Here is a 144,179-nt window from a genome sequence, read left to right as displayed (position 1 = left end):
AAAAAATGGGATTGGACAGGCATTTGCCTCCTTCTTTTATCTGGAGCTCAAAGGAACTCTTTGAGCAAGTGATAATTAATTTATGGCTCCCCATCTCATTCCCGAATATGGTGAAGTTTGCTTAAAGGTGGATTAAATCATTGCATGCAAAGTACATACGGTATATTACTGGTGTCATATTTAGCAGCAGATCACTTGGCAATGGGATGCAGATTGGTAGTGCTCTTAAAAAGTCATGCTGATCTGGGGCTTCCCAAAAGTTTTTTTTATTAGCACTTGGAAAGGGGAGGACTTCGATGCAAATTTTGGACATAACTTTAGTCCATTCAAATTTATACTTTTCAAAATCCTATATCTCATCTCACCTAGTGGGAAGAACTACAGTCAGGCAAAACTTGGGAGGTTGTTTTCTAAGGAGAATGCTTTTTTATCAGGGAGAAGGATAAGCTGATGATGCTGAGACTAGGTGCTCATAATTAAGAGGTTTTATAGAATATGGCTAGCCCTCAAGTTGCATCTATTTGTTTAGTGATGGTTTGAAGTTACAAATGTACTGAAAAAATGACTTGTAACTGGTCCTCACACATATAACTGTCACAGCATCGCCATGTCATGTGATCAAAATTCAGGTGCTCAGCAGCTGGCATGTATTCATGAGGCCTCTGGTCACATGATCTCCACTTGCAACCTTTCCAGCTGACATCTCACAAACCAAATCAATAAGGGTAGCTGGATGTGCATAATGAATATAGCATAAAATGCTGTATAATCAGGCACAATTCACTTAATGACTGCATTGCTTAGTGATAAAAATTCCAGTGCCAATTGCAGGCAGAAGTTGAGGACTACCCACATTTCTATGCAAGACATAAGTTATGCATTTAAAAAAGAGGTCATAATTCAAGCCGTGAATGCAGATGCAGAATATGTAGCATTTCACTTCTTATTTATTTTCTACCACATCCTTCTCCTAGTAAAGATTGTTCTCTACATACTTCAGGCTATCAAGCAATCATCCTTGTCTTGTCCTCCCAGCAAGTTCTCCTCAGTGAACTTCACTCTTGGAATGTGAAAGCCTTGATTCTCCTAAGCACAGCAGTTGCAGCAGCAGGATCTCCTTCAAACAAAAAAAGAGGTCCTGAAGAACTAGCTTTCTGCAAAAGACTCTAATGCTAGGAAAAAGAAGATAATGGGCAGGAGCAAAATCATAGGTTCAGTTATTGTAACAATGGGTGCAACTATTGGAAGAGTAAGTTAAGACTAAGTTAAGGATAGGTCATCATGGAGAAAACCTATATATGTGGTCATTAGCAGTCAAAACCAACTTGATGACACATAAACAATAAATTAGTCAATCAATAAAAGTCCTGAAAACTCAGCTGGATGTTTAAAAGAATTTCAAGTGATTATAAGGATTATTCAATCTTCTGTTACCTTTGCCTCCACCAGATCTACTTTGGATTATGCCCTTCTAACTTTAATAAATCTGAACATGATCAAAACAGCCCAGATCAATATTAGGTAGTTTTCAAAATGGATTCAGAAGTGTTGAGATATTTTTAAAAATCTATATATCTGCTCAATCTGCTATTCATGTGCTTGCTTGTAACACTGAGATATTTATTCTCCATTTTGATAGTTGTTTTTTTTAATCTGATATGGACTGAATAGTTCTTCAAAGAGAAGATGCCTTCAGACTGGCAGCTATTCCCTAGCAGTTTTTCAAATAGCAGATTGTCCAATGTCAGTCTTCAGTTATTTCCTGAGACAAATTGCCAGACAAAGAATTCTCTTGCATTTTTTTTCTTACCACTTCTTATTTGGAGACATAAGAATTTGCTTTGTAATTTTTTTTCAAAGAAGAAAATTTCAGAGAAATTGTCACAGGCCAAATGAAGAGTTTGTGCCCAATCTTAGCTACAAGATGGCTAGGCAATATCTGTGGGTATTGTGTCATCCACTTACAGTCCTCTTTCCAAAGACCTGCTGCCTTTCTGCATTCAATTGACCAGCAGGAAAATCTCAAAGAAAGATAATATTTTATAAATTATTGGGGGTTTTTTTCAGTTGCACTGCTCACTATTAAAAGAACTCCTGTCCTTGAATGTTGGAGAATTTCTCCATATCCTAAATAAGGTATCTAATTAGTTCTTCATCCTAAGAATTTTTACTTGCATCCCGATGTTGAGAAAAATCACAAGGTTTACATTATGTTTAATTTCATTATATACATTTCATCGTGGACACATCTTTCATCACTGAGGCATCTGTTTGTGTGGAATAATTCAAAAGATTTTTAATATCCAGGTCTGCCCAATGTGTGTGTGTGTGTGTGTGTGTGTGTGTGTGTGTGTGTCTGTGTGTGTGTGTGTCTGTGTGTCTCTGTGTGTGTCTGTGTGTGCGTGTGTGATCCAGATTCAGCCATAGTTTCTGTTAAATAGCGTGTTCTTCGGCGCAGGAATGAAGACACAGCTGAGTACAAGGTAACTCATAGTTTATTTCGTGCAGAAACTATACTGGGGAAATGGCTGCAACTAGCCACAATATATAGTCTAGCTCCTAGGCAGCAGCCAATAGGTTTGAATCAACCATTGCCACCTCGAGATAGCCAATTGCAGCACAGGAGACTTGTAGTCTGGGTTGCTGGAGAGCCGTTAGCTGCTCCAGCAACACACATGGTATTCTTCAAGAGCCCAGTACATAACACCCCTCCCCTCTTAGAACAGACCATAATAACACCAATTAGTCTCAACAATTGTCAAGACTCATTATCCAAACATACAATGTAGGTAACAATGTTATTAAACAACATCTCAATGAATAGGCTTCAAAAATGGCACTTTTAGACAGTTACATCATAGCAGTAGTTTCTATAGTGTAGTGGCAACAGGAATTACAACAATATATAGCTCTTTATTTTACAACATAATCTGCAAGATATGAAGGAGGCTTGTGTGCCCTAGAGGAACATCTCGGAGTTCCCATCACTTTGTGGTCTACCAGCTTACCCAGTGGACTGGGTGGACTTGTGTCCCTTTGTGCTCCTGAGTCAAAGGAATTTGATGCACTCTGGCTGGCCTCTCCAGGTTGGCCCACCCCAGAGTCAGACTGTTCGGCAGAGTAGGCACAGCGGTTGCTGAAGTTCGGATGGCTTGCTCCTTCAGGGGATTCATGTTGCATTCCAGGACTCTCCAGTTCTCCTTCTGGTTCCACCTCAGTTAAGAAGGAAAAGTCCTGATAGTCGACGTGAGGACTGGCTTGGCCACAAGTTTGAGGACCTTGGGAGGGACTTATGATGCAGTCCCTGAACTGATCAATGTGTCGCCTGACAACTCGCCCTCCCTCCAACCCCACTTCATAAGATAGGGGACCGGATGCCTTGGTAATTTGACCAGGAACCCACAGATTCCCATGACCATAGTTCCTGTCCCAAACCCAATTGCCCATGTGCAGCCCCCTCAGGGGTTTTGGTCGAGAGGCTTCTGCTGCCACTTTATCTGGATGCAACCTGTCCAGTTTAGAGATCAAACGCCTCCCCCAATGTAGTTCTGCAGGACTTTTGCCTGTAGCAGTGCAGGGTGTAGAATGCTGGCAGAGTAAAAAATCTGCCAATCTGTGATGCCAGTCACCTGCGACAATGCACTTGAGTGCTTCCTTGGTTGTCCTCACCATGCGTTCAGTTTGACCATTAGAAGATGGATGAAAAGGCGCAGACGTTGCATGTCTGATGAGATTAGCTCTCAGGAGGGCCTGAAATTCAGCAGCAGTGAATTGGGCCCCACTGTCTGAAACTAAGACATCTGGCAACCCATGTGTGGCAAAGAGCTTTCTCAGCACCTGCATGGTCCTAGCAGAAGTCATGTTAGGAACTGGAATTACTTCCAGCCATTTGGAGTGGCTATCCACTACTACAAGGAAGAGCTGCCCCTGAAAGGGCCCAGCGTAGTCTATGTGAACCCGGGACCAGGGAGTGTGCGTTTCCTCCCACCTGTGAACTGGAGCCTGTGGCATTTCAGGCCTAGATTGATGGCATGTATAACAACCATGGACTTGAGCCTCAATGTCCTTATCAAGGCCAGGCCACCAGAGGTAGCTTCTAGCTAAAGCTTTCATTCTGCCAATGCCTGGATGGCCTTCATGTAATGATTGTAAAATCCTGTCTCTTAGGGAAGTGGGAATTATGACTCTGTTTCCCCATTAAATACACCCTTTATGGGCAGATAACTCATGCCTCCTGACAAAATAGCTCTGAAATTCTGAGCCTGGACTTTTATTCAACCAGCCTGTGTATACCCATGACAACAGTCTACTAAGTATTTTATCTGTGGCAGTTTCAGCAGCAATGTCCCCTGCGTGGAGGGGAAATTCAGGTATGTCCTGTATGGGCAATATTCTAGCAGCTGGATCCATTAGTGGCAGTGGTAGTCTGCTGAGGCCATCAGCATGGCCCATTTCCTTGCCCGGTTTATGAATTAATTTAAAATTGTATGCAGATAGGAAAATAGACCATCTCAGCATTCTTGGAGATAGTATTTAGTATTTAATATTTAATATTTATTTGTTATGTATATGTAGGGGTGTGGGTCTATACATATGTTGTATATAGTATGGTTAGACGTGTGTCACTTTGAGAGCATACAGGATAACCTAGGTTCATCTTTCCACTGTGCAGAGGGTGATGTTGAGAGTATGTCTGGATCGCCATAGTCAGTAACAGTAACAGAGTTGGAAAGAACCTCGGAGGTCATCTTATCCAGCCCACTGCTGTTGCAGGAAATCTATACTATTTCTGATAATTGCATATCCCATCTTTCTTAAAAGCCTTCAGTGATGGGCCACCCACAACTTCTGAAGTCAATTTGTTCTCACTGCTAGAAATTTTCTCCTTAGTTTTTAGATTGTTTCTGTCCTTGGTTAGTTTCCATCTATTATTTCTTGTCTTGCCTACAGTGCTTTGGCAAAGTAGCCCTTCATATTGGAAGGCTGCTACCATGTTACCCCTAGTCCTTTTTTTCACTAGACAAGATATATCCAGTTCCTGCAATCGTACTTCATATGTTTTAGCTTTTGGGCCACAAATCATTTTTGTTGCTCTGCTCTGAAGTCTTTCCAAAGCCTCAATATCTCTTTTGTATTGTATTTGTCATCCATTTGTATTTGGGTGACCAAAACTGGATCCAGTATTCTAAGTGATTCTATCCCTCTTATAATGCAACCTAGGATTGCATTGGCTTTTTTTGGCTGCTGCCATACACTGTTTAGATGATTGTCTACTAGGACTCCAAGATCCCTGTCACAATTACTAGTGTAGAGCCACCTAGTCTGTATCTGTATCTAGTCTGCACCTGTACCTGTACTTGGGCCAGCCAGGAAAAAAATTCCCAAATGCTTTCTCAGTCATATTTGAGGCAGGCAAACTGTGGGATCACTGAGTTTAGACTCTTGACCCTTTGGGAAGGAAACTTTAAGGAACATGAAGAAAAGCACACATAAAAAATGTGTTCATAGTTAATATTGGTTAAAGAAGTGGGGAAAAATTCTGGCTATCATGTCACTGGAGCATACCATGTAGTTTCTGTCTGAAAATATGTCTGCCATTAGCAGTCACCTCTTATTTGTCCCATTCAATTTTCTTCTTGGAATTGTTTGTTGTGCTTGGCAGTTGCTAGATCCAAAAACATTTATTCATTGCCTGAGAAACAGGACATTTAGAATGAGGCAGCAAGCATGGCCTAGTTATTGGACCACATTTCATTTTATTTTTCATGGATGATTACACTTCATGTTTGGTGTCTATAGGGAAAAAATAAACAATCATCAAGATTGAAATAAAGACACTTCTTCGTCCATCTGCCCTACGTAAGTGCAAGTTTTGGAGCAACAGATCTTCAAAGCAAATTACTTTACCAAATATTGTGTCTTTTTTAATCATTAAAAAATCATTAATGTAAACCTAGTATAATTAGAGTTGATGTAATCAAGTAATATATAATTTATGTAAATAAGCCAGTGATAAGGGCATCCATTGGAGGTAGGCCTGCTTTGGTTTTTGCACTTTTTTCTATTTTTAGTTTGTATTGGTTTTAATCTTTGCAATTATAATTTTTAATAAAATTACTCTTTTTAAAAAAAGAACTGGGGCCTTCAGCAACATGGGTCTACTGGTCCCATAGTTTCCCGGGAGCTCTCCGCTCTAGTCAGCACTGAATGTCAACCAAATTGATCCACAGTAGACTATAATGGGCTAAAAAGACAAACTGTTTAACTCATTATAAGATTCTTGTTAGAGCTTGAAGGTAATGCACTCTGAAATTACCCCAGAAAGTCACAAATGGGTGCACAGCTGGAAATATCACAATTTCCTCCTTGAAGTTATCCTTATCTTGGGAACAAGAAGTCTATGATAAGAATTGTGGCTTCATCCAATCTCATTGCCCCGCTTAGCCTCTCTTCTCCAAATTCCACAAGCAGCTTGAGAAAAGGCTGAGCAATTTTGCCAGCATTATTTCCATTATAATAGCAGGATCAGGTAAATGGAAAGTTCCTTTGCTTTTTCATACGGTGTTTCCAGGTATCCCTAGCTTGCAAGCTGCCTTGTAAATAGCAACTACATGTGTTTTGAAACAGTCTTCAATTTAAAGCAGCAGGAGGCAGTAATTAAATTTAATAGAAACCATGTCAGTGAGGTTTAGGGTCAAAAAATATTTCAACCCATCTACTCTCTGCTTCCTCCCCACCTCCCCCTTTAGCCAATAGAGCAGCAGAGAGGGTTAGTCAAATAAGCACTTGCACTGGATCTGTGGACAGGTTTGAGATTTGTGAGATTATCCTATTTGTCTTTTTATTGCACACTTTTTTGATTACTCCTTCTCTGACATCGGTTCTCTGAATTTCAGGTATATGCATACTAATTTTCCTGGGCAGGTTCCTAGATTAATTGGCAAAAATATTCCTGTGTTAACTTTTGCCAGTTAAAGGTAATTTCATATCACGTTTTCAGCTGGGAAATGTCTCAGAACAGATAAAATGAATATGCTTGGGGATTAAATGGGACAAGGAAATAAGCCTGAACATTTTGACCTTAGACAGTGTCATGAATTTTTACTAGTATGTCAAAATGATGCTGACGTTAATAGTATTTGCCAAGGCCACATGAGTAGAGAAAGCAGGAAGGTGGCCATATTGCTTTCTTCCTGTCCATCTCTTTTTCTGACACCTTTAATAAACTGGGTTATGTAGGCAGGACTCAAGAGGAGTCCTTATTGTTGGGGGCAATAAGCTGACTTTGTAATAATGCTGCTTGGGGGGGGGCGAAAGCCCTAATAAGCAGGCATATACATAGAATGAAGGCTATTGCTAAGCACATTGATTTGTGCTTTAGATTGTAAGCCGCCCTGAGTCTTCGGAGAAGGGCGGGATATAAATGGGATTAAAAAAAAAATCAGACAAACAGTGTAGAATAGGGTTGTCCAACTTTGACAACTTTAAGACCTGTAGACTTCAATTCCCAGAATGCCCTCTTCTGGGACCTGAAGTCCACAAGTCTTAAATTTGCCAAAATTGGACACCCCTGGTATAGAAGAAAGGAAGAGGCGAATGAGGGAGGTAATATTATTTTGGTTGCACCTATCAGTACAGTGAGCAGGGGCCAAATTATGTGGTAGTAGTTGTTGGTTTTTCTGGTGCTTGCTACAGCTATGAATTTCCTCATTTCCAGAGCCCCTTATGGGAGTCAGGCCTATACTTGTATGGAAGTAGCCATGCTACCCTTCTCCTCTTTTCTCTCAACAGCTACAACCTGGAGCAGGAGAATAGTTGGCCCCTGAACATTCCACTGGGGTTGTCTATTACCTATGAACAGACACCAATAATGATATCTATCTGCCCACTGCTCTCACTTCCTACAGGATGAATTTTCCCATTCTTATATTGGCGCAAGCAATTAGAAATGCCATTATATCATAGTTCAGTGCCCCTGAAGAAATTTAGGACACCATCTTCTCTTTCACTGTCCTCATGGCATTCCCTGGTGTTCTTTCTTTCTTTTGGAAATAACCAGTGAAGTCCATTTTTCTTTTCACCTTTCTAGGCCTCTATGAAAATAAAGTTTTCAGAATTACATGTTTCACCTCTATGTTTTGCAATGCTTACCGTATGAAAGTGACTGCTTGGAAGTATGTATTGGATAGTGAGTAATTTACATATAGAGCTTGCCAGAAGAAAAGTAGGCAAATAGCCCTATCAGGAATAGCCCTATCAGGAGCTATAGTTCAACATTTATATTTGGTACAGAAGACAGTATCCCATACTGTATTTAATGTACTTCTAAAGCTGTCAGTTGAATCCTAGATAAATCAATTGTTATTCACCACATAATGACATTTCTATACCTCCGTGATAGTATTTATCAAACCAGATATCTTTAGGATATGTGGACTTCAACTCCCAGAATTCCCCAGCTAATCTCTCTTCCTGCACTCCCACCTATCTCCCTCAAGCAAATCCCATCCTTCAGAAGTGATGTCTCAAAGGTTTGCATGCCTTCAGCTTGGGATATTGACTTGCTTGTTCTGTTACTTTCTTGCAATATATTGTAATCAGAATCATAGGGAGATATTTTTTTGACCAAATACAGAAATGAAGCTGGACCAAACTGTGTTCTCCAGCAGGCAGTGCATCTGTGAATGTGTGGCTCTGCTTACATGAGGCACACTGGTACTGATGGCGCTACATAGGAATACTTGTCAGAATGAAAAATAAGCAGATGCTAAGTGAATTGTGAACAAATGAAGGACAATTCTGAAGAACAGAGCTCTTTGTTTAGATTCAACTGCAAGTCCAGTCACCTTCTCTGTGAGAACTATGGACAATCATTTCACTTTCAGTCTGAAGCAAGGAAAATACAAGTGGTTTCGATGCCTGTGGAAAAATGCCTGTTGCCTATTTTTAATGGTATATCAAATCTGTCATGTAAATTTAAATGCATCATCCTGCAAAGTCATTGGATTGGATCTTGTCTGACACAATGGAAAGTCATGATCTCTTTCTAAGTCCTGAATTCAGTTTATTTTTACTTTTAAATTCTACAAGTTTTATTCATTTTTTTAATATTTACATATTCATGTATTTGTGAAGCAATATGGTGGTTGGGTAGTCAAAATAACAAATAACAAGTTGTAAATAGTTCAGGTTGCATCAACAGGGATTCTCTCTCTGATTCCCTTAATTATCACATAGTCAAAATAGTCAGGTTAATACACTTCTAGTTGTAACCTAATCAATTAACAAAATTTTCAATATATTTTCACTAATACATATCAATATCCTGTTTTTAAATTTTATCTAATAGCAATAAAATATTCTAGAATAGCCTATAATGTACAAAAGAAAGCTTAATTTTTGGGTAACCCACAATTCTCTATTTCAATAAGAATAATTCTCTTGCCTACAAAACTTACATTGTTCATTACAAAACATTCTTATGTTTTTTACCATTAAAATCTAGTTTTCATATTAACAAATCACCAATTATTAGAAAGATATTTTTTGTCTTAACCATTCAACAATTATTAAAATACTATCTTTTGTATATAAAATTCTAGATTCTATAATATAGTTCAAAAGTAACAACTAATATATTCTATAAGTCATCTTAGGTAAAGGTAAAGGTTCCCCTGCACATGCGTGCTAGTCGTTTCCAACTCTAGGGGCCAGTGCTCATCTCCGTTTCAAAGCCGAAGAAGCCGCTTGTCTGAGGATGTCTCCGTGGTCATGTGGCTGGCATGACTAGATGCCAAAGACGCACAGAATATTGTTACCTTTCCACCATGGTGGTCCCTATTTTTCTACTTGCATTTTTATGTGCTTTTGAACTGCTAGGTTGGCAGAAGCTGGGATGAGTAACAGGCGCTCACTCTGTTATGCGGCACTCAGGATTCGACCCGCCAAACTGCCAACCTTTTGTTCGACAAGCTCAGCATCCTAACCCACTGAGCCACCGTGTCCCTTAAGTCGTCTTAACCATACATCAATTGTTAAAGTACTATCTTTTGATATATTATTCCAAATTCTATAATATAGTTCATAATTATATTCTAAAAGCTTACTTTTGTTTTCTCTTACAGATCTAAAACCTAAATGTAAAATCAGTTATATTTTTTAGAGATTCCCCTTAATCAATTGAAAGGTATTTTTATAGTCTATCTTTAGGAATCCCAAAAAAGAAACAAGTTCAGTTTTTTAAATCTAACTCTTGCCTTCCTTTTGTGCCAATCAGGCTTCCTTTTTGCCATCTTTAAATTCTCAAATGTATCTCACTTTCTTCCTATACCCCTTATTTGAATCTAGGGAGAGTATCCAAATGTCAGTTTGGCAAAGAAAGTGTCCCCTTTGTAACCATTGAAGTTTTGCTTTAATAGCTCAGTTTTTGATGATTGACGTAATATAGTTGTCATTAAATCAGGCACATATTTTTCTTCTTCCAATTCCATCTGGATTAGGTAGAAAGTAGTAGCTGGTATGATGGTTGTCATTTGATTAGTTGAATACTTAATAAAGTATATTTGAAGGCCTTTAATGTCTTCACTCTTAATATTGCTTTCTTCAGGTGCTATTGCTTTTTGAGTTGTAAGTTTTGTAGTTGACATTGAAGTTTGGACTTTAAGATTCTCTGTAGGTTGCATTTATTGTTCTTTGAAATCTCCTATTTTAATGTTAGTTTCCACTTCTTTTATTTGCTCTTGGATTATTATTTCCTCATTTAAGGTCAGAATTTGATTTGGTGGCTTTAAGTTGTCAGATTTTTCTTGCAGTTTGGCTTTAATTTGCTCTGTCATTGCCAAAATCGTGTCCAGTATCAGTTCATAATCTAGTCGTGGGATATATTCATCCATTTTGTTGTTGTTTGCAGCTAAATCTTCTGTGGAGGCTATTTTAATAATAGTCAAAGATTATCCACTTCCAAGAGTTGTTTTCAGTGCCAGATGTTCCCACACTTATCTTTAAAAGTAATGTCAAGGACAGCTCTGTTATTCAGTCTGCTGTCACAACAGAAAAGTTTACTTGCTGTACCAAGTTTCACCACAAGATGTCATCAATAGCATATAAAATGCAATGTAAAATTTTTCTTTTTTTCCCAAATTAATACAAAACTTTTGTAGCATTAGTCCAATTTTTTCTTTAATTCACAGCTTAGAGAGGAAATAGGGTGGTAGATTCCCACCAAAAAATAGGAGCTTTTTAGTAAATACAAATAAAATTACTTAATTTCTTTGCTGAATTACTTGAATTTCTTTAAGGCTTTAACATTTGTTCCCAAAGTAGATATTCGCCATTTTTTCAAAAACTGGGGAAAGAAATTTTCAGGAAAGTCCCACAGGAAAATAGTTAAGGGAGTAAGAAAGGTAAAGTCTCACCCAGGTCCTCCAGATTGCTTCTTAGTGCTAGGTAGTGCTTTTGGCTTTTGGGAAGGAGTGGCTTAATCATTGGCCATCTTTATGGTTGGTCTCTTCTTCTTCGGGCCAAAGGAGTTGTCCTGGATTCAAGCAGAGGGATGCTGCCTTCCCGCAATCACAGGGAAGGCCTCCTCTCAGTAGTCGCCCCTCCAGGGTGATTTTCAACCATTTTCAGGGTCCTCCAAAAAAGAAAGAACAAACGGCAGGAAGAGAACTGTTCCTGCGCACCCGAAAGCGCTGCGCACGCAAACCAGAAGCCACATTTAAATTCTAAATGTGAAGTGCAAAATTCACCACAACTCTAGTCTGTAACCATGAGCATCAGAGATATATTTTCCTCTTTGCTGTTGCTGTTGCTGAGACTTCCAATTAGTAAATTCCAATTTGTTTTTCTTTCTTTTTAATTTAATATATAAAGCTGCCCTATCACTATTTCTAGTTCAGACTAGTACTCAAAAACCCACTAAAATAGAGATTATAGAAACTTCTTCTACATCTACCTGCATAGTTCCTGATATCTTCCTAGTGGAGATCATTATTCTTCATCCAAGGTATTGCATGACTTCAATAATACTTTGTCAATTACATTTGTTCTCCACAGGGCCAACTATGTTCACATAATTGTTCAATGTGATTGGCCAATCCCTCTAGAATCCCCCCCTTTTTTAAAAAAAAAGGCAACTAGCCAACAGCAACCCAGGTTCCTCCTTATTCCTGTTTTTCCCCCCAGCTTATTTTAATAGTCTGATCCATGAATTTCTGGCATCTCAGTATGAAACCATACAAAGTGTGATGATGACATTTCCCAAAAAAAAAAACAACCCACAAAAAACAAAGGAAAAAAACTGAAAAACCAAGCAACAAAGAACTGAATCTGATGATGTGAAAATAATGAGGTCAATTTAAATTCTTTTTAAGGAGAGCCATGCTTGCTGATATAGCACACTCTCTCAATTATTCTCTCCTCAGATAAGCCAGTGGTTGGGGAGCATTGTGGTGAAGGATACATTAAAACTGACTCAATAACTCAAAAAATTGTTTATACTAAGCTACAATCTACCTGCATGAAAAGATCACTGTATATCAGAATACATTAGAGATGCATGCATTGTCCTTGTACTGAGCATGCTTTTTAAAAAAATGTTCCCAAAGCATTTATTAGTAAAGAAGATATTTCACTCTCTTTGGGTTAAGTGACACAAATAATAATAATAAATAGAATCACAGCTCAACTCTGTCCATACAGCCAGGGTATTGCAATGAATTTTGGACTGGTCAAATGTACCACTCTTACCATTATCAGAGGAAAAATAGTGAAAACTGAAGGAATCATGATACCCGATGAAATAACATCAAGAATCTGAATGAATTCACTACAAATACCTAGGCATACTTCAAGATGACAGCATCAAGACACTGAAGTCAAGAAGAAGGTTAGAAGTGAATACATTATGCAGGTGAGAAGATCTTAAAGTCCAAACTCAGTGAAGAAAATGCCATCCAGGCAATTAACACACAGGCAGTTTCAGTCATTAGGCACACAACTGGAATAGTGGACTAGACTCAAGCAAAACTAAAAGCCTTGGATAGGAAGACCAGAAAAATAATGACAATGAATCATGTCCTTCATCATTGCAGCAACATTAACAGACTCTACTTACCAAGGAACATTGCAAATACACCAAACAGCTGAAGAAGAAAAATAAGCATTGGAAGAATATCTGAAAGACAGTGAAGATGCATTGAAGCTATTATATCATGAAGGCTTACTAAGTACTGGAAAGACCAAATTGGCCTACAAGAAAGACCAAACAGGAAAATTGAAGAATGAGGCAAAGGAGATAACAACAAATGCATACAAAGGAAGAACTGAGAAGACAACAAAAGACAGTAAATGCCACTTCTGTAAAGAAATTAAAGTAACAATGGACCACCTAGTTAGCTGCTACAAGACTGAATGCACAATGGAATGACGAAGTAGCAAGAATATTGCATTGGAAGATCTGCAGGAAATACCAGTTGCTGGCAAGCAAAAACTGGTGGGACCACAAAAATGGACATAATAATAAAAAAAATGACAAAGCTAAAATTCTTTGGGATTCTAGAATTCAAACAGACAAGACCTGCTCCATAACACCCCAAAATTATCAATTGTCAATAGAAAAGACAAAAAAGTCTGGATAGTGGACTTGTAGAATATGGAGAGAAAAAAGCCTGAAGAAAATAACAAAATACAAAGATCTGCAAATGAAAGTAGAATAACTGAGGCAAAAGAAAGCAAAAATAATACCAATAGTATTAGTCTCTTGGGTGCAATCCCACATCTGGAGCACCACTTGAATTCCATCAGCATTGACAAAATCACCATTAGCCCAGATCCTTGGGAAGGACTCAATACATAAATAAAAATGCCAAATCCACTCTAAACATCTGGCTGACTGAGAGATAAATCATAGTTATAATGATATGAGGTTTTTCTACTTTGCTGTTGTCCAATTGCTAAGTCCATACGGATCTTTAGTAAGGAATATAACTTGAAAAGAACCCAATTTCCCATTATTTGGTCTCCATGGTAATTATCATTCCCATCATAAAGGTTAAGATTCTGCCTGTCGGGCCAAGCACAATCAAGACCATTTCATAACAAGTGCTGCAGAGTGGAATTTCAATGAAAAATGAATGTACAGAGTAATCCTCCTAACAGGGGTTCTACTTAAAATTATCAAGAGAAAAAAAAGAGAATATCCATTCCTTGGAGAATTAGGGAATATGAAGTTTTAAAATTCCGGCATCCCGGGACATTCAAAATGTTCCATCTCTTTCTATGGGGGGTGAGCTCTTACCCCCCGTGGATAGGGCTCGCAACTTGGGAGTCCTCCTAGATTCACGGCTTACCCTAGAAGATCATGTAGTGGCCGTGACTAGGGGGGCTTTTGCCCAGGTTCGCCTGGTGCGCCAGTTGCGGCCCTATCTGGACCGGGATGCCCTGTGCACGGTCACTCATGCGCTCGTGACCTCTCGCCTTGACTACTGTAATGCTCTCTACATGGGGCTTCCCTTGAAGACCACTCGGAGGCTCCAACTGGTACAGAATGCGGCCGCGAGAGTTGTCTTGGGAGTTTCCCGGTACTCCCATGTTACACCTTTGCTCCGCGAGCTGCATTGGTTACCAGTTGTCTTCCGGGTGAGGTTCAAGGTCTTGGTTATGATCTTTAAGTCCCTACATGGCATGGGTCCGGGGTACCTCGGGGACCACCTGCTGCCGGCTTCAACTCCCCTCCACCCTGTGCGTTCCCACAGAGAGGGCCTCCTCAGGGTGCCTCCGGTCAGGGAAGGCCGACTGGCGGCCCCCAGGGGGAGAGCCTTCTCTGTGGGTGCCCCGGCTTTGTGGAACCAACTGCCGGTGGAGCTCCGGACGGCATCGGACCTCCGAACTTTCCGTCGTGGTCTGAAGACCCATTTGTTTGAATTGGCTGGTCTGGCCTGATGGGGGAGCTGGGTTTTAAATTGTTATTTTAGATTGTATTATTGTTTTTTAATTGGGCATTGATTTAATCTCTGTTTTAACTTTTGTATAGTATTGTATTTTTATTTATATGCCCTGTGAACCGCCCTGAGTCCCCAGGGAGAAGGGCGGTATATAAATTAAATAAAACGTAAACGTAAACGTAAAATATAATGAGAACAAAGGGACATTGACTGTTTAATCTGTCAACTGAACACTTTCTCAGTGAAGGATGTTTGTACTTGGATGAAGAAAAAGTAGTTTTGAGAAACTTATAGCCTACATCCTATCAGTCAATATGTCTGTGTAAATTTTTAGAATTCTTGAGCACAGGAGAGTTATAGAAAGTGTTTATGAGGAATTAATTGATCTGGTGACCTGAGTTTTCTTTGAAAGGTTTTCATCTTGCATACTATTTTCCCAAAGCAGGGAACTTGATAAGGAAACCAGCTGTGTAAGAAATAATTTTGTTTGAATTGGCCAGAATAAGTCAGGTGATGCCTAGGGAGCTAGCCTTATCATTAAACACAGTTCAGTGGCAATATAGCACTCACTTCCAAATCACATGAGTGATCAGAAATGAAAACTGCAATTTAATTATACTAATTTCTAGAATATACTGTATGGCTTAATCTAGTTACCAAATTAATTTTCTGGGTGTGCACAATACAACGAGCCAAAGCTAATTAAAAAATTTGATTTACACAACATGTTGAGACTCTTCCATACTTTCCCCCATCCCTTATTGGCTAACACTAACCAAGATTAGCATGTCTTGCAATGAGATCTGCTAGGTCACTAACCAATCTGGTTAAATATATTATGTGAACATTGTCTCATTTCCACTGCACCTTGGGAAACTGTTATTACATATTAAATAGGGGTATAATAAGATATATCATTGCATGATTTTCCCCCCTGTGTTTGAAGCACCAAAGTGCTGCGTTGGTGAGAAGATCTGCATGATATGAATGGGGGATGAGCGTGTTTACCAAGTCAAAAGTACAAGTACTAATTTCAATGTTCTTCTTAATCATACTTAGAATCAGAATAACAGAGTTATTCTCCAGGGACCTTGGAGGTCTTCAAGTCCAACCCTCTGCTTCTGGACAGAGAACCAGGATGTTTCTGTAAACCAAAGGCAATTTTTTTAACCTTTCAGGATAGCCAAATGGGTATTTCTGATTTTCATTTGGTTTTGGGACGTCAAGTTGTCATAACTGCACTTGGAAGCTGGAAGAGGTTCTGCACTTAATAGGGTGCTTTAAGGTGTTGGATAGGACCACAGACATTTAAATTCAAGCCATCACTTGGCCACAGTTCTCACAGAATGGATTTGCAGCAGCGCTTCTCTTTCCACCAGTCTAAACTAGTTCTCAGGAGCATTGCAGAGATCAGAGGAAGAGATTCCTGTTTGTGCCATCAAGAGTTTGTGGAGGAAAAGCAGGAGAAGAAAATAATAAACAAACAAATAGAAAGCGAAGGACAGGCATGTATCTGGGTAAGAGGATGGTGGAAGAACAGAATGCAGGTTTTTCAATGATGCTGCCTGAGACTTCTTAAGAAAGGCAAAAGCATTCTGATTTCAAAGGAGTTGCTTTGGGTTGGAGGAGTTATGCTGAAAAAAAGAATAGATTCATTTTTTTCCTCGTGAAGTCAAATTACTATTGTCTGATCATTGAAGAAGAGAGAGATGGACTTTTTTTCCCCAGTGTTTGCAATTTTCTACTGGGTTGAATGGTTGTTAGGTGTTCTCATTAATGCGAATGAATTAATGAATGAATAAATGATTTAAAAATTCTCTAAATTACATTTAGAAAAGACAGAGGACAGAAAGCAGACTGTTTCATAGGAGAAGAAAAATTGGGGGATTCTGAAAAAAAGAGAAAATGCTGTTCACAAAATACTATTCATTAGCCATTTGAAAAACAGAATACCCAGAGAAGGAAAGACTGCATTCAGCTTCTGATTGAATTAGGTGGCACAGCCTTGAAAGAAATGGGTTATGGCCCCTTTACATCTGTGGACTTCAAGTCCCAGCATGCTGGCTCAGGAATTCTTTAAGTTGAAATCTCAGAAGTCTCAGGAATTCTGGCGGTTGAAGTTATAAAGGGACCGTAATTGCCCACATCTGAGAAAGTGGATACTTATCAGGAAACCTTTGACTCCCTGACCGAATAAAGAGTTCATGACTTGATATTCTAATGCAGGGGTGTCAAACTCACAATGTCATGTGAATGTCATGATGTATCGTGACTTTTTCTCCATTGCCAGCAATGGGGTGGGTGCAGTTTTGGCACGATGCATCCAGCCCGCAGGCCGGCAGTTTGACACCCCTGCTCTAATCTATACTGCTGGCTTACCTAATGCATTATATCCTGAGAAGAATAAACTTAGTGACTATTACTTTTTAGATGTGAGTCATGCCTTTCAATTGACAGCTTAAGACAGTTTCCATGAGATTCTGTATAAGAATTATTTGCGAGGTTCTCAAGGCTAAAAGATATTGATCCAAAGCCACTCAACACAAACTTCAGCAACGCATAAAATTCAAACACATGGCCGTATACATGACCACGTATAGATATTCTTCAAGGCTTTCCTACTCAACCCTGACTCTTTTGTTCTCAAGCTTGTGTGTTAATAATCAGAGGAGAGAAAGGCTGAGGAAGTGGTGGGCAGATAGCCAAGGAGACAAGAGTGATGGATGAGTGCAGGCAGATGTACTGAAGGGGTGGAGAGAGAAACCAAAGAAGACTGAAGATGTGGGGGGTGGGAGAGCAGAAAACCTTGAAAGAAACTGGGGTGAAGACCCAGGAGGAGGAAGAAGGCTGAAATGTATGAAGTGGAGACACAGCTGCTCCAAGGTTACTCCAGCCTTCTTAATAACCCACAAACTAGCCTAGATATTGAAGTTCTTTTTTAGATTCTTGGCAGGACTGAATGTCCACTGTCTAAAAAAGAACTTGTCTGGGAAGGAACAGGCATATGCTCGCCCTTGAAAGCCCAAAGAGGTTTGCCAGTCAGAAGAGAATATTTTGAGGCTGACACATGTTGAAACAGCAGCAGCTGAGGCTCCAACTGAGCCAGCAAGTTAAGGGTTAACTTGTTCAGTGCAAAGTCTCCCTTAGCAACCAAGGTGGGAAGTCAAATATGTGTATGTCTACTTTTAGTTAACTGTCCAAGCTTCTCTTGCTAGGAAGCTGCATATGCATGTAAGCCTGCTTCCCTTTTAAAAACATAAAACAGATCTCTTTGGTTAATGCCAGTTTCTTTCTGGAAAGACTATTAGACTTAATTTGTTGGAGTCGCAGTTTATTATTCTGCTCAGTCATTTCTGTTAACAAGATGTGAACAGATTTGGCTCAAAATCCATTGCAGCTTGGTTAAAAAAAACTCACTGAAGGTGAGCTCAGATCCTGAGGATTTCACTCAAACATCCATATATTGTAGTTTGCTTGGCAGCATAGTTAGTTTACTTTTCTGAAATATTTTCTTTGACAAAAGCTGAACTTCCCCATCATTGCAATGATACTTAAAACAGCTCACCAGCTTGGTAACAATTACATCATCACTGGAATAATATAATCCTGGAGGCTTCCTTGGGGACAAAGGAGAAGTAGAGACATCTGTGGGAGGATTATAAAGATAGCAGTCGGGTCATGCAAAATGATGAGGAAGCACAGTAGTCCTCATTTAGCAACTGCCTGAATAGTGACAGTTCAGAGTTATGGTGGTGATGAAAATATAACTTTACAACCAATCCTCAGATTTATGACCTTTGCAGGTCTGCAAAGAAAGAAAAAGAACCAATAAAACAATAAGAACATAAAATCATATGCACTTAGAGAAGACGCTCTGCTCTTTGTTAGAATCTACAGCAGCTCCACAACCATCCTAACCAAAGGCCTTTTGTTCCAGGATCCTGGTGGGATTCCCAGGTCATTTGATTTTAGCCTGATGGCTCATTGTATTATGCACAGTCTTTGTGGTTTAGAAAACATGTTTACACCCAAGGATTATGTATACAACATATTATGGCTTCTTCCATAGTCATGAGTAAAATAAGCCCTAGCTTACAGTAATATGACTGTGAATCCATTCGTGCCATGTCATTGCCCAATTGGTAAGCCGTATTTATCTCTTGGTTATATTTTTTGAGTTTTTGTCATGCCAAAATATAAGCAAGTTGCCCCTTTGGAAGACTTCTTACTGGTGGTACCTTTTTTGCTGTTCATTAAAGCAACATGACATTTTAGACTTGCATGCCAACCCCTATCTTTCATCCCCAAAAGTTTTTGCTGAATTAAGGGCCTGAAGGAAAGTCAGTCTGAATGGCAGAAAGCTACAACACACTTCTAAATTATTTCTGCAGCATGCGAAACCATGCTCTGTGTATTTTAGGTCACATGTCACTTTTTTGGCTGTATATTTTAGGTCACATGTCACTTCTGTTGCAATTTTATAGCCTAGATCTTGTCTGCCCTTGATTTAGACCCAACTGAATATTGGAATATGCACATATTTTGTTTCTGGTTCTTAAAGATTTTGCTTGAACCTGTCTTCTCTGCTTTATTCATAGAATATCAAGAAGATTCACAGAATTATCTTCCCCTTATATCCCATCTTTTCCCACCTTTTCTTCTATTTTTTTCAATTTCTACAAAACCCAAAGCAGCAAACATATAACAGAAATAGTAAAATAGCAATTCAACTTTTTTTAAAAAAATAATTCTTAGGATCATCTGTCTTGGGGTGGGGGAGAGGAAGAAAATCCATGGGAGCAACAGAGACCTGATTCCTGAATACAATGTCTTGGTTGCAAATTGCTTCAACTCTGAAGTGAGGAACTGATGAATTTTCAAGCTTTGTGTAGTCAGCATGCCAAATAGTTCTGCTTCTAATATATACAGACATCTCTGCAGCCTGGAATTAGGAAAAGTCATCCTTTGGCTCAAAAGAAAGCACATATGCCTGGGGAAAAAAATATTTTTTTGCCTCTTTGAGTCTTCTCTGAGAGTTAATTTATTAATTGGCATTTGTGCTGGGTATTGGGCCCAAACCTTCTCTCATCAAAGGCGATGGGAATCTTGCCACTGATTTCAACGGAAGCAGGTGTGAGCCCTTAATGAGGCGTGTGGCAGAGAAAGTGTGTATACACAGTGAGCCTGGAAATTGTCAGTGTTAGAAACCTTAGGCAAACCCATTTGTACCAATCCTGAAATGCACTGAATGATGCATGCTGGTTGGCATTTAAAACTTGACAAGAAAGGAGGGGGGGGGCTATTGAGCAGAACAAAATTCAAACAAGGAAATACTGTCATGCTGGAACAGCTCATCCCTCACTTGGCAAAGTGGGAAAAACCTCGAAGAGAGTGGCAGGATGGTGATAATAAATGAGCAATGACTACGCTAGATCACAGATCAGAGGAGAGCTTGTGCCACTGACCTGTTTGTGTATGAGCCTGCCTTTAAAAGCACATCCTTGCAACATTTGGAAATCAACCACAAGTGACACCTCTTCCTTCTCTTGAACAAAAGTCAAGGTCAATAGTTCCAAATCAAAGCACATATTTTACCTGTAAAGTGTCCCAGAATTAGATCTTGATTAGTCAGGTTATGAATGTTGAGTTGCTGTTAGCACCCAGAGACATGCTTAGGAAAGTTAAAAGTCAAAATGCTAGCTATGCCTTATTTTGCACGCATCACACATATGCAATGCACATTAAAAAGGGACAGGACTTTGAATGCCTGGCAGTGGCTACCATTTTGACTTTTTAACACACCACCACCACCATTTCTGTTCCTGGTAGCTGCATTGGCAAGGCACAGTCAGACAGCCATCTCAAGCATCTCAGTCTTCAAAAATGCTACTGAATTGAAGATAGTCCCTATCAACAAACAAAAGGAAGATCTGATAGAAAACAAGATTTAAAAAACAATGTTGTGCATGCCATATGCTTTGAGCATGAGTCAGAAAAAATGTTTTGGAGTTTGTGCAACTCCAGCACTGCTATGTTGCTCATTAAAGTAGTCACATCTTTTCTGTCTTCTGTGCATTTGACAAAAGATGCGGCTACTTTAATGAGTGGGAAAGAGATGCTACTGAAGCATTTCTTCGAAATCATTTTCAAAATACACTTAGACCTATTATACCTATTCTTTCCAGGCTCAGTATCATGTCTGCCAGAACTGCTTGTTCTGAAGCCAATTGTGAATATATTTTCTCATCAATATAAGCATTGAAATGAAATCCTTCTGACATGTGGACATATACATACATGTTTATGGACACTGGTTAGTAGCCAGTCAAACACTTCAATTAATATTAATAATAATAAACTTAAATCAAATGCTCTCCTATTGATTCCCCCATCTTCATGGTAATAAGAAAACCATTCTCTGAGATGAACTATTTTTGCTTTTACACATTATATACTTACTCCAATAGACATATGCACATTCACCTTGGAAAAGAGCAAATGTGGAAACATGAGCTCAGCAATGTGTGACTTGAATATCTATCATTCTACTGTTCTGTTTGGGTAAAGTTTATTTACCCATTTTCTATGTAAGCTGGACTAATAAGGGGGCAAGAAGGGATCTTTGGGGTATTAAGATCTTTCTTTCATATGCTTGCAAGCAAAATCAAATCTAACCATGCTGAAAAGAGACTCTCCTTTCAACCAAGTCAGTTTTTGGAGATTACATGAACACAACTACCTATTTTTCTTGGCAACTCTACGGGCATAGTTTATCACTGGGTTCTTATGGGATTATTTGTTTAACTTCTCCATCAAGTCTATAAACCTGTGGTTTTTCCTGTGGTTTCCCACTCAAGTGCAACATAGGAAAGTGATTACTTTCCTGAGATCACCCAAGATCAGCGGACATCTTCCATCTAAACTGGCCTCTGTGCAGCATTACAGATGTATCTTTTTAGAGATTTTTTTAAAATTCTTTGGACTTAAACTCTTAGATGTTTGCCTGGTTAGGAGCACTGTTCACTTTGACTTAGGTAAGTAACAGCTGTAGCTCTGTATAGGTGGTCCTCGAGTTATGTCTGGTCATTAATGATCATTCAAAGTTACAATGAACTCCCCAAAGGCCCCTTCCACCCACTTTTGATTTTTTTTTTATTGAAAAGTTTTAACATACAATTTTTCTTTAAAACCCCCCTCCCCCTCCCTTCTCCCCCCCCACCTCTCCCCCCTCCCCCCTCCCCCCCCCCGACTTCCCAGAGCTAAATACAAGGTATATATATAAAAAGCAATCATAAACAATCATATACTAACAACTATAAACTCTAAAAACCACTTTTAAAATTTTGACATCACCCCCAGTCCCATGACCACATTTTGAGTGTTCAACAAGTAGCCCATTTGCAATGCCCCCTGGTCACATGACTGCAATTTGCCATGGTTCTGGAAAAAACTAGAATTTACTTCTGTATGCCTGTCAAAAAATGGTCTGTAGCAAACAAAAAGTTTGCTTAATGACCATTACAAAAAAAGGCATAAAAATGGTCCTGGTTGTGCTTTATGATCATTGCCAGGTTCAATTATCTTTGGGTATTTTTTGTTGACCCACAGAAAAATAGATACCAAAGTAGCACTATATTTGTGTGTTTGTCAGGTATAAAGTGATAACCTGTAACTTTATTCCCCCAATCCCAGCCCTCAGTTTCATTTACTGAGTTGAACGTGGAAGATTTTACGGGTAGGTTTGGTGTAATGTTAACGAATGTTGCTTTATTTCTTTTGACTTATCCCTTTGAATACTTTGAGTAGAGGATTTGCAGGGAAAACAAAAAAACGACTTTTATAAAAAGCAGAGCCAACAATCACAATGCAAGAGTTGATGAGTAGACTGGTTATATGCAGTTGGTCTCCAGACAAGGAGAGGACTTGAGATTGCCCAGAAGTACTGCAGATAGTTGTTGTTAAAAAGGAGACTGCATGCTAATGGTCCTTAGTTTAAAGTTCTGAGCCATCTTATTCAAACCACAAGAAAGAAATTACCTTCAATATTCAGCAGTTAAATTGGAGACAATCAGCACATCTGAGATTTCTGTCTAAGTTACATTTTCAGGGATGTCTGCAGGGGCAGGAACAATAAAAATGGTCAGGATTATCTGTTCTAAGCCCCTCCCTTTTTAATATGCATTTGGATGTTCATAAAAATGGAACGGGCTTTGCTTACACAGTTGTGGCCCCTAATGGACTTTTTTGCCCCTTTTGGGGGAAAACCCTTCAAAATGTGTTTGAGGTTTCAATGGAGGAAAGTACCTTGATCATATTTTCTCTTATTATTACATGAATATTGACATATACTTTCATTGCAATGTTTGGGGAGAGATGTTTTTATACTTTTCTCTCTTTGTGCCAAAATAACTTGGCTTTGTCTACTGCAGAGGTGAGTGATCTTTTGACAGCAGTGTGAGTGTTTTAATTGGTATTTTTGGTAGGATCTTAACCCTTTTGAGATCTCTAGATATTTCCATGATATGTTTGATTATCATTGACAGCAAAGGGCCCCAAGTCTCTTCAAGGAAATTAAGAAAAATTATGTAGCTGATAACTCTCGCATGATGAGTAAGTAAACCCATGTGTACAATGCCTTTTACAAACATAAAAATCTTTCTTTTACCTCAGGGGAAAACCCCCCCAAACAACTAGCAAAATTCAATATAAAGTCTGGGTTTCATGATATCAATATGTGTCACATGCAAATAACAAAATCAGACAATGGAGATTCCACCTCTGCAGGCTAAGTTAGCAAATATTAACAACAATAACACTCTGACCAACTGCCACAAGCCTCAGGTTTCATATGATCTTGTTCTGCCTACACATTGGAAATCTTTACACGCTTGGGGATTTGTGTTGCCAGAAATCACATTTTCTTGTGTGCATTTTCTAGGGAATTTGTTGTGAAGAAAAAACATGCAAAATGAGGATTGAAAACTTATTGATTTATTGCTGGACTCTTTCTGTGGTATTGCAAGGTAATAATGGAGCCAGGCTTAATGGAGGTGCTGGTGTAGTAAGGAGACAGAAACCAAGACACATGAAAACCAGTTGGGTGACTTTCGGCCAGTCACTCTCTGTCATTTCAACCCACCTCACAGGAGCAAGAAAGATTATTATGTATGTCCATCACCTTGACTATTGTAAAGTAATAAAAGTGGGATAAAAATCTAATTATTTGTAATATATACTGAAATTTGTGGTTCAATTGCAATGCAAATCCAAAGGCAGAGAACATTTGCAGGGAAAATCATATTTTTTCCTTCCCACCATTGATATAAACTTATATAAAGGCGTGTAACAGCTATGTACAGCTATATATTTTTGTATTATCCCTTCCATTCAGTCTTCCATTCTGGGAGACTGCTTAAACACGCCCTTACAGTTTTCTTGGCAACATTTTTCAGAAATGGTTTGCCTTTGCCTAGGATTGGGATAAAATGACTACCCCATGATCACCCAGCTAGCTTTATGTCCAAAGCAAGATTAGAACTTTTAGTCTCTTGTTCTTAAGCCTAGTGCATTATACTCAGTTTTCACCTATTTCTTTCTGCCATCTACTATATATTCTAATCAATTCCCAAGAGTCTGAGAATAGGTTAAATAATTAATTAATCATATTTGGAAACCATCCATTTCTGTCATAGGGTGACTTTTATAAATAATAGAAAAACAAAACCAAAAGACTAATTAGGAAAATGTAAAATATCCCTAATTCAAAAATAGCAGTAAACTTTCCTGTCTGTTAATATATTGAGGAAAACCAGTCACAATAACAAGCAATAATGTAGCAGGAAGGGCTAAGGCATACCATCGTCCAAAAGGTTTTCCAACACAGCCAGTTCTTAGTGGCATTCCTGAATTTGGCTAACCTTATTTGAGGTAGAGCCCTATTGGTGGAGCAGTGGGCTAATGCCTCCTTAAGTAACACCAGCTGCCTGCAATTAGTGCAAGTTCGCATCCCACCAGGCTCAAGGTTGACTCAGCCTTCCATCCTTCCGAGGTAGGTAAAATGAGGACCCAGATTGTTGGGGGCAATTAAGCTGACTTTGTAATAATGCCGCTTGGGGTGTGTGTGAAAGCCCTAATAAGCAGGCATATACATAGAATGAAGGCTACTGCTAAGCTTGTAAGCCGCCCTGAGTCTTCGGAGAAGGGCGGGATATAAATGGAATTAAAATTAAAAAAATTCTAAAAAAAGAAGATCTGCAACATGAAAGGCGCACCCTTGTGGTATCTGATTTTGAAAGTCTCCAAAGGATGGTGTGCTATGTGACTAGGATATGCAACAAACTAAGTATGGGCACCATCCTTAACCACAGAGAAGCTTTTCTTTGTTTTCTTTAAGGCAATTCCAATCTAGGCTGTAAATGTCAAGCAAATAGACATTTTATAAGATCCTTGATATTCTACCTGCCAGCCATAAAAGCAAGGAGAGGGGTCCTCAGCAATTCCAAGACACTTCAAAATCAATTATGCATAGCCCAGAGGAATATGGCTACAAGAAGTAGAAGATATGCAATTTTTATGAACTGGATGTGAAATAAGATGTGATCATGCCTCTTCATCATTCAGGTTGCTTGACAAGATAATCCAGAATCCCACACAGTGGACAGAATTTCTCAATATTTCATGGGCAAAGTAGATCAACAACATACTTCACACTATAAAACAATAATAAAAAGGTGACCAAAGCCACTCAGGTTGTGGCATATCTTTCTGATTCATCTTCTAAAGGTGTCAATAAGTTGGCCCCATACCCTACATTGTCCTCAAGATTCAAATGGCCAGGATTAAACGATAATTCTTCAGACACATAATGTGAAGAACCAGCTCTCTGGAAAAGTTGATGGGAAGGTGGAAGGAAAAAGTAAACACTAGGTGGATAAATTCAATTACTGTAATAGTATGTGAGAATGATCATAGGAGGCAAGATAATGAGACACAGTCAAGGAAATGGTCATTAATAAGGCAGCTTAGCCTCAGCAGGAATGTGGATGGGACAAGAGGTTCAGAAGTGACCATACCTAGTTTTAGGCCTATAAAGGATGTATGTAAAGGACAATTAACTCTTGTGGTCATTCCTGTCTGGTCAACTAGTACAGTTGATAATTACAGTGGCAAAGTGATACCTTTGGAATATCTGAAGGACCAGATCGGAGACAGGTCCTCCTGGAGAAAATCTATTTACGTAGTTGTTAAAACTTGATACTGACTTGATGGCACATAATCAATCAATCTTATACAAAAGACAACTATGTAGGAAACTTGCACAGTATAGAGGCTTTGTTTTCTTGTGGCAGGAAACTAGGACTGGAATTATTTTCTGTTACTCTCCCCCCCGAATGGAGGATGTACAATTTCACTTGCATATAAGTCTTTTCCCTGCCTTAATAAGTTACCTTCAAAGAAACCGCTTTACGTAAAAAAATATATCATTGATGAAGTTAACAAGAAATGGATGATGTAGATCAGACATGTCAAGCACAAGGCCCGGGGGCCGGATCTGGCCCGCAAAGTGGTTTCATGTGGCCCGTGAAGCCATCCTGGAAACAGTGAGGGAATGGCCCCCACTGCCTTGGCCCTGGCCCAGAGACCCTCCTTCTGCCAGAGACCCCCAGATCTGTCCCACTCCTGCCCAGGCCCCCATAGGCACCCTTGATGCGAACGATGTATAGATGGCCATGCTCACCCAGTAGGCCATATGCACTCTAGCCACGCCCACCCAGTAGACCACGCCCACCCAGGCCACACCCACCTGGCCCCCTGAGGGCAACCACACTGCTGATGCGGCCCTCAATGAAATTGAGTTTGACACCCCTGATGTAGATTGTCAATTTACAATGGTACATTTACTGACCGTTCAAAGTTGCAATGGCACTGGAAAAAGTGGCTTATGACTCTTTTTCACAGATACGACCTTTGCAGCCTCCCAATGAGCATGTGATCAAAATTCAGATGCTTGGCAACTGGTTCATATTTATGGCCATTGCTGTGTCCGAAGGTCATGTGATCATCTTTTGCAACCTTCTGACAAGCAAAGTCAAGTGAAGCTGGATTCACTTAACAACTGGGTTACTAATTTATCAGTTTCAGTGATTCACTTAACAACTGAGGGAAGAAAGGTCGTAAAATGGTGCAAAACTCACTTAACATATGTTTCAGTTAACAACACAAATTTTGGTCTCAGCGGTGGTTGTAAGTCGAGAATTACGTGCAACACATATTTTTCTGCATATTGCTTATACCTTTTTAACCTTTTATGTTAAATCAGTAAATCTGTGGTCAGGATATTCTTTGGTTTTATTCTAAACTTTATGGCAGCAACAAATAGAGAAACCTGGGTTTTCTAATCTTCTTGAACCCACTACTGCTTCCCTTATTTTTTTAAAAAAAAGCCTTTTTTATTTTTCCCACATTTTTCAAGCAGTGGAAATGTTATTTTTCTAATTCAATATTTAATGCCATCTGCCAAGCACTGCTTCTCCTACTGTGGGCAGGGCTTTGCCTTTAGAATCTCAACCACGTCACTCAGAATTTAAAAACTGCTAGCTACTTTAGGGAACTGTGGGTATTTGAAAACTGCTAGCAAATGATCTAAAGGCAATAAAAGTTATGTTAAGGGAGAGAGCCAGTAATATTTATTACTCTAGGTGTGAAAGTAACGATTCCCAGCAGAGTATTCTATCTCCATTGTTCACAAGTTATTTATTTTTATTTAATTTATCAAATTTGTATAGCATTGCAGGGTTTATGGATTCCTGTCAGATTACAGTACACATAACTATATTTATATATAACTATAAGTAGTAATGCAAAAATTAAAACAGGCTGCAGTTAACAAGTTAAAGGAACAGCTGAATTAAAATGTAGCAAACAATAACAACAGTAAATTAATCTTCCCCAAATCCTGCCGGAAAGCACCATCTCTAATACTCCTAGAAGGCTATGGAAGAAAGGGCTAACCTAACTTCTAGAGCAGAGGTGGGAAACCACGGTCCCTTTATGATTTGTGGACTTAAAGATATTTTCCCCCTCCCCATGCCTCACTCTGCTGAACACTTAATTCCCACAGCAATGTCTCATTTTTCATCTTTTCTCATCTCATCTTTCCTACTTTCTTCTCCTATTATTTTTTTATTTTTATTTTATTTTTTTATTTTTTATTACACTTATATCCCGCCCTTCTCCGAAGACTCAGGGCGGCTTACAAGCTTAGCAGTAGCCTTCATTCTATGTATATGCCTGCTTGTTAGGGCTTTCACACACACCCCAAGCGGCATTATTACAAAGTCAGCTTATTGCCCCCAACAATCTGGGTCCTCATTTTACCTACCTCGGAAGGATGGAAGGCTGAGTCAACCTTGAGCCTGGTGGGATGCGAACCTGCACTAATTGCAGGCAGCTGGTGTTACTTAAGGAGGCATTAGCCCACTGCTTCACCAAGGCTCTTTTTAGTTATTAGTTTCTTGACCAATTGTTTATCACTTTTTGATGATTGTAATTATGATTATGACCTATCAGCTATTACTTGCTGTTTATAGGTACACTGTGATCTTATGCACCGGACTCAAATTCCTTGTGTATCATATCACACTTGGCCTATAAAGAATTATCTGCTCTGATCTGCTCTGCTCTCCCCTCCCCTCCCCTTCCCCTTCCCCTCCTCCTCCCCTCTCCTTCCTCCCTTCTCCCTCCCTCCCTCCCTCCCTCCCTCCCTCCCTTTCTCTTCTCTTCTCTTCTCTTCTCTTCTCTTCTCTTCTCTTCTCTTCTCTTCTCTTCTCTTCTCTTCTCTTCTCTTCTCCTATTCTATTCTCAGAAATTGGCTCAGGAATTCTGGGAGTTGAAGTCTACAAGTCATAAAAGAGCCATCAGCCTTTACCTCTGTTCTAGAGGGAGGCTGTTGCATTGGACATGACTGAAAAACAATGTAAAAATATCCTTCATGAAAGTGAGGAACCACCATTTTATCATTGGGACTTGAAATGGAGGCTGTTGCTCATGGAATGTACACTTATCTTGTTTTCTTCTTTGTATCTGGGAATAGTAGTCTTCATAAAGAAACTCAAAATAACCCTGTGGGAGGCCTGGCTTTGGTGGTCCTAAGGTAAAACACTAAGACCTGGTGCCTCTTTTGGAGGCAAAAAAAAATAATAAAAATGACCGGGTCTTACACAGTATATAAAACAGACAAGAAACAAACCCGATGAGCTAATTCTACTTTTTTTTTTTACAAACCTGCATTGACAGAATTTTGCAAGTCTCCCTCTGTCTTCCTTACATCTTAAGAAACTAAGGAGGATCTCTTCTGAGCCTCTTGCCTTACCCATTATGCAGCTGTGGGTTTTGCTGTTCCTTATCTGAGCATTCCCTGAACTCAAGGTACCTCCTTCATACCATTAGGAACTTCTCTTAATCAACATCAAAGCTGTTTTTTACTTTCTTTCTCAGACTTTCCAATTATATCATTTTTCCTGACTCATTCATTCCTTCAACAAGGGTGTCTCCCATTTCTTTGCAGCCATCCCACAAGTCCACATATTAAACCCAGACAGCAGAACAGGAAGCTTTCACTTATCAGGATATGGCTAGTTCGGCCAGCAGAAACCACTCTAACTCTCTTTCCTAGCCAATAGCATCTAGTCTCAAGAATGAATCCCAATGGTAACTTCTGTAACCATAAACAAATGGTGTCTTTGGGCCCTGTATAAGTGTTGGTTAATCTCATTCTTCATGGTACTGAATTTACCTTTCCCTGGAAAGTTTGATCTCTGCTAAACAATGCAACTTTGTCTGGAGGCAACAACTGGGTACAGAGACTTGCAATGATATGCCATTGTTCTGATGAACTGCATCAGGGATGAAGCAGAGAGAACTATGATTGTGATGGTTGAGATCCTAATGAGTAACTTATAGCATTCCAGATGTGGCTGAATGTTTCTTCTATTTCCAAAAGCCTCTGTAAATATGAACAGGGATGAAAATTGCTGGGAGTTCCAGTTCAACCTCTGGAAAACTAAGGATTTTTAGTTCTTACATGCAGGTAATTCTTGACTTATGATCATTCATTTAGCAACCAAAGTTATAACAGAACTGAAAAAAGTGACTTACAACCAATCTTTGCACTAACAACTGCTGTAGCATCTCAACAGTCTTATGATAAAAATTTGTGTGCTTGGCAATGGGCATGCATTTACGACACTGAATTATTGTGGGGTCATGTGACTGAGTTTCTGACAAGGTTAAACTCAGTGGGAGAAACTGAATTTGCTTAATAACTATGTGTTTCACTTAACTGCAGTGATTTACTTAACAACAGAAAAGGTCATAAAATCAGGCATGACTCACTTACCATTTCCCCTGCTTAATAATGGAAATTCCCAGTTATAGTCGTAAGTCAAGGACTATCAATGCAGCTTTGCAAAAAAAATCTGATTCCCATGATCGAACAAGCAGTCCTATAACAGTTCCACCTTAAGTCTAGCAATTTTTTCAACCGCTGATACTTATGCATCATTGTTTGACACTCAGTAAATGTCATAACAAAAAAAAAAAATCAAAGACAGCAAGAAAGAAGGATGAATGATGTTTTCATTTTGGTTGTAGCCAGAAGAGTTCAAGACTGAGAATATCTCAGAATCTTTAATCAACCCTTTTCTGAAGTGTGTATTTATTTTTCTTCTGCTTGCCAATTTATCTTTTATTTTCAGAGAAGCTAGAACAAAGGCTTTTCTTTCTTTCTCACAAAAGCAGAGGGAGGGCAGTTGACAACTTGTCCTCCTAGGTTTTCTCTAATAGCCATTACCTAGCTGCCAAAATGAAGACTTATTGCTTGTCAATACTGCACATATAGATTATAGTCTCCCAAAGCCTGACCTTCCTATGTGTTTAAACAGAATATCCGGTGAATTCTGAACTGAATTAATTATGTTGGCCCCAATCCAGAGATTTTGATCATGTCTAGATATTGCCTGCCAGTAACATAATTAACTTTGATGAAAATCTGTACCTAGAGGAAGCAGGAGATGCTGAAATTTTGTCTTCTCTTTCCAACAGGTGATTGGTCCTATCAAAACTGATGTTGCAGATCAGTGAGATCTTCACAGCTCACCACAATGTTCTGTAAATATTTGGACACTATTAAGAAGAACAATCAGTTTCTTGAAGTATAACTTTATGTAAATTTTCTGGGAAAAGCAACAGTCTTCAAAGAATGCACAACTAATCCCTGTCAATGGAATTATGCATACCAAAACAAGAGTCCTAAGTAGTCATAAACAACTTTCCAAGAGAAACCAGACAAAACTGAAGGAGTATACTCTAGAAGAGTATACCTTGGCCATGCTGACTCAGGAATTCTGGGAGTTGAAGTCCACGAGTCATAAAAGAGCCAAGGTTGCCTACTCCTGCTCTAGAACTAATACTTATTGGATTGGACAACATGATAGCATCCTAATATACTTATAAACTGATTTACTGTCTGCATATTGCCAACATATGAATAATTGAATGCATGTTGAAATGATGGCAAAAGGAAATGGTCACACTGCAATAAGTCTGAAAAAAATGTCTTTGAATCGCATCACAAGAAAAGGAATCATAACATTTCCAACTAAAAATACGCTACAATACTATTTGGCATGGAAAAATATTTTTGTAATCTATGCTGTATATAGAAATTTTGGTAGCTAAATTTCTCGGAGCCCTTGCAGCCTTTACATTTTGGGTATCCTTTGCTATTTTTCCCCCAAAAACATTATTAAACTGTCAAAGCTTAACTGTTAGAAGGAGCATTTATCTTCCAGCAAAGACAATTTGAGCCAAGGGAAGGTTTTCCTGCCTTGGAATTGCTTGTCATCTGAAACATCAGGATCAAATTGCAGACAAACACAAAATATGGATTGGTTCAAATTAATCTTGTTCCTGATTAATAAACATATAAATCACTCATAATTCCAGTGGTGGGAGAGAAAAGTTTTGTAAGGCTATTTATTTAATGCAGGTGTAATTTTGGCTAAGTTGTTGCATAATGAACTTTCAAATGATACTAGAAACCTCCAAGAAATGTACCAGGCTGTACATTTAGTACAGGGATTTAGGGACTGTGGAGTCCTTAGTGCCCTCTGAGTTTGTTATTTTCCTGCAGATGTCTCATTACACAAACTAGACAACATCATCAGTGGCAGCATGTTGTTACCTTAAAAACATCTAGTGTTGTAGCATTCACCACTTCTGGAGGCAGGTTGTTCCGCTGGTTAATTGTTCTAACTGTCAGGAAGTTTCTCCTTAATTCCAGGTTGCTTCTCTCCTTGATTAGTTTCCATCTGTTGCTTCTTGTCCTGCCTTCAGGTGCTTTGGAGAATAGCTTGACTCCCTCTCCTTTGTGGCAGCTCCTGAGATATTGGAACACGGCTATCCTGTCACCCCTCATCCTTCTCTTCATGAAACTAGATATACCCAATTCCAGCAATGGTTCCTTATATGTTTTAGCCTCCAATCCCCTAATCATCTTTGTTGCTCTTCTCTGTACTCTTTCTAGAGTCTCAACATCTTTTTTATATCATGGTGACTGTTATGTTCTGGGCTTTTGTGAAACACCACGTGGGTTGCTGGAGCAGCTAACGGCTCTCCAGCAACCCAGACTACAAGTCTCCTGTGCTGCAGTTGGCTATCTCCAGATAGGCAATGGTTGATTCAAACCTATTGGCTGCCACCTAGGGGCTAGACTATATATTGCAGCTAGTTGCAGCCATTTCCCCAGTACAGTTCCAGCACGAAATAAACAATGAGTTACCCTATACTCTGTTCCGTGTCTTCATCCCTGCACCAAAGAACCCGCTATTTAAGAGTGACCAAAACTGGATGCAGTATTCCAAGTGTGGCTTTACCAAGGCATTGTAAAGTGGTATTAATACTTCACGTGTTTTTGATTTATCCCTCTGTTAATGCAGCCTAGCACTGTGTTGGCTTTTTTCATAGCTGCAGCACATTGCTGGCTCATATTTAAGTGATTGTCCACTAGGATTCTGAGATCCCTCTCACAGTTACTACTATTGAGCAAGGTACCCCCTATAATATACCTGTACGTTTGGTTTTTCTTGCCTAAATGTAGAACCTTACTTTTTTGACCATTGAATTTCATTTTCTTAGATAGTTCAAGTCTGCCCAGATCCTCCTGTATCTTAAGCTTGTTTTCTGGAGTGTTGGCTATTCCTGCCAGCTTGGTGTCATCTACAAATTTGATGAGTTCCCCATCTATCCCCTCATCCAAATCATTGATGAAGATGTTGAACAGCACTGAGCCCAGAACAGAGCCCTGGGGCACCCCACTACACACTTTCCTCCATGTAGATGCATTTCCATTGAGGGCCACATGCTGAATATGGCCAGCCAGCCAGCTACGAATCCATCTGGTGGTAATGCTATCTAACCCACATTTTTCTATCTTATCAAATAGTAGGTTGTGATCTACTAATCTGAATGAAACATCTGCAAGACAACCGCGAGGTTCAGAGACCACCAAGGACCCTACAATCCTAAGCTGCATGTAGTGTCTTCTATCAGTACACAGGGACTAGAAGCTAAGCATCAGTATTGCTTGCTTGTAGTTACTATGTTAATAGAATCATTTGTAATGTATGGGTAGTCCTCGCTTAGTGACCACAATTGGGACCTACAACTTCATCACTAGGTGCTGCGGCAACTAAGCATAAGATCACAGTGATTTTACTTCTGCTTTCTTTACTCACTCTGCTTCTCATAAACCAGTTGCAAAGTACCCAAATGGCAATCGTAGCACGATGAGATAAAACAAGAGTTTTGATCAGAAAGTTTTTAATGTTATTATAACTTTGATAATCACTAAATGAGGCAGTTGGCAAGCAAGGACTAGCTGTTCTTACCTGTAGCTTAAAGACCTGCAGAGAATTCAACCTGCGGCTGCGAAGGGGAAGGGAAGGGTTATAAAAAATTAAAATGCAATCCATGATCACATGGCCAAAATTCCATACATTTTTGTGCATAAAAAAGAGGTGAGGCTTTCAATGGTCCCTTTGGAGGCTATCTTGCCTTTTTTGATGTCTCTCAAGTGGTTTGGTCCACTTGAAAGCCAAGATTTCAACACAAAATCAGCACAGGCTGTATAAGACAAAATGTGACTGTAGTACAACTTCAAAAGAGCTTCAGAATGGTAATCGCTATTGTGACTACAAATTTAAATTATATTTGAACTAATTTTTTCTCCATGATATCTAGAGCTAAATGCTGCTTTTAAACTAATGTTTGTTTGTAAAAATTTAATGAGTTTGAGGTTGATCTTTGTTGTATTGAATAATTAAACATGCAAAAAATTATATTTTGGAGTGAGTTTTTTAATTAAAACTTTTCAAACATTTTCTCTCCTGACTACAAACGTAGATAAAAAATTCAGAGCAAAACAGTTGTGGGTCTCATTATCTTGAGTTTCAACTGTGCAAAATTGGTTTCAGAACTGGAAAAACTAGGCTGGACTAAACTAGTCTTTTACTTCTGTCTATTTTAAAATAGCAGATGTGGTATTTGGCTTGATTTATTAAATATTTGTTGCTCTTAATCATTCTTGACAACTTTTGAGCAGCTAGAGGGTGCATTTTATTAATAAATGCATTAATAAAAATGCACTGTTGCACCTATAGAAAAATGAATGAGATTTCAATCAGGACATCATGAATACCATCTTGTAAATTTTGATGCACACCCCTGCAGATAGCCATAAATAGCGTTGCTGTTACTGGGTGTAACTAGGATTTTGTGTGAAAGTTTTGTGCCGAGCATTTGCATGATTCTGGGTCCCCCCCCTTTACATTACTGTATTAAGCTTAACCAGATTGCTTAAACATCCTTCTCCTTGGTTTGAGTTGGCCTAATTTCAGGTGTTGTTTCCCCTTTTCTTTGTTATATTCATTCATTCTAATAGTTCTTGAATTGTACCATTTAAACTTCACCATTCTGGCCTATTTTGGGATTGTAAGGAATCAGCTGAATATGTTTGTTATCTGAATGATACTCTCAAAGAGATTTAAAACTTTTGAGTTTTGCATTTACTTGCAAAGATGTTCATTTGTTGAGATTTTTCAAAGCACTTTTGAACTTCCCATTACTATAGGATTACAGCTACAGATGGTAAATTCTATTTGATAAATCTTTCAGGTTGAAAACTTGCATGTAGTTAGTCATTTTACCAACCAGAATGGTAGGCGATGGGTAAAAAAAAGCACTCAGTTTAGACAGAAAACTCCCAAGGTCAGAAATATCTAAGTATATACTACCTAATGTTTCAAAGATGAAAATAGTGCAGAGCCTTGTATCATCCATCTTTCTGTAACCGAAACATCTGTCTATATCCCCTAATTACATTCCATCCAAAGGTCAACCCTACCTCGCTTAGCAGCTTATCCTTTGCTGATTTAAGAGTGTTAGTTCAGTAAGATAAAGTTTACAAGGAACAGAGTAACTTCCATCAGTGACCCAGTCTGGATGTAATGTTAAACCATTGTTTGGACTTACCAGTTAGGATTTAATGTTATGTGAAAGAGCAAGAGAAACTGTTTGCCTCCCACCACTCCCCCATAACAGGACCATGGAGGAGAAGCAGACAGTTCTACTTTCTGAAGAATTTATGTGATGTACAAACTGGTTTGTGATAATAAGCCAAGAATTGATCCTTCCATGTGTGTAAAACAATCATTTCCTACAACTTTGTTTAAATTAATTTAAAGAACTATCAGTAGATGATTATTCATTAAGAAGAGAATATGGAGCAACCCCCCCCCCATGTTTTCCTTACATTCTTGCTGAAGGAACAGTAAATGCTGACCCTGTTACTTGCCCAAAAAATATGAAACGTTACTTTTTCACTACCAATGAATTGCCTCAATATGTCATCAACAGCTAAAAGCAAACCTCTCCAACTGTGAAGTTTACTGTGGCATATGAAATAGCAGGTTGGACACCACAGGCAGTACTAGTGCTCATGTACGTACAAAATACATTGTGGTCCCCTTCTTCTAGAAGCAGTTGGAGCTGTTTACCAGAAATAGTGTTTTTATTATCTCACTGTTGTAATTTTTTCCACCGTAACAAAAGGAGTCAATAGGAGAGGCTAAGTGTTATTTGATAAATTTGCAACTTGCTTTGAAAATATTTTTCTGACAAGTCCCCATTTGCTCTTTGTTATTTTGAGACCCATGGGGGAATAGCAAGTCCTATGTACGTTTTCTAAGAAATAAATCACAGCTGCCTCAACATGCTTATTCCCAGATAAGGGTGCATGCAATCCTAACAAACATGCATGACAACTAGTAACTTTTTAATGTAAAAGGTATAGGTGATCTATCTTGTTGATATCAACTCCTGGAGAGTACAGGGAAACATCTATAGTTTTCTTATTACAGAAGTAATTTCAAAATTCCCTTCTTTGGGGATTTTTTTTAACTTCCTAGTCTGCAAGATACAGGAAGTCTCCCATTCAAACATTACCTAGCTTACCTGACCTAGCTTTGTTTCTCAGTCTTCTTAGAGGAGTTTATTTCTAAGCAAGCATATCTAAAGTTCATGCTAGTGTTTATTTATATGGCTGCAGAGTGTTGGAGCAAAGTACTCCCTTAGTGCTGTTGTTGCCTTTTGCCTGTTCTCCAAATGACTGGCGCTCCATTAGCTTATCAGCTGTTTAGCACTAAACAGCTGATTCAGTTGTGGCCTCGTTATAGTACACAAATAATTTTTAGCATTTTTTTACAGTTGAGTCTGCAGAGATGACAGGATAAACAAGCTTATGCTATTATGTTCCCATAGGCAAATGAACATGGTGCTATGGCTAGCTAAGATAACATTATTTACAAATGAATAATCAAGCACAACTCCTAAGACAAGAAACCTGCTTTGTAGAAAGATTTAAGAAAGATAAACAGTTCATAGTACTCCAGTTAAAACTTTGGCTGCAAAGTAGTAGGAAAACAAAACAAAACTCCACAACTAAGTATACAGTATAATGCAGCTTTTTATCCTGTACCTTCACAAAGAGGAACTGTTATTCACAATGATGTTGTAGAGCACTTTCTCAAGTTTGGCAGCTTTCAGATGGGTGGATTCCAAATCCCAGAATTTCCCAGCCAGCATTAAGAAATTCTGTTGTAAAGGTTTGAAGAATTGTCAAGCAATTATTGTTAAGAGACCAGGAAGAATTTTTTCTCCCACCCTTTTTGGCAATAACACATCGCTCTGGTCTCATTGTTCAAAAAAGACTATAGAGAAATATGATGCATTCACTGTTAAGTATCGGATTGGTGAGGCATTGATGAGGCAGTGGTGAAAAAACAACAACACGTTTATTAAATTAACACAGAAGCAGCATAAACTGCCGCTTGACTTCTATTTATACGGATCACCGATAGGTGGTGGCCAAAGGAATTAAAGCAGTGCTTCCCACTCAAAACACAAGTAACAATTCTGGAAACAAGTAGTCTGGAGTTTAAACAGACACAGCAGTTGATTATCAATAATGGTTTCCAAGTAATTTACACCAATACATAACACCCCTTCCCCCTAAATAGTTCACAAGGTCAAGTTCTGAACATAGTCCTGCAAATGCTTTGGTGGCCTTCATGACCGTTCCGAACATCTCGGAACCTCTGGAGGCCCCTGGTTTACCAGCTCGCCTGCCAGGCTGGGTAGACCAGAGCTGAGGGACCTGTTCATTGTGGGTAGACTCAAATCTCTTTGGCTGGTCTGTCCAGGTAGACCTGAGCCAATGTCCATTGGTGGAACAGATTCTGTGGTGCTGAAAGTCGGGACCATCTGCCAGTTTTGCTCACTGATTGCAGACTCCGTGTTCGGGAGTGACTCGCCATCCGCTAGTGCCCCGTCCCCTCTTCTGAGAGTCTCGCCAGTGCTTGAAGACTCCAATACTAGGCCACTGTCATGCCAACCCTGGGTTTGGCTTTCATGTGAGCCAGCAACTGGTTCACTAGTCTCCTGGTCTATGTGCCAGCATAGCACTCGACCATCTTCCAGGACCTGGTGGCCCTGACACCTTACCAACCACAGCTACCATCCACAGTGCCCCTGGACCATAATTTTGTGCCCAAACCCGTCGCCAACTTGCAAGCTGTGGTGGTTTTGGCTGTGCTAAGTCCGAGGCAACTCGGTCTGGATGCAAATGATCCAGCTTATTGATTAAGCGCCATTCCCATTTGAGTTCTGCTGAGCTTCTGCCCATGGAAATGTAGGGAATCATGCATTGGTAAATTAAAAAGTCTGCCAACCGATGCTGCCAATTGCCAGTTACGATTCTCTTTAATGACTTTTTTGTTGTCCAGACCATGCATTCTGCTTGGGCATTTGTAGCTGGGTGAAAGGGAGCTGCAGTGGCATGCCTGATCATGTTAGCCCTCAAAAATGACTGGAATTCCACAGCAGTAAAATTGAGCCCCGTTGTCTGAGACTAGCATGTCAGATAACCCGTGCATGGCAAAGATCCTGCACAGTTCCTGGATGGTCCTGGCAGTAGTCATAGTTGGGACAGGTGCAACCTCTAACCACTTAGAATGACTGTTCACCACAATGATGAACAGTTGTCCCTGAAATGGTTCCACAAAATCAATGTGGATTCTTGACCATGGAGCTTGTGTGGTTTCCCAGCAGTGGACTGGGGCTTGAGGCATAACGGGCCTGGATTGCTGGCAAATGTAGCAACTGTGTACTTGGGCCTCAATATCTTTATCCAACCCTGGTCACCATAGGTAACTTCTTACGAGTGCCTTCATCCGGAGTATTCCTGTATGTCCTTTATGCAGAGACTCTAAGACTCTGGGCCTCAAGGAGTTCAGGACTATGACCTGACTCCCCCAAAGAATGCAGTTTTTGTGAGCTGACAGCTTATCCTTCCTCCTACTGAAGCTCTGGAAGTTAGGCTCCGGACTAATGTCTGGCCATCCTGTGAGCACCCAGTTCAACACGCGGCTCAGCGTCTTGTCAGAAGCTGTCTTGGCAGCCACATCCCCAGCATGGAGGGGAGACTCTGGCAAATCCTGGATAGCTAGGATGTGAGCAGCTGGAGTGGGGTTTGTCTCTGAGTGTGGCAGGGGTAGCCTGCTAAGGCCATCCGCATGGCCCATTTCCCTGCCCTGTTTGTGAATTAGCCTGTAACTATAGGCTGAAAGGAAGACTACCTCAGCATCCGTGGGGAAAGGATCTGAGGCGTTTGATTGTTCATAGTGAACAGACCCAGCAGTGGCTTGTGGTCAATGAAGACCATGAATGGGTGACCATACAAGTAGTCATGAAATTTTTTGATACCATCCACTATGGCCAGTGCCTCCTTATCTATTTGGGCATAGTTGCATTCTGCTGAAGACATAGTCCTTGAATAATAAGCTATGCCTCCTGTACTTGCCTCCTGTACTTGCCTCCCCTATTCCATACAGGGATAAATCACATGCAATGCTGATAGGCAGCTGTTCCTTAAAATGTGTCAGTACTGAGTGTGATGACAGCAGTGATTTGACTGCCGATAAACTTTTCTCATGGACGCTCATCCACTGCCACTGTGCTTTTTTGTCCAAGAGCCTGTGTAAGGGCTCTGCCACTGTGGCCTTGTGTGGAAGAAAGGCATAATAAAAGTTGAGTAACCCTAAGAATGCCTGAAGCTCCCCCTTTGACTTAGGACTGGGAGCCTGCTGAATTGCTTTAAGATTGGATTCAGCCGGATGAATGCCTGCAGTATCTATGCAGAAACTGAGGAACTTGGTTGAATCTACCCCTATTTTGCCTTTTCCCTTTTTCAGTTTCAGCCCCGCTTCACAGAAACACTGAAGGACAGCTTTGAGCCATTCTGCCAATATTTCTACTGACTCCCCAGCTATGAGGACATCATCAAAATAAGGGCACACACCTGGAATGTTTTTTAGCATGCATTCCATCACACTCTGGAAAAGCCCTGGGGCTACACTGACCCCAAATTGTAGGCATCTTACCCTGAAAGCTTCCCTCTGGGTGTCTATGGTCTGAGCTTCTACCATGGCATCATCCATGGGCAGTTGCTGGTAGGCTTGGGCCAAATCCAATTTGGCAAATACGCTACCTCCCTATAGTGATGCCAAAATATGGCTGACTACAGGCACCAGATATGCGTGTTGTTGAAGCACTCTATTAATAGTGTACTTATAATCCATGCATATGCGCACCTCACTGTTGGCCTTAACTGATGTAACTATGGGTGTTTCCCACATACTGCTATCTACTGGCTGCAACACACCTTGTTACACAAGCTTGTTTAACTCTGCATCTATTTTTGGTTTGAGGGCAAAAGGCACTCTGCGAGGCTTGATCCTCATTGGAGTTACTGTTGGATCAAGGTGGAGGCAATTGGAGGTCCCTTGTACTTGCCTAAGCTAGGGCTGAAAACATCAGCAAATTCCTGGCAAACTGCCGACAGGTCCACTGCTTGAGTTCTGTTAATACCAGTCACATGGATGCCCAAAGCATCGAACCAGTCTAAGCCGTTGAGGCTTGTGCGGTGGCCTTCAACTACCATGACATCAAGGGGACCCTCAAACTCTTTGAATTGAATCTTGAGCGTAGCTTCTCCTTTAACCGCTATGTGGGAATTTTGGAAATCTGTTAACAGCAGATTTGACAGCTTGAGTTTAACTTTTTTGCCACTGCAGTTGCAAATGTTGTTAAAAGTTCTTTGATAAATTATGAACAGGGCTGACCCTGTGTCCAGTTCCATGTGGCAGGGAATTCCTTGAAGCTTGACTTTAAGCCTAAGCTTTTCTTTAAGGGGGCAATGGGCACCTGTTTTAAAAACACTCCTACTGGAGCAATAGTCAACTCTGTTCTGCCCTGGGGCCCCTGTACCTTTCCTGGGGAATTCTTTTTGTGGAAAGTCCCTCTGGCGACCTTTACAGACAGTGGCAATGTGGCCTTGTTTGCCACATGCCTGGCACATTGCTGTATGGAACCTGAACTCCGAATGCCTTTGTCTGCCTCCACAGCCCACACATCGAATGAAGGGAACTGCCTTCTCAGATGGCCACTGCCCTCTTTCTGGCAGCTTCTGCAGCCAGTCAATCTCATTGTCCATGTCAGGGTCATTGGCTCTTTCAGCATCCTCATGGTGGATGGTTTCTGGGCTGGGAGTGTTCTTGGAGGGCCGTAAGGCTTTGACGGCTCCCCCGGCAGCTTCTTCAGCCAGACGTTTTCAGGGCATCTTGGAACATCAAGGTTTCCTTTGCAAACAGCTTCTGCTGAAGGTCCCTGTTCTTCAACCTGCATCCCAAATGGTCTCTCAGTCTCTCTTCAAGATCTGTGAAATTGCAAAGCTGGGAAGCCTGTTGTAGCGTGGCTATAAATATGGCAGCAGACTCTCCTGGTTGCTGCTCCCTTTGCTTGAACACGTGTCTCCATGCAATGACGGAGAGCTTCAGCTCAAAATGTTCCTTGAACTTTTTATTGAGCTCGGAGTAGGCGACCGACTCTAGTGTAGCTGGAGTGACTAGGTTTTGGGCTATATCGAATGTCATCTGGCCACTTACGCACAGTAGCAGTGCAGTCTTTAAGCCATCTTCATTAACTTGGTTAGTTCTCAGATAGTTCTCGACTCATGAAACATACAAGCTCCGCCTCTCAGAATGCGACACGCCGAACTCCGACAGCTTGCTGACCTTGGCCTTGGTTAGCTGTTGCCAACCTCTCAATGCCTTGTGCTGCTAAGGGCTTCTGTGTTGATCCTAGGGACAGGTCCCTTAGGATGGGGTTGCCTCCAGCGTGGCTTGCTGGCAGGCAGAGGGGGGATCATGGTTCCTACCAGGGTGCTGATGCCTGGTCTTACCCCTAGTGACTTTTGTCTCTCTCTTCCTCAGCAGCACATCCCACCTTTGTCACCACTGTTAAGTATCGGATTGGTGAGGCATTGACGAGGCGATGGTGAAAAAGCAACAACATGTTTATTAAGTTAACACAGAAGCAGCACGAACTGCTGTTTAACTTCTATTTATATGGACCACCGCTAGGCGGCGACCAATGGAATTAAAGCAGTACTGCCTCAAAACACAAGTAACAATTCTGGAGAAAAGCTGTCTGGAGTTTAAACAGACACAGCAGTTAACTATCAATAACAGTTTCCAAGTAATTTACACCAATACATAACATTCACATTACCAAATTTAGAAAAATCCTTTATAGCCATTGCATTTGAAATTTCCTTTGCTGCTAATGAGTGTCTGAAATCTGATGAAGCTACTGATCAACAGAGATTCCAAAGAATTCCAAATGGACATTCAGTGGCACTAGATACCTAATTTTCTCTAATTTGCCAGGTGTGCAGATAGTCCTCAACTTATGACCACAACTGAGCCCAAAATATCAGTTGCTAAACAAGATATTTATTAAATGAGTTTTGCTTCCATTTTATGATCTTTCTTGCCACAGTTGTTTAAGTGGATCACTGATGTTGTTAACATGATTGTTAAATGAATCTGGCTTCCCCATTGACTTTGCCCCTCAGGAGGTCGCAAAAAGGGAACACGTGACCCTAGGACACCGTAAATATCATAAATATGAGACAGCTGCCAAGCATACGAAGTTTGAATTTTGATCACGTGTCCCTGACACTGACACTGTAATGGTCATAAGTCACCTTTTTCAGTGCCATTGTAACTTCGAACAAGCTGTCGTAAGTGGAAGAGAGCTTGTAGTTTTGGTAATAAGTTTGAATAGCAAGGTTCTCTCTCTCTCTCTCTCTCTCTCTCTCTCTCTCTCTCTCTCTCTCTCTCTCTCTCTCTCTGTGTGTGTGTGTGTGTGTTTGTGTGTGTGTGTGTATGTGTGTGTGTGTGTGTGTGTGTGTGTGTGAGTCAGTCTTGACTCTTGGTGACTGCTGGACAAGTCACACAGTTCTGTTAGCATCAGTTTTGTCACTGCTGTCTTCCTAGGGTTGAGAAAAAAATGACTGGCCCAAGGTCACCCAGCAGGCTTATACATAAAGCAGGACTGTGACTACTTATTTTTAGTGCCTTTAGCTGCAATAGCAAACTAGCTCTCTCTATCTCACTCTAAAAAAAAAACTTTAAAAAGCTTTTTCATGGAATATAGTGAAATGGGTGGTGTTTAAATGTAATACATAAACAAAATAAATAAACTGAAAACATGACAAAACTCAGCCAGCGCCCTGAGAGGTTTGGTACTTTCTACCTTGTTTCTTATTTGGCTTAAACTAGGGTTAGAAGAAATTCTTGGTCCAATCAAAGTTTTCTAAAGAATGCAGGACAATTGCTTTAAGCAGAGATTAATGTCCCAAAGATGCTTTTTTCATGAGGCAACTGGACTTTCGTGTTTTTCTTTGAAGACGCTTCGCTTCTCATCGAAGAAGCTTCTTCTGCTCTGAGTGGATGGTGGGGTATGGAAGGATTAATACAGCTGGACAAAATCCACGTTCTGGAGAGAGAGATGACCGCTGGTTTGACATAGTGGTCAAAGAGGCCATCTATGTCAAAATTGAACGGACCTCTCTCAACAGAGGGGAAGGGATGCAACATCATCTATCTCCAGTCTATAGCACAGTCCTTTCAGCAGTTCCAAGAAGGCTCCACACCCATTTGCACAGCACATATAAGCCTCCAGGGGCCTCAACATCTCACTAAAAGAATGCAAATGACCAGCTGTCTGGAAGGAGTATAAATCCTTCCATTCCCCGCCATCCAGTCATAGCTGAAGAAGCTTCTTGGATAAGAAACGAAATGTCTTCAAAGAAAAACAAGAAAGTCCAGTTGCCTCCTGAAAAAAGCACCTTTGGAACAACCATGACCTGGATGACTAAGAATCTTCATAGACATTAAGCAGAGATTAAGTTTATTCAACAGCAAAACTGACAGTCAGCAATCAAATGTGGCCAGAGATTGTAAGGAAAAGATGGTTACTTATACAGAGGTCTGTCTATATAAGTAGTGCACAAACTTAGCCTGCCTTCTGAGGATTACATAGGTAGGAAAGCACAGGTAGGTCCAGTAGAGAGGAAATACACCTTGCCACCTGTTGGAGTTTTGCAGTCTTCCCCTTTTGTGAATTAAAGTGGTGGCTTCAAGGTGAAGGAGTGAAATGGAAATCTATTATGGCAGTGTTTCTCAATCTCAGCCACTTGAAGATACGTACGTGAAGATGTGCAGACTTCAACTCCCAGAATTCCCCAGCCAGCATTGGAATTCTGGGAATTGAAGTCCACACATCTTCAGGTGGCTGAGCTTGAGAAACACTGTATTATGGGAATGAGGAACTTTCATATCTGGAGAGGATTTTCATAATTTTTAATTAAGATGCCAGTATTTGCCAAGTTTTTATCTAAAGACACACTTAGTCAATTTCAGCCTAGGGATCCAAAACAGTTGAAAGGCCTAAGAACTCTTTTGTCTTACTGTTTGGGGTATCTCTGGGAGATCAGGGACACCATGGGGCAACTGGTGGCATGGAGGACAGAGAGATGGCATGGGACTTTTTCCCCACACAAGATTTCTGAGTCTTGGTGTAAGAGAAAGAGGAGGTTTTAGATCATTTTTGAACAATGTATATTCTTCGAAAGCATTCAAAACTGATCTAGTCAGAGGAGTAATATTTTTTGACTATTCACTTGAAGAGCTCAGCAAAATTTGACCTCTGTTGGATGTAAGCAGCAGGATATTGTGAACTCGTCTATGAACATTTAAAATTGCTTCTGTAGTAAAGTGTACCTATCTCAGGGAAGAATTTTACATGGAGTGGCAAATTTGTGATTGAAACACAGCCATCAAAAGGAATTGCTTCAAAGTGCTATGAATTCATAGCACCAAGCACACTGTTAAGAATATAAGAAAACTCTGATGATCAAAGCATGTTTGCTGAGTTCAAGGACAGCACTGTATCCTTGTGGCCCTAATGTGCCTATAGAACTTCTCTTCATGTTTATCAGATTTCTTGACTTGAATTTTATTTTTTTAAGATTATAATTAATTAAAAGTACATCAGATGCTAATATATCACCAAATAACCCACAAAAATGCAAATGCCCTCAAACAAATAAACAAGCCACCAACTCCTAATATCAACTTTATATCCTAAAACTTATATTGGAGAGAAAAGCTACATAAAAAATACCAGTGTGATTCAGTGATTGTGTTGAACTAAGTGCAGAAAAACCCAAAGCTATAATTATTCTCAGCCATTCAATCTCATTTGCTGAATTCAGATCATTTATTTATGTTACAATTTTTTTAACAGAATCGAATCTGGAAAGTAAAATTCAAGAATCAGTCTGAGATCTGATTAAAAAGTTAAACTAATTAAAACGGTAGTAGAATTCCAATATACTTTTTGCTTTCAAAGTTAATTTTATATATAGGAAATTTATATACCTGTACATAATTTACAAAAATTTTACTAGACTCATTTTAAGTGTGAGAATTTCCTCTTAATTTCTTACTCAACCTATCTTAGTACTGCAGTTGTGGGGAAAAAATGGAAAAGGAAGCATTATATTCTTATGGAAGAAAAATGAGACAGAAATCAAAGAAATGAATGTGTAAGTTCATAAACATTATAAAAAAATTAAAATGTTGAATTATCAAAGCAGTATTTTTTCAATTTGGAAACTTCAAAATGTATGGACTTCAGCTCCCAGAATTGGCCAGGCTGTCTGGGAGTTCTAGGAATTGAAGTTCATGCGTTTTAAAGTTGTCAAGGCAAAAAAATATTGAGGTGAAATGTAGTGTTTGGAAACTCAGCATCAGCAAAAAATAAAGGCAAAGATAAACTGGAATGAAGTAGGACAATGTAGAGTGGCAGGAAGCACTCCTAACTCTTTGTTCTCAGTTAAATGTTATTTAGTTATTTAGTGACCGGCTATATTCATCATGAAACCCATTTTGAAATGAACAAGTTCCTCACAGTAGCCATTTTGGGGACCAGTTTGCCCCACATGTTTGACTAAGAGTATAAATTTATCTATGAAGTTCCCATGGCTACTAGAAGAAAAATTAACTCCATGGCCCATCTATATAGGGAGACGGGGGTCAATGAATGATTAACCTTTTGTTCCAGACATAGACATAAATTTCTAGAACAGTCTCACAAATATGAGGCTGATCTAGGAACTCTTTCTCTCCTTTCAGATATCTTTTCACTCCATAGCCAGAAAAGCAATCAGATTTGACAGGATGGTTAGGTAATTCCACCCTCCAACTTGGTTCATCATATTAGGAATACAAACAGTCCTTGAATTACAATTATTTGGTTAGTGAATGTTCAAAGTTACAACTGCACTGGGAAAAAGTTAATGATAACAGTTTTCCGCATTTATGATCAATGTAGCATTTTTATGGTTATGTGATCAAAATTTGGATGCTTGGCAACTGTCTTACATTTATGATGGTTGAAATATTCCAGGATCATCTTATGCAACCTTTTGATAAGCAAAGTCAATAGGGAAGTCAGATTCACTTAATAGTCATGTTATTAACTTAACAACTGCAGTGATTCATTTAACAACTGTGACAAGAAAGTTTGTAAAATGGGCAAAATTCATGTAACAACTGTCTTACTTCGTAACAGAAATTTTGAGCTCAGTTGTGGTTTTAAGTCAAGGACTACCTGTATTATGTAAACATTGATTAATACCATTTTATAGAATGCATTCATAAGAAAAAAACAACATCTGTTTCATTCAACTTATAAAAAGTGGGCCTTTTAATAGTCATATGGTTAAATATCATTTAGAAAAAAATGTGATGACTTATTCTTATAGTAATTAATACTAGCAGTGATATGATCACATGCAGCACGCAGCTTATATTACATTATTTAATCTAGACCCAATAAGAATTGAGATACCACAAAACAATCTAATTTAGGACAATTCCAACATGCAATTAAAAAATATCTTGTTACAAAGTATTTAAATGTCACTATATAGCCAACAAATTAAACTCCAACATATGAGTCTACCATTCTTCCTACAAATGAGAATTATTTGTAAGTGGGATAATATTCTGAACTAATAAAAACTGTAGAACTTGATTAAAACTCTCAGGCATAATTATCTACTCTACAGACAAAGTAAAAAGATTTTTAAACAGTGTAATATATCTGGAAAATCATAGTAGGACCATGTTACTGAATAAATGCAATACATGTACTAAAAACATAATCATCAATATTTAAAATTATGCTTCTGAATCACTTATTTCTTATTCCAGCATAAATGATGAGTACTTGTTAATCAAAATTATTTCATCTGAAATGTATTTTGATATTCCACTTATATATACTTGACAACCTTGTACCCTTGTAACAGATTGTTGCAAATAAAGCAATTTTCAGTTTTAGGTTGCCCATTCAGAGGGACTGTTAAGGTCTTTTATGTTCCATGAAACTAATAGAGACACTATATTGGGCTAACATTCATAAAGAAATATGAATATAAAGAGAGAGAGATACATATCTATAATTTTGGTTAACATAAATGTAAAAATAAGAGAACATGAAAAAGAATTTTAAAGAAACAAAAAAATCAACACAAAACTAAGCAAAACCCACAAAGTAAACAAAAGTAAAATACTAAACTAAGAGAATCCTATGATCACATTTGTTAACCATTACATCAAGATATCCCAATGAACCCACACAGTAGAAAACAACTACATATCCTTTATCTTTGAAACAACAAAGAAAGAAGCCTAGAATTTAAACCCTGAAATATAGATTATGTCATAGGCTGCTGAACCCATATACAACGGACTGTCTTCTATAGTATATCGCTTCACTCTTGTTTTCAATAAAGGCATAATCTATAGTTATATTTATGAACCTTCCATTGAGAAACTAGTTCTTGAATAAATACTTAAGAGTTTGATAGGGCCTTCTCAGTGGGGGCGCCTGCCCTTTGGAACCAGCTGCCAGTGGAGCTGAGGACTGCCCCCGACCTCCGTTCATTCCGCCGGGACCTGAAGACCTGGCTCTTTGAGCTCTCTGGCCCAGGCTGAGGATTAATCTTATTTTAACTGGGGTTTTATTTATGCAGGGACAAATATAATTTTTTTAAATTTGTTTTTAACTTTTGTATCTTGGTTTTTTTAATCACCCTGTAAACTGCCCTGAGTCCTTTGGGAAAGGGCGGTATATAAATGTAATAAAATAATTAAATAAAATAAATAAGAACCTAGGTTAGAGCTATATCAGAAGCAAAATTTCTGGAGATACTATAGTACATCTGAAGGTTCAAATCCAGCAACAGGCGTTTGAATCCCTGTTTCTGTTCTATAAGCAAGTACAAAAGCAAATAAAAATTCAAACAGCAAGATGGAAGACTGAATGAAAAATTCCCTAGATCCCAGTTCGGTATTTCAAATGTTTCATAATCATCAGTAGAACTATATTCTTATATAAAACATGTGCGTTCTGCTTTCTCCTGCTAATCATTTTAGAATTATCACAAATAATTTATATTCTGAAAGTGGTTGATTTATAGACCCCTGGGTCTAATTGGATCTGCTGATTTTGACTAAAATCCTATTCTGTCAACAGCTCAGCAGTAGTACCATACTAAAACTCTAATTAATCTAGCAATAATGAGAATCTGCCAGTCCAATATTTTTTTAAAAAAGCAATAAATCTCTCAGCAAAGTTATACTTTTCAGCAATCTTGGATTGAACAAAGATGTTGGCCAAAAATCTGCAATTACATTGACTGACTTTCTTATACAAGTTTCATTGTTTTCTGAAAATTTTAGTTTATTCAAAAAAGATTAAAATACAATTTTAATCTTATATATGTTTCAAGAAGCTGGAGTTACTGACAGTCCAGGATGATAAGGTTATGAGACTGCTTATGATGTTGGCCCTGTTGTCAGAAAAACCAAAAGCTTGATTTGGTTTACTTTTGATTTACTTTTTTTGTATTCTTATTCTTAGGTTAGGTTAAAAGAAGTTATTTTTTGGTCTCTGGCTTCCTAATCTTTCAGAAGGTCCTGAAAGATTCCAACTCACTAAACATCCATGGTCGACCACTACATGAACAAGTTTTTGGATCTGTCCCAAGACCACAACCTGAAGCTAGAATTCCTATTAAACTTACATTAGAAACTGAATCTGCTACTGCCAATGAAGTAATAATCTTATAATCTTTTCTCAGTTTGGAATATTTTTCTCTGCTACTCCAACAGGCTTTTATTTAATGTAATTATTTTGCTAAAAGTGAGTGCTCCAGAGAAAAACAATTCACCATTTACATGTGACAGCATTCAGATTATGAGGAACAAAGATAAGTAGGTAGGCGAATGACGTAATGTAAGAACTCTATGTTGACAATCAGTAAGTATAATGGATATAAATATTCTCAGATCTGTGCAGCATTTGTTCAGAATACTGAAGCAGTTTCGTAATGCAAAGGTTTTCAGATGATACCAAAGGGCAACGAATGTTGCTATTTTTCACTATATTATTTCACTTCCAGGAAGGAGGAAATAACATTTTTGGTTCAGCACAAAAATTTAATAACAAATAGGAAGTTCTGTTTGCAACTTCAACCAGATATGTACTTACAAAACATACACACAGGATATGATAGCTATGGTTCTCTTGATGCTTGGTCCCAGCATACAAATGATCTAGCATTTATCTGAACTCATGTGAATTAGTTTATATTATCACATCAGTCAAATCCTAGAAAATGAGATAGTTCTGCAAATAAGAAGCAAGAAAGAGGATTGGAGAGAAATTCTGAGAAGAGAAACAAGGTGAAAATTCATTAACAAGATTTAAGTGGTAACTATATTATAAGTGTTCCATTAAACAGCAAAAGCTCTAGGGATTAAAAGAGTCAGCTGCAGAACATACCAAATCTCTACTCAAGTTTAAACATATTTACAGGACAAGAAATGAATGAATGTATACTTGGAATGATTGACTGAAAAGCTAGAGGTATTTGTACCCTTGAGAATCTTTTTCCCAGTCTAAAATTTTTGCTAATGATGTACACGGAACCTATGAAGAAGAAATGTTGCTTAATTAGTTAATGTTTGTAATGTAAATGTTGATAAATTAGTTAATAGGCTAGATTCTCTCCCAGCAGAGAGATGTTGAAGTGGAAATCTTCAGGGATTTGGGAGTAGAACAAGCTGATGATTGCAAATGGAAAGGAGGGTGTGCTGAGATAATTTTTTTTCCATGGATGTGCTGTTGGATGTGAATGTCATTGTGGTATCACCTGAATGGCCACAAATTCTAGAGGCTGGAAAGTGGAAAGGATGAATTATTACCATTATTGAGACCAGAACTTCTGTTGCTAAGCAAGATAGTTGTTAAGTGACCCACAGAATCTTAATCAAATCTGGCTACACCATTGAGTTTGTCGGAAGCCAGCTGGGAAGATGGCAAATGAAGATCATATGACTCCAGGATGCTGCAACTTTTATGCTGGTCATAATTGCATGCCAGTTGCCAAACACCCAAATTTTGATCAAATGGCTGTGGGGATGCTACAAGTGCAAGGACCAGTTGTAAGTCATCTTCTTTTCAGTGCTGTTGTAACTTTGAATGGTTGCTAAACAAATAGTTGTAGTTTGAGGACTACCTGTAATTTGTCATCCTTCTGTGTTATTCTCTTAACAGGAAATATATTAGGATAATAAACTGAACACATTTATTCCATTAAATTTTGCAGTAGAATAAAATTTGAATGCCACTCCTATTTTTCCCCTGGTGGTTTAGCACCTCAATAGCTTTCAGGCTGACCCCACATTTCTTTTGAGCATTTGCCAGAGGCTGTAACTAGACTTGCAAAATAAAAAAAAGATAGATAGGACTTCCAGGTTAGACATTGTGGTATAATGGGCTCAAGAAAACAGGGCTCCATTTTCCACGTCCGATTTCACTCTGCTGGGGACCCTATAAAGGGTCTAAAGTCACCCCAGACAGGTGACAAAGAAGAAGGGGATCCTCGTTGATTACAGAGGGGTGGCAGTCCTTCTGTTTGATCTGAGAAGGCCCTTCAAACCAGTGGAAGAAAGACTGGCTGCATTTATGTGGCCAGCCAGAAGCCACTGACAACCCAAGATAAGCACTATCAATTTCTGAACAACACTGATGGAACTGGGTGAGAACAATCCTCTCTTTATAACTTTAAAACCTTTCCCTGGAAAAAAAGAACTCCCAAAGCAAAAACTACAAGATTAATTTGGACTTAATATAGAAACATAGCTTTCTCAAATTTGGGAACTAAAAGTATTTTTAAGATTTTATTTTCGAAAAGATATTTGGAAAGTTGGTAAAATAGGTTTGGATTTAAAAGCTGGAAGATGGATGTTAATGACATCTAGTGGTGAACCTTGGCATTACAATTTGTTATGCTTAAAGAAAATTTGGCACAAAGCCCGGACACATAGATAAGGCTCTTTGTTGTTCCTGGAAACTTTCACTTTTGCAGACTGCAGCTAGGAAAAGGGGGGAAATCCTTGGGCTGTTTTATCTGTATGAAGGAGACAATAAAGCATTCTAAACTGGCCGGTCTGGATTTCAAATATTGACTGACTTTTAGTTTCAAGCATTATCAAGAAATATTAAGAAACAGTGGGAAAGTTGCTTCTAGACTATTTCTTTTTGGAAGAAATATGGATAATCAACAAGATGGACTTCAGAAAAAAAATCCTTTCCGTGTTGAAATTAATTCAAGAAACAATTGTTTTAAATTATGAGACTAAAAATAATTTAATTAACATAAATGAGCAACTCTCCAACTTAAACTTATAAGCAAGAAAGATTCCAAAAATGACTATAAAAGAATGAACTAGAAACTGAGAAACCAGAAGAAAAAATAGAGGAAACTGACATAAAGATAGTGGATTCAAAAGAAGAAATCAACAGACAGGCACAGATAAATAAAAAATTGGATGACCCAGATATAACACTGGAAATGGGAAAGACATTTTACTTTTCAAGACTTCAGATCATATTTGAGGACAAGGAAGAAGATTTAATAGAATGGATGACAGAGCTGTTGGGAAAAATGCTAAAAACTGGGGAACAAAAAATTAAAAGAGAAACTGAAGGAGAAAGAAAATGGAGGCTGTTTAACGAATATAAATGGATTAGGTGTTTTTACAAAAACACTTTAATTAAATTGTCTTTTTTATTCCAAATAATATATACAGAAACAGAGGAAAAAATACTTGGTGATTTAAATGTACTGACTTGCAAAACTATTTGGCAAAGGAAGAAAGCTAGAGTAAGACTGAAGAAAATAGAGGTCCTGACTAATTAGATGAGGTATTACACCTTCTAATGCAGGCGTGTCAAACTGGGGATCGGATGCATCATAGTGAAACCGTGCCCACCCCATTGCTGGCAATGGCAAAAAAGTTGCGACACGTCGCAATATTTCACATGACATTGCGAGTTTTACACCCCTGATCTAATGGATGTTTGAATATGATTAAAAGAATCGACAATTGTTAGAAATAAAAGAACCATTATAAAATAGAAGGATGTGATTTGTAACTAGGATAACATAATTTTCTATAAAATGGGAAATATGAAAATACTAAGACAGTCGATATAAGGGAAGCTTTTAGTTACCCAAATGTAACTTATTATGAGAAAAATGATAATTGATAGTTATTTTGAATATTGATGAGAAATTAAAATTGAAGAAAAAGAAAAAAACAGGATACGGATTGAATAAGGAAACTGATTGCAAATACATTTGAGGTGTTTTGGTTAGAGAAGATATTATAAAGTGATATTATTGACACTATATATAACATTAGAAACATGTGATGAAGATGTTTACATTTAATTATATTAATAGCAGTAAGAATTATACTTGCATAGTGGAGAAAAATGATTATTATTGGAAGAAGAGAAGATCGATCAGGGAAATATTGGATGGTGTAGTATTGGATATTTTTAGTGAAAGTTAATATATACCATTGAATGATAAAGGAACCCAGGCACCTAATTGTTTATTAAGTACTTATATTATAAAACTTGAAATTAATAAAATATTTACAAAAAAGATAGAAAGATAGATAGATAGATAGATAGATAGATAGATAGATAGATAGATATAGATAAACTTTATTGTCATTTTTTATTGTGAGCACAAGGACACACATTAAAAATTAAATTTAGTTGCTTGCTCTCAAAGTGTACATATACATAACACACATTTAAACATATTATATACAATATATGTATAGACCTACCTGAGTGGTGGGATTCAAATATGTGAACAACTGGTTCTCTGTATGCATGCCGCTTCCAGAAGTCCATTCTGGGCCTGGGCAACAAAAAGTAGCTACCGGTTCTGCCGAACTGGTGTGAACTGGCTGAATCCCACCACTGACCTACACCTTTACAAATAAGTAAACTATAAAAATTAATCACTGTCCATCTTGAATACATAACAGAAGGAAGGAAGCTTTAGAGTTCACAAGATTGATACTGTACGGAACAAAAGTGTGACTGAATCTGGATGTTCTGCTTTAGATACCATGAAGTAGTAGGTAAAAAGGAAATCAGAAGAAGAAAATTACAAATATGTTCTTATTCATGCCAATAAAAATGACATAATTGTGCCCATGAAGTAACCAGAAGTTGAACCCAATTAGAGGACTTTTTTTTTAGTAATCAAATCCAACACTCTTTGCACTGAAGTGCTGATGGGATTCCTGGAAAGAATACAAAGGATTGCATGCATGACTGTCTCATTTTAAAGTGTGTGAATAAACTAATGAAGTGACATAATAGATAAAAAAATATGCCATAATGAATACTGTTTTTGTTGTGACAGGCTAACATGCAGTTCTTTCTGAAATGATTTCCCTTCAGTCATACCTGACTCTTTTGTTAAATGAAACTGACTATCCAAACTGGAGAAGATAAGGAGCAACTAAACAAGCAGTTGAGCCATTGCCTCCATCAGCCGTGTTTGTGGCTGTGAGAAAAAGAGAGTCAGTCCCTCAGTGTATGGAAAGTTCTCAGTTTGCTACATTGAATTTGCTACATTGAAAACATATTTAGGTCATCTGTTAGGTAAGGCATGATCTGTGTACAGGTCAACGTACTGCTGTTCATTCTGCAATTATTCAAAGTTATAACATCAATGAAAAAAGTTACTTACACCCAATCCTTGCACTTATGACCATCATCATGCTCAAAATTTGGATGCTTGGAAACCAAGATGTATTTACAATTGTTGGAGCAATCTAGAGTCATGTGACTGCCATTTGTGACTTTTCCAATTGGCTTCTGACAAGCAGTGTCAATGAAGGAAGCCAGTTTTGTTTAACAACTGCATAATTCACTTAATAACTGCAATGATTCCCTTAACAATTCCTTAGCAAAATGGGTTTTAAATTCAGGTGACTCACTTAACAACTGCCTGCTTAGCAATGGAAATTTGGGTCCCATTTATGGTCGCAAGTTGATAACTACCTGTATCTATGGTTCCTTAATTGACTTGGTTGGCTTCAACCAGGATGTTAAGCAATAAAATAACTTTAAAAACTAAATTTGCTAAGTCTATGTGCAATCAAATAAAACAAATTGTATGGTTTAATACATTATATAACACAGGGCATTGAAATGTAGCCTGAATATTTGTGCATTGTATACAATAAAATTACTATCTGACTGCCACAGTGGTTCATGATAGAAGCACTGATTAGCTTTGAGAAATACTATATCCATGTGCGGGGAAATATGTTTTTATTGTAGTTAAAAATATTTTTCTTTATAGCTGGCTTTTCCTCTAGGGGCTTTAAGACAGTACTGTATTATATCTTTCACCTTATAAAGTCTTGCAGTCACAGAGTGTCTGTCTTCACATAATGTACTTACCTTGGTTATTGAATTAATCTGTTTTTCTTGGTTTGCAAAATGCATTGAATCATAAACTAACCAAGGGGTTTGGTCTAACAAATTGGACTAAGACAAAAAAGAAAGAAAGAAAATGAAAGAAAGAAAGAAAGAAAAAGAAAGAAATAAAGAAAGAAAAAAAAGAAAAAAAGAAGGAAGGAAGGAAGGAAGGAAGGAAGGAAGGAAGGAAGGAAGGAAGGAAGGAAGGAAGGAAGGAAGGAAGGAAGGAAGGAAGGAAGACAGAGAGAAAGAGAGAAAGAAGAAAAACAAATTAAAATTAAGCTTGGTTTTAAATCTTAGCAAGTTGTAAGAATGTCATGTTTGATAAGATATTGCCTGACTTTGGGCTTTGAAGTTTTCTTTGGGATAGCCAATACAATTTGGTGCCCAGTGAATTTCATGCTTGGCAATAAACAACATGTTGTTGTAGGAAGAATATATTTTAATGAGAAAAAATAAAACAAGTAAGTACCTTTATGCACTTGCTAGTCAAATCAGGAGGAGGGCAATAATAGCCACAAGGAAAGATGCTGTTATGAATAGCTTCATCCCAGTTATTCTACCATTAGGTCAGTGTTTCTCAACCTTGGCAACTTTAAGACATATGGGCTTCAAGACATGTGACTGGAAAAATTCTAGGAGTTCTAGTCTACAGGTGAAACTGGAAAAATTAGAATATCGTGCAAAAGTTTATTTATTTCAGTAATGCAACTTAAAAGGGGAAACTAATATATGAGATAGACTCATTACATGCAAAGCAAGATAGTTCAAGCCGTGATTTGTCATAATTGTGATTATTATGGCATACAGCTCATGAAAACCCCAAATCCACAATCTCAGAAAATTAGAATATTACATGCAATCAATAAAACAAGGAGTGTACATAGAACAATATCGGACCTCTGAAAAGTATAAGCATGCATATGTACTCAGTACTTGGTTTGGGCCTCTTTTGCAGTAATTACTGCCTCAATGCGGCATGGCATGGAAGCTCTCAGCCTGTGGCACTGCTGAGGTGTTATGGAAGACCAGGATGCTTCAATAGCGGCCTTCAGCTCTTCTGCATTGTTCGGTCTCATGTCTCTCATCTTTCTCTTTGCAATGCCCCATAGATTCTCTATGGCAGGGGTGTCAAACTCAATTTCATTAAGGGCCACATCAGCATTGCGGTTGCCCTCAGGGGGCCGGGTGGGTGTGGCCTAGGTAGGCGTGGCCTACTTGGTGGGCGTGGCTAGAGTGCATATGGCCTACTGGGTGGGCGTGGCCAGCTCTACATCGTTCGCATCAAGGGTGCCTATGGGGGCCTGGGCAGGAATGGGACAGATCTGAGGGTCTCTGGCAGAAGGAGGCTCTCTGGGCCAGGGCTAAGGCAGTGGGGGCCGTTCCCTCACTTGTTTCCAGGATGGCTTTGCGGGCCGCATGAAACCACTTTGCGGGCCGGATCCGGCCCCCGGGCCTTGTGTTTGACATGTCTGCTCTATGGGGTTCAGGTCAGGCTAGTTTGCTGGCCAATCAAGCACAGTAATCCCACGGTCATTGAACCAGGTTTTGGTGCTTTTGGCAGTGTGGGCAGGTGCCAAGTCCTGCTGGAAAATGAAGTCAGCATCCCCATAAAGCTCGTCTGTGGAAGGAAGCATGAAGTGCTCCAAAATCTCCTGGTAGATGGCTGCATTGACCCTGGACGTAATGAAGCACAGTGGACCAACACCAGCAGATGACATGGCTCCCCAAATCAACACAGACTGTGGAAACTTCACACTGGACTTCAAGCATCTTGCAGTGTGTGCCTCTCCATTCTTCCTCCAGACTCTGGGTCCTTGGTTTCCAAATGAGATGCAAAAGTTGCTCTCATCAGAAAAGAGGACTTTGTACCACTAAGCAACAGACCAGGTCTGTTTTTCTTTAGCCCAGGTAAGATGCTTCTGACGTTGTTTGTTGTTCAGGAGCGGCTTGACAAGAGGAATACGACATTTGAAGCCCATGTCCAGGATCCGTCTCTGTGTGGTGGCTCTTGATGCACTGACTCCAGCCTCAGTCCACTCCTTGTGAAAGTCCCCAACACTTTTGAATGACCTTTTCCTGACAATCCTCTCCAGGCTGCGGTCATCCCAGCTGCTTGTGCACCTTTTTCTTCCATACTTCCCTTCCACATAACTTTCTATTAATGTGCTTTGATACAGCACTTTGGTAACATCCAACTTCTTTTGCAATTACCTTTTGAGGCTTTCCCTCCTTATGGAGGGTGTCAATGATGGTTTTCTGCACAACTGTCAGGTCAGCAGTCTTCCCCATGATTGTGATTCCTACTGAACCAGACTGAGAGACCATTTAAAGGCTCAGGAACCCTTTGCAGATGTTATGGCTTAATTAGCTGATTAGAGTGGGACACCTTGAGCCTAGACTATTGCACCTTTTCACAATATTCTAATTTTCTGAGATTGTGGATTTGGGGTTTTCATGAGCTGTAAGCCATAATCATCACAATTATGACAAATCATGGCTTGAACTATCTTGCTTTGCATGTAATGAGTCTATCTCATATATTAGTTTCCCCTTTTAAGTTGCATTACTGAAGTAAATGAACCTTTGCATGATATTCTAATTTTTCGAGTTTCACCTGTGCATATCTTAAAAGTTGCCAAAATTGAGAAATATTGCATTAGGTAAACTGAAGTATTCACCTCAGCTGCCTGGAGTCTACGATGACAAATGTTCTTTGTTCAATTCCAAATTTATCTTAGGCTGGGAACTGGTAATTGGCCCAAACTCCTCAACTGAGTTTCCACTGAAGCAGGTGTACTCAGATTTGGGGCCCTCAAGTCCTAGTCCAATGTCCTGGCCACCAACTTTCTGCACTTTCTCAGTGTTTTGGTGTTGTTTTTTTTGCTTCCTCGACTTGCTTCAGATGCAACCCTTTTGACATTAGTGAAACCTTACATTGAAATAAGATTATCTATCTTTATCATTTTTTCCTAGTGGTATGTATGCAACATTCTTAGCATATATGGAATTGGGGATCCAGTTTCACAGTACGAAGGTATAATAGGGGTCCTCATTAAATCCTTCAGGTTCAAACATCCAATTCTACCCTTCTTATCTTCATGGAAGAAACAAGATCAAATACGTACTAACTCTAATAAGGAAGTATTTTCTCTCCCCACACTTTCCTTGTTAAAAGGGAGCAAATAAAGGGGTCAAATAAATAGAAAAATCATGTATTTGAGAGGGCCAGACAGAAACGTATCTCTTGGCAGGTTTGGTCTGCAAGAGGACTGTAATCTGGCAGAGTTGCCATGAAAACTATTGAACCCCATCCCCTGTGATTAAATCATATCGAGATGCTTTGGATATGAGAAATGGGTGAAAATAAGGAAATTCAGTTATTATGGAAATAGCACTTTTGTTGTGTTTTCCCCAAACCATGGTAGAAACCTTTAAATTAACAAACATCTAATTAAGAGGAAAAGTTATAGAGAATGCCTGTGAAGGCCATCCAGAAGAGCATGATTACCAAAATAGTTTTATTTTTCCCCAAATGGAAATTAAATAGTTAAAATTACACAAACTTTTCATATGTTCCTCTATGCTTTTATTGTTTGGAGTAAGCTTGGCTACATCAACTTTTCAGAGAAGCTGTAAGTTGGTTGATTGTAATCATAAAACTTATCCTTCCTCTAATTTATTGGAGTAGTAAGTAAGAAAGTTCTGAGTAGGAAGAAGTGCCAAATTGAGAAGGATACGTTCTACATCTGTTCTCTCTGATGTGGAAAGTCATCCATAAAGATGAATGCCCACCGAGTTTCTACAAACTTAGGGAGGTGGATATCTGTACAATTATGGCGTCAGTTAAGGCAGGAAGTTAGATTTCTGTGAAAATATAAAACTAACAAATATCTCCTTCAAATTAAGCTGGTGATTTCACAGACACAAGTGTTCCTTTCCTCCTTTCTATTATAGATCAGAAATTATTGTATTGGTTAATGTTGGCCTCTTTGCTGTGTGATATGCTTTCTGAAATGCTTCCTAATTTTATTAACTATCTTTACTGGGAGAGAAGAATATGCTCTACAATAGTTCAGCAACTCTGAGCTCATGGCCTAAAGTATGACAATTAATTTAATTATATTATTCGGATCAGTTTAAATGTATTAAATCCATCCAGGGCAATTGACAAGAAATAGTAAATGCCTATAAATAATATAATAAGGCAGGCAGATTTTGCTTTTTTATGGCCTGGGTTTTGCATAATGTCTCAAAGTTACATTCTTGGTTGGTTTTTTTTTGATACTCTTAACACACTTTCTGGAAAAGAAATAAAATGCATTGAATTGATAAGTAATGCTTTTTTACTTTCTGATTTAGAAAGTTACATATGGAAATGAGAGAAAAATACTTCAAGGGCTTGCAATTATTCAAGGTCATATTTCAGTGAGAATCTACACAACAAAATATCCACTGTTGGAAGTTTTGGTTTCCATAGCATTTTTCCCTCCTGTGCTGTTGTACTGTTCACTTTATTATAGCTGTCACAGTTTGTTCTGCATCCAGTATGATTTAGATCCCCAATGAATTTAACCCCCCAAAACAAATTTCCTGTAAAAGGGATGTTTAGGATCTCTGTTTCATATACAGCACATTACCTGCTAATTATAAATTGTTCCATTCTCAAAAAGATCGTGACATGAAAACTAAATAGTTTCCTAATATTTGTTCTTGCTGATTGCAGATTTTAGACCACGTGAATCTGATAATGGTGTATTCATTGTGAATAACCACCTACCATTTATTCATCTGGTAATCAATATATACTAAATATAAGTAATAATAAACAATATCAGATTGGACAAATAGCAAAAGGTCATTGCCTGTAATTTATTTTTCACCTGTCAGCAACTTTCCTGGGCTCAATTTAATCAAATATTGTTCTAATGCTTTAATTCTTGTGGGATTTTATTCAAACAATCCCTTTTTATTTATTTATTTTTGGCCTGTTATCTCTTTCTGATTTTAATAGGTTGGTTAATTAATTCATTAAAATAAATAACACTCATTATTAACAGAAGCAATCATTTGATATTTCTACTGATTAATCCATCTATTAATTGAGAGCTTTTTATCTTAATTACATAATAGAGAAAAACAACTGAGCATTTTAGGAAATGAAAATGAGAAGGAGCCAAATTTAGACATAGTTAAGTCTCATTGATTTCATGAATTAATTATAACTATTTTAACTCCTATTTATGTACTGACCCGATGTACATAACCTGTCTTTTTATCTCAATTGTCCCATTGAAAGCTTTCCTCCGTACATGGAAATTTGTCATCCTTGATCAAAATCTTTGTTCATTGAATACAATTTTGTGTGCTATTGGGAATGGCAATGTGATGCCCAAGATATGCTGTTTCATAAGTAACCCAAGCTGCATTTATAGCATCACAATTAATTAAAAAAATAAACAGAATTTTAAAAATTGCCATAAATTCACAAGAAAATGAAATTTTGGAAATTGTTCAGAATTTCTGAAATCTGGTAAAACATTGCATTTGAATTGTAGTGTTTGTACATAAGTTCTCATGAGATGCTGTTGTTCCCATACAAGATTCTGTGTGAATTAGGGGAAAGTTTACTTTGATCTAGTAATGTTTGCAAACTGTGAAAGATTTCAGATGAGTGGGAGCATCCTAGGGGATTTGTGATGTAACCCTGAGTTCAAATAATACATTATCTTGTCTACTCCCAATGGTCACCTCTGGAAATTCTGGTATTAGGTGCTCTGAACCTATGGCAATCACAGCAGCCATTTCCCTTTCCCTACATTTTGTCTGACAAGTGTGATGAGCTCAGTATGATAACAAGCAAGGAAAGTTCTTTGACCTCTTTTAGCTACTCAGCACCAGAGGAAATACTAATTAGAAGACTCAGAAATAAGGCCATTTGGAGGCCAATTTGGAGATGATAACCCTAGTGCAAAAAGACCACTCTGATTTTCATGTATCGTATTACTTGATTTCAAGTAAAAAGATTAAAAGAATTAAGATAAGGGCAGAAGAGTGCATGTATAAGGTTGTGTGAGAAGGGAAAGAGGGGAAAAAAGCCATTTTCTGCCTCTCGTACTACTTCTTTGTGTGTCTTCATATCGTATTTCCACCTTAACCAACAACAGGAGACATTAAGTGAATGTAAGCACATGCTAGTAGACACAAAAGACTCCTAAATAATATCCCTCTTGAAAAGCAAAAAAGAAAAAAAAGACTTCAGGAAAACAATTCAAGTTACCAGAGAAAAATGTATGAAGGCTTTACAAAGAAAAGAGTTTATTAAAAAGATGTTCTTAATGTGAAGCATATTATTATAAAGAAGCTCAAATGACTTTTTTCCCATTTAAAGAGCTTAATCAAGTTCCAGGATCTCAGCCAACCAACCAAAGTATTGGCCTTTGAGTATCTAGTTTCTCCACTTCTTACCTGTCTGTTTGTAATAGTTTGTGCACATTTGAGATGAAACAGAAGAGAGATTTTAACCATTCATTTTAGATTAGCCTACAACTCCTATCATCTAATGAAATGAGAGAAGAGGGAAAAGGCAATATTTCTCACTGAAATTTAGTTTGAGGTGTTTCATTCAGTTTTTCTTCTATCCATTATTTACATTGTCCTGGCTTAAAACATAAATTAAAAATCAACTTGAAAGGATTTGCATTTAACTTGACAATACATTGCCCAGAGACAAAATCCCCTCTGCAACAGCACTAAAATGTACACGTGATTTTTCAAATTTAGATATCATTTAACTTCATAATGTTTATTTCTTTAAAAATCACTATAATCTCATGAGGTTTCAGCTTTCTGGCAAGAGACCCCACAGTGAGATTGCTGGACCCTCATTAGATTCTGTTTTTACATTTCAGAAAATATTTGGCACCACACTATTGTGCAACATCAACTATTGGTGCCCATAGTCAGATGATCCTTCATCTAATAATTCAGGAGGAGATATCTAAGCAAGATTTGATCTTATTCCTTGGAGTTGAATGATAAATAAAAACCAGAAAGAATCTCTCTGACCAGCCATGTCTCTGAATATCAGTTTATGGCCATAGCAATGTTATTAATCAAATAAATAATCAAATAAAACAAATTACAGAAGCTATGGGATAAGATCTATAAGAAAAAGCATGTGAGCAACCCATCTCCTCTAACCTTCAGTGGCCCCTTGTGTGTGTCACCTCAGGAAACTAAAACATTGTCATTCCCATCACCCAAGTTTCCTCTGTCTTTGTGGATAGACAGAAAGACATATTTTGTTACCATTATTTTTCAAAACAGTAGACAAACCTATTTGGGACCTTTTTGCTAAGTTGAAACTTTTATCGCAAATGAGTTCCATCTAATGCAGGGGTGTCAAACTCAATTTTATTGAGGGCCGCATCAGCATTGTGGTTGCCCTCAGGGGGCTGGGTGGGTGTGGCCAGGGTGGGCGTGGCCTACTGGGTGGGTGTGGCCAGAGTGTGTATGGCCTGCTGGGTGGGCGTGGCCAGCTCTACATCCTTCGCATCAAGGGTGCCTATGGGGGCCTGGGCAGGAGTGGGACAGATCTGGGGGTCTCTGGCAGAAGGAGGGTCTCTGGGCCAGGGCCAAGGCAGTGGGGGCCGTTCCCTCACTGTTTCCAGGATGGCTTCGCGGGCCACATGAAACCACTTCGCGGGCCGGATCTGGCCCCCAGGTCTTGTGTTTGACATGTCTGATCTAATGGGACCCAAGTGGCTTACCTTTTCTGATATGATTCACTTCCTCATTATCCTGAGGTGAGGTTAGCCTCATCGCTATTAGCATTTCAGAAAATGTGGCTTTTCCAGCAACCATGAGGATCCCATACGGTGCTTGTACGATAATTGTACTGTATTTAAATGGAAGTTCTTCTCCCACAATCTTGCTGTTATTTATATTTTAAGACATTTTTTTAACAGCTGTGACATTTTTTGTCACCACCCAGAGTCATATTCCATGAGATGGGCAGCCTAAACAAACAAACAAACAAACAAACAAACAAACAAACAAACAAAAGCTTGCTTTAAATCACATATAACTGTTTTGAAAGACAGCCAAGAAAACAAACAAATGAATTGTCAAACAAGCCAGCCTAAAGTTCTCACATGCAACCCATGTCAGCACTGAAAACTAGACTTTTAAAATTTAAAAAAGATTCAAGGGCAGCAATGGCAGAATATTTCCTACTCTTGTAAAGAGGATTTCACCAGGTTTCCTTTCCAATTACCACTTAAATTCGATTTGAAGGCATCTTTACTTTTTTAAAAGAGTGTCTGTAAGGCATAGTCATAAAAGTCAAAATGGCTGCAACTGAAAGTGATTTGAGGCTTCATGTATATTATGTACATAAAAAATCAAGTTGAGCTTTATCATACTATTGTAACCATATTTTGATTTTTGTTTTCTTATGTCCTATGGACACCCATGCCATTTTAACATCTGACACTCTGCCTAGAAACAGCTTTCCTGACAATCCTTACTTAAGGATACTTTTGATGTTAAGACATGTGTGTTTTACTGGATAATCAGACAAAGTATGTGTGTGTGTGTGGGGGGGAAATCACCAGATTTAAATATGTTAAACTTCCAGTGATTATACACAACTTAGAAATCTGACTTTGGACATCAAAATATGGAGATCATGTGAATTGCTTAGGAAGATTTCTAAAAGGAAAAAAAATATGAGGCATAAAGTTTGATCATTGCAGTAATCTTGCTGTGACAGCCTCAGGGGGTTTTGTTCTTCATTTTCATCATTCAAAGAAAAAAAATATGAAATAAGATATAGTGTATCTTGTGATCTATACATTAAATCTGAAGTGTACTGATAAAATCAGATGAGGTGATTTATCTGAGAGAAAATAATTAAGTAGTAGACATTGCAGTCAACTTCATTAAGCTATAGATGCCATCAATGTCCTTGAGGCAGGCAAATAAGGAATTTAAAATGGATTTTGTGGAATGATAGTCAAGCCATGTAGGAAGAAAGCTAGAAGAAGCTATTGAAAAACACTTTGTTGGAAGAAAGTTGCTTAGTTTCATGAGCCTTGAGAATGATGAATATTAAAACATTTCCTAATATTAGCATCACTCAAGGTCTTGAAGGCATTCATTGAGACCCTATGAAGTGCTTTCATATAACAGAGGTTGATGGGAACTTTTGAAGCAAAATCAGACAAGTCTAGTTTTGTTGATAGAGTTCCATAAGCAAATGAAAGACTGACAACAACAAATAGTTTTATAATCAAGGTATATCTATTTCTAGGTCTTGATTCCAAATTGCTACTATTTTCTATAAGTTCTCTTAAAAGATAGCAGATATCAAAGCTTGAATAGATTGATCTATCCTCCATGATAAGATTAAAACCAAAAACCAAAAACCAAAGGGTTTAAGGTAATCTGGACTGTTCTAGTCTAACTCCTGTAGTTAATTTCTAAACAGTGGAGTGGGACTGACTGGGATGGGTCATTTCATGGTGTGTGAAGGTTCTTACTTAATATCCATTTTGGGTTTTCACCTTTGCATTATTACTTCCATTGCTATTTTCATAAATGCCTTGGCTCTTTGGCTCTTTGACATATGTTTGGATTGCTACTATTGACAGTGGCTTTCAGGATCTCAGTGTGTTGGTGTTCTTTAGTTTTGTGGATGCAAAGCATCTGTTGGCCAACTGAACTATACAGCTTCCCTAGACCAATGTGCACTTGGTATGTTTTCATAATACCAAGATGTTAGTTTCTATGCTTTGTAGCTTTCCACAAACTAATCAAAATAATATCATTGCTTTGACTGACAACATGTTGACTAACAGGTTATTTAGTCTTCACAGAATTCAATAGAACAGATATTGTAAGTTGAGTAATGCGGTATGGCAAGGATGCTATTCCCTGCTCTTTTTAATTTGTACATTCAATAACTGCTTGAAACTGTTTCTTGGAAATTCATTTATGCCTATGATATCAATCTCACAGCCCAAATAAACAACTTTGGTGATGCAAAGGACATCCTTTCTCAAGATCTGCAGAAGATGGATGATTACTTCAAAAAATGGCACCTCCAACCAAGCCTAACAAAAAACAGAAGTAGTCCTATTCCACATCAGCAATAGGTATGCAAATTACCAGCCTTCAGTGAAATATGTATCAAATTTTACAATGTAATAATTATCTGAATTACCTGTGGGTAATACTGGACAGATCACTAACATTCTGATAACATCTGGATAAAACAGCTGCAAAATTGAAAAACCACAACAATTTACTGAACAGAATGGCTGGAACATCCTCGGGTGCTAACACCCTACAAACAATAGCCTTGACTTTGTTTTATTCCACAGCTGAATATTGTGCCAGCTTGTGGCTTAACAGTGCTCACACTCAAATGATCAATGTCCAACTCTACGAGATAATGCATATAATTTCTCTCACATTGCATGCCACTCCTGTAAACTGGTTATCAGTACTTAACAGTATCATATCTATCCACATTAGAAGACAACAAGATCTCACTCAGCTATGGTCAAGAATGCTGAGCAACAAGGCCCTTCCTGTTCCCCAGGACAATACTCAGTCCAAGATTGAAATCCCATATGAAAATCAGCTATTCATTTAATATCTACCCAGTTTAATCAGAAGATTGCTTGGAGTGAGGAAGGGTCCCATGTACCTTCTTGGAGACTGGTGGTTAATGATTCTTCTACCAAACCACCTGGTTTTGATCTGCCTTGCTCTGTCTGCATGAAATTGAACAGAATTAGGTGTGATACTGGAAGAAGTGCCTTTGCCCTGTATCAAGATCCCCCCTTGTTGGGATTATGATGCTGATATGCAAACAATTAAACATATTGTACAAGATTGCCTAAAACATTCATTTTCTGGTTTCCTGTATGAAGTAACTCAGAGGCGATTGACCGAGAGGCTGAATTGGATATCCACTTATGAGGCCACTGCCATAACCCTGCAGAAGTTTTGTATATCATTTTGTGGATATTGTGTATATGTTTACTTGTCTTCTGTCATGTTCTCATCATACAATAAATAACAATATGCTTTGCAGTGAGTTGTAGATGAGTGTTTCATGGAAAAAAAACCTTTATTTACTGGTTTCACGTACTGAGAAAACACCAGGTTTTGGATTAGATTTTATTTCCAAAGTGAGAGAGGTGCTAAACTGTAGGACCACATTAGAAATATCAATCAGAATAGGGCCAGAAGACCTTGGAGGTCTTCTAGTCCAACCCCCTGCTCAATCAGGATTCCCTATACCATTTCATACAAGTGGCTGTCCAGACCCTACTTAAAAACTTCCAATGATGTAGCACCCACAACTTCTGAAGGTAAGCTGTTCCACTAGTTAATTGTCCTCACTGTTAGGAAGTTTCTCCTTAATTCCAGGTTGCTTTTTTCCTTGATTAGTTTCCAACCATTATTTCTTGTCTTGCCTTCTGGTGCTTTGGAAAATAAATTGACCCCCTCCTCTTTGTGGCAGCCCCTCAAATACTGGAATACTGCTATCATGTTGCCCCTAGTTCTTCTTTTCTCTAGACTGGCCATTCCCAAATTTTGCAACTGTTCTTCATATGTTTTAGTCCTCAGGCTTTTAATCATCTTAGTTGTATTTTTGCATTTTTTTCAAAGTCTCAACATCTTTTTTTGTAATGTGATGACCAAAATACACAGCAGATGATACTACAGATGGAGGATAGAATAATGGAAAGTGTTAAACTTTAGCTTAGTCTCCAGCTCTTTTCAAACCAAATTAGATTTGATATCCTGTTGCTACCAATAGCAAATATGTTTTGACACAAATACTCACATTGTTTATCTCATTTAAAGATCCGTTTACCAATGTGATCTCAAGAGTTTGCAACCATTATCGCTAATGGGGAGGGGTCAAGACTCACTTTTGCCATCAGAAGAAGTACTAGTTCTACCTGTTTTTATACACTTGCTTGGTGGGAATATGGCAACTGTTGTGCCAAGCTCAAAGCACAGGAAAACATGGGTACTGACAAATTCCTACCAGTGCAACCTGGTACTCTTAAATGGGGTAAGAGTAGAATATGTAAAGCTTAAGGGTCGGAAGTTACAGCAAATATATTAAGATAATTTGATTTTTATGTAAGTAACATGCATATGCAAAGAATGGATAAACTATTATCCCATTACAAGTAGTTCTTGACTTATGACCACAACTGAGCCCAAAATTTCTGTTGTTAAGTAAGACACTTGTTAACTGTGTTTTGCCCCATTTTACAACCTTTCTTGCCAGAGTTGTTAAGTGAATCACTGCACTTGTTAAATTAGCAATGTGGCTGTTAAATGAATCTGTCTTCCCTATTAACTTTGCATGTCAGAAGGCCACAAAAAGTGATGACATGATCCTAGGACACTGCAACCATCATAAATATGAGTCAGTTGCCAAGCATCTGAATTTCAACCGCATGACCATGGGGACACTCTAATAGTTGTAAGTGTAAAAAAGAGTCATAACTCCCTTTTTTCAGTGATGTTGTAACTTCAAATGGTCACTAAATGAACTGTTGTAAGTCAAGGATTACTAGTACTGTGCATGTTTTTTATGTCTCCTACACTTGGCCTCATTAATATCTGTGACTTCACATTGTTGTAAACAGATAATAGTAGTAAAAAATAGAGAAAGTCATAGAAAATGAAGACGCTAAAGCACTCTGGGACTTCAGAATTCAAACCGACAGACATTTGCCACATAGCACTCCAGACTTAACAACTGTCAATAAAAAAGACAAAAAAGTCTGGATAGTGGATGTGGCAGTGCCTGGAGACAGCAGGATAGAAGAGAGGGAACTGGAGGAAAAAAACAACAAAATAGAAATATCAAATAGAAATGGAACGGCTGTGGTAAAAGAAAGCAAAGACAATACAAATAGTAATAGGCACCCTGGGTGCAATCCCAAGCATCTGGAGCACAATTTGAATGCCATCAACGTTGCCAAAATCCCCATCAGCAAAAGGCATACTTATTTGGAATAGCTTACATCCTGCGACAACACCTTTAAGACTATCAAAATCCATATCTGTCTATTCTACGTCCTTGGGAAGGCTTGAAAAGTGGACAAAAATGCCAAATACAGTCTGAACATCTGGCTGACTGTGCAACAAACCATTCTAGTAATGGATGTCTTGGGTGCAATTGAAAACATTTGAAGCATCACTTGAATGTCATCGGGATTGACAAAATCACCACCAGTCAATTGCAAAAAGCAGCTTTACTTGGAACAGTTTACACCCCATGACAATACCTCTAATATCATTAAGCATCTTCCTGTCCCAGGTCCTTGGGAAGAACTCAATAGGTGGTCAAAAATACTAGACATCTGGCTGACTGTGTGACCAACCAAAATAAAGCCACCATGTTAGCTTGTTGTGTTAAACATTCAAGCCAACTAAGAACATTATTGGCATTTCACTAGGCCTGAATCTTCCTGCATTCAGTTCACTTTTGGTATTAACTCTAGAAAAGTGGGACAACGTGGGAAGACTCTATTACTCCCCTGCCCCCCCCCCAAGTAAGCCATCATCTATTTTCTTTAAATCCTACACTGCACATTGTGGAGTCATATATAATAAATGTAGTGTGAATTACAAATGTGAATATTTCCACATAAATTTCTTCCTTTTGTTCTGTCTCTCTGGAGGTTGATCAGTTCTGCTACATATATTCAGTGTCTTTTGAAAAGAACTTTCCATGGAAAAGATAATCAACTAATGATTTTTAGCTAGGGGTGCAGCCAACACCCATTGGTATCAGTCAGCTTGGTAAAAACAAAGCAGAACGCAACTTAGTTCTGCTCCATTTCAGAAGACTATATTTGTATAAGAGCGGAAAAATGGCACTCCAAACGATCAATCAGAATAGAGCTGGAAGGAAGGTCTTGGACGTCTTCTAGACCAACCCCCTGCTCAAGCAGGAGACCCTGTAGCATTTCAGACAAGCGAATGTCCAGTCTTTTCTTAAAAACCTCCAGTAATGAAGCACGCACAACTTCTGTTTCACTGGTTAATTATTCTCACTGTTGGGAAGTTTCTCCTTAATTCCAGGTTGCTTCTCTCCTTGATTAGTTTCCATCCCTTGTTTCTTGTCTTGCCTTCTGGTGCTTTGGAAAATAAGTTGATCCCCTCTTCTTTGTGGCAGCCCCTCAAATACTGGAATACTGTTATATGTCATCTCTAGTCCTTCTTTTCTCTAGACCAGACATGTCAAACACAAGGCCCGGGGGCCAGATCCGGCCTGCGAAGTGGTTTCATGCGGCCCGCGAAGCCATCCTGGAAACAGTGAGGGAACGGTCCCCACTGCCTTGGCCCTGGCCTAGAGACCCTCCTTCTGCCAGAGACCCTCAGATCTGTCCCACTCCTGCGCAGGCCCCCATAGGCACCCTTGATGTAGAGCGATGTAGAGCTGGCCATGCCCACCCAGTAGGCCATACACACTCTAGCCATGCCTACCCAGTAGGCCACGCCCACCCAGGCCACACCCACCCGGCCCCCTGAGGGCAACTGCAATGCTGATGCGGCCCTCAATGAAATTGAGTTTGACACCCCTGCTCTAGACTGTCCATACCCAACTGTTCTTCATATGCTTTAGTCTCCAGGCCCTTAATCATATTAGTTACTCTTCTCTGTACTTTTTCCAAAGTCTGTAATGTGGTGACCAAAACTGGGTGCAGAATTCCAGGTGTGGTCTTACTAAGGCTTTATAAAGCTGTACTAATACTTCATGTGATTTTGATTCTATGATATTGATATGATAGTGATTTTTTATTTTTGATTCTGATGATACTAACTTCAGATCTTGTTACTGTACCCAGCCCAGTCAATGAAACCATAAAAATCTTCCTTTACTTTTTTTTCAAAAAAAAATGCCTGAAGAGAAAGTGGACAAATATCCATTCACTTTCAGCATGCTTGTTTTTCACTTCTGTTAACCACCGGCATGCTGTCGTTAATGCAGAGTGTATAGGAAAAAGTTGATGCTCCTTTGAATAGATTGGTCTTCCACAATCTGGTATCTTCCTTTGTTGAGGGTTCCTGCTTATAAAGCACTTGCCAATATGCACTAGGTTAGAACCTCCATCATTTGCTTCAGCTTAGAGTCTTGAGTCTCAGCCAGGCAAGTGTGTCCTTCTATTGGAAAAAGCAGATCAAAGCTAGCTGAGCAGTTTCTCAACAGATGAACACAAGTGGCTTTGGTCCCTTCTGTGCTTTTCAAATGGGGATAGCAGAACTGCTGTTGCCATGGAGAAAGGGAATAAGATCAGGTAAGGCCTCTCTACTGTGAAGCATGAGCCAAAAGAAGCAACAGAGAGAGAGAGAGAGAGCCACTGAGAGTGAGTGGACAGCCATTTCAATTCAATTCAATTTAATTCAATAAACAAACAAACAAATATTGTCTTTTCTGCATGAAAAGGAAGGCAGATACATGAGCCCCCCACTCCATCCAGCATCAGTTCATTACAAAGGGTGTGCACACACTGCAAAGCCTGTTTTGTGAAGGAAATTGTGGGTTTAAATCCTCACCTGTCTAAAACTATCACAGGGAATGTGTACTTTAGTCAGAAACTTTGAGGGTAATCTTTACCTCAGGATTGAGGTGAAGATTAAAAAGAAGAAGAATGCATGCTACTATAAGCTGTTTTCAAACCAGAAGGAGGAGGGGGGAAAAAAGCTTATCTCTTCTCTATATGGGATTCTCCTTACCAGTAACACAAGGAAACCTGTAGATCTTTTGCTCCATTTAACTTCATAGAAAATAAGGGGCCATTTTTGTGTGTGTGGGAGGAGTTATGAAAGCTTGAACCAGTTTAGGAATGATGGTCAGAGAAAGGGAAAAGGAGGAGATCAAGAAAACTGGATTTTACGTGATTATTATGGCCTATTTGCCCAAAGCACTTATTCTGCATTTATATGAAAGAAAGAGTTTAAATTATCCATTAAATTACAGCAAAAGAGGCAGGCACATTTTCTTTTATTACTTTTAGGGGCTTACATTTTCTATTATGTAAATTTGGTATGTGAAACATCTCAAAGTCCAATCCAAACTGTCAATTTATTTCAACAAGGTTAATTCACTTTAAATCTTTTATTCAATTAAACAAGTTGAATCTGATTTATTAGAACATGTGTCTGAAGATGTACAAGACACTGTGTAGATCTGAGGCACCCAATTTGACATAGAGCACCAAATCAAGTTGACAATTTTATTCCAAAGGGTAAAATTGCCTTGGCAAGTTAGGTGGCATAGAAGTTTAATAATAAATAAATATTAAAAAATGATCAAAGGACAGACCAGATAAATGCAGTCTTCACTACAGCTAAGATATTAGTGTACAAAAAACACTGAATCATAACAACTACATGCAGTATATTTGCTCTACCTATGATTTGCATTTTTGAGGGTAAGATGAGATTCTCAGTGTTTCAGTCTTAGAAAACTTTACCAGGATACGGAAATGTGGCAGGAGATAATATACTTTCTGGTTGGAATTTATGATTCATTCCCTGCATCCTCAGTGGGAATCTAACACCAGGTAGATGCCTTCCAATAAGAAAATTACTTTGCAAAACTCCTGGAGGACATATTTCTAGAAAGAAATGTTGCCTAATAAACTTGTTTATTCAGAATTCTGGGATTTATAGCCTAATTTAAGATTGGAAGGAGCACTCCTTCCTGTCATCTCCACAGTGTCCTTTTTATTCTCAAGATGAGCTTTTGAGCCTGGAGCAGATGAAAAGGACAAAAGCATTTCACAAGTATTTAGTGAGCTTATGGTTGTGTCTGTCTAGTAGATAACCACTTAAGTATGAGCCAGCAGTGTACTACAACTGCCAAACAGCGAATGCAATCCTAGGCTACATTACCAAAGGAATAATATCAAATTACATGAAATATTAGTACTACATTATACTGCTTTAGTGAGACCACACTTGAAATATTGCATCTGCAAAGTCGCGTGGTCACACAGAGAGACGGACACTGGAGCTGGGTAGTAACGTCTTTATTGGATCAGGAATGAAGCTGAGGCAAAAGGGGTTACTTGGAGTCTCTTTATACCTGCCCAGGTGAATTGCGACCAATAGATTCAAACCTGGGCTTCCCGCCAGTGCAGGTGGCCAATGGATTTAAACCCTGGCTTCCTGCCAGAGCTGACCATGCCCCGGGGCTGTCGACGACTTGCTCTATTCAGGCTTTCCTGCCAAAAGCGGTTATAGCCTGGAGCTGTCCAGCCCCCTGCTGTGCTGACATTCCGTGTATGCTTTAAGAGCATACACTACACCCCTTCCCCCATAATGAGGAATTACCCTCTGACATTCTGTCTCCCAACTATATACACTTATTTACACTATACACAAATTTTACATTTGTTACTCCTTAGTTGCATCTCCACCCCCCTAAGAACGCACATAGTCAGTGAGGTAGCTTGGAGCCTTGTGCGGCCTGCTTGATCTTCTTGGGACTGGTTTTCCTGGTGGTGTGGTGCTGTTTCTTGACTCTCTTCCTTGCTGTGATTGTTGTGGTGGATTGTGGTGTGTGTGTGTGTGTGTGTGTGTGTGTGTGTGTGTGTGTGTTGAGGTGCCTGGGTTTTGTGTTATGCTGGATTCTGGTGACTGCCTGTTTTCCCTGTCTGTCTCCTGCCTGGGGTAAAGTTGCTTCTGTGCCCCTCTGGTGACCCTCCTGGGTGCTTGAGTTAGTGTTGTGGGTGTTTGTGTTAGTGCTGGCTCCTCCTCCTCAGCCCCCAGCGTGTCCTCAACAAACCTTTCAGGAGCCCTTTTCCTCAGCTGGTCCAGGTGCCTCTTCCAAAGGAGTCCCCCCTCCACCCTTACCTTGTAGGAAAGGGGTCCTGTCCTGGCACCCATGGGTGACCTGAGCTATAGTTCCTAACCCAGATGGGGTCCCCCGTGTTGAAAATTGTTTTGATGTTTGGGGTCCCGACGTCTGCTGCTACTCTGTCTGGGTGAAGCCTGTCCAGTGTTGTTATGAGACGCCTGCCCCATCTGAGTTCTGCTGGGCTTTTGCCTGTGGCGGTGCAGGGTGTTGCATGTTGGTGTAGGAGGAAGGTGGCCAGTCTTTGCTTCCAATTCCCCTGCACTATGTGCTTGAGGGCATCCTTTGTTGTCCGCACAAATCGCTCTGCCAACCCATTACTGGCTGGGTGGAAGGGAGCCGAGGTGGCGTGTCTAATCCCCAAGGTCCTCAGGAACACCTGAAAATCCGAGGAGGTAAATTGTGTTCCATTATCTGACACGATCACATCCAGCAGACCATGCGTTGCAAACATCCCCCTCAATGCTTGGATGGTTCCTACTGAGGTCATGTTGCCCACAGGCACTACCTCCAGCCATTTAGAATAGCTGTCTACCGCTACCAGAAATGTGTGACCTTGGAATGGGCCTGCATAGTCTATGTGCACCCTGGACCATGGTGTGTGTGTTTCCTCCCACTTGTGAACTGGTGCATGTGGCTGTTCTGGCCGCGACCTCTGGCATGTGTAACACCCGGCTACTAACCCTTCTATCTCCTTGTCCAACCCTGGCCACCATAAGTAGCTCCTTGCCAGTGCCTTCATTCTTACTACTCCTGGGTGGCCCTTGTGTAATGACTAAAGGACTCTTTCTCTAAGCCTTGTGGGAATGATGACTCTACTCCCCCACAAGAGACATCCCTTGTGTGTTGATAGTTCATGCCTTCTGGAAAAGTATGCAATGAACTCTTGCCCTGGTGATTTGTCCTGCCACCCGCTGCTCACCCACGATTGTACCCTGCTCAGAACCTTGTCCTTGGGGGTCTCTGTGGCTATGTCCCTTGCGTTGAGGGGGCATTCTGGCAGTTCCTGTATTGCCAATATTTGGGCAGCAGGTGCTGGGTCCGGCTCAGTATCCCTTAGGGGGAGTCTGCTGAGGCCATCTGCGTGCCCCATCTCTTTGCCCGGCCTGTGTACCAGCTTGCATGAATATGCTGACAGGAAGATGGACCAGCGTAACATCCTGGGTGACAGGATTTGTGGTGTCTGCTTCTCTGTTGTAAACAACCCCAACAATGGCTTATGGTCCGTGTATATTAGGAACTCCCTACCATATAGGTAATCATGAAATTTTTTGACTCCTGCAACCACTGCCAGCGCCTTATCTATCTGCGCGTAATTTCTTTCTGCAGCTGACAGGGTCCGGGAGTAGTATGCAATGGGGGCCTGGGTTCCATCCTCCTCTAAATGGCTGAGGACTGCCCCAATCCATAAGGGGATGCATCGCACGCGATGCAGATTGGCTTGTCCTCTCTGAAGTGTGTGACTGTAGCATTGCCTGCTAACAAGTCCTTCAGTGAGTTGAACGCGTTTGTGTGTGTGTCCGACCACTCCCAGTGTGCCTGTTTGTCCAGCACCCTGTGTAACGGTTCTGCAATGGTTGCCTTGTGTGGCAGGAATGCATGATAAAAGTTGAGGAGGCCCAGGAATGCCTGCAACTCAGACTTGTTTTTGGGAATTGGGGCTTCTTTGATTGCCCTGAGCTTGGATGCAGCTGGATGGATGCCTCGAGCATTTGATCCTGAACCCCAGGAACTCTGTCTCATTCACCCCAATCTTGCATTTTTCCTTTTTGAGTTTCAGACCTGCAGCCCTCAACCTCTGTAACACCGCTTTCAATTGGTCTGCCAAGACGTCCTCGGAACTGGCTGCAATTAGGACGTCGTCAAAATAGGGGCAAACCCCTGGTATTCCCTTGAGGGTCCATTCCATCACCTCCTGTAAAATTCCAGGAGCTACGCTAACCGCGAACTGCAGCCGGTCTACCCGGAATGCCCCTTTGTGTGTGATTATTGTTTGTGCTTTAGCAGCCTCCGGGTCAACCGGCAGCTGCTGGTAAGCTTGGGCAAGATCCAGTTTTGCGAACACTGGCCCACGTTGCAGGGATGCCAGGATGCTGCTTACTGCGGGGACCGGGTAGGAATGGGCACTGAAAGCTCGGTTGATGTTCCCCTTATAGTCAGCGCAAATTCTAATCTTGCCATTCACGTTGAGTGGCGTTACGATGGGGGTTTCCCAATCTGCTCCCTCGACTGGTGTTAACACCCCCTGATCTACCAGCTTATCCAATTCCCGCTCTATCTTGTGTTTTAGCGCAAACGGGACTCTCCTAGCCTTCATTCTGATGGGCTGAACCTGGGGGTCTAATTTAAATGAAATTGGGGAACCGGTGTATCTCCCTAGCTGCTCATCAAACACGTCTGCAAAGTCCTTGCAGATACCTTCAAGTGAAAGGCAGCTCCGCGTCTGGTGAATCCCTGTGATTCCAATGCCCAGCGCCTTGAACAACCCTAACCCCACGAGGCTGGTTCGCTGCCCTTCGACGACCAACACGCTTAATTTGCCCGCAAACCCCTTGTACTGAACCAATACCGACGCCTCCCCCCGAACGTTAATGGGTGAGTTTTGGAAGTCAGAGAGGGTCAGCCTGGATGGTCTCAAGGGAACCCGTTGGCCACTCCACTTGCAAATGTCTTTAAACGTTCTGGCGGAGATGATTGACACGGCTGACCCTGAGTCCAGTTCCATCGTGCAGGGGACCCCTTGCAGCTTCACCCTCAATTTTATTTTCAGGGTTAGTGCCGCAGGGCCCCCTGTTAAACAAACGTCCGGCCGTCCCTTCATGTGGCTGACCATCAGTCTCGGCAACCGCTCCCCGGTACCTGTAGTGAACTGGAACTCTGCCTCCACATCGTGCAGGCTATCCTGCTGCTTGCTCCTGCAGACCGCCATGATGTGCCCAGTTTTCCCGCATGCCTGACACTTGGCTGACTTGAAACAGCAGGTAGATCGGGGATGCTGACCTCCGCAGCTGGTGCAACGGGTAGACCGGGAGCTGTTCGTGCCGCAGCCGGAGCACTGGGTAGACCAGGGTTTTCTGCAGCCACCGTGCTGGGTAGACCGTGGGCCGCAACCACAATGCTGGGTAGACTGGGGCCGATTCGTGCTGTAGCCGGGAAGTTGGGTAGACCGGGGACCGTTTGCTCTGCACCTGCACTCCTGGCACCTCGGGTCCACTGCGGCTGGTCTTGGCTCCCTCACGTTGTCTTGGTTGGAGGTGATGGGTCGCTGTTGTCAGTGTATGGTGTCCACTTCGGACTCTGCCCCTTCTGTGTCGCTGCAACCGCTCAACTGGTGGATGGATCCACCCTCTCTTGCGTCGGACTCCTCGGCTGCATCCCAGGCTAGGAATTCCTCTTGGACATCCCTCAGGGTTAACTTCTGCTTTGTGAAAATTTTCTGGCGCAGCTTCCTATCCCACAACCCACAGACGATCCGATCCCTCAGCCGGATCTCTAAGTTTTCAAAGTTACAGAGTTGAGCTGCCTGCCTTAGGGCGGACATGTATTGCTTGGCAGACTCACCTGGCCGCTGGTCCCGTTTCTTGAAACGATACCGCCACGCGATCTCAGACATCTCAGGCTTGAGGTGCTCGGTCAGCTTCGCTAGCAACTCATTGTACCCGATGGTGTGGATGTTGTCGGGTGAGCAGAGACCGACCGCCAGCTGGTACGTTTCTGTGCCGCAGCTGCAGAGTAGCACTGTCGCTTTCTGCAGGTCATCTTTCACCCCGTTCGCCCTTAGGTAGCACTCGAGCTGCCCCACAAAGGCTTCCCACTCCTCTGGGCAGTTGCTATTGAAAAGGGGATACTGACCCAGTTGTGCCATACCGCCGTCTCAGTCGTCCTGCATCTTGATCTGTGGCTGCCGATAGGATTCCGTCCGTGGATAGCGTTGTCCGGTGCAGGATCCCACCTTCATCGCCAGTGCAAAGTTGCGTGGTCACACAGAGAGACGGACACTGGAGCTGGGTAGTAACGTCTTTATTGGATCAGGAATGAAGCTGTGGCAAAAGGGGTTACTTGGCGTCTCTTTATACCTGCCCAGGTGAATCGCATCCAATAGATTCAAACCTGGGCTTCCCGCCAGTGCAGGTGGCCAATGGATTTAAACCCTGGCTTCCCGCCAGAGTTGACCATGCCCTGGGGCTGTCAACAACTTGCTCTATTCAGGCTTTCCCGCCAAAAGCGGTTATAGCCTGGAGCTGTCCAGCCCCCTGCTGTGCTGACATTCCGTGTACACTTTAAGAGCATACACTACAGCATCCATTTTGATAATCACAAAACAGAAAATATATTGAGACTCTAGAAGGAGTGCGGAGAAAAGCAACAAATATGATTAGGGGACTGGAGGCTAAAACATGAGGAATAGCTGCAGGAACTGGTTATGTCTAGTCTAACCAAGAGAAAGACAGGGGTGACATGATAGCAGTCTTTCCATATTTGATAGTCACAGAGAAGAGGAGGTTGACTTCTTGGAAGCATATTGATGAAGCTTCTTTCATAAGAAGTGAAACACTTCTTCAGTAGAAAAAACAACCCTCCAGTGCCTTTTGAAAAAGCACCTTTGGGACAACTATGACCTGGACTGAATCAGGAGGTTGACTTATTCTCCAAAGCATCTGAGGGCAGGACAAAAAGTAATGGATGGAAACTTATCAAGGAGAAATCCAACCTACTGTAGACCTAAGGAAAAAAATCTCTTGACAGTGAGAACAATTAATCAGTGAAACTATGTGCCTCCAGAAGTAGTTGTGGTCCATCACTGGAGGTTTGTAGGTAGCCATTTGTCTGGAATCTTATAGGATCTCCTGCTTAGGCAGGGATTTGGACTAGAAGACCTCCAAGTCCATTTCAACTCTGTTATTCTGTATTCTGTAAAACCTTAAAGGTTCAGTTCATCTTGCTTGGGAATTTCAGTAGAATTTGACTGCCTGATTTAGAAAGAGAACTTCAGGCAAGTCTTTGGAAGTTAGCCTGATCCAACAAGTTCCACCTATAGTGAGTCAACCTTTTTTTTAAAAAAGAGGATACATACAATTACTAGTGATTGAAATACCTGAAGTAACATTTCCCTCCATACCAAATAGTCTGCATATTAAAATTGTGAATGGGCAATTTGCACTCTGCCGACAGCTCCTCAGCTCTTTTTTTCCTAAGCTTTAGAAAATGTCATGATTACACTGCTGCAATTTAACAGGAACCCATTTTTTTTGTCTGTGTGCTTAGTATACTGTTGTTCTTTACTATAGACACTGTCCAGAATTCGGCAGATATCCATGTGTATATGTGTGGGTTTGTGTGGGGGGGTATATGGTATGATTTTTTATAACGAATAAATAACTTCTGCCAGCCCATCTTCCCCGTGCACAATCTTTCTTTAAATGACATCCTTGAGTCACTATCAAGTTGCTATGGCTTTAGCTGCTTCAAAACAGTTTTTGGAAACTGTAGGCAGAAAAGTGATTGTTTGATTAAAACCATGAAATGAAATCTTTCTCCAAATATTCTCAAATAGAGCTATTGGGGAGCGAAGTGTGTCTGTCTGTCTGTCTATCTGTCTCTCTCTCTCTCTCTCTCTCTCTGTGTGTCTGCAACAGTGATTGAAGTTGTGGCTAGTTTTCCTTGTATCGAGTTCTTGATTTCGTGGTTCTGGCCTTGACTGTTTTGATACACATATTCAAACACACACACACACACACACACACACACACACACACACACACAAACACTCCTGGACAGACACTGTTGCCTTGGAAGATGATTTTGTCTTTGGAACAACTGCATTGATGCTGACTTGACAGCCCTTTCAGTATTCGCCAAAACCTTTTCAAAATATATTCCAAATTTTATCTGATGTTGGCTATCTTATGCAGTCTTCAAGAACCTTTTCTATTTTACTGATTTAATAGTTAGTTGTTTTGTTTATATTAAATGCTTGCAGTTTTTGATTCGTTAATTCTGTCTGAATAAAAACTTTACAACTTTCTAATCAATAGACAAATGCATATGTGAAGTACATTTTTTTCTCTTTATGTCCAGTTAAATACCATGATGGCTGTTACGACTGTTTTTCACACTTACGAGCATTGCAGCATCCGCCTGGTCACATGATCAAAATTCGTATCCCTGGCAATTCACTCATTTTTATGATGGTTGTATGTCCAGGGATCATGTGATTAACTTTTGCAACCTTTTAACAAGCAAAGTCAATGGGAAGGCCAGATTCACTTAACAACAATGTTACTAATTGAACAACTGCAGTGATTCACTTAAACAACTGTGGCAAGAAAGATTGTAAAATGAGGCAAAATTCACTTAACAACTGTCTCACTTAGCAGCAGATATTTTGGGCTAAATTGTGATTGTAAGTTGACAACTACCTATATAGGGAAACTAGATTTATATGTACATCTATCTATCTATCTATCTATCTATCTATCTATCTATCTATCTATCTATCTATCTATCTATCTATCTATCTTCTATCTATCTATCTATCTATCTATCTATCTATCTATCTATCTATCTATCTATCTCTATCTCTATCTCTATCTCTATCTATCTATCTTTATCTCTATCTATACCTATATCATCTATATCTATTTCTATCTACACACACACACACACACACAGAGGAACACACCTATTCACTCTTCTGCTGCTATTGCTTTCTGCAATCATTGTATGCATACCTCTTCCCCATATTGTCATGTCTAATGTTTACAGGCTACATGTAATAAGTAATATGTGTGGACTTCAATTCTCAGAATCCCTTGGTTTGTGAAACAATAATCAAAAGCAAAGTTAGCTTAAAATGTAGACATTCTATGCTCAATCATGTATCCTATAAATAATACAGTTGAAATGTATTTTTGTTTAGTTTTACTGCTGTTCTATTGTATGAAATAATTTATTTAAAATGTACCATATACCATTTGATTCAGGATTTATTTAAATGTCCAAGATACTGTTGCTTCACGAAACAAAGTTATCCTGTGGCAAAATGAGACCTTCTCAACTTACTCAGAGGCACAGCAAGAGGTAACAGGAATAGAAAAATAAAGTGAAACAATCAGCATACAATCATTTCTTTTTTGTCAGAAATATGGAAGCCAAGAAACTTTGGCCAAGATACAACAATTTCTATTGTACAATATTCGCCTGACAAAATTCAATTGTATTGTTTCATATGCAGTATTGTATTTTACAAACGTGCATAATATTGTCTCTTGGCAGAGAGGAAGTTGTTAAAACAATCATACTTTTACATCTATCAGCTCAAGGCTATTCAGGCTTGTTCCAGTGCAAACTGAACATTTCAACTATTTCCTTCCTCTCTTTAATCTTATTCCTTCCGTCACAGGACCAGCCATTTACAGAAAAGGTAGGAACACAAATGTATTGTTGTGGTTCCTTGGGAATTCAGGGTATTCTTTACCAACATAAACATCTTGCATTTCTCACATATTTTTTTGTGTTTTATTACTTGCAGAGGTGATTCTCAAATTACCTTTGGGCACATTTTGCTCACAAATAATTTTTTTTGTATCTTCTTTCATGAAAACTTTCATAAAACATAAGCTAATAGTTTGCTGATATTTATTACAGTATTCCCTGTGATTTTTACAAACATTGAAGTATCTCAGATAGTGAAGTTGCCATCCATGAACTATTCCAAATCAAAATGACCACTGAATCAAAATTTGCATTGGTAGTAAGGGAATCTTTTTTTTAAATTCCATTTATATCCCGCCCTTCTCCGAAGACTCAGGGCAGCTTACAAGCTTGGCTGTGTGCTACACAGTACAGAATATTGATCTTATCTGAAGTTCCCAAGACAGAGAGCTGATCCTGTTCTCAAGAAAAAATAAAGGCCAAAAAAAATTACATTTGGAGAACAATTTGCTTGATGGAATGAGTATATAAACAAGTACTTCTTTTTCCTGTAAAGCAAATGTGAGAAAAATAATTTTATTTTATAGCTGAATGCTTCTTCCTAGCAGAGGATCCACCCACATCTTTCAACTGATTATTTATTTTATTATTACATTTATTACATTATCTGAAGACATAGGCCAGTTTTGGCAAATAGTGTGCCAATTATGCTTCCTATTCTTTTGATATATGTATATGTAAAGGATATGCTTAGTTAAGTTTAAAAAAAATCTCCAGAGACTAGATTAGAAAACACTATCATCTTATCACATATTGATCTCAAGGAATAAAATAGAATCAAACAGCACAGCACAGCACAGCACAGCACAGCACAGAACAGAACAGAACAGAACAGAACAGAACAGAATAGAATAGAATAGAATTCTTTATTGGCCAAGTGTGATTGGAAACATAAGGAATTTGTCTCTGGTGCATAAGCTCTCAGTGTATACAGGCATACATACATTCACACATACATACATACATACATGTCTGTTGGTGTATGAGAGAGAGAGAAGTATGTTTTGTAGGTGCATGTAATACATATTGTCACAAACATAGATGCCTTTGTGTGTATTCAATACATGCACAGAATTTAAGTTATAAACATGCACAGGAATCATTTCCTATATTTATTTGTTAAAATCTCTGTATACAATGTACAGTTTCTATCACCAAGAGTCCACCTCTATCACCTCCTCCTCCACCTCTCCCCCGCCACCTCCCATGGGTACAAAGCCCTCTTTTTGAATGAACATTAAAATATCAATTGTGTCCTGTCCTTTGCTTTGTTCTCCCATGTAGGGATCTATTAAAGTGGTTGACAATGCAGGCAATAGTGTGGGGTCATGCTCTTAGGAAGTGGCCATATCACTGAAGATGTTTTTCCATACTTTCTCTGTTACTGGTACAAAGGCAGAATGTATTATTGCTGATATGGTTGAATAGGGAGAGGGCATTCCACTATTTTAGTGGTTGCCCAACACTTTACAGTGCTACTGGGCAAACCATTGTTCTATACACTTTCAAGTTTAAGTGAATTGGCATGTACTTGTCATAAAGCATTTCCAGTGATAATCTTCCACTTCCATAAAAGCTATGTAGCACTTATTCTTCTGCACATATTCCCATTAACACCACTGTGATTTTGCAAATGAAATATTAAAAAAACAGAGTTTGTGTTCATTAGATTTTCATTGCTGACCTGTATGGTGGAAGTGCCTGGGCTTAGATTTCTTGATATTGAAGTACCAATTGGCTTAGATGATTGTTCCAAGTCTGGAAACAGCTCAGTAGTTCTTTCCTGGGGGTAGCTGCAAGTAGGACACCATTGGTGGCTCTCTTATGGACTTCAACTCCCAGAATTTCTCAGCCAGCAAGGCCCAGAGGATACTATTATGCAAATTAAGTGTGATGGTATCCATACTGTAATGAAAATGAACAATGATGGTGATGATGCTAAGCCTTGGTGCAGACCAACTTTCATAGGCAAGTTATCAGAAAGGCTGGCAGCTCAGTTGGCTGCTGGTATTAATAGAGCATCTGGGCCTATTTTATGAGTAGCTTGGTCACACCATAGTCACCAATCTTTCCAACATTAATATACATAAGCTAAATTCAAAAAATCATGTATGTGGAATAGAGGACAAAGAAAGAATACAATAGTTTCCTTACCATCTTAATTACATCTTCTACAGCAAGCAAGGATTGTACATATATTTCTTTTCTCCAGTTTGGATAAGATTAGGCCTGTGCAACCTTTTCTGTTGTAATCCAAAGACTACTTTAATTAAGATTGCATATATCCTATTTAAATCAATGGGACGTGTTCACCCTGAACTTTGCATTAACTGCTGAAACCTGGATAATTATTGTATTTTATTGTGATCTCTTCACTCAGTAGATGCATTAACACTTCCAACAGTCAATAATGTGGACACCTGAAGTATAGAAATGTTGATTTGTTTTTATTGCTGCTGCTGTTGCTGTTATTAGTAGGAGAAATGTTTGGTTCGAATTGACGAGGACTCAGAGTGGTTAACACTGAACGAGTTTATTGAATACACAAAATCAACTGTCAACTGTCAAATGTTGCAACCCTTTTATAGAGGAAGTGTTTGAACTGTAACCAATACAAGCAGTCTATTTTCCCGCTCCTTGGTTGTGGCGTCCAATGATTGCACCTTATTTTCCCGCTTTAAACCTTGCAAAGCTGCACTGTGTTTGCAATCTCTTTCATGGCTTATTGCTAACTATTTACATACACAACACCCCTTACCCCCCAGTTGGTGTCATTTCTTTACAAAATCCATTAGGTATTTTGGTGGCCTATGTATTCTGGACGGGTATCTGTTACTTTGGCTATTAGGGACCCTTCTTCCTGGTTGACTGCTTGGCTGCTGGTTACTATGCTGGTTGCTACTAGACCTGGGCTCAGGGTTACTGGCTTCAGATGTACTGCCTTGTGTATTAGGTTGTGTTTGGGATTCAGTGGTCACTGGCCTACTTCGCAGGGGTATTTCCCAATCGATTGGACTGAATTGTTGTTGTTGGGCCTCAGGGAAAGTGTCATCTTGCCCAACCTCTACACCACTTTCTGGCCTAATGTTGTCTGTACTGTTTCCCCTTACTGAGCTTTGGTCCCCCTCAGCCGGCACACACCCCCTAGATCTTTTCCTCAGCTGGTCTATGTGTCTTTTACAGCTCCTATTCCCTTCCCCCTCAATGATGTATGATAGGGGACCTAAGATTTCAGTTACCACCCCTGGAATCCATTTGTCCCCTTGGGCATAGTTCCTGGCCCAAATCAAGTCCCCCACTTCAAATGTTCTGTTAGGAATGTCCAATTCAATGTTTGGTTGGAGTCTGTCGGGGTGTAGTCTGTCCAACTTGGTCAAAATTTTCCTGCCCCACCTCATTTCAGCTGGACTTTTCCCTGTAGCCGAACAAGGGGTTGTGTGCTGGGCCAACAAGAACTCAGCTAGTCTCTGATGCCAGTCACCTCGAATGATTCTTTTAAGCGCGTCCTTCGTGGTCCTCACGTTCCTTTCAGCCAATCCGTTGGTGGAGGGATGGAAGGGTGCAGAAGTCTTATGCTTAATCGAGTTGGCCTTGAGGAAATCCTGAAATTCAATAGATGTGAATTGTGGCCCGTTATCAGACACTATTAAATCCGGCAACCCATGAGTGGCAAAGAGGCCCCTTAATGCCTGTATTGTTCTGCCTGCCGTTACTGAACTGACTGGTACTACTTCTAGCCATCTAGAGTAGCTGTCGACCACTACAAGGAACGTTAACCCCTGGAAAGGTCCAGCGAAGTCAATATGAATCCTGGACCAAGGATTCCTAGCTAGCTCCCATTTATGTGTGCGGATGTGTTGTTGTTCAGGCCTTGAACGTTGGCACAGATGGCAATTGGCAACGCATTCCTCAATGTCGTGGTCCAATCCAGGCCACCACAAGTGACTCCTAGCCAGGGCCTTCATCCTTACTATTCCGGGGTGTCCCTCATGTAATTCAAATAAAATAGCTGATTTGTGAATTTCTGGAATTACTACGCGAGTTCCCCAGAGTAAGCAACCCATATGAACTGATAATTCATCTTTCCTTCTGAAAAATGGACTGTATTTTACGTCCGGGTTGGCGTTGGGCCAACCGCTCATGACCCAGGCCATTATTCTCCTTAAGATGAGGTCCTTATTGGTTGCCTCAGCTATGTCTTTAGCAGTTAGGGGCAGATCAGGAATATCTTGTAGGGACATTACTTGTCCCACTGGGGCAGGGTCCTCCTCTGTTGTGCTAAGGGGCAATCTGCTCAGAGCGTCTGCATGACCCATGTCCTTACCTGGTCGGTATTGGAGGGAGAATGAATATGCTGAGAGGAAAATGGACCATCTCAGCATCCTGGGAGACATAATTTGGGGAGTCTGTTTATCTGTGGTAAACAGTCCCAGCAGGGGTTTGTGGTCTGTCAGTATTGTAAAGTTCCTGCCATACAGGTAGTCGTGGAACTTTTTGACTCCTGCCACTATGGCTAGAGCTTCCCGGTCTATTTGAGCATAGTTCCGCTCTGCCTTGGTTAGTGTGCGGGAGTAGTAAGCAATGGGTCTTTGCATTCCCTGGGCGTCTAAATGGCTGATTACTGCCCCAACGCCATAAGGCGAAGCATCGCACGCCAGGTAGATTGGTCTGTTTTCTATGAAGTGGGTTACAGTTGAGCTACTGGAAAGGATGTCTTTTAAGGTCTGGAAACTCGCTTTGTGCTTGTCTTGCCAATGCCAAGGGGTCTTCTTATCTAAAAGCCTGTGCAGTGGTTCTGCAATGGCAGCCTTATGTGGCACAAAAGTGTGATAAAAATTTACCAAGCCAAGGAAGGCCCTTTTATTGCTTTAATTTTTTCAGGGGTAGGGTGGACTCCGCTTTTGTCAATCCTGAACCCCAAAAAATCAGTGGACTTAACCCCTATGCTACATTTTTCCTTTTTTAATTTTAATCCAGCCTTTCTAAATCTACCCAGTACCTGTTCCAGCCGCTCTACTAACATTCCTTCATCTTTTCCAGCTATTAGGACATCATCAAAGTAAGGGCATACTCCAGGTATGCCCTTTAAGGTCCTCTCCATCACTTCTTGGAAGATGCCTGGAGCAGCTGCAATTCCAAATTGCAGTCTGTGGACTCGGAACGCCCCCTTGTGGGTAACAATTGTCTGTGCCTCTGCAGCCTCTTTGGAAACAGTCAACTGTAAGTACGCATGCGCCAAGTCGAGCTTGGCGAAGATGGCGGCGTCCTGGATCGTGGCGAGGACCTGCTTCACCGTCGGGACCGGGTAAGCATGCTTTTTCATTCCAATGTTGAGGGTCGCTTTATAGTCGGCGCAGATCCTCACATCCCCATTGGGTTTGAGGGGTGTGACGATCGGCGTCTCCCACAAACCGCCCTCAACGGGTTCTAAAACTCCGAGGCCTACAAGCCGGTCGAGCTCGGCCTCGATTTTTTCTTTTAAGGCAAAAGGTACCCTCCGGGCCTTTAGCCTGATTGGGTTTACTGAGGGGTCTAGGTTAAAATTAATGGGGGGCCCTTTGTACTTGCCTAGAGATCCATCGAATACGTCTGCAAATTCTTTGCAGACGGATTCGAGGGTCTTATTTCTGATCACTGAATTTATTCCCCCTATCCAAATTCCCAGGGCAGGAAACCAATTAAGCCCTATTAAGCTGGTCCTATTCCCCTCCGTAACTATCAAATCTAAGACCCCCTTAAACCCCTTAAAGTTTACTCTAAGGCTGGTCTTTCCTTTTACGATTATTGGACTTTTTTGGAAGTCCATTAATTGAATATTTGTTGGACTAAGTGGAATTCTTTTTCCACTTAGTTGTTCGATTTTCTCAAGGGTTTCAGTGGAAATTATCGACACTGAAGCCCCTGAGTCGATTTCCATTCTGCAAGGGACCCCTTGCAGAAGGACTGTAATTTTTAATTTTCCGTCCGGAAAATTGTGCCCCCTTCCCCGCCTTCTCCGATTGACTCGGGCCACCTCCCTTAGGGTTGGAAATTTCACCCGGGATCTAGGGGTCTCCTTGCCACTAGCATTGGGGGTTACCTTACCCTCTGGCCACACATCGACTTCGTTCAGACGGGAGTCCCGGACGCGGTTTCTGCAGATGGCCTGGATGTGGCCGGTCTTGCCACAAGCCCTGCACTTGGCGGTGCAGAATCGGCAGGAAGCGCGGGGATGGTTGCCGCCACAGCTGCCACATCGGTTCTGGGTGTCGTTGTCGCGCGGTCTGGTTGCGGTGTCCCGCCACGGTCGTTGTGCCCCGGTCGGTGGTCTTTGCGGTGTTGCGGTTTGTTGCCGGCGGCCCGGTTCCGGCCCCTCGCTTCTGAGTTGTCTTGGTGCCATCTTCCCGAATCGCCTGGAGACTTCGGCGATCTCTTCCTCCCACTGCTGGTCCACCTCCCCGCAGTCCACATAGCCCTCTTGGTTAATTTCAGGTGCTGCCGCCATGCTACTGCGGGGGGGTCACGATACCCGGTTGACTCATACGTTAGGAGTTCGTCGAGCACTTCCTGTAAATCGCCGGTAGGTTTGGCGATTATTCTATTTTGTAATTGTTCATCACGTAAGCCCAGCACGACTCTGTCCCGAATTCTAATTTCTAAATTATCGTATTTGCAACGTACTGCGGCTTCCCTGACGGCAGCGACGAATTTTTGTATGGACTCCCCCGGTCTCTGATTTCTCTTCTCGAAGATGCGCCGCCAAAAGAGTTCGGACCTTCGGGGAGTAAAGTGAACCTTTAGTTTTGCGAGGAGGTCGGCGTAGGGCACGCTGGAGACTGGTTGTGGCTGGCACAGCCCGACAGCAACTCTGTAGACCGGTGTGCCGCAAATTGTCAAAAGTGCCGCCGCTTTTTTCCGGTCGTCAGTGATTCCGTTCACTAACAGGAATCCTTCAACTTGACCGATGTATTCTTCCCAATCTTCGGGGAAGTTAGGGTCAAATTCCTTCAGTGACCCGATTTGCGCCATTCGGAGAATTTTTTTCCTATTCTGCCGCGGCCGCTCGGTTGACTGTGACTCGCTCGGAATTTGCCGCCTTCACGACAATTCTTCCTAATCTCTGGTCTTCTGTCAATCCCACCTTCGTCGCCAGTTGTTTGGTTCGAATTGACGAGGACTCAGAGTGGTTAACACTGAACGAGTTTTATTGAATACACAAAATCAACTGTCAACTGTCAAATGTTGCAACCCTTTTATAGAGGAAGTGTTTGAACTGTAACCAATACAAGCAGTCTATTTTCCCGCTCCTTGGTTGTGGCGTCCAATGATTGCACCTTATTTTCCCGCTTTAAACCTTGCAAAGCTGCACTGTGTTTGCAATCTCTTTCATGGCTTATTGCTAACTATTTACATACACAACAAGAAAACTAATGAATATGCCACTAATCTGATAGAAGACAACAAGACAAGGCCAGAAAGGAAGTAGGCAAACCTCAGCCAGAAATCCATATCACCAATATTTTCAGCAACATAAATGGCAATCAGTTCAGTCTCCTATATATTAATACTAAATAGCAGTACTATTTAGTTCGGGCCTGGGAAATCTCCCACTCATAAGCCATACATTGCCTACTGCAGTGTTTCTCAGCCTTGACAACTTGAAGATGGGTGGACTTCAACTTCAACATGCTGGTGGAGAATTTTGGAGTTGAAGTCCACCCATCTTCAAGTTGTCAAGGTTGAGAAACACTGGCCTACAGTAATTCCCAGTCTAGTCCATCATGTTTCTCTCTAAAGCTGTTTCTCCTTTTCCAAGTTTCATGTCCTGTCTCCAGGCCCTCTAGGCACATTGACAAGGGCTCTGGGAGAGATAACTGTCCCTCATAATAGAGGAGGAAAAATAGAATAATTTCTAATATTAGCATGCAATAGAATAAACATACACGATCACTTACACATATCAGTATGATAGTTCTGCGTAATTAAATTTTAATTAAATTTGCATGCTGCCCATCTTGCTTCCTATACTCAGTACTGCTGACCCATAATCAAAGATTTTCAAGCAGAACCCCATGCTTTAATAAAAAAAATAGTCCTGAAACGTGAACTCCAATGTTATATTTTATAGACACCAAGGATTTTAGTCACCTATTCTACCTCTGAAGGCAGAAAACAATTTTTTCCCACTTGGTTTTCTAGATGTTTCAGCTTTCTTTCCTAGCCTACAGACATGTCACATCTCCGCTCTTCAGGTCCAGTCCAAAGGCTTCTGGCACAAGGTGCAAGACACAGTCACACTTTGCTTGCAGACCTTCTTCGTTTTTCAAACCCAGCCATCTGCAGTGTCACATAAACATATCTGCACAGATGGACTTGTTCTGCTCCTTTTGACAGCAAAAAAGAGTTTATGTTGGCGAAGGGAGTTGAGGAGATGGAGCAAGAAGGAAAGAAAGGAAGTAGTATAGGGCAGGGCTTTCCAACCTTTTCACCGATTGTACCACTTTTAGGATATGGCAATATTCTAGTACCACAAGTTGCCTAGCAAGGTGTCAAAAACTTGATGACCAAAAAAAAAAAAAAGGAAAAAAGTGATAAAGTACAGGTAGTCCTCGACTTACAAAGTGCAGTTAGTGGCTGTTTGAAATTACAATGGCACTGAAAAAAGTGACTTATGACCATTTTTCACACATGCAGCATCCCCAGGATCACATGATTTACATTTGGATGCTTGGCAACTGATTCGTATTTATGATGGTCACAGTGTCCCAGGGATACGTGATCCCCTTTTGCAACCTTCTGACAAGCAAAGTCAATGGGGACACCAGATTCATTTAACAACCGTAATTACTAATTTAAAAACTGCAGTGATTCACCTAACAAATGTGGCAAGAAAAGTCATAAAATGGGACATAACTCATTTAACAAGTTTCTCACCCCTTCTCCTTTTATATCCTGCTCTTCCCCTCACTTCCTCCTTTTATATCAAGGCTGCCAAACTTTATTTCATTGAGGGCCGCATCAGCATTGTGGTTACTGTCAGGAAGGGGTGGGGTGTGCATGTGGCCTCTCAATGTTGCTCAGGTCGGGGGGCACCTGTATGGGGGAACCAGGATCCCTGGTGGAGGGGTGTGGGACTGGGGTGGGTACCTGGGCATGGTCCACCAGAGGAGCCTCACTGTCCCTCTTGGGCCATGCAGGGGACTCTCAGAAGTGGTGTGGGCTGCCCTGGGCAGAGGGGCAAGGACCCAGCCCTCATTCACCAGGATCCTGCAGCCCAACCCAGTCCAGCCCCACTTCCCTGAGGGGGCATCCGGCTGCGTTTTCCTCCTCCTCAAGGCTGCTGCTATGTTTGCTCTCCTTGCCCAGGTTGCTCATGGTGGGTGCAGGAGAGCAAAGTGCATGGGTCAGATGGAGGCCCACTCCCTCTCCAGCTTTGTAACAGAATCATCCTTAGCAATAAGATGGGAGACCACCACGATAGGCCAGGAGGAAGGGGCAAGGGGATGACGAAAGGGCAGAACGGCTGCTGTTGGCCAAGTGTTAAGGCAGGATTTTCCTCAGACCCTCTCTCCCTCTCCCTCTCCCTTCCTTCCTTCCTTCCTTCCTTCCTTCCTTCCTTCCTTCCTCCCTCCCTCCCTCCCTCCCTCCCTCCCTCCCTCCCTCCCTTCCAGTCTCCCTTCCTCCATCCCTACCCTCCTTCCTTCCCTGCAGCCCTCCTTCTCATTATCATCTTCTTCATTCCCTTTCTTCCTATTTCACTCCCTCCCTGCCTCTCTGCTTCTCATTCGTATCTCCTTCCTTCACTTTCTTCCTGTTTCTCCCTCTCTCTTTCCCTCCTTCCCTCCTTCCCTCCTTCCTTGCTTCCCTCTTTCTCATTCTCTTCTCTTCTCTTCTCTTCTCTTCTCTTCTCTTCTCTTCTCTTCTCTTCTCTTCTCTTCTCTTCTCTTCTCCCTTTCTCCTCCCTTTCTCTCACAAAAAGTCTTTTTTCTCTCTGTCTTTCTCATGCACACTTCTCTCCAAAAGCCTGCCCTTTCTCACACACACATCTCTCCAAATCCTTCCCATTCTCATGGACAGGTCTCTCCAAAGCCACACACACCTCCCCAAAAGCCTTCTCTCTCTCTCTCTCTCTCTCTCTCTCTCTCTCTCTCTCTCTCTCTCTCTCTCTCTCTCTCTCTCTCTCTCTCTCTCTCTCTCTCTGTCTCTCTCTCTCATTGCTTTTCTGATAAAAGCCTTTTCTATTCTGACTCTTTCTCCAGCATCTTACTTTCTTCTCCCTCTCCTGCCAAAACTGCCTCCTTTTATAGCCTCTCCTGTCTCCACCCCCCTCCTTTCTTTGTCTCTCCCCAGCAGCTCCTGAGAACTCCCTCATGGCAGATTCTGTGCTGCACTGCTTTGGCTCGTTCCCTCCCCCACTATACTTGCCTAGGCTTGGCAGAGTCATGTACCACTTGCCAGGTGCCAATGTACCACCAGTTGAAAAGCCCTGGTATAGGGAAGTGGGGGCAGTACATGTACCAATGTGCCTGATACATTAAATACCTTGATCTTTAACTAATTCATAAATGTGGTGACAACATGAAATTACTAGAGTGTTGCCATGTATAAGGTATGTATGTAATAATGATGATGGAAACCTGAGTCTTGAATTTCATTTTATTTTCATGGATTTATGCACTCTGCTAACCATAAGTTTAAATTTCATTCTGAAATGTCTGAGTCAGGAACAAATAACCATACTAGGTTTTATGTTAAATGAAATGGATTAGATGTTAGATGAAACTCTACTTCATGTAGAAATGTCTGCAAGAAAACAACCAAGCTCAAAGAATACCAAGGACCCTTCATTTCAATTCTGAGTACAAATATCCTCCTTTATTGAAACATATTGATGATATGGATTATGAAGTTTTTGACTCAAAGGTGCATAGAAGCAAAGTTTTCTGCCTTTCATCCCCCATGCACCCAAATAAAATCCTCTGTGGATGATTTGGGGAGCTTCTTGAATTTGTAGGATATGTACATGGAGCTATAGAGAAAAGGATGAGATGAAAAGTGTTCTGCAAACATTTTCAAGTTAAATTACAATAAAATCTAAACTCAATGTTTATTTGACTAACAATACCTATACACACATCATTTATATCCATCCTTTACTCAAATAATGAAAGCAGAAGGAGAAGAATTATTTCAAAACATGGATTAAAATGAATATATTTAGCAACTGAAAACAGAGCAACAGAGATGTATTCTGATTGCTTACTAAAAGGAGAGAGAGAAAGGGAGGGAGGTAGAGAAAGAAAGAGACAGTGAGTGCCAAACAAAATTATTGAGGAAGTACTTTCTACAAAGCTTGGGAACAGTTCGGGAAGACAGCATCAAAATGCTAATTTACTATGAAACCATCTTCAGAAGAACCTCTGCTGCAGATGTCCAGGGCCAAGCAGGCATTGTGATGGAAAAAGAAGTTCTTCAAATAGACGCATTCTAAAATTAAGAGCCAGAGCAGATCTTTCAGTATTGACACCATAGGATTTTGCAACCATCTGCAACCTTGAGACACTTAAAAAAAATGAGTCTATGGATTTGTTCATCCATTCATCCATCCATCCATCCATCCATCCATCCATCCATCCATCCATCCATCCATCTATCTATCCATCCCATCCCATCCCACCTCATCCAACCCCATCCCATATCATCTCATCCCAGAAATGAAATAGGATTTTCTGCTCGAGCAGGACTAGAAGACCTCCATGGTCCCTTCCAGATTCTATTCTATTCTATTCTATTCTATTCTATTCTATTCTATTCTATTCTATTCTATTCTATTCTATTCTATTCTATTCTATTCTATTCTATTCTATTCTAAATTTATTTTAAGATATAAGTTAATGTAAGCAGACTTTATAAGTCAAAATTCTAAAACTAAAAGTTATTTTAGTTATACCATATATTTTATAGAATGCTTCAGTAATTACATACATTGAAATGCATATTTAGTATTTTAAGGATTGAAAATAAGTTGAAATAAGGCTTATACCATTAAAATAAAAATCTGGTGGGAGGCAAGTCAGGCTAATAAGATGTATAAAACATTAGATTAGTTATTATCTAATCCTATTTTGAAGTGCTGGAATATAGTAGGTAATGAGAAAAAGCAGGATTAATAAATATTGATCAGACGATGTCAGACCATGTTTCATTAATAACAAACAGATGTTTTTATGGATACTTCAGGCCTGGGCTTAAAAAATTAAAAAGCAGAATAATTCATTGTTTTGTGCTTTTCTTGTTAGAAAGAAACTTGTCTTTGTACCCATGCTTCTTAAAATACCCTTGTGTTTCCCAGGATGAAATTACTTAGAATTAATGAGCTAAGGAACTTCAATTCTGCTTTCTAGGTCATAAACCTAAGTCCATACAATGTTTTAGTGTATTTTTGTTTGTTTTTAATGGATACTCCTTCCTCCTTCAGCATTTCAGCTGGCACTTTTTTTCACTATCATCTCTCATAAAATAGAATCCCTGAGCAAAATCAGCCTGTAGGATTAGATCAGCCTCTACTAAAGCCGCATTTAATATTGCTGTGTTCACACCTCATTCCCTTGGGTGAGATGTATGTGCGCATAACTAGAACCATTAGTTCCACCCCAGATTTCTGTTCTGAATGCAGGCAGGGAACCTGGTTCTGAGTCATTATTCACAACCTTTAGATAACATTGCATTTGCAAAAGAAATAGAATTTTATTTCTCTCTTTTTGCAAGTCCAACCTGGCTGCTGATTCAGTTTTAGTATGAGTCAAGCTATCTTTAAAATATATGGTTTGATTGCCTAATGTTTTAAAGTCTGTTCACGAATCCTTTTTCCTACTTATTTACTCATTTATCAGAAGATTATTTATGGATGCTTATCTCTTCAAGCTCCCACCCACCTCTTCCTTGTTAGCAAGCCACATTGCTTTTATAAATGTAGGCTGAAAAAGCATGTGTATTTTTTTGATAATTTAACCATTCATCTCTTGTCCATTATTTTTTTGAAGGCTTATTGTAATTCTTATTTCCTTCTTAGTTTTTTATTATCTGGGTTATGGACTGCAGGCCTGTTTTTAAAACAGTTTTAAAGCAATATATGCTTCTAGCGATTATTGTAGTGGAACAGCCCACTTTTAGGAATTGAGTTTCAATCAGCTACTTCTGTTTTTTTTAAAACAACAAAAAATTAAAACAGAACATCTACCTTTAGAAGCACTAAATTATGGTGATGGATAGATATAAATTGTACTTTATAAACTTTATAGAATGACTGAGCATTCTTCTTCCATAGGTTTTTTTTTTAAATTTTAAAACGCTGCTAGACCAGTGATGGTAAAAACTTTGGTTTGATGTGTCAAATATTTGGAAATGCCTAACTTAACTCTCCTAGTGTTTCCTCCTCGTCTGAAAAAAAGAGAAACAATTCTTTATATATTCATTTATTTAAAAGAATGTATATAGTCCAATCATGTGTGGCAATAAATATTTTATAAAGAAATATCAATTAATTACAAAAAAGAAATCAAGTGAAACAAACTCATTTTCAGAGGATCCAAAGGCCCTGCAAGTACACACCAAATTCTCATGTAGCCTCTATAATTTTTGAAAAAATGTAAGAATGGGATGTACTTTTGAAAATAATTGCTGTTAGTGTTGTTGTTAGTGTGTCACCCAAAATGTCATGGTGTGTGTCACCTTTAATACACATGTCATAGATTTCCCATCATTGTTCTAGACTTAGAATAGCATCTGACACTTTCTAAGTGGATGGTGATATCATGAAGCCCTTCCAGGAATTGCTCTATTTAGGTTTATCTCATCTGAGATCTACTGGCATTTAAATTTGTTCCCATCAGGATTCTGTGTAAAATTTATTTTACTTCTTATTGTATTTACATAACCTGAGATCTAGAAGAAGATGCAAAATGATTAGTCTTTTTAAAGATTATACAGATTTTACCATATACTAAGTTTCTAAGTTGCTGAGTGAGAGCCAGTGTTGTACCATTAAGAGGTCTGGCCTTTTTGCATAGCTCAATAAAGTAGAAGAATATTGAAAAGACTTTTTAAGTCAAGGTGGAAGCTATTGTCTTCAAATGAAATAAAAACTCCAAATAAAAAGAAATTTTTTATTTATTTATTATTTATTTTAATTCCATTTATATCCCGCCCTTCTCCGAAGACTCAGGGTGGCTTACAAGCTTAGCAGTAGCCTTCATTCTATGTATATGCCTGCTTGTTAGGGCTTTCACACACACACCCAAGCGGCATTATTACAAAATCAGCTTATTGCCCCCAACAATCTGGGTCCTCATTTTACCTACCTCGGAAGGATGGAAGGCTGAGTCAACCTTGAGCCTGGTGGGACTTGAACCTGCACTAATTGCAGGCAGCTGGTCTTACTTAAGGAGGCATTAGCCCACTGCTCCACCAAGGCTCCTTATTATACATATTCATAAATATTATATTATAAATATTATACATATTCATACATACTCATTTGTGACCATCCATAGATAAGCCATATCTTGAAATTTTAACCAAAATACTGTGGAAAATGTGTTAATATGTTTTAATTTTCACTATTGATTTATTCATGGATAACTCAACATTCTCAGCTTATTCAAACATATATATGGTAACACTCTAGTTCAACCTATTAGTTACTGTTGGGTTAATGAGGATTAAAAATGGGTCTTCCTCTATTCTTTCTCAAATGGTACTAGTACTCACTTCTGTCTATTCAACATAGATAGATTAATGTCCATGTTTCATACTTTTTAATGATGTATCTCTCTTTGTCTGTCAATCTCTCTCTCTCAATCTCTCTCTTTCTCTCTTAATTTCTCAAACTCTCTATCTTTCTATCAAAATTTACATATCATGTAATCAGGGCTTTTTTTGTCATAGAATGCCCAGAACAGAGTTCCAGCACCTTTTTTGGATGGAACCTTGTAGGGTAGGCAAGGCGGGTTGTATGACGTGTGTGAGTTCCAGCACATTTTTTTTTACAAAAAAAGCACTGCCCATAATGCTCCACTTCTGATGACTTAGGACGAATGAGTTAAAAATCTTTTTAAAATGATAAAATCCATCCATAAAAACAATGCATAATTGAATAAACTCATAGCTGCCATCAAATGACTCCAAATGGATTTTTTAAAAAAGATTGCTATTACCATCTTCTGGAACATCATCAGGCTGGAGATTCAATTAACCTGGAAGGGCAGCTGGTCCATTGGGAAAGGCTATTACTGAGAAGGTCAATCTTGAGTCTCTAGCCTCCTCTGGTATCTTTCAAGGTAGATACAAGAAGACCCTCTTTCTACCATATTAGATCATGGAAATTTTGAACAGTGAAGGCTACATCAGCTTAACCGCTCCTGGAATTCTTAGCTGAATGTTTGACTCCATGTGAGTTTTTTTTAAATGTAAAAGCAATGAGTAAGATTCTGAATTACTATTTAGAAATCATTGCATGAATATCCATATACCACTGCAAAATTACAGTATAGAGATTTTGACCAGTATGCTTTGCATGAGCATGCGAAGGAGGTATTGCCTCATGATGATGTATGTACTGATTAAAAGCTGATGTATGCATTTACATCAGATTGTTTATCTAAATATATGGTGGAAATATTTTCTGAAATGTTTGTATTTCTAGCTTGGTCACAAGAAACCCATTCATTACATTTCTCTCTCAGACCTAAAAGCAGGTGGATCTCACTTGCGTGACTTTTTTTTCTTTTTAAGAAAGGTTTTCATATATTTTTTGATAGTGCATTGAAGGATATACAAATGGAAAGCTCAGTTACTGTATTTAACTCCTTTTGTCTGTTCAGAATTGTTTCCTATAGTACAGCATTATGTCCTAAACCTTTGTCTAGTCTAAACTCTAAATAATAATACATCAGTGCAAATGATTTGGTTTCATCAGTGCTGTGCAACTGAAAAGCCTACTTAGGCCTGTACCAGGATATTTACTGGGAAAAAAACAGAAGAGATTGAATAGATATGATTGTATCTTGGCCTTTTTATGACACAAAGAAGAAGGCAGAGGAACCACTGGAGGTGTGATGTAGGAAGAAATATGTGTTTATTTAGCCTTAAGTATACAATCACAGAGAATGCCAAAATGTTCTGGATTATATCTCTTTATCACACATTATCCAGGCTACATTTGTTTTCAAAGATGCTGGGATATTTATAACACCAGATCTTTTCATTCCAGCTTGGACTAACAGGTGATTACCATTTTTTAATACTTCTTAGGTTTTTCTCTCCAGCTCTACACAATCTAGAGTGAAGACTTTTCATTCAGGCTGGCAAGCTAGAAATATTAATGTAGGGTTCTTCATGTATAAAAAGATAAAAGTAAGACCAGATTCTTTTTCCACCTCCCTCCAAAATTTGATGCTTCTGCATTTAGGAAAATAATTCAGCAGAAAAAAGGCTGAAGACAAAAATATTTTTCAAAGTTTTGGGTTTATCTACAAGCAGCTGACCCCTTCATGGATTACTGCCTTGTCGTGGCCAGTAAGAGAGTTCTGACAAAACGTGATCCACTGGAGAAGGAAATGGCAACCCACTCCAGTATCTTTGCCATGAAAACCCTATGGACAGTACCAAAAGGCAAAACGATATGACGCTGGAAGATGAGCCCCTCAGGTCGGAAGGCGTCCAATATGCTACTGGGGAAGAGCAGAGGGCTAGTACTAGTAGCGCCAGAAAGAATGAAGCGACTGGGCCAAAGCCGAAAGGACGCTCAGCTGCGGATGTGTCTGGTGGTGAAAGGAAAGCCCAATGCCTTAAAGATTTTTTCTCCATAGGAACCTGGAATGTAAGATCCATGAATCAAGGAAAGCTGGACGTGGTCAAACAAGAGATGACAAGACTGAACATCGACATCTTAGGTATCAGCGAACTAAAATGGACAGGAATGGGTGAATTTAATTCAGATGACCATCAGGTATACTACTGCGGGCAACAATCCCTCGGAAGAAATGGGGTAGACTTCATAGTCAATAAAAGAGTAGGAAAAGCAATACTGGGGTACAATCCCCAAAATGACAGAATGATCTCAGTTCGAATCCAAGGCAAACCACTCAATATTTTAATTTAATTTATTAATATTTCTATACCGCCCTTCTCCCAAAGGACTCAGGGCGGTGTACAGGGCAAGAATAAAACACAGAGATTTACAAAAGATAAAAGGTAATTAAATACATGCCCGATTAAAAATACAGTTAATACATACTAAAAAACCCCAATAAAATAGTAAAAACCCCCACCAATCCCCCCTCAGGCCAGGCTGGCTTGCTTGAACAAGTATGTTTTCAGATCGCGGCAAAAGGAGCGAAGATCGGGTGCCATCCAGAGCTCAACCGGTAACTGGTTCCATAGCTCCGGGGCGCCCACAGAGAAGGATCTCCCCCTGGGGGACACCAGTCGACACTCTCTGACCGGTGGCACCCTGAGGAGGCCCTCTCTGTGGGAACACACAGGGCGGAGGGAAGTAGACGCCGGCAGCAGGTGTTCCCTAAGGTACTCCAGACCCCTGCCATGTAGGGCTTTAAACACTATTACTAGCACCTTGAATCTCACCCGGAAGACAACTGGCAACCAATGCAGCTCACGGAGCAGAGGTGTGACATGGGAGTATCGGGAGACTCCCAACACAACTCTCACGGTTGCATTCTGTACCAGTTGGAGCCTCCGGGTGGTCCTCAAGGGAAGCCCCATGTAGAGAGCGTTGCAGTAGTCTAGACGAGAGGTCACGAGCGCGTGAGTGACCGTGCATAAATCATCCCGGCATAGATAGGGCCACAACTGGCGCACCAGGCGAACCTGGGCGAAAGCCCCCCTAGTCACAGCCACCATGTGATCTTCCAAGGGGAGCCGTGAATCTAGGAGGACTCCCAAGTTGCGAGCCCTATCTACGGGGGGTAATAATTCACCCCCCATAGAAAGAGATGGAATATCCGAATAGACCCGGGATGAAGATATGCAAAGCCACTCGGTCTTGTCGGGGTTGAGTTGAAGTCTGTTCCTCCCCATCCAGACCCGAACCGCCTCCAGGCAACGGGACATCACATTGAGGGCATCACTGGGGTGGTTTGGGATCGAAAGAAAAAGCTGGGTATCATCAGCATACTCCACAAACGAGAGACCTCGCGGTCGACCTCTGCCCTCCTGTCAACACCGACTGCGAGCGTCCCTGGAGATAGGAGGAGAACCACTGTAAGACCGTGCCTCCCACTCCCAATCCCCTGAGACGCCGCAGCAGGATACCATGGTCGATGGTATCGAAAGCCGCTGAGAGGTCTAATAGGACTAGGACAGAGGAATGACCCCTGTCCCGAGCCCTCCAGAGATCATTCACCAGCGCGACCAATGCCGTCTCCGTGCTATGCCCGGGCCTGAAACCCGATTGGTACGGGTCTAGATAATCCGCTTCATCCAGGACCAAAGGGAGCTGATGCGCCACCACACTCTCAACAACCTTCGCAAGAAAGTGAAGGTTGGAGACCGGACGAAAGTTGTTCAATACAGCTGGGTCCAAGGCAGGCTTCTTGAGGAGAGGCCTCACCACCGCCTCTTTCAAGATGGCACGGAAGCTACCCTCACTCAAAGAAGCAGATATAACTGCTTGGAACCAGCTGCGTGTCCTCTCCCAGGCTGCATAAACCAGCCAGGAAGGGAACGGGTCCAATAAACATGTGGTGGAGCTCAGTCTCCCCATAATCCTGTCCACTTCCTCCGGAGTCACAGAATCAAACTCCTCCCAGGTGATATCGACAAGACCGCCCGTGTCCTGATCGCCAGACTCTGCCCAGTCAGAGTCCAGACCGGTCCGAATACGAGCGATTTTGTCCGACAGATAATTGTTAAACTCCTCGGCACGACCCTGCAAGGGTTCCTCTCTCACCTCTTGATTAAGGAGGGAGCGAGTCACCCTAAACAGGGCGGCCGGGCGATTATCTGCGGACGCAATAAGGGTTGTTGTTGTTAGCTGCGAAGTCGTGTCCGACCCATCGCGACCCTATGGACAACATTCCTCCAGGCCTTCCTGTCCTCTACCATCTTCTGGAGTCCATTTAAGCTCACGCCTACTGCTTCAGTGACTCCATCCAGCCACCTCATTCTCTGTCGTCCCCTTCTTCTATTGCCCTCGATCTTCCCCAGCATTAGGCTCTTCTCCAGGGAGTCCTTCCTTCTCATTAGGTGGCCAAAGTACTTGAGTTTTAGCTTCAGGATCTGGCCTTCTAAACAGCAGTCAGGATTGATCTCCTCTAGGACTGACCGGTTTGATCACCTTGCAGTCCAAGGGACTCGCAGGAGTCTTCTCCAGCACCACAGTTCAAAGGCCTCAATTCTTTGGCGCTCAGCCTTTCTTATGGTCCAACTTTCACTACCATACATTGCAACTGGAAAGACCATAGCCTTGACTATACGCACTTTTGTTGACAGGGTGATGTCTCCGCTTTTTAGTGTGCTGTCTAGATTTGCCATGGCTTTCCTCCCCAGGAGCAAGCGTCTTTTAATTTCTTGGCTGCAGTCCCCATCTGCAGTGATCTTGGAGCCCAGGAAAATAAAATCTGTCACTACCTCCATTTCTTCCCCATCTATTTGCCAGGAATTGAGAGGGCCAGATGCCATGATCTTGGTTTTCTTAATGTTAAGTTTCAACCCAAGTTTTGCACTCTCCTTCTTCACCTGCAACAAGAGGCTCTTTAGTTCTTCTTCACTTTCTGCCATTAGAGTGGTATCATCTGCGCGATAAGGGTAGCGAAGTGATTAGACCTCGCCACCCTTATCGCAGCGAGATAAGACCTAATGTAGGTTCTTAGTCGCAATCGGTCGGATTCGGATCGGCTGGACCTCCAACCGCTCTCTAGGCCCCGTCTCCGACGCTTCATCTCCCGGAGCTCCGCGGAGAACCATGGAGCTCGACGGGATCTGCATCGGGTCAGGGGCCGCAAGGGTACAACTCGGTGAAGAGCCTCAGTGGCTGCCCTTTCCCAGGCTTCCACTAAGGCATCTGCCGAGCTGTGAGTGGGGGAGGCAGGTGGGGACCCCAGCGCTGCCTGGAACCTCTCGGGATCCATTAAGCGTCTGGGGCGGTACCATCTAACTGGTTCCACACACCCATGGCAGGGGGTAGCAAAACGGAAGACCAGCCGCAGGAGATGATGATCGGTCCATGACAGGGGCATAATAATTGGAGAGCCCCCACCAAGATCATCTAACCACCGACCAGATAGAAAAACTAGGTCAAGGGTGTGGCCTCCCTCATGAGTCGGTCCTGAAATTACTTGCGTCAGGTCCATGGCCATCATGGAAGCCATGAACTTCCGAGCCAACTCAGATGATCCTCCCAGAGATGGTAGATTGAAGTCCCCCAAAACTATAAGTTTCGGGAACTCAACCACCAACCCAGAGAGGACATCGAGAAGCTCAGGCAGGGCTGCTGCTGTGTGACTAGGCGAAAGGTACACCAGCAGCAAGCCCAACTGCGCACCAGGGCCGCATCTCAAAAAGAGAGACTCACACCCGATATCACAGTAGTCCAAGTCTATGCCCCAACCACCAGTGCTGAAGAGGATGAAATTGACCGGTTCTATGAAGCCCTACAGCACCTTATAGAACTAACACCCAAAAACGATGTCCTTATCATCATGGGGGATTGGAATGCTAAAGGAAGCCAAAAGATAACTGGAATAACAGGCAGGTTTGCCCTTGGAGTGCAAAATGAAGCAGGGTACAGGCTGATAGAATTTTGTCAAGAGAATACGATGGTCATAGCAAACACTCTTTTCCAACAACCCAAGAGACGGCTCTACACATGGACATCGCCAGACGGTCAACACAGAAATCAGATTGACTATGTGCTCTGCAGCCAAAGATGGAGAAGCTCTATACAGTCAGTAAAAACAAGACCAGGAGCTGACTGTGGATCAGACCATGAGCTTCTCATTGCAAAGTTTAGGCTTAAACTGAAGAAAGTAGGGAAAAGCACTAGGCCACTCAGGTATGAATTAAATCATATCCCTGTTGAATATACAGTAGAGGGGACAAATAGATTTAAGGAATTAGATCTGATAGACAGAGTGCCTGAAGAACTATGGACAGAGGTTCACAACATTGTACAACAGGTAGCAACCAAAACCATCCCAAAGAAAAAGAAATGCAAGAAAGCAAAATGGCTGTCTGAGGAAGCTTTGCAAATAGCTGAAGAAAGGAGGGAAATGAAAGGCAAGGGAGAAAAAGAAAGATATGCCCAATTGAATGCAGAATTCCAGAGAATAGCTAGAAGAGATAAGAATGCCTTCTTAAATGAACAGTGCAAAGAAATAGAAGAAAACAATAGAATAGGGAGGACCAGAGATCTTTTCAAGAAAATTGGAGAGATGAAGGGAACGTTTCATGCAAAAATGGGCATGATAAAGGACCAAAATGGCAGGGACCTAACAGAGGCAGAAGAGATTAAGAAGAGGTGGCAAAATTACACAGAAGAACTATACAAGAATGAGCTTAACATACCTGATAATCACAATGAGGTGGTCACTGACACTCGAGTCAGACATCCTAGAATGTGAAGTGAAGTGGGCCTTAGAAAAACTGAGCAACAACAAAGCTAGTGGAGGTGACAGTATTCCAGCTGAGCTATTCAATAAAAGTGCTACATTCAATTTGCCAGCAAATTTGGAAAACTCAACAGTGGCCACAGGATTGGAAAAGATCACTTTACATTCCAATTCCAAAGAAAGGCAGTACCAAAGAATGTTCAAACTATCGCACCATTGCACTAATTTATCATGCTAGTAAAGTTATGCTTAAAATCCTACAAGCTAGACTCCAGCAGTATGTGGATCGAGAACTACCAGAAGTACAGGTAGGATTTCGAAGAGGCAGAGGAACGAGAGATCAAATTGCCAACATGCGCTGGATCATGGAGAAAGCTAGAGAGTTCCAGAAAAACATCTACTTCTGCTTCATTGACTATGCTAAAGCGTTTGATTGTGTGGATCATAACAAATTGTGGCAAGTTCTTAAAGAGATGGGCATACCAGACCATCTTATTTGTCTCTTGAGAAACCTATATGTGGGCCAAGAAGCAACATTGAGAACTGGACACGGAAGCACTAATTGGTTCAAAATTGGGAAAGGAGTCCGGCAAGGCTGTATACTGTTGCCCTGCCTATTTAACTTATATGCAGAGCACATCATGAGAAAGGCAGGGCTAGAGGAATCAAAAGTTGGAATTAAGATTGCCTAAAGAAATATCAACAACCTAAGATATGCTGATAATACCACTCTAATGGCAGAAAGTGAAGAACTAAAGAGCCTCTTGTTGTGGGTGAAGAAGGAGAGTGCAAAAGTTAATGTTAAGTTGAAACTTAACATTAAGAAAACAGTCACATTAAGAAAACAGGCACTCAGTCGGGTCCTGTTAGAGGTCCTGACGGGACGGGGTCTGGGGAGGTGGCTGCTGGTTCTGGGAATGTGGGGGTGGGGCTTCAAATCCCCACGGCGATAGGGAATGGCAGCAGGTGTTTGCGTGGAGGGCCATATCAACATCTGGGATCGCGCCCCCGCTATCTCCGAGCGGTGGCGCGCTCCGACCCTCCGGTTAGCACCCTCTTACCCGGGGATGAGGGTGATCAGGCCCCTGAGCTCAGGTTGGTCTATTTTAACGCTAGATCCGTAGTTAACAAAGCTCCCCTCATCCGGGATCTGATCGAGGAGGAATATGCGGATCTGGCGTGCATCACGGAAACTTGGTTGGGTTCGGAGGGAGGGGTGCCTCTCACCGAGTTATGCCCGCCAGGTTTCCGGGTGCTGCACCAGCCACGGGCTCAGGGCAGGGGTGGTGGGGTGGCAGTGGTTATTCGGGAGACCTTGTGTCCTCGGGAGGCCACCATTGTCCAGATGGCCGGGAGTGAATCCCTCCTCTTGAGATGTGGTCCTCGGGTTCAGTTGGGCTTGTTGCTCACATACCTGGCGCCCAGCTGTGTGGCAACAGCCCTGCCTGAGCTGCTCGACACCCTCTCAGGGTTGGCGGTGGAGTTCCCCAGGCTTATAGTCCTGGGTGACTTCAACCTCCCATCACTGGGGGGGTCGTTGGAGTTAGCTCGGGAGTTCATGGCTTCCATGACAGCCATGGGCCTGACCCAGGTTATTGAGGGCCCTACTCACGAGGGGGATCATACTCTCGACCTGGTGTTCCTGTCTAGACAGTGGTTGGATGATCTGGGAGGGGGTTCTCCATCCATCACCCCTCTGTCATGGTCAGATCATTACCTCCTGAGGCTGGTTTTCCGTCATGCCATCCCCCGCCGCTGGGCGGCGGAACCAACCAGGTGGTTCTGCCCCAGGCGCCTAATGGACCCGGACCAGTTCCAGAGGGCGCTTGGGCCGATACCTATCACCCTTATCCACAGCCCAGTCGATGCTCTGGTGGAGGCCTGGGAAACGGCTGCCACCAGGGCACTCGACTGCGTTGTACCCATGCAACCTCTGACTCGGCGCAGATCCCGTTGGGCCCCATGGTTCTCTGTGGAGCTCCGGGAGATGAAGCGTCGGAGACGAGGTCTAGAGAGCGGTTGGAGATCCAGCCGATCCGAATCCGACCGATTGCAGTTAAGAACCTTTATAAGGTCTTATCTTGCGGCGATAAGGACGGCGAAGTCTAACTACTTTGCCGCCCTTGTCGCATCCGCAGATAATCGCCCGGCCGCCCTGTTTAGGGTGACTCGCTCCCTCCTTAACCAGGAGGTGAGAGAGGATCCCTTGCAGGGACGAGCCGAGGAGTTTAGTCATCATCTGGCGGACAAAATCGCTCGGATCCGGACCGGCCTGGACTCTGACTGGGCAGAGTCTGATGTGGAGGAATCAGGCGGTCTTGAGCATGTTATCTGGACTGAGTTCGACCCTGTTTCCCCTGATGATGTGGACAGGATCATGGGGAGACTGAGCTCCACCACCTGTTTGTTGGATCCGTGCCCCTCCTGGCTAGCTTATGCGGCTCGGGAGGGAACACGTGGCTGGTTCCATGCAGTAATAACTGCTTCTTTGAAGGAGGGTGTCTTCCCTGCCGCCCTGAAGGAGGCGGTGGTGAGACCCCTCCTCAAGAAGCCTGCTTTGGACCCGGCTGTTTTAAACAACTATCGTCCAGTCTCCAACCTTCGCTTTCTGGTGAAGGTTGTTGAGAGTGCGGTGGCGCATCAGCTCCCTCTGTTCCTGGAGGAAACTGATTATCTGGACCCGTACCAATCGGGCTTCAGGCCCGGACACAGCATGGAGACGGCATTGGTCGCACTGGTGAATGATCTCTGGAGGGCTAGGGACAGGGGTTGCTCCTCTGTCCTGGTCCTATTAGATCTCTCAGCGGCTTTTGATACCATCGACCATGGTATCCTGCTGCGGCGTCTCAGGGGGTTGGGAGTGGGAGGCACCGTTCTACGGTGGTTCTCCTCCTACCTCCGGGGCCGCTCGCAGTCGGTGTTGACAGGAGGGCAGAGATCCGCCCCGAGGTCTCTCATTTGTGGAGTTCCTCAGGGGTCGGTTCTCTCACCTCTCCTGTTCAACATCTACATGAAGCCGCTGGGCGAGATCATTCGTGGTTTTGGGGTGGGGTATCACCAGTATGCTGATGATACCCAACTTTTTCTTTCCACCCCGAACCAACCCAGTGATGCCCTCTCCGTGATGTCCCGGTGCCTGGAGGCGGTTCAGGTCTGGATGGGGAGAAACAGGCTTCGTCTCAATCCCGCCAAGACCGAGTGGCTGTGCATATCGGCGTCTCGGGTTAACCATGTTATTCCACCTCTAATGATGGGGGGTGAGGTGTTACCCCCCGTTGATAGGGCTCGCAACTTGGGCGTCCTCCTGGATTCACGGCTCAATTTTGAAGATCACATAGGAGCCGTGACCAGGGGGGCTTTTGCACAGGTTCGCCTGGTGCGCCAGTTGCGTCCCTATCTGGACCGAGACGCCCTACACACAGTCACTCATGCGCTTGTGACCTCCCGTTTGGACTACTGTAACGCTCTCTACATGGGGCTGCCCTTGAAGACCACTCGGAGGCTTCAACTGGTGCAGAATGCGGCCGCGCGAGTTGTAATGGGGGTTTCCCGATACTCCCATGTAACACCTCTACTCCGCGAGCTGCATTGGCTTCCGGTTGCCCTCCGGGTGAAATTCAAGGTGCTGGTTATCACCTATAAAGCCCTACATGGCCTGGGTCCGGGATATTTGAGGGAACACCTGCTGCCGGCATCAAACGCCCTTCGCCCAGTGTGCTCCCACAGGGAGGGTCTGCTCAGGGTTCCGCCGGTGAGAGATTGCCGGCGGGTGACACCCAGGGATAGGGCCTTCTCAGTGGGAGCGCCTGCCCTCTGGAACCAGCTGCCGGTGGAGCTGAGGACTGCCCCCGACCTCCGATCATTCCGCCGGGGCCTGAAGACCTGGCTTTTTCAGCTCTCGGGCCCAGACTGAGGAAGAATTTTTAATTTGGGGTTCTTTTTAACTGACTACAGGGTTAATTTAATACTTTTTAATTTGTTCTTAATTTTTGTATTTTGGATTTTTAATTCCCTGTAAACCGCCCTGAGTCCTCAGGGAATAGGGCGGTATATAAATATAACTAAATAAATAAATAAATAAAACCAAGATCATGGCATCTGGCCCTCTCAATTGCTGGCCAATAGATGGGGAAGAAATGGAGGTAGTGACAGATTTTATTTTCCTGGGCTCCAAGATCACTGCAGATGGGGACTGTAGCCAAGAAATTAAAAGAGAAGAAGGGGATGACAGAGAATGAGGTGGCTGGATGGAGTCACTGAAGCAGTAGGCGTGAGCTTAAATGGACTCCAGAAGATGGTAGAGTACAGGAAGGCCTGGAGGAACGTTGTCCATAGGGTCGCGATGGGTCGGACACGACTTCGCAGCTAACAACAACAACAACAACAAGCAGCTGAATGCCCAGAGTGTATTTTTTACTCAAGAGTCAAAAGACTTAAGATGGTGTATGAGGTTTTGTATTGGCATCCCCCTAAGGCAGGGGTCAGCAACCCAAAACAGCAAAAGAGCCACTCGGAACCGGTTCCGTCATACACACAAAAAAGTGTGAGCTGCAAAATGTGCACGCGCATGTGGGAATGCACATGCATGCGCAAAACAAGCAAAAAATACACCACCCCCTACGCCTGCACCGCATCCTGAGCTGCATGCACCTGTCACTGCCCAGTGCCGCCAGCTTACTGGGGGGGGAAGAGACGGGCTCGCAGGCGACGGGCACTGGGTTGTGGCGGCACTTTCAGCCCGGGCACCTCCAGAGCCACCCAAGCGCCCTCCCCCTCTCCCGGGACCTCCAAGCCTCTGCGTTTGATGAATGCAGCAGCTCTTCAAATGTGGAAGCGGAGGTTTGGGGAGCTGTGCAGCTCTCTAAACCGCCGCCGCCCCATTTGCAGAGCTGCTGCATTCCTCCGTGTTTGAAAGAAACACGAATGAATGCAGCAGCTGTGCAAAGAGGACGGTAGCAGTTTGGAGAGTGCGTGCGCACCTCTCCAAACTGCCGCCGGCCCATTTGGAGACCTGCTGCGTTCGTTCATGTTTCACGAGCACGGCAGACCTCCGAACAGGACAGTGGCGGTTTGGAGAGGCGCGCGTGCACTCTCCAAACTGCTGCCGCCCGTTGGGAGACTTGCCGCGCTCGTCAAACATGGACGAACGCGGCAGCTGTTCAAACGGGACAGCAGCGGTTTGGAGAGTGCGTGCGCACCTCTCCAAACTGCCGCCATCCTGTTTGGAGATTATTAAATCTTGAGGGTCATGATTTGTTATTTGGATGGCATGCATATTTATTGTATGATAAGAAGGTGGATAATGTGTTTAAGATACATATTTTAAGGTATGTTCTGTTGCGAGTTTGGAAAAAGCACAGACACAAGTTAAATTATAAGATACCTATTTGGGCAATACCTAAACACGCAATAGATGTTGGATTTAAACATGATGTGACTACATATAAGGAAATTTTAAGTTTTGAGAGGAATGTATGGCAATTAAAGTCATAATATTTTAAAAGAAGAAAAGATTGTACAAACCTGGTTTCAGTATGGGCAATTACAGGCTAGGTGGAAAGAGGACCAGAAAACTGGTTTTTCATTGATTGATGAAAATTTGGTAAAGCAAATTAGAGATCAAGTTCAAGCACATATAAAAAGGATATATCTTGCATTGATAGAAATTGATTCAGAGACGGAACTTGTTAAAGATTGTATGATAAAGTGGGCTCAGAATTTTCAAGAAGTTATTACAATGGATACTTGGGAAAAGATCTGGGTGAGAAATGTAAAATTTACACAGGCTCAAAACTTAAGAGAGAACTTTTACAAAATATTTTATAGGTGGCACTTAGATCCTAAAAAATTAGCAAGTATGTATCCGAACTGCCAGCCCAAATGTTGGAGGTGTGGTTGTGAGGATGCAACGTATTTTCATATATGGTGGACTTGTAAAAGGGTTAAAGCTTTTTGGATTAAAATTTGGTGGAATATGCAAAAAATATTCAAGAAAAGGATAAAGTTTTGTCCGCAACTGTTTTTATTGGGTATTATCACAGATACTACCGTTGTGGACAGTAAGTTGATGTTGAATTTAATTACGGCAGCGAGACTTTTAGTAGCGCAATATTGGAAGAAGGAAGAACTGCCGACTATAGAAGAATGGACTTTAAAAGTTTCCAACTTGGCGGAAATGGCAAAGATCTCAGCGTATTTGAAAGACCAATCGCAACAGAGATACATTGTGGAGTGGAGAAGATGGATTGATTATATCCAGAATAAATATGGGACTAAAAAGTTTCACTTAGCATTTGAATAAGTAGTGGATTTATATGATGTATAATTAGCTTGTAGTTATTTTATTAAGAGTTAAAGTGCGATAGAATTTAATATTTTATTGTTGTTTGCATATTTTAGATTATGTTTGTATTTTTATACCCTGTATTTAGCTCTGGGAAGTCGGGGAGGGGGGAGGGGAGGGGAGGGGAGAGTTGGGGAGCTTTGGGGAGAGGGGAGGGGGAGGGGAGGGGTTTTGTATTCAAAAATGTACCGTAAAACTTTTCAATAAAAAAAAAGAAAGAAAGAAACACGAACGAACGCCGCAGCTGTGCAGAGGACGGTAGCAGTTTGGAGAGTGCGTGCGCACCTCTCCAAACCACCGCCGTCCCATTTGGAGACTTGCTGCATTCGTTCATGTTTGATGAGCGCGGCAGACCTCCGAACAGGATGGTGGCGGTTTGGAGAGGTGCACGCACTCTCCAAACTGCCGCCACTCGTTGGGAGACCTGCCGCGCTCGCCAAACATGGACGAATGTGGTAGCTGTGCAAACGGGCCATGGCAGCTTTCCCAATGAGCGGTGCCACTGCCCGTTCAGGCAGAGGTGCGTGCGCACCTCTCCAAAGGTTTGGAGAGGTGTGCGCACACCACTGCCCGTTCAAAGAGATGCACGCACACCGGGTGACTGGGAGCTGCAGGAGACGGCTCAAAGAACCGCATGTGGCTCTGGAGCCGCGGGTTGCCGACCTGTGCCCTAAGGAAACCCCTAAGCCTAAGAGCCTTTCTGGACTCTTGCGTTGAATGCTATCTACCCATTCTTGTGTCAACAGAAAACACTGTCATTGCCAGTGCCTCTCCTACCTCTATTGTGTCTCTTCTGAGTCATCACCAAACAGCACTGCCCTGGTTGAGTCCCTCTTGTTTGCTGCCCTCTCTCTTCAACAGGTGCCAACTAGTGGTGAAAACATTCACCAAGCAAGAGACAGCAACAGAAATGGGCCTGGATTAACTGCAAGCTGTATTCATTATAACTCTCTACCAGCTCTATTGGCCCCTTGTTCTGTTGAAGTACAGAATGGCCCCAAGTCATAGTTCCAAAGGGACTCAAGCACCTACCCACCCACCCCCCACCCTTAGGATCTTCTTCCCCTCTCTCTATTGCTTTTATGCAGACGATATGCTTGTTTTTAAGTTGCATTCCAGGTTTCATTGTTTATTTTTATTTACTTGTGTACTGTCTTGATCCTCATGATTTCTAGGCAGATAGCAATAAGTGTAAAATACATTTTGAAATTTCAGCAACAACACCAATACAAGTAACAACAAATAGGATATAGATCAATGGTGGTGAACCTATGGCACGTGTGCCAGAGGTGGCACTCAGAGCCCTCTCTGTGGGCACGCACACCATGCCCCAGAGATGGCAACTGTCCCTCTTCAACCAACTGCCTGCTAACTCGCCGAGGTCCCATGTGGCCAGATGCATCCTGGCATGGCTGGTTTCTCTCCCCTCTGTCCCATTCCTCCTGGCCTCGCATGCACTCCTTTTCCTAGGCACAACCCACTGCATCACCTCCTCAGCTGTCGGTCGGCCATCCAGCTCAGAGGCTGCTTCTTTGAACTGCTGGTGGGCTGTAGAGGCCCAGGTTAAGGGGCCAGCAGGCTCTGGCTGCTGACGAACACTGTCGGCCCCCATGCACTCACTGGCCTCTGTGTGGGGGGGCCGATGGTGTCAGGCAGCAGCTGCCCTGGCCTTTGCCTTGCCCCATGGCAATGGTACCCCTGCCCTGCCTCACTTCACCCCACATGATGAGCCTCCTGTCTACTGCCCCACATGCCAGAGACCTCCTGGATCTCCCCCAACCCTGCCCAGCACCCACAGGCATCCCTCCCCACAAGCAACATTGAGGTGACCATGCCCACCTTGGCCACACCCACCCAATCTGCCATGACTGCCACAGACATGCCCACCCATTGGGCCATGCCCACCTGGCACCCGGCGATAAATAAGTGGGTTTTGGGTTGCAGTTTGGGCACTCAGTCTCTATATACAGAGAAAAAGAAATACACACATAGATAGTTATACACATATGGACATTCATATGCGTATACAAGGGCTCTTCAGAGGATCAAAAAAGTCAAAATAGCAGCCCAAACCATGTAATTCAGGACCCACCATTTTTTAATGTGTATTATGATGCAAATAGGGTGGGAGTTTGATTGTTGCTGCTGTCTCAATTACTTTGACCCCCTCACTATGGACACCCTTGTATGTGTATACACAAAAACAGTAATAGAAAAAATTCTTCCTGTATCACACTAGTTATGTTCCTTAATGGATAGGGCCAGTAACATGCCTCTCCTGCTACAACTCATATATAGACAAATCTGGAGAGATGTAGCATTGCAAATAAACTGGACCATGCTATGGAGAGCATGGTGAACAAAACATGGATGCACAGTGACAACCAACCCAGCTCATGGAACAGAGGTGTTAACATGTGCAGATTAAGAGGTACCCATAACTGCTTGCACTGCTGTATTTTGTATGAACTGCAGCTTCTAGGTGTTCTTCAGAGAGATGCCCACCTCATTGCACTAGTCACCCTGTCTAGAAAAGGTTGTAACTGGCACATAACACAAAGTGAAGCAATTATTTTCCTGGTTGTGGCTGCTATCTGTGCTGCAAACAGAAGTAGCAAAACAAAGAGGACATTCATTCTGTCCATTGGTTCTTTCTATATCCCATTCAGGACAAGAGGTAGAGAATACCAAAACAGCTGTTCCTGTGAATAAAGGTACTCAATATAGCCAGTTTGAATTAACCACACATGAAGCCAACCATTCAGAGCCTTGGTGGAGCAGTGGGCTAATGCCTCCTTAAGTAACACCAGCTGCCTGCAATTAGTGCAGGTTCGCATCCCACCAGGCTCAAGGTTGACTCAGCCTTCCATCCTTCAGAGGTAGGTAAAATGAGGACCCAGATTGTTGGGGGCAATAAGCTGACTTTGTAATAATGCCGCTTGGGGTGGTGGTGTGAAAGCCCTAATAAGCAGGCATATACATAGAATGAAGGCTACTGCTAAGCTTGTAAGCCGCCCTGAGTCTTCGGAGAAGGGCGGGATATAAATGGAATTTTAAAAAAAATTGTTTGAACTGGGAAAATGTCAGCATCCTAGACCAAGCTAAATCCCCAAACTCATTAACAGGCACATAGAGATAAACAACATTTATATACCATTCAAAAGAGATAATTAAAAAACTAAAACAGAATGAAAAAGAATAAAATACCTTCTTGTCGACAATCAGATAAATGGACATTAACATCAGAATTAATATCAGACAAACAACCAAATAGTAAGCAATATACTGCCTAACAAGGGACTATCAACCCAGACAAACAACCAAAAATTAAACAACTGCTCAAGGAATTATGAAAAAGACAACAGTTTCCTTAACAATACGGACAGGGCAACTATTGTATATAAATAGATAGCATACCCCACTCCCTTCTATAACTGAAGATGCTATGTAGTTGATAACAAAATATCTGCAAGCAATCAAGCTCGGAGAGCACTAAGGAGTCCATACTTCAAACCTGAGTTACATATATTCTCTTTTATTAGTATCAGATTAGAATGTTTTTCTTTTCTTCCACTTGCCATTCTGTTCAGCACTTATTTTCCACAATTTTGAACTGAGATTTTCTTCATCCCAGTTATGTATAATCATTCATTATTAACAATGGTGTCAAAGTTATGTATTTAAAAAAGGATTGCATTCCTTCATTCATGTGGAATTGGATAACCAAATTCATTTTGGCAACATTATGCTTTTTCTCATCTATAGAAGAGATTTCTTGTTTTTCATTGTTACCCTCAGGTCTGTTTATTGGAGGTGTCTATGACATAAAGCATAAAGAGAATCTTATGGGATTCTTTGTTGAATATTCCATAATGTAATTCATGTTGGAATCAAATGTAGCAAATTAACTGTTTTCTTTTGCTTTAGAAACTGAGGATTTTCTTCCAGTGGTTCAGTGTTAGAGTGATATAGAAAACTGATTCAGATTGGCATACATTCTATGCTAAATCCTTTCAAATGTTTGAAGAAAAGATTTCTGTACACATACAGTGTAGTGAAAAATGTATATCCAAATCTGCTACACACAGGTATTCATCTGCATAGTGTATAACCTAAATAAAACGTGTTATTGTTTATCAGTTTCATGAACATTCACAGGAACCTGGCAAATCTAGGCTGCCAGCCTGTTGCCATTCTACATTTCTGCCAATTTTCTACTTGTAGTTCCAAAAAAACATATCAAAATGTCACACTAATGGAAATTAAGTCTGCACAATTCACACAGTCCAAACCAGGAAGCATATCTCTAAATAGTTACAAGTCTCTTTGCAATGGGATATTGTTACAAATGATGGGGTCTGTATGCTTTATATTGATGGAAAAATGTCATGGAACTACAGAACACAAATTAGAATTAACCAGATGACTGCATGGCTTAACATTATTTGAAGCAAATTTATTTGGTTTCATGGTTTTTGCAATTTTTCAGTAACAGCCTAATTCTATAAACTGCTGGCCAAAGAAATAAGTCTAGGATATAATAAAATGAAAGGCAACTTTAAAGGCACCAACCTGTAGATAAAAAAAACCCGTGAACCAAATTACTGAAACTGAGATTTTTACTTTAGTTTTAGGTTGTTGTTGTTGTTTAAATAATAAGGTTATGGAATAGAAACACTGATTTCTAATGAGCAAGGGTGGGTTGCTCACTTAAGAAGGCTAAGATGCTTGATATATGATTATTCTATACTATTTCATGTTGAAAGTCTGTGGAAATACTTATTATTCATCAACTTCGGCAATGGGATTTTCTATCACTTCTGACAACAGAAATATACATGAAACATAAGAAAATCTTTAAGGAACAGGGGGTTCATATGGAAATGTCTAAGATGCTGCAAGTACTATTGCTCTTTTCAGCATAAACCATCTAAGATATTTGGATCACTACATGTTGATAGAGCCAGCATGAGTGGCAATTGTATTAGATAATCAGAACCTAACCACTGGCATGTTCAGTATTTTGCAATCTTTCAAAAATAATACGATGATCCAAATGCAAACATAATGATTCAAGGGCAATGATGTGATATGGTTGTCCTTGCTTGTAGTTAGATGTCATATTGAGTGTTCCATAAATCAAATGGTTAATTTTCCCTGCTATTATGCCAGGTGAAATTCTATGCTGAAAAGTTAAGGGTGTCAGATCATATCACCAGCCACCTTATTTTTCTCAGGTTAAGATTTTCAGTTATTGAATTTCTGCAAGATTCCTTCTGCTGGATGCAAGAGAAATCTTTTGGAAGTGGTATCTCCATTTCAGAGCCAATATTAGACAATTTGTAGAATGCCATTTCCAGAAAGCAATATATCAAAATGTCATGCCTAATGTAAATTAAATCTGCACAATTTAATCAATTAGTACTAATATTTTCAAACTGATATAATCCTATTTGAATTACTGTATCTTTATAAACCCTTTCATGGATTACTGCCTTGTCGTGGCGAAGGGGCTTGCGTAATTCAATGGAGCTATGAGCTATGCCGTGCAGGGCCACCCAAGACGGAAAGGTCATAGCAGAGAGTTCTGACAAAACGTGATCCACTGGAGAAGGAAATGGCAATCCACTCCAGTATCTTTGCCATGAAAACCCCATGGACAGTACCAAAAGGCAAAATGATATGACGCTGGAAGATGAGCCCCTCAGGTCGGAAGTCATCCAATATGCTACTGGGGAAGAGCAGAGGGCTAGTACTAGTAGCGCCAGAAAAAATGAAGCGACTGGGCCAAAAGGACACTCAGCTGTGGATGTGTCTGGTGGTGAAAGTAAAGTCCGATGCCGTAAAGATTTTTTCTCCATAGGAACCTGGAATGTAAGATCCATGAATCAAGGAAAGCTGGACGTGGTCAAACAAGAGATGACAAGACTGAACATCGACATCTTAGGTATCGGCGAACTAAAATGGACAGGAATGGGTGAATTTAATTCAGATGACCATCAGGTATACTACTGTGGGCAACAATCCCTCAGAAGAAATGGAGTAGCCTTCATAGTCAATAAAAGAGTAGGAAAAGCAATACTGGGATACAATCCCCAAAATGACAGAATGATCTCAGTTCGAATCCAAGGCAAACCATTCAATATCACAGTACTCCAAGTCTATGCCCCAACCACCAATGCTGAAGAGGATGAAATTGACCAGTTCTATGAAGCCCTACAGCACCTTATAGAACTAACACCAAAAAATGATGTCCTTATCATCATGGGAGATTGGAATGCTAAAGTAGGAAGCCAAAAGATAACTGGAATAACAGGCAGGTTTGCCCTTGGAGTGCAAAATGAAGCAGGGTACAGGCTGATAGAATTTTGTCAAGAGAATATGATGGTCATAGCAAACACTCTTTTCCAACAACCCAAGAGACGGCTCTACACATGGACATCACCAGACAGTCAACACAGAAATCAGATTGACTATATGCTCTGCAGCCAAAGATGGAGAAGCTCTATACAGTCAGTAAAAACAAGACCAGGAGCTGACTGTGCCTCAGACCATGAGCTTCTCATTGCAAAGTTTAGGCTTAAACTGAAGAAAGTAGGCAAAAGCACTAGGCCACTCAGGTATGAATTAAATCATATCCCTGTTGAATATACAGTAGAGGTGACAAATAGATTTAAGGAATTAGATCTGATAGACAGTGTGCCTGAAGAACTATGGACAGAGGTTTGCAACATTGTAAAAGAGGTAGCAACTAAAAACATCCCAAAGAAAAAGAAATGCAAGAAAGCAAAATGGCTGTCTGAGGAAGCTTTGCAAAAAGCTGAGGAAAGGAGGGAAGCGAAAGGCAAGGGAGAAAAAGAAAGCTACACCCAATTGAATGTAGAATTCCAGAGAATAGCTAGAAGAGATAAGAATGCCTTCTTAAATGAACAGTGCAAAGAAATAGAAGAAAACAATAGAATAGGGAGGACCAGAGATCTTTTCAAGAAAATTGGAGAGATGAAGGGAACGTTTCATGCAAAAATGGGCATGATAAAGGACCAAAATGGCAGGGACCTAACAGAGGTGGAAGAGATTAAGAAGAGGTGGCAAAATTACACAGAAGAACTATACAAGAATGAGCTTAACATACCTGATAATCACAATGAGGTGGTCACTGACACTCGAGTCAGACATCCTAGAATGTGAAGTGAAGTGGGCCTTAGAAAAACTGAGCAACAACAAAGTTAGTGGAGGTGACAGTATTCCAGCTGAGCTATTCAAAATCTTAAAAAAGATGCAATAAAAGTGCTACACTCAATTTGCCAGCAAATTTGCAAAACTCAACAGTGGCCACATGATTGGAAAAGATCAGTTTACATTCCAATTCCAAAGAAAGGCAGTGCCAAAGAATGTTCAAACTATCGCACCATTGCACTCATTTCTCATGCTAGTAAAGTTACGCTTAAAATCCTACAAGCTAGACTCCAGCAGTATGTGGATCGAGAACTACCAGAAGTACAGGTAGGATTTCAAAGAGGCAGAGGAACTAGAGATCAAATTGCCAACATACGCTGGATAATGGAGAAAGCTAGAGAGTTCCAGAAAAACATCTACTTCTGCTTCATTGACTATGCTAAAGCCTTTGATTGTGTGGATCATAACAAACTGTGGCAAGTCCTTAAAGAGATGGGCCTACCAGACCATCTTATTTGTCTCTTGAGAAACCTATATGTGGGCCAAGAAGCAACAGTGAGAACTGGACACGGAAGCACTGATTGGTTCAAAATTGGGAAAGGAGTCCGGCAAGGCTGTATACTGTCGCCTTGCCTATTTAACTTATATGCAGAGCACATCATGAGAAAGGCAGGGTTAGAGGAATCAAAAGTTGGAATTAAGATTGCCTAAAGAAACATCAACAACCTAAGATATGCTGATGATACCACTCTAGTGGCAGAAAGTGAAGAAGAACTAAAGAGCCTCTTGTTGCGGGTGAAGAAGGAGAGTGCAAAAGTTGGGTTGAAACTTAACATTAAGAAAACCAAGATCATGGCATCCAGCCCTCTCAATTCCTGGCAAATAGATGGGGAAGAAATGGAGGTAGTGACAGATTTTATTTTCCTGGGCTCCAAGATCACTGCAGATGGGGACTGTAGCCAAGAAATTAAAAGACGCTTGCTCCTGGGGTGGAAAGCCATGGCAAATCTAGACAGCACACTAAAAAGCAGAGACATCACCCTGTCAACAAAAGTGCGTATAGTCAAGGCTATGGTCTTCCCAGTTGCAATGTATGGCAGTGAAAGTTGGACCATAAGAAAGGCTGAGCGCCAAAGAATTGAGGCCTTTGAACTATGGTGCTGGAGAAGACTCCTGCGAGTCCCTTGGACTGCAAGGCAATCAAATCAGTCAGTCCTAGAGAAGATCAACCCTGACTGCTGTTTAGAAGGCCAGATCCTGAAGCTAAAACTCAAAAACTTTGGCCACCTAATGAGAAGGAAGGACTCACTGGAAAAGAGCCTAATGCTGGGAAAGATTGAGGGCAATAAAAGAAGGGGATGACAGAGAATGAGGTGGCTGGATAGAGTCACTGAAGCAGTAGGCAGGGGCTTAAATGGACTCCAGAAGATGGTAGAGGACAGGAAGGCCTGGAGGAATGTTGTCTATAGGGTCACGATGAGTCGGACACAACTTCGCAGCTAACAACAATATCTTTATAAAAGATTGTCCCTCTGTCTTAATTTTGAAAGAAAATAATTTATTGGAAATATGTAGGCTAAACTGGAATTAGGTAGTTGTAATAACTAGAGATACAGTACCTATTTTCTACCTATTATGTTTTTCTTTAGATACCAGTGAATGATTTTATATTTTTTTTAAAAGGAAAGATAAAGTTTTCCCTTGTTCAGTTGTGTCTCATGCTGCTCCTGTCTGTTTCTTAGCTGAGGGAGCTCGTGTTCTTTGAAGACACTTCCCTGGTCATGTGGCCAGCATAACTTTATGGCAAAGTGCATGAAACACTGTTACTTTCATGCCAAAGCAGTGTCTATTTATCTACTTGCATTTGCAAGCTTTGGAACTGCTAAGTTGGCAGGAGTTGTAGCAAGAATGGGAGCTCATCCTGTCATGTGTTATTTGGGTCCTGAATTATCAACTTTGCAATCAACAAGCCCAACATCTTAACCACTAGGCCACTGCACCCCCTACACTTAAATTTACCCATTTTAAATTAATCCTTCAGGCTTGGGTAAATAAATTTGCATTGTCCATTGTCAAATTCCATGTAATAGCTATGTAATTCAAGAGAACGATACTCTCTGAAAATTTTAGAGTTGTCACACAGTCATATTTATATAGTCCACTACTTTCTCCCAAAATTTAGTGAGTAAATACATGTGTTTTAAAGAAATATAATTCCCATTATATCTTCAATGAAACATTGCCTTTATCCTTTATGTAAATGTGGCAAAGTACAACATATTCTAAATATTATTTTTTGTTGTTTAAGTTGTGGTCTTACTATGACCAAAGATTTATATTGCAGCATTGGAAAGATAAATGTATGGAACCCATTTATTTAATGGATTGAAAACCTGATTACATTTGCAATTTAAAAATGATTATCTATAGACATAGACTTTATATGAACTAATATAATGAAATGTGGAACTGATTTAAGAATGACAGTTATATAAATGTATTAGAAATGTACATAAGAATTTGAATAATATTTACATTAGATAGGTAATTGTAATTGTTAACTTTTACAATGATATACTTTTTCTATTGTATTTTTTCACTTTTTTAAAGCAGTGTTTGATTCCTTTTCTTTTTCTCTAATAATAATAATAATAATAATAATAATAATAATAATAATAATAATAATTTAGATTATTTTAAAACATTTAATTTATTTAGAAGAAAATATCATCCTTCCAGAAAAAGTAGGATACAAATGATCAACTTCTGATTGATAAAATTAATGTGGAAAATTGAAAAAGCCAAAAAACCAATTTTCTATAGTTAAGGTTGATTGTAAAAAATGTTTGATTTATTACCATATAATGGGTATATCAAATTTTGAAAACAACTGATATCAGTAAAAACATTTGAATTTTATAGAAGAAATAATGAAACAATAGAAGACAGAATCGGTGGTTGGAAATGAAAAATATGAGCTTGTCCATTAGGAGAGGCATCATCCTTATTATTTGTCATTGCTATAATTTGTCATATGCTATATGTTCAGTGATTTTGTAGAAAACAAATTTTGGCTATCAATTAGCAAAAAAGAAAAATATCACAGTTGCTTTATATGGATAATCTGAAGTTTTATGGAAAATTAGAAATCAAAATCCAGTCATTGACAAACACTCTAAGAATTTTTAGCACAAATATAGCAATTAAATTTGGCCTGGAGAAATATGCTAAAGTAGCAATAAAGTTGAGTAAAATCATGAACAGTAATGGAATTTAAATGCTGAATGGCCATAACATCAGCCATCAGCCAATGGACTTTAACAGATAGGGTCTCTGTGAGTATTTTGGGACATAATTGTAAGGCAGGTAGCCAACACAAAATTTGGATAAAATCGAATGAGAAGATTTACAAATTCTGCCTCATTCTTAGTCATAAGATTTATCAACTGATGAACTACAGTCATATAGTATACACAGTTTCAGATCTGTATATCTGTAACTTACCCTGTTCTGTCTGCAAAGAGTATCTACATTTCCCTTGCAAATGTTATCATTTTCCAAGTCTTTTGCAAATGACTCTGGCACGTAAGATCTAATTACTTGTTGGATATTAATGAATTCTTTGTTCTTTTTATTTCAGAAAAAGCTGTTCTTCTGGGAAGGGCACTTCAAAAGGAGAAGTGATGGTGGATTTTTAACTACTTCATCTCTTTTCTCTAAGCACCTTTTCCCTTCCTAGGCAGGGAAATAAAAGGTAAGAATGATATTTGGAGTAGAAGAATGATAGAACTGCCTTAGCATACTGACTGGATGAGATAATTAGCTTTACAATTGTAATCCACGCTCCTTTCTGGAAGATCAAAGATCTCCTTATGAAGAAAATAAAAGGTTTATTCAGATTTTAGATATTGGTTGGATTAAATACAAGTTATATTTTTATTTGCTTATTGGATATATAAGCTGCCTTTCCTCCCAACCTCAAAACAATGTTCTTTGCTCCATTTATTTCCTTCACAACAGCTTCTCACCCTGCAACTTAAATTTGATTGAGGGAAGTAACTTGTTTAGGGTAAGGGTGGACTTGAACCTGAGTCTCTATAGTCTGACACCTTACTTAACCATTACACTATCATGATTCATAATGTTGCCACAGTTTGCAAATAATCAAGTTATAGTGGCCATGATAACTGTTGTTAACATATTACATTTGGAAAATCCAACACTGAAGCTAAAAGCTGAACAAAAGCATTGGATTCTAAAGTAGCATATATTCTCAGGTGTCTTTATTTTGAGTAACTTTTATGAGAAATGACAGCAATACCATTGGCCAAATGTGATAAGCATTACAAAAATGCAAAAGTTCAACCTAATTAAAATAAGGTACATTGATTTAAGTATAATTAAACTAGTATAAATGGACTGTGTTTATTGGCTTAGACACAAGCTTTTCACCTGATTATTCTTCAATGTATAACCAGCTTTCTAAATGGCCAAAGTACATATATTACTGCACTTATGAACTTTTAAATTTCAAACTTTCACCCATCTGACCAAACTTGTCTACAACATCAGTCTAGAAGGTTCCTGGAGACATGAGAAAGTATACCGTAAACATACATTTTATTGCCTTCTCCTAACTTCCATTTGTATATCATTCACTGATCTTCATGCATACTGTACATTGTTTTGCTGCATATTGTCAGGATATGACATGTTCTGTATTGACTATGACTGTATGGAGTGATTTTTGTGCTTGTTTGGATTTACAAATAAGATGAACTTATGAACATCATCTTAGAATAGAACCTGTAGTAGAGGATGTCTGTATGTGGTTGCAAGATTGGCTAATGTAGGCAGTATTTTTTTTGTAAAAGAAAAAGGTGCCGGAACTCACACATGTCATACAACCTGCCTTGCCTAACCTACAAGGTTCCATCCAAAAAAGGTGCTGGAACTCCGTTCTGAGTGTTCTATGAGAAAAAAAGCCCTGAATGTAGGTATGTTGAATATTCTTGAAGGCTGTTGCTTTCTGTGATAGAATGGCAAACACTTGTAGTTTTTCATAGGAAACCAGAATAATAAAAGTGATATAAAATATCTATATTGTGGAAATGTTCTCGCTGTGGTGGCTTTTCAATATGCAAGACACCTTAAATTTACATCCACACGACTTTGAGAAAATACCTCCAGAATCCCAGAACTGGCTTATCATGAATCTCGGGGGGGGGGACCCATCAGCATTTCAACAGTGGAGATACTCACAAATGAATATTTTTCAATTTTTCTCATGCCTATTTCATATTTCTTACTTGACAGATTTGTATGGTTACTGTTTTTCCAATATGTTCCTGCAAAATAACACTCAGATTCTGCAAACTTTGGAGATGCTATAGTACTTTTCATATCTAAGAAAGATCTTACCAGGATAAATATGTACAGAAGAGGTGTCATACTGCATAAAAATGATGACTACAAACCACTTTGCAAGGTCAAAAATTATATAAAAATCAAGTTACATGCCTGATTCTTTGGACAGACATGATTACATCTTATAAAGGGAACCTGGCAGTATAAGACAAAAGGGAATGTAATCATTCTATCTTCTAATTTTCCAACATTCAGCAATATTGTCTGCCATTTACTGCTCTACAATATTCCAGAAATGAATGGAATATATCAGTGTACGCCATGTGATGCAAGCACTTCTCAACACACCTATCCATAATTCCCTTAGCTCAGAAGGGTGAAGGCAGAGTACTATACAGGCATGGAGATGAGCTGAGGTTGACAAGTGTAATGATACAGAAGTGCTTTTCAGAAATTTAATTTCCTACAGAACAGTTCTTCTCCCATGGTACTAACTTTTCTTTGTCTAATAGATATTCCGACAGGAAACAATGAAAGTACACTAATAATTGCCTGCTCTTGTTATCGTTCATGAATCCAGATCTAAAATTTAAAAAAATGAAATGAAATGAAAATCTATTTGCTAAGGAGCTCTTTGAGCAACCAAAAGTATGCCTAGGATGATAAGGGTATCAAAATCATCTCAATTCCTCCATCAGTGGAAATCAGGAGTATCAGTCATATTTATATGTAAGGTGGTTTTCCATAATATTGTTTGGTACCTTTTCATTTCTAATCTGGTATTTATCTTTTTAGAATCTGGATGAGCTCAGTTATATAACACCAATAAGCAATATTTATTTGCAGCCTTCCCTTCCACCCTTATAAACAAAGAATCTGTATGAGATTGAAAATTTCAATTACCTTTTTGATTGAGTACATGCTTTCATTACAGCCAAACTCAAAATTATGAGACAATTCAGTTTCCTATAGGATGATTTCAAATTATCCTAGCTGGTTAAGACATAATTTAGATTAATTAATCATGGAAAAAGAAAAGCTTCTGATTTCTTGATCTGGAGGAAGAAAAGTCATCTCCAAAAAGTTTTTGGGAATTGATGGCCTGGTGGATCTGTTTCCTACAGTCAACAATCATGAGGAGATTGTGATTGTTTTCATTGGTGTGATGACAACTAAAAAAGTTTTATGATTATTACAGATAGACTTTTTGGTTGTAATTACTATAGCTACTGGTTTTTTTTCCTTTTATACTATTTGTAAACCTTTTGAAAGCTTTGATTGGGACTGAGTGGCAGAAAAATTGCAGCAATAAATAATAAAATGGGGTATAACACAAATGACATACATTCTCTGTTTACTTTTATACTGCTCAATAACAGGAATTCTCTGGTTTAATTAACTGTGTATGAGGCCACTATCGTTGTCGTAGACATAATTTTTGGTAATAAAATTGTCAGTTATGTGCTTGGTTATTACTAAAGGGTCATTGCCAGGTTAAAAAAAATTCCTTTTTTCCTGAATTACTTTTCCCAATGGAGTCTTCTTAAGCAGATAGCTTTCTTTTCTAACACATTCATTCTACCAGGTTTTGACTTACATAAACTGTCTCCAGATATGTATCTCCAAGGCACCGTTGACCTTTGAAAAACTAAATGCCACAACCTTATCATCTTAGATTAGATATCAATTTGGCATCACACTGGCCTGACTTTAACTTAAACACTGTAAGTAGAAGCCCAGCATTCCAATTCCTTCACAAACTTTTCAAAAGTCAGGAGATAAGCTTGGAAGAAGTTAACATTTCAAATTGTATAAGTTCTTAAATACCAATATATAATACCAATATATAATATACAAACCTTCATATAAAATAGAAGATTAATTTACATTATCAAATAATATACATTATGAACACCCTTATTAACTAATTCATTATATTTATATTTATTTTATTTATTCATTGCTAATTTTATTTGATGCCTATGTCACCAAGGGGCTCTAGGCAGCTTACAGTAATGAAAAGAAGAAATGAAAAGAATATAAATAGAAGTAATATAATAGAACAATAAAATAAATAAAAAATGAAAAAAAATCCACAACCATGAATAAATCAGCATGATAACCAAAAGATGGATGGGTGGAGAGCAATGAGCAAGAGGGAAGGTGGATTCTGCCATCAAAAGGCAGTCCCCTTCATTGGGGAATTCTCCCATTTGGTCCCCAGACCAACTGGCAGAGGCTGGTCTTCAGGGTCTTGTGGAAGGATAGGAAGATGGAGGAAAATCTTACTCTAGAGCAGGGGTGTCAAAATGCCAGCCCATGGGCCAGAAGTGTCATGTGGAAGCCATGCCTACCCCATTGCCGCCAATTGGCAAAACTGTCCTGATACATCACACAATGTCATGTGATGTCGCGAATTTGACATGTCTGCTCTAGAGGTTAGGATGTTCTAAGCACGGGTGACAAACTCACCATGACATGTGACTTGGTGACCTATCACAATTTTTTTTTCACATTGCCAGATCTGAAGTGGGCGCAGCTTCCACATGATGTAATCAGCCTGCGGGCCAGCAGTTTGACACCCCCTGTTCTAAAGGAGGGTGCTGCAGCAGAGAAGGCTGTTCTTCTGGACCCCAGTAGAGTTCTTTGACTTATGGGATCTGAAATAGGCCCTCTCTGCCAGCATGACTAGGACAGGATAACTGGGCATGAAAACTTTCGTTACGGATGTGTAATATCATTTTTCCTTGATCCAACTAAGTGTGATTTAATTTGTGAAATGAAACTGGACAAAGCCAATATTAATCTCCATTCTTTGTTGACCAGCCCTTATATATTGTAATGTCTGTAATGTAGTGCCCACTAATAGTAGTCAGATATTGCATAAGGTGCAATATTAAATTAAAATACTAACTCCCTTTTGGTTAAAAAATCTTGCTTTCTTGCTATTGTTTACTCAAAAAAATCAACTCATTTATAATGAGATAAATACTGATGACATAAATTTTAGTGAGGGTTTCAAAGACTGTACTAAAACTGGCTAAAATACGGCCAACTCTGTTCTTTATGATATGTGACAACATAGTTATAGGCTTCAACATTTTATGCTTGAAGCAATGAACTTGAACATTGCTCCTTATTTCACTATATTATCTAGAGGCAAATAGATACAAAGTAGAAACTTGAATCACTCTTCTGGATGTCCACAGCATGCTCTCACCAAATTATCTCATCAAGTGATAGTTCCGATTATTTCAGTTGAATTCTTGGAATCAAACCAGAATGCTGAATGTTTGAACATTCAAGAAACTGCATTGGGAGAAAACTACATTTAAAAAGAGGGGATATAAAAATAACTATGCCAGAAAAAACAGACACATTAAATGTTGTACTACTTGGAAATATTTTACAATTTATTTGTGCTGAGTGAATTCTTCATACTGAAGTATTTTAGAGTTTCTGAATTTGGTGGGGTTTTTTTGCCTCAGTATTATTTGTTTGAAATGCATTTTAAAAGTCATGCTATATGGATAGTTACATCAGGCTACCCTTTAACTAATTACCATGTCATTGGTCTAATTCAAATAAGGAATGAATTTGACATAAACAAGATTCCTCAAACTAGAATCTGCAAAAATAAAAGGGCTAGAATTTTCTAAATCCTATCAAACATAGTTGTTGTCTATATTGTAAAAGTATTTGGGGTGATGTGATTCCAACACATCGGATGGAAGCAAGTTGGAGAAGATTGGGTTAAAAGATAGTTTTTCTCTCCATGGTGGTGGTGAGGAAATAAGTCAGACACAATATATGAAATCTGAAAATTAAATCATGTGAATTAGGGACCTGCATGGCAGAGCATTTTCATGAAATGGTTGTTTGTGATACTTATGCCTGCTTGCCAAATAAAGATTCTCATTAGTAGAAATATTAAACATTTCTTGCTTTTTTCTTCCCATTGATATTAGAATCTTTTGCCTATTTTTGGACACTTTCCTAGGCCTGTTGCTTCTTTAAACTTGTGATTTGGTAGCCTCACATTGTAATGAATAAGGACACACATTCAATTTTTCAGCCACTAAGATTGTTGGGCGAGCAGACACAGAAACAGCCAGTGAAGAATCAGGCCCCTTGTCAGTCAATAGGAGTGTTGATTTACCACCAGCTTATTAAGTACTTAGGAACAGTAGTGGGATTCAGTCAGTTTGCACCAGTTCGGCAGAACCTGTAGCTAATTTTTTTGTTGCCCAGGCCCAGAATGGACTTCCAAAAACAGCATCCAAACAGAGAACTGGTTGTTCACATATTTGAATCCCACCAGTGGTTAGGAGGTGAGGGCTTGGCAACAAAAGAAAACAGCAACCAACAACTTAATAGCAAGCCATCAACATCCCAATCAGCAACCAAAAAAACCACACACAACAGGCACCATATACATATCTTCTAGGGAGAAGTTCCCTGAGGATGGGCTTCAGCATGAGTCCAAAACCCAGGCTGGATTCTGCAACATTATCCTGGGACATGTATATTCGCCTTCATTCATTGCAATTTAAACTTGTATTATTAACAATGCTCTTTTCCAAGAAACAATTCTCATGCTTTCTAGCTAAAAATGATAGGTCTTCCACGTGATGGGATATTCTTCCCTATTGTCGAGTTTAAAAATTATAACCCCAGAGAAAAATAAATGTAACTATGGCAATACTATACCTCCAGGCCAACACATAAACCTAAAATAGGTGGAGGATATATGTAAGAAACTGTCTCATTTTGATAAATAGCAAACAAAGCAAAACTATAATAACTGGTGAAGCAAGGTAAATGGTATGAAAGGGACAACATTAGACCAAAAAGCAAAATGAAAAAAAATGTACATCTCAATACTCAGAGCAGCATAATGGATATTCTGATAGAAAACAATGTAATTATGCGGAAACAAGCAGGCATTTAAATGTCAGAGTTAGGAGATACTTAATAAAGTTAATAACAAAAGCAGTTTTGGATGTGAAAAAAAATTAAACAAATTCAATGTATTAGAAAAGAATAAAACCGCATGCTTAGCCTGACTAATGCTACTTTCAGAATGTTTTAAATGCTCAAATGCTGATTTTTTAAAAAAACACTAATTTTTCAGGCTCTGCAAATAACACATTTGTTCACTTCAAAACTTTAGGAAGAGCAGAAAAGTCAGAATCACATAGCTTATAAAATAGTCTAGGAATCATATAGACCTTGAGTAGTAGCCCAATTAAATTATTCAGGCTGAGAATGTAATTCATTAAAATGCCAGAGTAAGGGAATAGATTTTAACTGGGGAAGAGCATATCGTAAAGCAATTAATCTACACATCCTTTGAAAACAATGCAATGCAATTAGTGTATATTAGCACGGATCTGTCAAATTTTCAAAGATTTTTCAGCATAAAACCCAGCAAATTTTCTGTTTTTATTGGGTAACTTCCTGAATTGATTAGGAATGTTGTGGAAATAATATATCTTGATTTCAAGAATGGCTTTAACAAAACACCCTATAAAATTCAGTTCAGCTGGGATAAATCATGGACTAAGTAATATGTCTATTTCTTAATGGTTCCTCATCAAATAAGGACAAATATATTGTCTGAAAAATGAAGTCACTTTGATTAGAATTTGGATGAAAAGGTAGAAGGAATGCTATGAAATTGTATGAAATTGATATAGCTACTATTCTGAAGTGAAAGAGCTAATACTTTAAAAAATATATCAAAATTATATCAATATATTTCAGATGTGGGCTAAAATAATGGAATAAAGTATATTAGAGTTAATGCAATTTTATTTTTCAGTACAGGTAGTCCTCAACTTATGACCACAATTGAGCCCAAAGTTTATGTGGCAAAGCAATATATTTTAAAGTGTGTTTTGCCCCATTTTATGATCTTTCTTGTCACAGTTGTTAAGTGAGTCACTGCAGTTGTTAAGTTAGTAACAGGGTTTTTAAATGAATTTGGCTTTGCCATTAACTTTGCCTGTCAGAAGTCACAAAAGCTGATGACCCAGGACACTGCAACTGTCACAAACATGAGTCAGTTGCCGAGATCTGAATTGTGATCACATGCTGCAATGTTGTAAAAGTTTCTGTTCAGTGCTTTTGTAATTTTTGTAACTTTGAACTTTCACTAAATGAATTGTGGTAAGTTAAGGACTATCTATATAGGAAACATAAGAAAATAATTTTGGAATTGCAGATAATCATAAGCTGAATTTGTTAGCAGTGTGGTATGACATAGAGAGCAAATAGAATTTTAGCTTTCATTAATGCAAATTTTGGATTTTAAGGAGGCAAATTTTGTGGATTTGGAGCAACTAAAACATTCCTGAAATCAGTGTGTGGGTTGGTGTGTGTGTGCTTTGTGTGGTGTGTGTGTGTGTGTGTGTGTACCTTTGGGTCAATGTTGACCCTTGCCTGGATATATCCCTGCCATTTTCTTGGCAAAATTTCAGAAGTGGTTTGCAAACGCTTCCTTCCTAGGGCTGGTCCAGAATTACCAACTGGATTTGTACCTAAGATAACACTAGAACTCATGGTCATCCAGTTTTCTAGTCTTTAACCACCATATCAAACTGGCTCTATTTTTTAATTTAATTCATTTTAGGCACCTTTTAGAAGTAGATTCAGAACTGGAAGGTAAATATCCCCATGTAGACCCCCAAAATTTTGGGTGTGGCTCTTAAGCTATTTCAAGATTTGCCACTGAATTATAATTATTAACATAAGTGACAGAAGGAAAAATGGCTAAATATATGGAGAGTAATCATATTAACTACATCTAATAATTTAATTTAGATTACATTCAAATTCAAATGCAATATAATCCTTCTTACATTTTGGTTGGCCTTGTCTATAATATAACATGATTCCTGACACACTGTTCAAGAATTAAGTGGATCCTCAACCCAAATAAAATTGAGATCCTTGTTCTTAGAGAAGCTAGTAGCTGTTTACAACAAAGTAACATTTCAGCAGCAAGTATAATGATATATCTGAATATCAAGAAACTAGAAATGCAATAATAGATCAAAGAATAAATGTCAGCCAGGCTGGCATTTGCACAGCAGTAGGTGGACATTGGAGTGATGTGTAAATATGGCACAATATGACTATCATAATTCTACAGTATAAGAAAGCATCAAATGTGGGAACAGAAAAAAAAATGTAGGTTGATTATTTACTGTAAAGTTCCATGAGATAATAAGAACTTTGGATTCAAGAACAAGCCTTCGATTTCAGCTAGATTGATTGAAGACTCCTGTAATTACATATTATTTCCCCATGTATCAAATGTTAATTGATCTCCAACAATCAAATCATGATTTGGAGATCAACACCTCTCAAAGTGTAAATTAGTTTCATATTTTTGGACAGATGAATGGAAATCTTTTGCTCAAAATTCAAAACCATCATCACCACCCCACCCAATTCTCAGTTTATATCAGATTTGATTTTGGTTCCTTGATAGCAGTACTGTGAGTTCAGTTTTGGTCTTCTAAGGACAAAGCTCCTAGATTGTCTCTCCCTGAAGCGGAGCAAAGCAAAATATCCATAACTTCCAGAATAAGATAAAATAAAATCAGATTATCTCTATCCTTTGCAGACTGGAGCTCTGATCCTTCTGTTGTGTTTGATATGAGATTAAAAAATACAATACATCAGTTACAGACTATACCATCCAAGGCTCTCCAGTTCCCTGCCTTTTATTTTGGTACTAACATTCTGAGTAAGTATAGTAGGTCAATGTAAGAAAGCTGAAGAGACTTGCCCAGGCAGTCACCAGGAGTCAAAAATGGACTGAAAGACCAAAATCAGCCATAAGGTCTCAATTGTTATTTACACTGGATGCCATACAAAAAAAATATGAAATTGGAGTGTGAAAATCTGTGCATTAACAAACTTTCCATATGTCATTTACAAAAGGCATACCACTTGGATCGGCTTATATGTCTTACCAAGACTTTATGACATACTAGATTTTCAATGGGTGTGAAAGCCAACACCGGATAAGGAATTGGCAGTAGTGATTTTGCATTTTTGTGCTTATAATAATAATGCTGTGGACACCTGGTTAGCTGCTGCAAGAAGACTGCACAAACTGACTACAAACAATGGCATAACAGAGTAGCAGCAATGGTTCATTGGAAGATCTGCAAGAAACACTATTTGCTTGCCAGCAAGAACTTGAAGGCAAAGGTGGGACCATAAAATAGAGAAAAGTCTTAGAAAATGAAGAAGTTAAAGTGCTCTGGGATGTTAGAATTTAAACAGAAAGGCACCTGCCACATAATGCCCCAGACAACAAGGAAGACAAAAAAGTCTGGATAATAGATATGGCAGTTCAAAAATGTCTGGGTAATACATATGGCAGACAGCAGAAGAGAAAAGAAAGAACTGGAGAAAATAACAAAAGATACAAAAGATAACAATCTTGGGTGCAATCCCTAAATAACTGGAGACCACTTGAACCCCATCGACATTGACAAATTCACCATCAGTCAATTGTAAGAGGCAGTTTTACTTGGAACAGCTTACTTCTTGCAATAATACTTTTAACACCATCATACAACAATATCTGCCTATCTCAGGTCTTTGGGAAGGATTCAATGGGTAGATAAATATGCCAAATCCAGTCTGAATACCTGGCTGACTATGTATGAACAGTAGTAGTAGTAGTAGTAGTAGTAGTAATAGTAGATTGTGAATATCTATAGATTACCCACACATAAAATAATGAAACAACATTTGCCTAGTCAAGATTCTTGGAAAGGACTTGATAAATGGGTAAAAGTGCTAAATCCACTCCAAACATCTGGTTGACCATGCAACCAATCATAATAATAAAACGTAGTTTTGAGACAAATAAAGTATTACACAACATAAGGAAATAGAACATTTATTTCTGAAAAATCAAAAAGAAACACAAAAAGTTTGGATAATGAACATTGCACTACAGATCAAAACAGAAAAGAAAGAACTGGAGAAAATCACAAAGTACAAAAACCTACCATTAAAAGTATAAGGACTGTAGCAAAAGAAAGCAAAGATAGTATCAATAGTGATAGGCACCTTGGGATACAATCCCAACATAATTGGGACACTACGTGAAGACCCTTGGCAGTGACAAATTCGCTACTTATCAATTGCAAAAGGAAACTTTACTTGGGAAAGCTTGGGACTCTAAACATCTGGAAGACTATGCAACCAACCATAATAATAAAATAATGATAAATGGGTTTAAGTTAAACAAAGAAATTCAGAGAGGATGAGGTTAGAAAATTTATATTTGACAAAAAATTGAAGAAAATCATGTTTTCTCTTAATGTAGACATATTGTTGTTTGGTTTAAAACTGTTTCCCCCTTTCTAGTCCATCACACATTTCTCAAAAGTTGTCCACCCAGGCTTTAATCTGTTATCCTAAGGTGCTTCTAATTGCTGCATTATTGGGAAAAATAAAGGATCCTCCTGAGTCAACTCAGCTAAAAGCATAAACTTGTTACCCGTAGAGCTGCTATAGCACCTACATAACAGTAAAGGTAACAAATAGCTGCTTTCATAAGATGGTGTTATAGATCATAATTGTTTTGTTCCTGGTCTCAGTGAGTATTTATTGAAAATAGCATCATGACTACTGTGGGGTTGAAAAATGGGAATGACTATAATTGTCACCTTTGTGCAGCTTGGCATGTGTTCTCAGAAGCAGGTCAGGATGAACTTAATGGGGTTTACTCCCTTGAAACTGACCACAGGATTGCAGATTAATCATAATTTAGTTGATTTTTGCTTGAAGGATTAATGAAGGGTGGGGAGGTTGCCTTTAAATGAAAATGGAACAAAACTGCCAAAAGGCCAAGGGAAATTTTTCCTATGCCCAAGTACAGTTATGTATAACTGTATATATGGACATTTAAATTCTTTTTTAAAAAAACATTTAAATTCTTTTTTTAAAAAAATTAATTTTCTAATTTTACATCCACATATTTTTGAAGCAATGTGGTGGTTGGGTGATCAAAGGTTAACAATAACAAATAACAAAATCTTTGGTAATCAGCTCAGGTTACATCAACAAGAGTCCCCTCTCCAGTTCCCTTAATTACAATAACATAATCAAATTAATACATTACTAATTGTAACATAATCAATTAGAACAATTTTCAATATATTTTCACTTATACATATCCAAGTCCTGTTGTTAAATTTTACCTAATTGCAATACAGTGTTCCAAAATAGCCTATAGTGTCTAGAAAACTTAATTTTCTGGTAACCCACATTTTCCCTATTTGATTATATAATAATTATCATGTCTAAAATACAAACATTGTTCATTTCAGTGCATTCTTATTTTATACAAATATATTCTGTTTATCATCTTAATAGTTCATCAATTATTGGAAAAAATATATCTTTTGTTATATCATTCCAAATTCTACGATACAATTCAGAGTTATGTTCTAGTAGCTAATTTTTCTTTCCCTTAGAAATCTAAAATCTAAATATAAAATCAGTTTATATCTTTTGAAGATTTCCCTTGGTCCATTTAAAAAAATTTTTTTTTAAAGCTCTGTCATTAGAAATCCCAAATTATTGAAAAAATATCTTTTGTTATATCATTCCACATTCTATAATTCAGAGTTATGTTGTAATAGCTAGTTTTCCTTTCCCTTAGAAATCTAAAATCTAAATCTAAAATCAGTTTATATCTTTTGAAGATTTCCCTTGGTCCAATTAAAGAAAATTTTAAGCTCTGTCATTAGAAATCCCAGCAAGTAGAAAGAAAAAATAAAAATAAAAACAAAGACCCCATTTTTAAAAACCTAACTCTTGCCTTCTTTTTGTGCCAAACAGGCTTCCATGTCAGTGCCTTTAAATTCTCAAATGTGTCTCCCTTTCTTACTACACATATTGTTTGAGTCCAGGGAGACCATCTAATTGTCAGTTTTTCAAAAGAAATCTCCCCTTTATAATCATTAAATTGTTACTTTAATAAATCAATTTTCGATGTTTGGTGTAGTATAGTTGTCATTAGTTCAATCTGATCTTTTTCTTCCAGTTCCATCTGGCTCAGGTAAGAGGTCATGTCCGGTGTTTTGGTTGTTGTTTGGTTGGCTAGATTCTCAATGTACTGTATTTGAAGGCCTTTGGCATCCTCCATCTTAGTGTTGCTTTCTGTGGCTTCTGTTGTTTTTTGGATTGTAGATTTTATAGTTGGAATCAAGATTTGGACATCAAGGTCCTCAGTAGATTGTATTTGCTGTTCTTTAGCATCTTCTAGTTTGATGTTAATATCCTCCTCTTCATTTGGTTTTTGAATTGTCAAATCATCAGTAAAAGTCACATTTTGGTTTGGTAGATTTGAGCTGTCAGATTTATTTTGCAGTCTGGCTTTCATTTGCTCAGCCACTGCCAGTATTGTTTCAAGTATGAGTTTATAGTCAAGTGGTGGAAAAAATTCTTCCATTTCTTTGGTGTTTACAGATAGGTGTTTCGTGGAGGCTATTTTTAATAAAAGCCAATAAATGTCCACCTCCACTATTCCTAAAAGTTGTTTTGCCAGGGGTTGCCAATTCTTATCTTTAAAGATAATATCAAGGTCAAATCTGAAATTGAGCCAAATCTCAGAACAGGGGAGAGGTTTACTTGCTGTATCCAGTATCTCCACAAGATGTCCTCACTGGCCTGTAATTTTTTTTCCAAAGTTATAAAAATCCTCTCTTTTTTTACCTTTTTACCCTTCTTTCACAGCTTAAAAGGTAGATAGGATTGTAGAATCCTATACAAATAAGGATTTTTTAAATAATCCAAGCGTTTCAAAAGTACAAATATAATTGCTTAGTTGTTCAGTTAATAATTTCTGTTTTTTTAAGGCTTTAAAATTTTAATTCCCCAAGAAAGTAGTCACCACTATTTCAAAAGGTGGGGGTAAAGACAATTTTCAGGAAAGTCCCACAGGAAAGTAGTTAGGGGAGTAAGAAAGGTAAGATATCACCCAGCTCTTTCAGATTGCTTCATTTTGCTTGATGATACTTTTTGGCTTTCGGCAGGGAACAGCTTAATGATTGGCTATATTAATGGCTGATCTCTTCTTTGGGCCAGAGGAGCTGCTCTGGATCAAGTGGAGGGCTGCCACCCTTTTGCAATCGCAGGGAGGGCCTCCTCCAGGGCGACTTTTGACTCTTTTCAAAGTCCTCCGAGGATGAAAGATTAGACGGTGATCGGACAGAAAGGGTTCTTCCTGATCATCCGCTGGTGCCGCATGCGCAAACCAGAAGCCAACATTTAAATTCTTTATGTCATTTGATTTGCAAGACACATTGTTGCATGTAGTTCTGTGCAGGATGTGCTAAAAGAGAAAGACTTAGAATCATAGTTATCCAAATCATATCCATAATATCCATTAAGTGTTATGGATGTTCCTACTTATGGCTTTGTTGATTTGAGGCAGAATTCTAAATATTCTGTTCTACAGGGATTTGGAATATGTTCCTTAAGTTCTGCATATCATAAATATAAAAAAAATATGCTTGGGGGCAGTGTACTATCAGTGTTGTGTAAAAAGAAAGAAGAACAGATAGGTTTATATTTTCCAACCTGGTGCCCTCCAAAAATTCACTAGTGTAGAGATTCTCTGCCATCCAGATTACAGTTATCTCAAAGATGCTTTTTCTTCAAAAGGCAACTGGACTGGTTTTCCCCCCAAAGAAGAAGAACACAAAGAAGAAAACATTTCACTTCTCATCTAAGATCAAACCCATCAGGACAAGATTCAATGGTCCTTCTGCATTTGAAAGACGAAAGTTACTCTGAAGACAGCAAAGTCCAAATTTTGGATAGAGAGGACCATTGGTTTGAAAGACAGGTAAAAGAATCCATTTGTCTTAGAATTGAACACCTCTCCCTCAACAGAAGGAGAGGAATAAGACACCACCTATCTCCAGTCTACAATGCAGCCCTTGCAGCAGTTCCAAGAAGATTCCACAACCAATTGCACCCTGATTCAGGTTATCCTAAGGCAGGCATGTCAAACTCGTGACATCACATGACATCGCATGACATATCATGACTTTTTCCCCATTGCCAGCAATGGGGTGGGCATGGTTTCAGCATGATACATCCAGCCCGCAGGCTGGAAGTTTAACATGCCTGTAAGGGCACAGATAAACCCCCAAGTGGTCTCAACAGCTCTCAGAGAGTGCTAAAGACCAGATGATTGCAAAGAAATACAATTATTCCATCCCCCCCCCCCACATCCTATCAGAACTTATCTTTCCATCCCCTCACCATCTAGTCTTAACTGTCAGTACCTATCTGTATTGTAGCGGCAGGTTAAGGACCATGCGAGACAGCTGGCACTTCAACGAAGAGTTCTTTATTCAGGGAGAACCAGGTGGCTGACAGCGGGTTAAAGTCGCCCTTTTATACACAAGCTGTCAAACCCTTGACCAATCCCTGTGGCGTGTTCTCCCACCACGGAAACTCTGACCAATCAGCTGTCGGCAGCCTTTGACAGCTCTGAGCTGTCATCCAGCTGCCGCGCATGCGCGATCAGCTGGCGGCAGCTTTGACAGCTGTCAGCTGTCAACAGGCTGCCGAGTGTGCACCCGATCTGTCAGAATGCTGTCAGCGGTTTTACCTCATAACAACTGTTGTTCCATAAACCTTTAACACTTGAAGTAAACACAACACAATACAACACAACACCCCTTTCTCCCCCCAAAATAGGAATGATTATCGTGAACTAGAATTGCATTTGTATAGTGGATGGAGATTTTCCCCTGTGGTTGATCTGAATGTTCCTAGACCATTCGTAATCATTTAGATAGTCGGGGGCTCTTCTGGTCCTGCAGGAACGGCAGAGGAGTACTCTGGTGTCATGTTCCCCTTCCGCCCTAATGGGAGAGGATGGTGGGGGTGTATATTTGGCCCCTATGTCCCCGGATGTTGGGCTGCTCTGTGGGGAAACAGCAGGGTTAGGGTCCTGAGGTGTATGCGTGGAAACAGAGGGGTACTGTTGACCCAGAGGCCTGTTTGTTACAGTGGGTGGTGATACGTCTCGGGGGGGTGAGGGTGGTTCTGTATGCTGGTCCACATGTCTCCTGATGTGGCTTCCACCCCAAGTCAATCATGTAAGATATGGGACCAGTTTGCTCGAGGATGACTCCCTGTACCCATTTGTTCCCCCCCATAGTTCCTTGCCCAAACGAGTTGACCAGTGACAAATGTCCATAAAGGGATGGGTTGCTCAACGTCAGCTGCTGTCCTGTCCGGATGCAGTCTGTCCAGTTTGGTCACCAGTCAATGGCCCCAACGTAGTTCAGCAGGTGACTTCCCTGTGGTTGTGCAGGGGGTGGAATGCTGGGCCAGTAGAAACTGGGCCAGCCGCCGGTGCCAGTCCCCTCTGATAATCTGCATAGTGCATCTTTAGTAGTCTTTACCATAACCTCTGCATGGCCATTCGAAGACGGGTGGAAAGGGGCCGAAGTGACGTGTCTAATTGAGTTGTCCCTGATGAAAATCTGGAAATCATTAGAAGTAAATTGGGGGCTGTTGTCTGAGACCAGAACATCTGGAAGACCATGAGTTGTGAATACAACTCAGTACTTGTATGGTGGCAGCTGTGGTCATGCTGGTGACAGGGATGACCTCTAGCCATCTAGAGTAACTGTCCACCACTATAAGGAATACTTGTCCTTGGAAGGGCCCTGCAAAGTCTATGTGTATTCTGGACCAGGGTTTCCCACTTGTGAACTGGGGCATGGGGTTGTGCTGATCTAGATTGTTGGCATAGATAGCACCCGGCTACATGTGCCTCTATATCTTGGTCTAGGCCTGCCCACCACACGTACTGTAGCTACGGGCCAGTGCCTTCATTTTGACTTTCCCTGGGTGGCCATCGTGTAATGTTTGTAGGGCCCTATTTCTGTGTTTGGCTGGGATTACTACTCTGCTGCCCCACAGTATGCAACCTAAATGGGAGGACAATTCCTGTCACCTGGCAAAGTAAGCCTGGAATTCTGTTCCAGGGCTGTTTGCTTGCCATCCTGAGGAAACCCAGGCCAACACTCTGCTGAGGATTCTGTCTGTACCCGTTGCTGCAGCTATGTCTTTTGCTGAAAGTGGACACTCTGGCAGTTCTTGTATTGCCAAGATGTGACCTGCTGGGGCTGGGTCACGGTCGGTGCTAGGCAAGGGCAGTCTGCTTAGCCCATCTGCGTGGCACATTTCATTCCCTGGCTTGTAAACCAGCTTAAATGTGTAAGTTGATAATAATGTTGTCCACCTCAAGATCCTGGGAGACAGGATTTGAGGTGTCTGTTTGTCACAGGTGAATAACCCTAGCAAGGGTTTGTGGTCAGTAAAAATTGTAAAGTGTCAGCCGTATAGGTAGTTGTGGAATTTTTTTTACACTAGCTATGATTGCTAATGCTTCCTTATCAATTTGGGTGTAATTGCGTTCTGCCTTGGAGAGTGTTCTTGAATAATAAGCGACAGGTGATTGTACCCCATCCCCTTGCAGGTGGCTTAGAACTGCTCCAATCCCATATGGAGAGGCATCACAAGCTATGCATAGTGGCTTGTTTTCCATAAAATGGGTGATGGTGGAGTTGCTGGAGAGTATTTTTTTTAGTTGCCTGAAACTATTCTCATGGAGTGAAGTCCACTGCCACGTGGCCCCCTTGTCGAGTAGTCTGTGTAGGGGTTCAGCAATGATTACCTTTTGGGGCAAGAAGGCATGATAGAAATTTAAGAGTCCCAGGAAGGCTTGCAATTCCATTTTATTTTTAGGAGCTGGGGCTGCTTTGATGGCTAGTATTTTAGAATTGGTGGGGTGGATTCCCTGAGCATCAATTCTATATCCTAAGAACTATGTAGAAGTCAACCCTATGGAGCATTTCTCCTGTTTTAGCTTGAGACCTGCAGTGCAGAATCTGCTTAATACCTCCTGCAGTCTCGCTGCTAAAACTTCTTCTGTTTCCCCTACAATTAGTATATCGTTGAAATAGGGGCAAACCCCGGGGATTCCCTCAAGGGTTTTTTCCATAACCTACTGAAATATGCCCGGAGCCACTGAGATACCAAACTGCAGGCGGTTCACTTGAAAAGCCCCGCGGTGTGTCACTATGGTTTGCGCATCCGCCATTTCCTTAGTGATGGGGAGCTGTAAGAACGCATGTGCCAAATCAAGCTTGGCAAAGATGGCACCGGACCAGATTTCATAGAGGATGTCTTTGACTGCGGGGACCGGGTAAGCATGGGAGTTCAATGCGCGGTTGAGGGTCGCCTTATAGTCTGCTCAGATCCTTACTTCACCGTTAGGCTTAATTGGGGTGACAATAGGGGTTTCACAGGTTCCCCCTTCCACGGGTTCTAGCACTCCAGGTTTTACCAGTCGGTCCAGTTCATTTTTGAGGGCAAACGGGACCCTTCTGGCATTGATCCTGACTGGTAAAACTTTGGGCTTTAGTTTTAGCTCTACCAGGGGACCTGTGTATTTCCCTAAGGAGCCATCAAACACATCTGCAAATTGCTTGCAGATGGTTTCGAGGCCTCTGGCCTGGGTGGAGTTTATTCCTTCTAACCTGATTCCTAAGGCCTCGAACCACTCGAGGCCTACCAGACTGGCCCGTTTCCCTTCTGTGATTTGGACTGTTAGCTCCCCTCAGAACCCCTTGAATTCTATCCATAGTTTAGCCTGCCCTCTTAGCTTAATCGGTGCCCTTTGGAAGTCAGCTAACAGAATTTGGGTGGGTTGTAGGGAAATTTGTCATCTGCTATGGCTACAAATTTCCTGAAGGGTTCTCCATGAAATGATGGAGACTGAGGACCCAGAGTCCACCTCCATTTCACATGGGACCCCTTGCAACCGGACCCTAATTCTCACCTTAGGCCTTGGCTGGTGGATTGATGGGGGTCCCCTGCCCATACAGACTGTCTGTACTGAGGACCAAGGGGGTTCTTTGATTTGGGGAGGGGTGAGTCTCCTACCTGGCGGCGATGTCTCTAACTCATGGAGGTTCTCCCTGTTCTGGCTGCAACAAATGGCATGGATGTGTCCGGTTTTTCCGCACCCATGGCACTTGGCGTTACAGAAATGGCAGGTGGCTCTGGCATGGGTTCTGCCACAGCTGGCACATCTTGATCTGATCTTGCGTTCTGGAAATTGGGGTTTTTGTTGGTGGCCCCTGGTTTGTTTGGTCTCTTGTCCCCATTGTGACAGTTTTGGAGCCTGTCAAACTTATGAAGGATGGCGTCTACTTTGGTCTCATTCTCCTTTTCCCAATTGTCGTAATCTCTTACGATGTCCTGATGGACTGATCCGTTTGGGCCACTGCCTGGTGGGGCCGAGTTTTCTTGATGGCTGTCCTCGTATGCCATGATTTCCAGGGTGACCTCTGCTAGGTCCATTGTAGGCTTTGCGACTATTTTTCGCTGCAATCGTTCGTTTCTTAGTCCCACTATTATCTGGTCCCAAATTCTGTCCTCAAGGTCGGGGAACTGGCATCTGCGGGCAGTGTGGCATAGCCCCACGATGAAGGCAGTTGCTGTTTTCCCCAGTAGTTGGCACCGATGGGTGAAGTTTAGGCACCAGTAGAGTTCCAACCGCCTTGGCATGAAATGCTTACAGAGACGCTCTGTCAGGTCTGCGTACGGCACAGCAGTGATCGGTTCTGGGCTGCAAAGTCTGATGGTGATGTCAAACACTGCCGGTCCACTGAGGCACAGCAATGCCATGACTTTAAGCCAGTCTTCGGTGATCTTGTTCACCAGGAGGTACCCTTCTACCTGCCCCCAGTGTGGCTCTCAGCCCTCAGGGTGCCGGATGTCGAATTCCTGGATATGTCTGAGGTTAGCCATGCTGTCCTAGTCCGATTTCTGCTTTACAAGAGAATTGGCGGAAAGGTTCCTTCTTCCACAGCCAGTGGCTCAGCGAGTGACTTCGCAGCGGCTGGTGGGATTGGTTCTCCTTTCTCGGCTCGGTGACTTCAGCTCAGTGACTTACCTCTGTGAAAGCAGACCGATCCCACCTTTGTCGCCAGGTGTATTGTAGCGGCAGGTTAAGGACCACGCAAGACCGCTGGCACTTCAACGAAGAGTTCTTTATTCAGGGAGAACCAGGTGGGTGACATCGGGTTAAAGTCGCCCTTTTATACACAAGCTGTCTAACCCTTGACCAATCCCTGCGGCGTGTTCTCCCGCTGCAGAAACTCTGACCAATCAGCTGTCAGCAGTCTTTGACAGCTCCAAGCTGTCATCTGGCTGCCACGTGTGCGCGATCAGATGGCGGCAGCTTTGACAGCTGTCAGCTGTCAACAGGCTGCCGCGTGTGTGCCCGATTTGTCAGAACGCTGTCAGCGGTTTTACCTCATATCTACTGTTGTTCCATAAACCTTTAACACTTGAAGTAAACACAACACAACACTATCCTTTTGTTGTAAATTAAAAAATGATGAAGCTTCTTGCATGAGAAGTGAAACATTTTCTTCTTCCTCCTCAAGGAAAAAAAGGGTAAAAAAACCCAATGTGATTTACAAAATCAACTGTAACAATTGCAACCAATTCTATGTGGGACATGCATCATATCAATTAAAAACCAGGATCTGGCTGGCAGTCGAACGCCACATCCCAAATCCTTAATGTCTAACCACACCAACACCAAACAGCACCAGTTCAAGTGGAACAACACAGAAATCATTAGCCATGCTACCACCTGCCATGTTCATTGAAGCCTGGCACTCCACAAGCAATTCTATCAACAGACACATTGACCTACAACCAGCCTACGAATCTCTCAGAATCCAAACCAACCACACAGCTAACCAGAGACAGCACCGACCCTCAACCATCCCATGCAAGCCCCCCCCCATCGGCACTTCACCCTCACCTGATGTAACCTCCCTATCACAAGATCCATCACAAGACTCCCACTAATGACTCACACCTGACCCATCACAAGACCCATTACAAGATCCTCACTTGACACACCCACACCTGACTCATCACAACATTGACATAGACATCCCCTAAACTCCACTGAAGATGTTACTTAGCCTGGTAACGAAGTGTTTGGAAACCAACCCACAAATGAACCTTCACCCTCAAACAAAGCAAAACAAAACAAAAACAGTCCAGTTGCCTTTTGAAGAACAAAACACCTTTGAGGCACTAGTGAGAAGGTTTTCCTGCAGTGCCAGTCTATACAATGTGACCTTCAATAGTAAATATTAGAATAAACTCAAACTTTAATATTTAGCGATCATCCCAAATTTTGCAGCTTAGATCTGCAGTTTTAGCCAGAGTCAGACAACTAGGTTGGAGATTATATTAACCTGTTCCATGTTAAATCTACCCTGTTTTACTATCAGAGTACAGAGTACCGTAATAAAAGTCTATCAGTAGGTGTAAAGGACTTAATAATTTGCAACAAAAAGTTGGATGTCCCCTTTCTCTCATTGCATGTGCAGAAACTGCCTGGATAGCCAACTGAATCTTCTCCTTACTAGTGAAGAGCCATTATTTCATATCCAGGGATAGAAGATTCGGGATACCTATTTGTTCTCCAACTGTGAAGATCTGCTAAGTGATCTGAAGGAACTGGAGTCTGTTGCCACTGATATTCCAGAATAAGGAACTGCAAAAATAAAACAAAAAAAAAATAAAATAAAAATCTATATAGCTTGAACCTATTTATCTTTAAAATCATAAAAAAATCTTTACAGTTTGAAGATTAAATCCTTGATAAATTTAAATGGAAGAATGTGGATGAAATATCTTGTGGTGTGCTTTGTTTTTCCCATGAGATTTAAGACATATTGGTACATATTTTGAAACTGGGCAAATTCCACACTGCCAAATCATTGTTCAGTAAAGTCCTGAGAAAATTGAGTCATCGCATTCAGTGTACATCAGTTTATTATTTTAGAGACAATGGAAGATGGGGTCTGAATGTAGCAATGTTGCCAGCCTGTATGTATCTAGCTTGTAAACTGTGCCAAAATTTTAATGTTGCATTGTGGGCTAGTGCAGTCTATTAGATATGACGATCAGGCTGTGAATCATTTCAACTAAGTAACTGTTATAAGCACATATTGTCCGGTAATCAGTGTTTTGTTTTGTTTTAAATCACAAGCCATCTTAGAGATAACAATATCATCAAGATGTGAAAAATTACTGCATCTTACATCTACTAAGATTATAGTTAATGCATTTTGTATAAAATCTGTAAAATTTGGGATTTTCATTTTGCTTCATCAGCTCCAAGGACATGTGGAGAAATACTCATTTATTTAAAAGGAGAGAGAAAGGACTGTAGATTATATGGCCATTCTATTTACTTGTGGGTGCTTCTTAAACTGAGAATAAAACCCATCATTTCAATTAAAAAACATTTTAACATCTGGGAGCCATTTGTTACAATGTAATCAGCATTGTGTGTGTTTTTAAATAGTAACTTCTGTTGTGGTTTAACCCATGCCTGACTGTATAATTTGCCAATTTAACCCTGACCAGCCTGTGAAATTTGTCATTTTTTGGCTGGTGACTTAACATAAAGACCTTTAAACAGGATGATTTATTTACACTAATTCTGCCTTGAAAACAATGGTGCCCCTGTCCAAAGCAGGATGTTGTAATTCATTCCTTTGTCTTCCTCATCAAGACAATCACAGAAAGTGAAGAGTCTTAAATTGCATGGAAAGGTCTGTGGGAACAGATCAGGCAGGATGGAAACACTCATAAAGAATCCCATCCTGGAAATATTAACAAAGCTGACTTAGTTCTGTTTAGTATTTCTTTTAAGAGGTCAAGGCTTTGATATCTTCTTAATGGTCCACCATAGTGGAAACAAGTAATCGGATGAAATATGCAAGTGAAAAAGCATGGAAACAATCAACAGAGATAATGAAAAGATGCACATGCTTTACTGGGCCAAGGGTTGCTTTAGTGGGTTAGGAGCTAAGCACAAACTGAAAAGAGAAAATTGGATTACAGGAATGGGATCTTATTTAATTTAGATCAGTTGCACTTCATTAGAATTAAGTTTGGCTAATATGGTTGATTGCTCAGCAATCTCATTTAATATTTTCCCCCATGATGTTAAAAAGGACCATTTGAAACCATAAGATAGGGTGGTTCTATAACTTTGGCAGGCAGCAGAGGACCAGGTAATGTTCTTAGGTGATGTACTTCAGATATATGAGAAGACAGATGTAGGTCTTTTTTTTAAAACTAGGACTGGATAGTCTTGGAGTTGTCCTAACATCTGTTTCAGGGGATTTTGGTGATGAGAATTCTGCTGAGATATTCCTGGGCATTTGCACTGAACAAGATTATAGGGAGTGTTTTGTAGATCACAGCCAATTGAAAACTCTCTCAAAACATGAGTGGTTGAGCACTACACAAAAAAGTATTTGGTGATTTTTGATACCATCATTAATATCTTCTTATAGAAGTAACTCTGAATAGGAATCTTAGGCTTCTTTAAAAAAAGAAATAAACCCTCCAATGCATCTAATTTTAAAAGCTTTATTTCTAGTGCTGACTTCAGAATTAAGGCTATCACAACTGGATTGCATTCATTTTAATGATAAATGATAATAAAGATTTAGAGCTTTGGCATCTAGTAGTTATTTTGATTTCTACAGTCCAGTTTAAAGGAATTATTAGTGCTGCATCAGGTTAGGGGGTTATTTTGCTCATTTTGTTATTTTGTTATTTTGTAAGCATGTAGGTGAGATGATTTGCATGCAGAAGACCCCAGGATCAATATCCAGCTTTTTTAGGGAAAGAAAGCTGCGGAGACAGAGACCAATTGAAGATGCCAGCTTGTTTCATCGCTACATATATACACTGTCATGCTTTAGCAGCCATATGGAGTTTGCAAAAAGGATTAGAAAATGGTCATCAACCATACTGTTTTATTCTGTTCCATCTGCTGTTAATTGTTGTGTTCTGGTCAGTGAACAAAATAGTCACATCTGATGTTACCTAGTTGGCTAATGAAATGTCTGCAAGAAAACAGCCAATCTCAGAGAAGACCGAATTATTTTATAGCAAAATAATCTTTGTATGTTTTTCTCCTTGCAAATCTTTCCTGCTCTCATCTTGTTCTTTATATGGTGCCCTTTGTTTGTTATTCATTCCTGCATTACTAATCTTTTCCTCTGACGTCTGGCTATTCAGCATCTCTTCTGCTTTTCCCTAGGCTTTTAAGGGGCTTCTCTTTTCTCTTCTATTCACCTGCTGTGTAACTAAGGGAGTAGGTGGAACATAATTCAGTCGGAACAAGAACCAACTATAAGAGCCAACAATAATAACTAACAGAGGACCTGTTTAAGATGTTGAAACCTTGTCAACAGTGCAAGGAAACAACTTCTGGATTTTTTTTAGTTATAATGCAACACTTCCCACTGGATCTTTTTCCCCACTGAATAATTTCATTGTGATTGCAGCTGTATTTGAGCGTGATGCTATTAGACAGGCAAGTATGGTTAAATGAAAATTTCAATCAGCCTGATATTACAAATCTTGTTGCATACTGCAAATTGTGCAATTCCTATTTGGTCCCAAACATTTGCTTCTTGTTCAAAACAAATTTTGAACCTACATGAAAAATGTGGGGAAACGGACTCCAAGATTTTTTTTGTTTTAAGTTTGGGGGAAGGTAAAGTATAGCATGCGGGATAAAGGGATTTCATAAGAGTTCCAATCAAGGTCAAAACAGTTGGGCTGAGGTCTTACCCCTCTCCAAAAGGCATGTTGATGAAAACAGGATTGTCTGCAGGTTTCTGTGACAGTAGTCTTGTACAGAGAAATGCTGAGTGATTAGGCTTCAGGTACTTAAGGAAGGAATAAGGAATGAGAAGAAGAACCCCTGTTTGATGATGTCAAAGGAATATGTTGCAGCTGGCTCTGTAAGTCTTGTGTCATTGTATAAAAGAAACCAAACCATTCCTTCCATTCAATCTTTCCAGGGCAAAAGGTGATGAATTCTAATAAAATAAAAGGTAATAAACTTGGTGAAGAGGTTGAACATGTACAATAAAAGAGAATATTTGTAGCTTGGATTAAACCATAGAATCCTTAGTAGCCTCTGAGCTTGATTGTTTTCTTGCAGATATTTCATTTCCCAACAAGGTAACATCATCAGTACTAATAGGGAGCTGGGTTTGCTGTCTGTTATATACAAGTGGCTAGCAACCAAACTCAGAGAGCATCAAGGACCCACTCCACTGGCTGAAATTGGCCAAAAGTGGCAGTCCATTCAGGTAAACATTCCTGTCAGAGATTCCACCCATTAATAAACCAAAGACCATTTCCTCCATTAGGCTGCCACTTCTATCTGTAACGCTAATTGA

The sequence above is a fragment of the Vipera ursinii genome (genome assembly GCF_947247035.1).
Source record: "Vipera ursinii genome assembly, chromosome: Z".
Taxonomy (NCBI): Eukaryota; Metazoa; Chordata; class Lepidosauria; order Squamata; family Viperidae; genus Vipera; species Vipera ursinii.
Note: the sequence above shows the minus strand (reverse complement) of the source record.